The 144,179-nt window shown below is 32.6% G+C and overlaps 1 protein-coding gene across 3 annotated transcripts; it reads right to left on the bottom strand.

The window, feature by feature from the left end:
* Nucleotides 1-27,928: 27,928 nt before the first annotated feature.
* Nucleotides 27,929-105,216, bottom strand: LOC123536550 (neuropeptide S receptor-like). Of its 3 annotated transcripts, none has more exons than XM_045319827.2 (7): nt 105,123-105,216; nt 35,742-35,886; nt 35,185-35,385; nt 33,774-33,946; nt 31,580-31,724; nt 30,652-30,741; nt 27,929-29,327 (listed from the first exon to the last, which is right to left on the bottom strand). In XM_045319827.2, the coding sequence occupies exons 1-7, from the start codon at nt 105,213-105,215 to the stop codon at nt 29,095-29,097; spliced, it is 1,080 nt and encodes a 359-aa protein (XP_045175762.2). In that variant the 5' UTR covers nt 105,216; the 3' UTR covers nt 27,929-29,094. The 3 variants fall into 3 exon arrangements, with proteins under 3 accessions (XP_045175762.2, XP_045175763.2, XP_045175761.2); XM_045319828.2 differs by lacking the exon at nt 105,123-105,216 and adding an exon at nt 76,136-76,609; XM_045319826.2 differs by lacking the exon at nt 105,123-105,216 and adding an exon at nt 56,060-56,360.
* Nucleotides 105,217-144,179: the final 38,963 nt, after the last annotated feature.

Raw genomic sequence — 144,179 nt, forward strand, 5'->3', positions numbered from 1 at the left:
AAACATTCGTATTATTCCATTAAAAATATATATATATCAGAAACAGTGATTTGTCGTTAAATAAAATCATTTTTTTGGAGTTCAGATGCGAAGAAATTATATCACGAGGGCTGCTCGTAACCTGAGTGATATAATGATACGCATTTGAACAAAAACAGTGATTTTATTCTAGAGTAATTCTACGGTGCCCCTAAAGTGACATGTTACACACTTTTTTCCACTTAGGTAATGTGAGACTTTTTTATTTCGTTTAAACGAAATAGTTATATCGTTAAAACGAAATCATTTCGTTTAACGAAATCATTTCGTTAAACGAAATAACTATTTCGTTTAAACGAAATCATTTCGTTAAAACGAAATAAGTTTAAACGAAATCATTTTGTTTAAACGAAATAACTAATTCGTTTAAACGAAATTATTTCGTTTATACGAAATGTTATTTCGTTAAAACGTAATGATTTCGTTTAAACGAAATGATTTCGTTTTTACGAAATATTATTTCGTTTAAACGAATTAATTATTTCGTTAAAACGAAATGAAATGTTATTTCATTTAAACGAAATGGTTATTTCATTCAAACGAAATGATTTCGTTTAAACGAAATGATTTCGCTTAAACTTATTTCGTATAATACTTTACTTGAAGGCTCATGCATGTTTTAAATTCTACAAGTTATTTGTGATGAAGAGTCAAATCTAAATCCACGGGAAAACGAGAACTCTTGGTCCATTTCTGTGGTTGAGGATGGTATCAAATACAGTATGTCTAGGTATTCCGAATCTAAAGCAGTTCCGAATCACTTCATGTTTTTCTTCACATATTGCCAATAAAATGTAAATGTTTTGTCAGTTGAATGTGCCGAATGTAACACGAATAATACCACAAGCTTTTGAGAAGTTGCGTGTTATATTGTTCTTGCAGGGGAGATAAATGTTGTAAAATGTGATTCGGAACTACTTGACTGATTACGTTTGGGAATGACCTCATATAAAATTGAAGGCTTTCTTATTTTCAAAATAACTTTTTTGCAGATGGAAATAAACAGTCATGGCAATGTTTTGAAATGTTTATTGCGTATTTTTCATACTTCGGTATATTTTTCTTTAAAATGGCAATTATTTGCAAATTTTCGACAAAAATCAGTATGTACCCTGTGAGCAAACTAGTAATCCCAGAAATGAAATTATATCTTTTATTTTTTCACCTTGCCATATGAACACTAAACCACAAAGGACACAATTCTGTTAGACATATTGAACGTTTTCTGTTAGGTGATTCGGAACTGCTATACACACTGTACTGTAACAAAATAATTGAATTGGATAATTTCTGTAACATCTCACGGCTCCATCTGAAAGACAAATGAATTTTCTACAAAATAACACCCAAAATACTGTTTTTGAAATAGTAAATCTGTTACTGGGAATAAAACAACCCCTTAGGTCCTTGAGAATATGAGAAAACAGGATATGTTTAAATCTAATTGTAACTGCATCAACATGAATACCAACAGTAAAACTCTTTATAGACTAGCCAGTTGTCTACGTATGAAGTATTCAAACTTTCATCCATTAAACTGTTTGGGGTTCAGTTTCCGTATCAGACAATAGGAAATGTAAACATAGAACCATTTTACACCTTTAAAAATCAAGGAGTTGGCGTTAAGGCATGACTTCGGTGTAACGTACCTCTCCCGGAACCTGTATTGCTCTGAATATGAAAAATTGCGATGTGATACATTTTGAGAAAAAATAAATCTAGTTGAATTGCATGCGCTCGCGTAAACCATACTTTACTTAAAGGCTCATGAATCAAAGCATCCGGTGCTAATCAGTATTGATTGCATTAGAAAATCTCACTCTAAATATCACGTTGCGGTGCCACAGACTAGGTTTATCATTCTTGGAAAAGATGAATAGAAAAGTTATGAAACCTAATCATAAGGATCATGATGTTATTTGATATAAGTAATCGATAATATTTAAATAATATTTCTAAAATCCCGAGTATATCATTGATGGGATATATATCCAAGGATTTAATGAGGATCGAAAAGCTAAAAGTCATGCATTCGTCATTTCAATAGACATACTGGGAATTACAGGTAGGGGATACTGTCGTACTTCACTTTAGTTTTGTCTGTTTTCAATAATGTCATCACTTATGCAAAATGGTGCAAGATTTTTTACTTGATAATGTAACGGTTATAATAATTTGTCATTATTTTGTTCACACATCTGTCCATAAAACTTATTAATTCTTGGCAAAGTGTCTCTGGTTTCCGAGTGAAATTGGATCGACCTCATAATGATTTTTACGGATTTTTTACAATTTCTCTATCACCGTAAAAATTAAGTATCACCATAAATAATTTTGTGATACATAAGCTTAATACCCAGCGAAAACAAAACAATAGATATATTTCACTCGAATATCTAAACAAACATATTATGTAAATGATAGAGTATAAACCGGAGACTGTCATTAAATACATCATAGTATTGACATCAATACATTAAGTGATTATATAGTATATTAGAGTACCTCTGGAGTGCCTCTACAAAGTAAGACCATTATCATCGGCTCAAATGTTTGAAATGAAAGATTGCTATTTTTTCATGTTTATTTTGTGTGTTCCATATTTACCATATTTACATTATGTTACTTTGCCATATAAACATTATAGCCATGTCTAAGTAAAAAGGAGACAGGAAATGCCAGGCCTATTCAGTTGTTCACATTACTTAATTTCCGGCGATCAGAGGTTAGTGTCCGACTGCGAAAAGCAGAAACATGTCTAATACTTTATAAAGTAACATATTCAGCACTTTAAATGTGACACAAATAAGTATAGATTATTTTCAAAGCCATGACTACTATAAAGTAGGAAAGTATGTTTACAATGCAATGTTATGGAATAAGTCTTATTCTTACATCTTGAGATATATATGACAAAACAAGATTTGTACAAAACCTGTCCACGCAATTAGAAAGTGTATTTAATGTATTTGTTTGATGTAGGACTGAAATACGATGTGTCTGTAGAGTAGGTTCAGGCGATCCTAGTCAAACTTTTGGACAGCAGTCAGAGTAGCTTTGCTTCAAAATTGAGAGCATTCTTTTCGAATTACGCACTAACACTTGAGGAGTTTCCATTAAAGATCATCATACTCCATCCCCCACCCTCACAGATAAACTTCATGGAAACGTTTGTGATGATATAAAATTGACAGTGGACAACTTTAAATTAATAGACATTTGAAAATTAAAGTTAACATTTCTCAACATAATCTGCTAACTTAATATTCAATATATATTTTACCAGTATAGTTCTAAGATATAGATAAGTACCAATCTGTAGAAACAGACCGAACTTAACCAAATACATCACACATTTATTCAATAAAAGCTTCAGACATTAAAACATTGTCTTGGCCGAATATATGCCACTGTCACTTTGCAACCAAATTGTATTCCTCTATAAAGCAAGTCATGGAAATACTTACAAAGTATGCACTTATTCTGTGGTGGGGCTTTAAGGTTTTCTGATTAGAAATAAGCTGTACCATGAGAAAACCAACATAGTGCATTTGCGACCAGCTTGGATCCATACGAGCCTGCGCATCCGCGTAGTCTGGTCAGGATCCATACTGTTCGCTTTCAAACACTATTGCAATTAGAGAAACCGTTAGCGAACAGTATAAATCCTGACCAGACTGCGCGGATGTACAGGCTGGTCTGGATCCATGCTGTCCGCAAATGCACTTTGTTGGTTTTCTCATGCTGCGGCTCATATGTACTTGTTTATTCTGGGATAGCATTAAAGCTATTGTACATTGTTTGTAACCTATCTAACACAGGTACAAATAAAATATAGTTATGATAACAAAATATGTTATAAATAGGCGAGTACGCTAAAGAATTTTAGATTTTAAGATATTTTATTTAAATGTCCACTTTAGAATAAGAAACAAAACGATTCATAGTAATTTTTACAGTTTGCAAATTTAAGGGAATTTTAAACGTACAAAGTAATGAAGAATTTATCTCCTGCCAATATGTCGCGATTCAGAGAATGGGAAAGGTTGAATTAATATTTCTTCATTAGAAGAATAAATTTCATGCACAACCAGCAAGCTAATTTCTCTAAAGCGGAAAGTTCTTTAAAAATGAGTTATTCCCAAGCATGCAAGGTTAGAAAAAAAGTAACACAGAAAAGTGGATCAAACCCCATTTAAGAAAGAATTTTAAAAGTGAAATTGCTTTATTTTATCAATACCTTTATTTAAGTGTGGCTTTAACACAAATAATGTAGTAGCAGCAAACCTGCAATAAAGTATGTTTCGATAATTAAATGAATCCAGCAGATTATATCTTTGAAAGTATTACTTGTTTATTTAGTTTGTATTTACAAATCTTCAAATTGATAGGTACAATTTATCATGCTGCTGAACCATTCTTATTTCGGAAAGAGATGTTTTGTAGTTAAACATCCGACAGGAGATGTATAAACTTGTCTGATAAATGTTTACATTTGACGACGCGATGCCAATTCTTTTGATAGTTCATTATTTATACGGAACAGCGCTTGACTTGCCTTACAAATTACGGAATATTGTGAAATCTATTCACATAGGATCAGACAAGACAGAAACATATACTTGTGCGCCCAGCTTGATTAATAACATAGACAAGATAGGTCGCCATCAATACATTTAGATACCTATTTAGCTAAGGATTTCGGTATTTTAGTGTATTTAAAATGGTTTAGCTGCCAATGGCGAATCAACTTACTGTACAAACCAAATCTATTTGAAAAGCAGCTTCATTCAAATTATTGAACAAAAATATATTTAAAGGACCGTTTAGGCTTTTGTATAGGTAAAGTCATCTTTACGTACATTTTGTTTCGTCTGTTTCACATCAGTACTTATAACAAAATAAAAAGACTCACTTTATAAAAGACTCACTTAATTGTAACACTCGTGTAGTACATAATGCTTATGCAGCAAGCAATGTGATAAAACATCTGCCTACAAGCCATAGAATACATTTTACATTGTTTTCAAGAGAACACATTAAATTTTACGAAAGCCTGGAGATGTTTTATTACACGATATTGCTAGAATGTCGTAGTGCATTTAGAACTTGTAACAAATGTATAATATATTCACTATTGTCTTATATGTCGTTCCTGGTTGTTTATACAGTTCATTGGTTATTTAAACTACTCTTTGTTAGTCATCTGCCATAGTGACTATAGAAATGCCCTCTGTTCGTCCGTCCGTCCTTCTGTCACTATTGAAGATCAAGTAAAATTGTTTCAACACTTTTAAGTTTTATGTGCATGGATAGCATGTTCCCAATGATGAGACAATGTGTCGCGTAAAGGATCTATGCTTGTAGGTCAAGGTCACTATTGCAATTTAAGTAAAAATAGTTTTTGTTTCTTAGCACCTTAATGCCTTGTGCGTTTTTAGACTGAACATTATTGTCAACAATGAAAACTTACAAAGTGTTCCACCGGGAAGGGACTTCTGTATTGCTACCTCGCCTAAATGATTCATTTACCACTATAGCGTAAATGATTTAAATTATATAATTTCAGGAATCAAACAAATCACTCAGTTTTTAAACTAACAACCTTCAACTAAAATAAATGATAATCAGATCAAACTCCTACAGGCTGGAGATACTACACTTGACTGGTGCTTTTGTTGAAGTTCCCGTCAGACGGTCTTTGAATCAGCAACATACGAGTCATATCGCATAGATGTTCAGCCTATGTTTTCTAATTTGAAACTGCAACTCGTTATGTTTGCGCTATCTCCTGAATGCTCAGCTCCTGTATGCTATCATACATAGCATTCAACTACCTTATAATTAAAAGATCGATGCCTTGGCCATATTTCGCCAATAACATTGAACTTCGTCTGTAAGCTGGAACTCTCCTACTATCTCAGTAGATCACCAAACCATGTGTCTCTGTCTCAGCTTTCCGTTGCTCAGCTTAAATATGCTATTGTCTATAGCATTTGACTAACCCGTATAACTTTTACGCGCATGCCCTAAAGCTCGAAACCTAGTTAATATAATACTGTAGCAGCTTTACTCGTCCTGAATAATTTATCCGCCCTAACAGTGTAGCTGGAATAGCTTTCTTATCAAGCTATTGGGATAAATTATTAGTTGAAACCTCAATGTGTCTACATTAATCGCTGGATACGGAATGAATTCAGTATCATCCGTCTACCTATCTATTAACTAGCAGAAGTGCGCTGTGATTGGTGCTATATATAGAACTTGTTTCTGATTGGTCCAAATTCAAACATAGTATTTTGCAACGAGTACTTGCTTTAACAAATAGTTTATTCCCACAACATAATGTGTGATACTCAGATCCAGTTAATTATCACTGTAAATAATACAAATCAGCCATAAATGAATGTTCCAAGTCCTATTAGTTACAGTAATTCAAATATAATTATAGCAAGAATAGCAAAAATGAGTCAGTCACTATCTGTGGTTATGTGTCTCGTTTTCAATACATCAAAAATACAAATTATCCTGAAAACTTTTTTACCACAAATGTTGCTATTTGTGTTTAAATCTAATTTTACTTCATTGTTTTACCAAAATACATATACATGTACTACAAATTTTGTTCGATATATATTATATGATATATTAATTATATTTGAAGAAGTAGAAACGTACTTTATGATCATATTTGCCGATCCCCAGCAAATCTAGCATCTAATTGTCAGAGTGTTTAATTAAAATGGAAGAAGAACCCAGCCAACCCTACAGGTATCATTTCAGATTCAGATTTGTTGATATGTCCACAATGTAGATGTACGTACTCACATAGCAGACACTGTCACTCCTAGAAACACTGAATACGGTATAGCAGACGTTGATAGATTCGGATTAGAAAACGACTGCCAATAGGAGACAAAATAACTAGATAACTTCATATCTCGATGCACATGCTTGTTTTTATATTTTTATTACACAGTGTGCACAAGCGTGTGAGCAATTCCTCGTGTATGGAAATGAAACGGAACTATTTCTGTTTAATACGCCGACAACCGTGATCATGCAAATACATCCGAACAATAATGGTATCATATAATTATGATAAATATTACAACAAAATAGACACGATTGCGACTTGTTTTATATTTTAGCGCTGGAAAAACGCAAACAAAGCTTGATGTAAATGCGACAAAAACTACTTATAACAAAGAAAAATGATTAAAAATTTGCAGATGCACTTCTACATTGTAGTACAGAAGCTCCAAATAGGAATCTACTTCAAGATGAGAAAAGTGATCATCTATTGAAATACTTTTGACACGTCTAATTAGAATTTGAGCCGCGCCATGAGAAAATCAACAGAGTGCATTTGCGACCAGCATGGATCCAGACCAGCCTGGGCATCATTCTGGTCAGGATCCATGCTGTTCGCTTTCAAAGCCTAATGCGATTAGAGAAACCGTTAGCAAACAGCATGGATCCTAACCAGACTGTGCAGATGCGCAGACTGAACTGGATCCATGCTGGTCGCACATGCGCTATGTTAGTTTTCTCATGGTGCGGCTCATATCTTATTCATAATGAATATGTTGAGGAAAATTGAAAGTAAACTCGTAAACGATTTGTTTTATTTTCTGTATTTAACAGTTTTATTATTGCTTTATCTACAGGTTTAAAATGTTCGTTTTCTTCATTTCAAATGCAATTAAGATAAATGGTGATATTTCGTGATGGAAGAGAATCTGATGTAAATAAAACAAATTTTGAATTAAATTATTCATGTAAAAGATAAATATTGAATACATTGACATATTGGTAGCACGTTGTTTCATACACTGCAAGGCATACTCCCCAGTAATATCTTATATTAGTTGATGTAATTTGGAAACCGAACAGAAAGAGGAATAATTTTATTGAAATTTTCGCAAACGTTTTAGGCAGAATTCTTAACAAACGCATTCATAGTAATCCAGTAATCCGTTTGCGACATCTGATAACATTTTGTGCCCCTTAACTCTTAGCTACCACAGTTATCCGATTGTGAAATGTAATATTTCTATTTTAAGGATGTTGTCCATAATAACTTGTGTCGCTCAACACATGTATCTGTCCTAATACGTTCTTGATATCTGATATTTATAAGGAACATTCTAAGTACATTGTTATACAACCTGCAATAAGATCCTTTGGAAGCATAGACAGTAATCAAGCAATGTAATACCAGACTCCGTTTGGTTGAGTTTGTTTTTGAGAAGTAACGGAAAGTAAAGCAGAAAAAGTGAAAGCTCCACAGGTCTCTCAACACGACAAAAATGAAAATGTTGCAGGCTCGGTTTGATTTAGCCTGTTCAAGGACTGTTATGGAAATGCATGCTACCGTCCACGACCTCTAGCACCGTTTTGAGCAGAACGCAACATTTACACATGTTACAAGTATCTAAAGCACATCCACAGATGTGTTCATACGGCGGTGCACATGGAACCTTCAATAATACACAAGTGTATAATTCCATGACAAGCGGCGTATGGTCCCCAATGAAAATAATAGGTTTGCCCTAAAAATCCTGCGAAGATCTTGTATGACATTCAAATATTAACTTTCTATTCACATCCATAGTTGTTACCGACAGTTACAGGTTATAAACTTGGCAGAAAAAGTCTAAAAACTTAATTCAAATTATTTGCTATTGACTGGAGCAAACTCAGGAATTCTTTCACGCACGGTCGGGTATACTTGGATAGAACCAGCCAGATTGATGGGTCCCTGATACAACTCAGAATGATAAGGGGCAAATGATTCGAAGTCAAAGATCCTTACAACTTGGCCACGGAGGCTCCTGTTTGGAAGTGTTAATAACTTGTTTTATATCTTTAGAAAATGTACAATATGGCAAATGCCAGAATACATCTAAAAACTACTGTAGAAGTGTAAAAGTCAGTAAATCAAACACAGATACAGGCTGTTGCATGTTATGAGCAATATGTCAGTATATTGTCTAGAAATAGTTCAAATCAAATCAATCAAATTTGATGCCACTTTGCATAACAAAATGAATGAACGCAACAGTTTATCGAATATGTATTAAGATATTTTTTCTAGTTTAGGTCGTGGTTTCTATGGTAATTCACATTCATTTTTAAGATGATTATTTATTTTATACAATTTATGTTTACATTAAATAGCGCGTTTTAAATTTAATTGTTTATATTCTAGATATTTGCGAAAAGTATCGTTATAAAATCATAAAATTCACGAGGGTATAAATACTTTTAAAGAATCAATGTACGGATAAAAGTGTCTGTTACCGCGGTAGAATAGCCTTGGGTGCTGTTGTAAATCTTAATTAAGTTTATGAGAATCTTAGAAGACACTCAAAGGAATAAGTATAATGTAATATTTTATGTAGCAACACGAATATACCATTTTATGTAGTAAAACGAATATTATATATATATATATATATATATATATATATATATATATATATATATATATATATATATATATATGTAGAGGAAAACACTATTTTTAGAAAATGGTATATATATACCATTTTCTAAAAATAGTGTTTTCCTCTACATACTCTCTATAAATTGAATATTGTTATAGTTATTAGTTGTGATGGGACGTTCATTTTTGAGCTAATTGAAATTGTTAGAGGCTCGGTAGAAATGTTCAGTTGCTCGTGCTTGCATACATAAAATTCCGTATAACCTGCATGAGGAGTGACCTGCATATAGCATGACCTTGCTTGGAACGTTATATAGCGACAATTAGAACAGTCAGTAGAATGCTGAAACATTTAAAAATATTTAAAAATGACAAGTCGTTGATTTGTAAAAATCTTATGATGATGTTTAGAGACTTCTATGTCTTTAGTAAAAATATCTTCATATAACAGTCAAGCATTTCAAAGAAGGTTTTTATCCGCTGACATATGCATTGAAGATGGTTAGTCGTTAGCAAGATTTTATGATATTTTTTTCAGTTTTCATATATTCTGTAATAGGTATATGTAAGGGGAAAATGATACAGAGAGTTAGATCTCTACTACTGGAAATGTATATTTGTTACCGTATTTTCCGGACAATAGGCCGCTGCACCGTATTGGGCGCAGCCATATATTTTAACTATAATATTAGAAATAAAATTTATGGTATAGGCCACTCCGGCATATTGGCCGCGCAATTGGCCGGCAATGCGGCGATTTTGACCGTGTTATATAAAGACTAGCTGTCCTCGATAAATAGCCATTGAAGTCGGTTGTATTTACTGGTAATCACACTTGTTAATCCGTCGAATGCAGTGAACTATAAAGTCCGAACTGTAAATTATCGTTAGCTGTTTTCAAAGGCCCTCTTGGCAAAATTGTCCATCTGTACTTTTAACCTGATTCGATCGGATAAGCAAAATATGGCTACACCGACGAAAAAGAGAAAATTGTTTGGTTGCATACGCTGAAGAGAATGGAAATCAATATGTTGGTCGCTACTTTGAGGTATGTAACGGAAACACTGTTCTGTTCGGTAATCAGATTAAACATATTTGACGCAATACCGGTAATTGTCTGTTTGCGTCTATTTATCTTTTGTCTACAGAACAATAGAGATGTAAAACAACTGGGCTAATTTCACAGTGTGTATTTCGTGGAGATTTTACAAAGATGGGAATTCTTTGAATTATGAACATAAAACATATTGATTTCGTGTTAAAATCTATTTCAAATACCGAGTTGTAATATTGATATTATTCATAGGCCACATGAAAAGCCCATTTAGAAAAAATAAAATGACGTATAGGTCGTTCGACGCATAGGCCGCACCCCTAAAAATTTCACTTTTTTAAACGTATAGGCCGCGGCCTATTGTCCGGAAAATACGGTACTTTGCGTGAAGTTTTGTAATTACCCCCCCCCCCCCCCACCCCCACCCCACTTCAATATAAACACATGATAAAAGTATTTATCAATAATAGTGGACTATTTCTTAATATTTATAATTTATAATTTCATTTGCATGGATGTTTTAACTGCTTGAAACCAAAGGCAAGTTTTACAGCAGGTGTAACTTCGGAAGTTTTAAAAACTTGCACTTCTAATGAATTTTGGCAAAATATATACTTGTCAATGCAAAATTTGATAAATTTAAAACAATAATTCTTATATTCATATTACTCCTTAGGCAAAGTATGTTTAATAAATTTATACTTACGCTAAAATACAGCTGTTTTGGTTGGGCAACTAGGACAGAAAAATCAAATTTTAGAAAACTTCCAGTGAAAAGCTTACATGCATTAAGAACTCAGTGAACACAAATAAGTGTAAGTAGTTAGTTGTTAAAGTATTTAACGAATCCATTTGTTGACCAAACTCTGATAAGCCACCTTTAAAATTATCGATGATCTAAACGATGCAGTTTTCTCTTTAAACATATATTTTTCAGGCAATTAAAAGTGAAAAACAACTGTTTTATTTCAATCAGATTATTCAGCTTTCAATGTCTTATTGCGTCTTAAACTGAATACGTTTTTTCCCAATTCAGACAGCTTTACAGCTACTCGCCGCAGATATGGTGAAAATTTTCATCATGTTCATTTTCATCAAGTTTGGCATAGAATGTACATTTAACATTGAAACATGTTAAAGTGAGTGAAAATATCTGTTAAAACGCAAGACGGCTGTTGATCGCCTCCATTTATAAACGCTTTACAGCAATTGACTCCCCTTCTGAACAGTTTGTTTGGTTATTTATCACGATATCTTGCAAAACTCGTACGTCAATACGCTCGTACCGCCGGTAATTCTTCCATTATCAATAATTTTTATGGATTTTCGAGAGAAATAGTTTCTTTTGAAATGGATGAACAAATCGCGTTAAACCGCGAAGATGCTAATGTTAATGTAATGTTACGTTACCGAACAAAATATTGTTCTCTGTGTATGAAAGATATTAATGAAGATTGGAAGAGATTCATGTGAGTTAATGATTTTTGATATCTGCATACCTGTTTACTGTAAGACACTCTAATGTCGTCACTTTCCAGGTATGCAAAGAACGAGAGCAAAAGGCTGGAAATCAAGTGTTTGGACGTTTGGTAACGTGATGCATTTAGGTGACGTGGGATTTTCTCCACCATCTATCTATGCGATGAAGATGAAATTTCTTGTAGAAACCATTTGCGTTCTGGTACACCATTACTTAGATGTTATATGATGTAATTGTTAATATATCGCGTAAAATCATATATATCAAACAAAAACAAAAGTTGGCAACAACCTTTAACTAGACTTTCAAATGCAGGAATTAAAATTTATTTATTTTAGCACTTTGCCAACGGGAAAAACAACAAAACGAACAAACAAGGCCAGTATAAGGAATAAAAACTTAAATCTGGTTTCTTGTTGTAAAACCTAGACTATTCATACAGTATTGTTTCAGTTGTTAGCAGTAATATGTTTTATGGGAAACAACAACAAATCATCATCGACAATTATTTATCAGGTCTTATGTTTATTCAGTTCGGGAAAAACAAAGATCAAAGGGAAAAACAGACAATCCTTTAAATTTGTCATGCAATTCTTGCAACCACAAACTGGTTATAAACAGTGGAAAAGATACAATTATATATCAATTCTGTTTTCGTTTTAAAAATTGTAGGTGTAAATTACAATTTAGACAGTAATTATTATTTCCATATTTTATCGCACTACTTATCAGTCTGAGTTTGTTAGAAAAACATATTATCATGATTATGTTTTCAGCATAAATAATAAGTCTTTCAATTTTCAAAGTTTTTTTCTTAAATGTTTGCCCAAACTTCAAAATTCACCGATATTACACTTAGCAGTGTCATTGTTCTAATTGTTCGTTTTGGCTTTGTACATTAAGATTCAGTGTAAAAAAGAGTATATTTCCAGGTCTGCCATGCTAGTTCTTAAAATATATTTAATATGTCTGACAACAGTGAACATTTTGATATTGGGATGTATTGAAATGTGTCAGACTTGTACAGTTTTTAGTCCGGACGTCCGCCCTTGCCAACAAAAATGTCTTGTGGAACACCTTGGAGTTTTTCCACTACCATTATAATTTTAAATAATTCCACATACCCTAGAGAACATTGCTCATGTAATCGCTATTGTATAATGTTGCAAATTATTTACTTTGAATCTGTATATTCATATGAAAGGACACGAGACGTCAATAGTTTGCCATTATAGTATCATGCAAATTTCAAATTGACTGCATGGCGTCATTTCTGATACTAAAAGCAGATTAAATAGTTCATTAACAGCGACAATTCTTTCTTTTTAATTCGTGTGATAAAAACAATAAAAGTAAATGTTCATGTCATAAAAAGTAGAAAATAGAACACTGATCTACTGGCTAGCAAATGTTAAAATCCACTAGTAAATAATTTATAACAGTAGAAAGTACACGATTGCATTTAGTTATATTCAGAGGGACACAACGCTTATTTGAAATATAAAGCGTCAAAAAAGAAAAGGTTGATACAGCTACTGCTTTTTTGTTTTCTCGGGTTGAAGTGTTTAAAAACAGCTAATACATTGTACAGTCTTGATATAACTCGGACATTCTGACTGATGTTTAAACTTATTACTCAAACAAATGAAAATAACCACGTGCACCCTGTTTTCTTATCTGTTTCAGTCATACCCAGGGATCCTAATACATAGTACCAACAAATGAATACATTTCTTTATCACTTACAGATGATGTCAATACTTCTCTGTTTGATATCCCAAGTACAGTTAGTAAACCCGTAACATCTAAAAATAAAATTAACGAGCAACGTGCTCATCAAATAATTTACTTGATTGAAAGTCAGTTAAAAGTGCATATTTGTAATACTTTTGCTGAAACACTAGTGAATATTCATTGATAGACATATCACTGCTTATGTCAGATAATAATTATTTTGATCTTACATGTTGTACAACAAACATATGTTAATAAAACAAAGTTTAGCCGAGCAACGTGAAGCGCACTGGATAACGTAACACGCAAATAGTGATGTCACAAGTAAATATTGGAAACAAATTGAAAGTTACGTGAGATTTGTAGGCTTCTTTACCGCGTATTTTCTGTTTTCGTAGGTATTTATATCCTTCTGTATCATTTTTACGTATATTTTCGAAAGAATTAATGCCAGTTTTATTAGTATTTCCGATTATTAAAAATTTAAATTCATTCGCTTTTAAGTGTACGTCCGTATTGACCGTGATAATATTATGCAAAAGTGAAACTTTAAAAAATAATCCATTGACATGTTAGATTTCAATTTACTACTGGACAACATGAAATTAAAAGGTGAGACGATATAAGCTATACATGTGTTACACAGTGGTCATGAAGGTGACATCAGTTATCCGCAATAAAAGTGTTTTCGTCATAAATGTAACACTTGCTATTTTAGTTGACACTATTATCATCTCCAGTGCCTGTTTCACTTATTGGATAATAAATAGCCGGTTTTCTCCCTTTCTTATCAAGAATCTATGAAATTCGTGAACAAAAGGCTTGTTTAATAGCACTGATATTTACATCACAATATTCATTCATTGCATAGATATTGTTTTAATTCAGTAATTGAATGCTTTTTTGAACACATTGTTCCTAATTAACAAAATGTAAATATATGGGACTTTATTCAACCTGTATAGCATGTACCTTTTTTATGCCCCCGAAGGGAGGCATATTAGTTTTCAACTGTCCGTCCGTTCGTCACAACGTTAACTTTTTGCATGGAGGCAACGTTAACTTTTTGCATGAAGGCACTTTACTCGCGAACCACTGAACCCAGGACCTTCAAACTTCACATACTGATAGTACGTATTGAGTACACGACTCCTACTGACTTTGGGGTCACCAGGTCAAAGGTCAAGGTCACCAGGTCAAAGGTCAAGGCGCTGCGGGGGCATTTGTCACCATAATTGACAGCTCTTGTTCGTTATAGTATACTACTGTCAAGATGCCTGAAGTACAAATTGTATTTTCCCCACGAAACATAATCCAGCCCTCGCGTGTAAAATGGCCAACACTCCATGGAGAATTGTTGAAAGATAAATGGTATATGTCATATAATTGTGATAAATAATGGACCTAGAAGTTGATTAAAACCTCATATATCCTTTGAATTACGCAAATGTTCTCACGGAGTCCGCATCAAAGAAAATGTGATTACGTATATTATTTGATTGTACAACAACCCAAAGGAGTTTGTAAGAAAAAGTAGTCCGTAACAAAACAACTGATATCTCCAGTTTTTGTTTATGGTTGCAAACTATTGTTACCAACCTTAGCAGTAGTTATTTTTTTCGACTAAAAAAGTTTGTGAAATTTTGTGAACTACAAACTTTTTTTTATACTTTTTACCATCGTTTATTCACATAGATCGCAACTAGTAGAGTGTTACATAATAGATGGAAGGGAAGCAGTATTGACTTAATATGCTCTCGGTCGGGTCGATTATCTTTAACAGTTTGGTTACTTTTCTCCAAAATGTACTAATATATGGAATTATGGAAAGGTAAATAAATCAATGTCTTCTTACATGTAACTATAAATAGCAGATGCGAATATTTGGCTACATCTAGATCCAATTTTGTGAGTCAATTTTTTTGGAAGCATGTTTAAACGAAGCGGTGTGTTTTCAGCAGCAAAAATGAATATTGTCTTTGACCTGCTGTTTCTCCTAAAACTCATTGTATGGCAGATACTTTGATTAGCAGTGCTTTGAATATGACCTACCTATTACAGAATAAATAATCAGTACTGATACTTTTTTTATCTGATTTAATACAAATGGAATTGCTTCAAAACTCGTTCCACTGCCACATTAAATCCACAAATAATTTAGATAACGTATTATTAGATCACGGCTGGCAGGGTGTTAATTAAATTTTTAAAGGAAAATAACCTTTAAATTCACATAGATCACGGCATTGCCAAGCAGATTGTCACTTAAAAGAAAAGTCACCAAATCGTGGAATACAACTTGTCTGCACAAAAGCGTAGTTTCAAAACATAAATTTGCATCATTTTGAAACATAATGAATCTGTTGCAAACATTCCAACTCCGACATTGTTTAAACGTTTCAAAACTAATTTAATCATTTGTTTAAATCAATAAAATATTCATAACAACTTTTATCATTGAAATTAGTGTATGATTCCAAGATGAAAACTATTCATTTTTAACAAGATCTCTGTCTTGGTTTACTAAAAATGTCATTTAACTGAAGCATGTAGATATTAGATTCTTTGTCATTTATTCCTATAGAAACCATAAATGAATCTATATATAGGCGTATTATGCTTTATCAAGATATGGAATTTATTGCCCATTGATGATTGAGCTATATTTTAAGACATGTAAACTACAAACTCATGTTTTCTAGAGTAACCAGGAAGTTTCTTTCAGTCACTACTGGATGGACATACCATTAAACATGGTTTAAAACCAAGTAAAATATCCATTAAAACAGGAAAAACTGTTAATTAACCCCAATAATTCTTGCATAACTTTATTTAACAGGTTTCACAATATTAATGGGTTACATGTTAAAATACCATTAAAACAACCATTTTTGACCACGAATCATGCCGTTAAAAATTTGGTTTGGTAGCTAAAAAAGTTAATGGCTTTGAAAAAATAATGAAATTCTGTATAATTATTTTGAATTTAACAGGAAAATTCATGGTCCTTAACTTTGATTTAATGCCCATTAAGTGTTAAGGTTCTGTACGATTTCATTTAAGAGTAAAATTTATGGCCCTTAACAGCAATGTGATACCCATTAAATCCTACATTCTGTAAAATGTGATTCGTATATTTTCAGAAGCACAAAAATATTTTTTTTTGTCTTTGGCTTGCACTCGTCCCATTAAATGCTTATAATTCCAGTCCCATATTGTTCTAAATTGGACTTTAATCACAATAAATACATCAAGTAACAAGATGTTACATTAAGTAACATGTGAAGACGTTTAAGTAGTGTTCAGTAGCATGCGTAACATTTTTACTACAAATGGTCGCCTATTCTCAGACACACGAAACGTAAGTAACATCCATGTAACATCCTTGTAACATCCATGTTACATCTATCTAACACTACTAAAGACATATTTAGGCAAAATTTAAGAAATGAGGTGTAACATATGTAACATTTTGGCTACAAAAAGACGCCTCTTCTCAGACACACGTAACATAAATAACATCCATGTAACATCCTTGTTACATCTATATAACACTACTAAAGACGTATTTCAGCCAAATTTAAGAAATGAGGTGTAACATGCGTAACATTTTAACTACAAAAAGACGCCTCTTCTCAGACACACGTAACATAAATAACATCCATGTAACATCCTTGTAACATCCTTGTTACATCTATACAACACTACTAAAGACTTAAGTAGTGTTATATAGATGTAACAAGGATGTAACAAGGATGTTACATGGATGTTTCTTATGTTACGTGTGTCTGAGAAGAGGCGTCTTTTTGTAGCCAAAATGGTACACATGTTACACCCCTTTTCTTACATTTGGCCGAAAAACGTCTTTAGAAGTGTTATATAGATGTAACAAGGATGTTACAATGATGTTACATGGATGTTACGTGTGTCAGAGAAGAGACGTTTTTTTGAAGTTAAAATGTTAGGCATGTTACACCTCATATCTTAAATGTGGCCGAAATACGTCTTAAGTAATGTTATATAGATGTCACAAGGATGTTACAAGGATGTTACATGGATGTTACTTATGTTACGTGTGTCTTAGAAGAGGCGTCTTTTTATAGTTAAAATCTTAGGCATGTCACACCTTATTTCTTAAATTTGGCCGAAATACGTCTTAAGTAGTGTTATATAGATGTAACAAGGATGTTACATGGATGTTACATATGTTACGTGTGTCTTAGAAGAGGCGTCATTTTGTAGCCAGAATTTTATACATATTACACCTCATTTCTTCAATTCGGCCGAAAAACGTCTTTAGTAGTGTTATATAGATGTACCAGGGATGTTACATGGATGCTAGTTATGTTACGCGTGTCTAAGAAGAGGCGTCTTTTTATAGTTAAAATGTTACACATGCTACACCTCGTTTCTTAAATTCGCCCGAAATACGTCTTTATTAATGTTATAAGATGTAACAAGGATGTTACAAGGATGTTACATGGATGTTACTTATTTAACGTTTACTCATTAAACGTGTGTCAGAGAAGAGGCGTCTTTTTGTAGTTAAAATATTACGCATATTACATCTCATTTCATAAATTGGCCAAAACAGGCCTTTAGTAGTGTTACATAGATGTAACAAGGGTGTTACAGGAGTGTTACATGAATGTTTCTTATGTTATGTTTGTTTGAGAATAGGTGTCTTTTTGTAGTCCATTTCTTAAATCAGTCAGAAGTGGGGCAGTAAAAGATATTACATGATCTTTATTCATGTTACTTAATGTTACGTTATGTTACTTGAAGTAATGCTTGTAACAAATGCAACGTATGTCACGAAATTGCGCCAATTTTGTGCTCTAAGTGGAGATTAGCGTTATATTTAGTTGCATTAAAGTTATTTCCCCTTGATGCAGTTACGCCATTATTTTAGCTCGAGTTTTCGAAAAATAAGTAAAGCTATTGCACTAGCCCCGGTGTCGGAGTCGGCGTTGGTGTCGGCGTCGGCGTTGGTTAAAGTTTTTTATAAAGTCAAATATCTCTGTTACTATCAAAGCTATTGACTTGAAACTTGAAATACTTATTTACTATCTACACTAGGAAAAACAATACCCATCACTCTGATTTGAATTTTGACATAATTATGCCCCTTTCTAACTTGAAATATTTTGTTAAAATTTTTGATAAAGTCAAATATCTCTACTATCAAAGTCTACACCAGGAGAAACAATCCCCATTACTCTGATTTGAATTTTGACAGAGTTATATCCCTTTTTAACTTGGATTGTTTTTACTGGCAAAGCTCTTATTCAGAGTCAAGCACTGAGAAAAGTCAAGCGCGCTGTCTTACGGACAGCTCTTGTTTCAAATGTTTGCCAAATTGTGTTCCTATAAACAAAATCGGATTTATTTCAGTGAAAGTTGGATGAAAACATATTAATTTATTTGACAACATCAATCTACATTATTTTGGTAAAGGTAAATACGTATTGATGCATGCCACTTTTTCTGCTGTTTTTTTCCTGTCCAAATATCAGCATTTGTATAAGAAAGTGGGTGGGGTGAGGAATTTACATTATGAAATGTGTTCAGACCAGTTTAAATTTTCTAATTTTTCAATCCTTGAGTAGAAACTAAGGTTTATAGAGAAGTGAACAGTACACATGATTGTGAAGATTTACAGTTTGATTAAAATTCATTTGGGGCATGGGTAGATCAATGCCTTCTTCGTTTCAATGAATCAAAGAGTGTGGTACGCTTGAGTGGGGAGAGCTACTTGTGATGCAATCCCTCAAACATTTGCTCTTAGCTGTTAAAGTGCATGCACCTGAGCACAAAGTACTGAAGGAGAGCTAAATTGTGATCACCCATTGTGCGCTGACATTGTCATCAACAGTTGTTTTTTGAATACACCTGACGCCTAATGTCTGTACCAATAAAAACTTGGTCAGAATGTTTGTCAAAAATGTTGAATAGTTCAAACTACCAACATGGTCACTTGATCTATTTAACCGGTACCTGTAAACCATTCCCAGTACAACACAATACAATACAATATCCATTTATTTTCTCATTTCATATGAACATATGACAGAATGAGGATACAATATGACAATTGTTTGTACGAGGCTGTTACATGTGTTTTCATTACGAAATAATGAGAGAAAAAAGAAGAATCAAATATTCTTCCAGCATTTTACAAAAAAGTACATATGTATAAATATTATTACATGTGTAGTAATACGTAGTTTAAATCAATACGGCAAATATCAATATGAAGTTGATTCTCTTAAGATGTCTAATTCTAATGGCAAATATTCATGGCCCTTAATTTGATATACCATTAAAATATTACGAACTCATTAAAATTGAATCTGACATTTAATGAGACCATTAATCAATTTTAAATAATAAACGGCCATTAACAAAGTATTAAAAGAATTAATGGCCCCATTAGTATTTACTAATTAATGTGGAATTAAGGGGTACTTTTTAATGGCACATTAATTTCCTGCCAATAAAAATTTTTCATGGAGCTTTAAGGAGCCAATTAACTTATTTTATTGGTTTATTTTAAGCAGCTTTTCATGGCCATCAAAATCATTTTAACAAGGTATATTTTACCAGGGTTTAAATATACTTATTTCATGGCTTTTTAATACATGGCATAAAAACTATGGTCATGAAAATCTCATTGAATAAATAGTAAGAAGTAATGGGTGAATTTTAATGGTGACCTGTTAAAACTCTGTTAAAAACGTTTGAAAAAATTAAGGCCAATTTCATGACCCTTTTACTGAATGGCATGTGCATCCAGTAGTGAGTGTCTGTCCGCGATCTTGCGGTACTTAATGTTTTGTTCAGATTACTAAATGGTTTTTGCGTGACGTTTAGATCAACCCACGTATGATTCCCTCAGGCAATTTTCTTTTAGACTAGAACGAACGATTGAAGTTATTTTTTAAAATACATCACTTAACCGTTATTACATATATTCATAGAGTTACAGAGATTTTCCGTTGCCAAATATTGTGTATCTTATTTCTAGGTTTTGTGATTTACAATTAAGACGTCAAAACATCGGATTCATTATGTTTCAAAATGATGCAAATTTATTACAGAGTTTTGAAACATAGTGCTCTAGTATAGATAATGTATAACCTCTTATCTCTTTTTACCTTGTGATGTCATTCTATTGCAATAATTACAGTTGCTAGCAGGCATGTTACTAGTTATAACTTTACTAGTTATACTAAATTGTACTTGCCAGTAAAAAGCTGTAACATCAGTCTATGTTTTTACTGAACCACCCTCGTATTTTATCAGCTGCTTTCCAAAGATTGCGTATATTCTGTTTTCTATTTTTTCTTTAAAGATATCTTAAAAATTCGATTTATTTCCAAAAGTTCATAGGAAAACCTTCCAAAACTTTGAAGAAGCGTTTTGCAAATACATATATGATAACTGAAGCTGAACATCTCAGGGAGCCTATTGAAGTTTGTAGTGTTATTTTCCTCTTGATATCTAACAATTAAATTATATCTGCCTTGGAGGAAATAATGATCTTACAAGTATCACACAGAGCATGTTAAATATTCTACTGTTTGTACATCCTTTGCTAGTTGTAGGTGTCCTGTTTTACAAACAGCTACATATCAAAATGTATATCTCAGATATTGGAGCATTACAGACTCAGCTTACACTTTGTGAGCCAAACTTACTGCATAATCGGTACATTTTATGAATGTAACATGGCATATATCCCACAGAAAAAAGTGAAAACACTTAAGAAAGCCTCCCAGGGCTGAGGTACTTTGAAACTCGTCTACGGGCCTTGTTACATTAGATCCTTTAAGGGTGTCCTGTTTATTAACTTATTGTTATGATTATTTACACGAGCGTTTCTGCGCATTCTGTTACCTTTGCGTGTATTGTAGATTCAACTGGCGGGGATAACTGTTTTTATTTACACTGTTTTGTTACTTTAGAACATGATCAGAGTGAGGTAAGAATTAGGTTGATTTTCTTCTCTGTATTTAATTTCTGATAAAAAAAATCCCTGTACAAATGTTATAATTTTGCAAGCCATGAGCCATTCATGCTTGCTTCAGACTAAACCCCTTGATGGTAAAGAACGCAATACTAGCCAGATACATAATACTTTATTGACATCTCTTTAAATTTGATTGCAAAGCATAAACCACTTGTTCTGAATGACGCCTGGTGGCCATTACAATATAAAACTTCCAATAGAATTAATGTTTTAATTAAAATATGTCAGTATATTGGTTTTCTCCACTTCAAACGAGTGGAATATCATAAAAACTTATAAATGTAGCTAAATATGTATATGCCAATCAACTCTTGCACTAAATGTATAACTTTAACTTGAATGTAACTAAATAGGTGGAAGTCAAGTTTTTCCAGTTAAATAGAAGGGAAAAAGTCCTTTTAACATTTTGCGATGGTTCCAATATGCATGCGTGTTCAACAGATTTTTACATGTGAGACATAAATGTCACTTAACTTACCAAGAAGTAAAACGCGTTCTGTAATTTACATAGTAAATATAAATTATTACTAGGGATTTTTCTCACCGGGCTCCAAATATTCATCTTAATTTTACTATCAGTGTTCATATATGAATTTCAAAATTTACAGTAATCTGAAGACACATCTTTGACAAGGAACATCTATATTTATAACAATATTATTAAAGAACATCATAAAATACTTGACCTTTGCAATTTTCGGACTGGTTTTATTAACATTATTATTTATTAAAGGAGAGACCGACAATTTTGAGACGCACTGCATGTTTAATGTTTAGTTCTGCTACAAATTAGACACTACGGTTTCGACTCTCAATATAGCTGATGCTACATGTAGAAGACTCCGGGGTATGCAGTGTTTCAATTACATATAGTGAATTTTATGGGAACAGCATACTATTAGTAAGTTCAGTTTCTTTTTAATGGTCTAGTGTTTGAGTCAATGATAATAAATACGGTCTAGTTTTTGAGTCAAACTTTACTGGTTTATTAGCTTATTGTTATGATTATTTATATGAGCGTTTTTTTTTTGCGCATTCCGTTACCTTTGCGTGTGTTGCAGATTCGCCTGGCGGGGATAAATGTTTTTGTTTACACTGTTCTTCTGTTCGACTGTTCGTAAAAACGCAATCTTCTTTTTGTTATTTTCTACTTAGTCTGATCTAAACTGTATCAGAAACACAAGCTTTCTGAAAGATTGCTTTATGTCAACATGTTTTCTTAAAAATCCACCTGACAGATTAACCACCATGACAATAAATCATCTACCTACGTGAAAAATCATATCTAATTGCTTTAATATTGGCATTGGATCCAGCAGTAAAAACGATTTCAATCCCTAGAGAGTTTTTTTTTATTTTGATAAATTGCTAGATATTGTGATCCATTTGGCACCAGTAATTTTTGTTCGTGTGTAAGGTGTCACTTGCTCTATCATCGTCTTGAAATTATTATGTTAATGCTATGTTTGTTTCTTTGGAATGTAATGTATAAAGAATCTGCAAATAACAACAAACTATCCCTATATATGCATATAATGTTTATTTCATCCCTGCAGTCATCGGAGAAGCGATTTTTATCATCATTTATCTCAATCAAAGAAGATCAGTAAACATTGTATTTATTTCGTTTTCACGATTGTTCACCATTTTTGTTGCCATTCGTTTAATATATTCGTGGATAAAATGTCGCCAATTGGCAATGTGTCTAAAAGTAAGCAAAATATATATCAAAATAATATCAAGGAATCTTGGAGGAAAACTGCGAGTGAGCTACCATTGTTTAGTACAGTCAAAGCTTTCGTCTGGTAGGAACAATCGAGGGAATTATAAAATTTTAATATAATCGCGCGAACAGTACCTTTTGCGAACACGTAAACACAAGGTAATGTAAAATTGCGTTAAGACAAATATACGTTTTTAACTTTGTTTTGTTTGATTTAACGTCGTATCGACATAATTCAGGTCATATGGCGACTTTCCAGCTTTGATGTTGGAGGAAGACCTCAGGAACGTAGAACCACCAATCTTCCGTAAGCAAGCTCGGTGGCTTCTTCACATTAAGAATTCAACGCCCCGAGCAAGGCTCGACCCACATCGGTGAGGGGCAAGTGGTTTGAAGCCAGCGACCTTAATCACTCGACAAATACGCTTTTAACAATTACATAAAACGCGTTATAGTTTATCAGAGATTAAGTTAATTTAGAGCACTATGTTAATGGTCGACATATGTCCTTATTTTCATATAAAGATTCTCTCATTTTATGCTCTAAGCAAGAAATATTCTTTTTAAAAAAATCGACATTGGTGGAGATTTAATGTATTGAAAATGTTTGATTGCAGTATTGATAAAGCGCTGCTTACAAAATTAATGCATAACATCTTGACAAAATTATGACGACTTACAAAAGAGTTCGAATATTTCTGTGCATTTTAAAACTAATACTGCATTAAAAATTTTCTGAAACCTTTTCGGTAGATTTACCAAAAAGACGACATTTTGTGATTCAGTCATATCAATTACTTGCATTATTTACATGGTTTAATCAAGCGGGGAAATCAATCTGCAAGTACATTACAGAGTTACAGAGTTTAAATCGAATCTACATTTATTTAATAAAACTTGCACAAGACATAAATCATTGCAACTTGTATAGTGTAGACAGTATATTGTGTCCCCCATTAGTGTATTTTTGAGGGGCAGCTTCCAGGCAATTTTTCTGCTACAAGATCTTGTAGGTTTGAAAAATCTTCCCATTTTTCTTGCAAGGTTGTGCTGTCAAATGCGCTGAAAAAGGGTTTTGGATGAGGAGCACCTTCCCAGTATGGTATTTTGTTAACTTATTTTCATTAAATGTGTATTGAGATCTAAAACAACCACCATTTTATGATGGGCTTATTGAAAAATAAACATGGCAGTGTGGACAGCAGAAAATAGATGTTTTAATTAAATCATATGCTTAAAAGCCATCTTCATATAATACAACTTCTTGTTCTTCAATTGGATATATATATCACAATAACCACTATAACCAGAGTTTTTCTCAATTATTATTTTCACTAATGACTCATTATCTAAATGTCAACACCAACTACACTATACATAAATAGTTACACAAATGTGGAGTTCCAAGATTTATGTACTAAAAACGAACCATTATCCGGAAAAACATTTAATATTACATGTGTAAATACCTCCCCTGTCTACAGTAATCTTTTGTGCCTCTCCGATGAACGTCATTGGAGTCAGTATCTACTGTACCTATGTAATACATGTTGAAATGTAACGAAACTTTCTTTGAAACACTATACTGATTTTATCAAATTCATTTCTGTCCAGTCCCGCTGTTTTCATTGGTTACAGAAGTATAAATGGTTCTTTTAGTAGGTCAAAAGTTGGCTAGTATCGACGAAAAACGGATGGATTGGTAATGTTGTATTTTAATTTTTTGATACAAAGGGCAGTTTTCTAGCTAGGACGTTGCTTAGATTCAATCCCTTGATAGTAAAACCGTTAATTCAACAAGTGAGTACTTTAGTATATGTGATGTAATTTGTACTTAATATCTGGAACATTATAAAAAGTAAGCTCGTACGTCAATGGACTTTTCTATACGTCAGTAGGTTTGCTTAGAATTCCGCTTGTCAGATTAAGCATTATGACACTATATCAAACAACGTGAAAAATGATATCTTATAGCTCTTGAGGGGGCATTGAATCAAGCAGAAAAACGACTTAAGTCCCCGAAGAGTGTTTTATTTTGATAGATGCTAGATTTTATGATACGTTTGGCATTTACTTCTGATAAATTGTAAACTGAGCTGAGTGGTTATTGTTATGCTCATGTAAGTTAAAAATCTATAACTGTTAACCCATAATCGTCTTGAAATAATTGTTTGATAAAATGTCTGCCATTTTGTTCCTATGACAAAATAAAACAAACTGTTGCATTTAATATATTTTGAATAAAAAATTATTCATTTAATTCTGAAAAAAAAACTTAAGGGGATTCTTCCCTTATAAAAAATAAGCAATGGTATTAAATAGCAAAGACTTTAAAAAGTGATTTTACATGTATTTGAAAAGAGATCTCACATGTCTGAACCAGGTGGAAAGTATAGGGTATATCTTAAATGTCAATCAGTTTTCAATAAGAGTCAAAGTATCCATTTATTGGTGACAAATATCATTTGCAACATGAATATTACATGGTGCTATGTTAACTGCTACAGAAGCTGCACTTTCTGTGTTGGGACCTTATCATTATGATTTCTGACTACAGTACTGTGGTTCGCACACAGGGCAGGAGAAATTTATCTACAAGTTGAACTTGAAAACAAAATACCAGTAATGTCTGTTTTCATTGGATATGTGCATTTTCATAAATAAAATCCCGGTTTTGCAGGCTGCCGAATTATTTTTGTGTTTTAGTGCTGCTGGTCTTTAATGAATGCTTTATAGTTTTATTCGAAACGTCTAAGGTATCTTATTTATGTGAAAAAGAAATTGCCAGATTAGAACTATCAGCCTATGTGTTAGAGGGTTATTTTGAACAGGTAGATACAGTAACGTTATTATTTGCACTGTGACATGTAAAGAAGATACTGTAAACTTTACTTGTAATACTTGTAACGCATCAGAAACAATTGTTTTATATCTCTTATGTCTAGAAAACTTAACTGTAAAGTCGGCAAACAAGATGTTTTTTTCTGACATTTTTGAATGATTAACCATAAATTATTTTGATAGTGAACCGATATTTTGTGATATTTTCATCCGAACTGAATTTACTTCCATTCAAATAAAAACAATTTTAGTAAAGCAGACACTTCAGAATTTCACAAAATAATTAGAGAAAGGTCCATCTAACCTGGCATATACTAGACTCGATTGAATGTGTTGGATAACAATGTATGCCCGTACCAGGAAGATATATCCATACAGAAAACGCCGGCCTTGCCATTCGTTTTAAGTATTAGTACATACGTGTTCGAAAACAATACAGTTCATAACTCTATATTAAAATCAGCTATAATATTTGCTTGTTTGCGTCAAGTTGCGTCAAGACACTATACGCTTTCAACTTGTTACATAAAACGTTATATACTATATAACAGACTACGTTATTTTAGACGAGCATTTACGTTTATGGTGGTTATAAAGATTTTACGAGAGTGACAACACTATTGACAAATCAGTGTTGCTTTTAATGACTGGCGATTATGGAAATGCAGTGTGATTGATAAAAGTGATAATTTTACAAAGCAATAACATCTGGTATAAAACGTTGAAAAATAACTTTTATTGACGCTGTCCTTTGGCTTTGGAACAGCATATGGCGGAGGTAAGAGTGAGATTAGTTTTGTTTATCTACTGACCGTTCAAAGGCGGTGCCCAAATGTGCTCCCGTATTTGTTCATTTCGTCCTCGTGATAATCAGTAATTTCCGGGCGATTATGTATTCGTATTACGTTTAGGCATTCTTCGGCATTCTTCAGAGGTTCACGTGGCTCAAACGAGCACATGGCGTTCCAGTGATACCGTAGAAGGACGAAATGACATACGGAGAGAACGTAACCGAACGGAAAATCCCGATCGTCATTACTGGTCCAATAACTTAATACAATCAATTGAAATTATATAAGATAGCCACTGTAATGGTCAAAACGTTTTAAGCTTAATTATTTCACACCGATGGAAGTAGTAGGTGTAATGTGTATTTCTAATTATTTCTACGCTTAAAATGTTACAGTACAGTATTTTATTTTACTTTTATTTAACTTCTTGAGTCGATGTGCTAGTCGGTTGTAAGTTCGGTGGTATTGCATTCTTCTTAATATAAACATTGCTCACCCATAAGTTCTCTCTGGTTTCTGGCATCAAACGGATCTGTCTAGGTTTTAACGATATACGTCTGTAGTCATAATTCTTGTTCAAAAGAAAAGTGACATTACATATGAATGTAAGATTTGTCAACAATTTTGATTGTATAAAAATACTATAACACATATTTTAAAACTCATATTGTCCTGTTCGGGATTTGTTGCGAAAATCTGGCTAGAACATGCTTTTCCACTGAAAAAATGTCCAAAACTTCAACTTTACATCGGCTTTCTTACATTCAACGAGCAAACAACAAGTTCTTTGTTAATATTTTATTCAGAACAATAAAAGCATATGAACTACTACAAATGACAGTCTGCATGCTTGAATTGGACCTTGATTAGTTTTCTGATATGTATAAACCTATAATGCCGTTTTCCAGTACGGTGTTGTATATTGTGGCCGCCAAAAGACCGCTTAAGACGGATGATGTTGCAGTTAATAAAACCCATGAAAGCATAGAAGGCAACCGAGCAATCTAAAAGAAGCAATTCGCAACACCTCTCTCGCCACAAGCGTAATACTATTGTAGAATATATTCAATGAATTCCAAGATACCAAGAAACCACAAAATGTAACAAAGTTTAACCAAAAATCTAACATCGATGAAAATTAATTTCCATTCACTGGTGAACTCAATGTGGTTATTGAGTCTTCTCAATTATTTATAATTTATATAAACTGATGAAAATGCCATATATAGCTATGCCAGTGTGAAGGTAGAAGAGAGGCAAATTGTAATGAAATATTTTATTTTATGTTAATTGATGAAATAGTGTGAGTGAGATATAATCATATTACTCAATGCACATGACTCACTACGAATGGTGTATAGCTTTGTCGATCTACTTGTATATTACAAGTACGTGTGAATTTCTAACTTTTCGAAAATTGTTATGCTTTGCTCTCTATAGAAAATATTTCGATTAAAATCTTAACGAGACTTATTTCATTTTATTTGCAAATAATAAAAATGCATTGAATAAATTTGGGTCCTTATGTCATGTGTGTCTTTTTAAGTTAAAAGACGTATGAATTAAGATTCGTTTACGTGCAACTGTTTCTCGCAGTGTGATTTGTTTTTTTGTTGTTTTTTTTGTTAAATGCGTATTTCGGTTTAAATAAGCATACAATAACATTATTTATAGGTTCTGAGTGAATGGAGAATATATCATATCTCGACATAAGTCAGTCAAAACTCTGGATGAGACAATGATGTTCGATGTACATTTATGCAGAATCCACAAAAGGTAAATTAAAAATGCTCCGGCCGCTGCACTTGCGCGTTTACAGTTTTTTATCTATCACATAACACATATTTATGACATTATTGCTGTGTATATTCCTTTTTATTTCTGGAATTATTTGAATTTGTTTTGCGCATGTGCAACATTTGTGTCACTGCCAAGAGCAACGTCGCTAGTCACGTGCTCGTCACTTGTGTGCTTATACCTTCATAAGATTGCCCTGATGGTTGATCTTTTTGTCGACACGAGAAAAGCCTGAGGTTAAAAAGGATGAATATCAAAGGGTTGCAGGCACTGTTGAGGGGGTATAAGGAGCCCAGGACCACGAAATATCTCGGATCAACCGAATTTGGTTCGTAAATACTCATCAGTATGGTCACAAAATAAGGCGTCCAGGAGATAAAAAACGCTGTAAAAATAGAAAAAAAAAATATATTCAGATGTTTATATCATTGCTAACAAGTGAAATAGTCATAGTCGTAAGATTGTGATGATGAGCTTCTGTAATGATAAGCTATAAGCAGACTGTAAACTGTTCAAATTATTTCAGATGTAAAATATTTATCTAAAATGGATTCGGAAAATGATTATAGCTGAATAGCTTGCTGTTGAAAAAAATATTTCTTAGCATTCATTTTAATTGTTCTACTTGAACATTTACATTTAAATGAGATATAATTTCATCACACTACACTTTGTGTTACATACCTAGACATACAACGAAGGTCATTCTTAACAGACATTTCATTACAATACACCTGGTGAAAAAAAACGTATCTAGACATACAACCAATGCAATTTTAACTGACATAATGATTCTTTGCAAAACACCCCGTGAGAGAAGAATACGTACCTAGACACACCGCCAAGGTCGTTTTTAACTGGCGTATTTCATTGCAATACACCCCGTGAGAGAAGAATACGTACCTAGACACACCGCCAAGGTCGTTTTTAACTGGCGTATTTCATTGCAATACACCCCGTGAGAGAAGAAAATACTGTACCTAGACACACCCCAAGGTCGTTTTTTAACTGGCGTATTCATTGCAATACACCCGTGAGAGAAGAATACGTACTAGACATACAACCAAGGTCATTTTTAACTGGCGTATTCATTGCAATACACCCCGTGAGAGAAGAATACGTACCTAGACATACAACCAAGGTCATTTTTAACTGGCGTATTTCATTGCAATACATCCCGTGAGAGAAGAATACGTACCTAGACATACAACCAAGGTCATTTTTAACTGGCGTATTGCATTGCAATACACCCCGTGAGAGAAGAATACGTACCTAGACACACCACTAAGGTCATTTTTAACTGGCGTATTTCATTGCAATACACCCCGTGAGAGAATACGTACCCAGACACACAAACGAGGTTATTTTTAACTGGCGTATTTCATTGCAATACACCCCGTGAGAGAAGAATACGTACCTAGACATACAACCAAGGTTATTTTTAACTGGCGTATTTCATTGCAATACACCCCGTGAGAGAAGAATACGTACCTAGACGCACCATCAATGTCTTTTTTAACTGGCGTATTCCATTGCAATTCACCCCGTGAAAGAATACGTACCTAGAAACACCACAAAGATATTTTTAACTGGCGTATTTCATTGCAATACACCCCGTGAGAGAAGAATACGTACCTAGACACACCACAAAGATCATTTTTAACTGGCGTATTTCATTGCAATACACCCCGTGAGAGAAGAATACGTACCTAGACACACCACCAAGGTCATTTTTATGCTCTTCACCTTTGCCTTTGGGAGCAGTCCTTTATTCAATGATTTGTCTCCTTGCAGCTTATCTATGATTAAATATAAAAAGGGACACTTATTGCATGTTGCTATAATTAATATGGAAGAACCTCAATTAATTAAAGAAAATGTAAACTATTCATAAAAATTGAACTGTATGACGGTAATAAATCACCTTTTCTTTGATGATTAAAGTCATGTTTCAAATGTGAAAATAAGCGACACGAAGAATTCCTAGTTTACAAGGGAACCAAACTTCTGATCCTTTTATCGCGAAACAGAAGCGACGATAAAATTCCTAATTAATAGGGAAACCAGATTTTAATTAATGTATCGTGAAAGAAATGCCAAATCGACAAGGGAACTAGTCTTCTGATCATTGTATCGTGAAAGGGAAGCGACGCAAAAATATCTAAACTTAATCTAGATTAATCATGTTTTATTGTAATTATTACACAAGTCATATTAGTAAATGTACATTAAATCATTAATACACAGATAAACAGCGAACCAACAGTATACCACGACATATTATTAGACTACAGTACATCAATATATAAATATTTTCGGTAACTTTGCAATAGTATGATAACACAAAAGGGTTGGACCAAAAGTTTACCAGCATATGAAATCGGTCCGCCCCTTGGTGTGAAATTAATGTTATATTAGACTAAATGGCGGATCTTTGTTCGGACTGTAGAAAAAAAAAATGCAATCCAAGACAGAATTGTCAGACATAAGGTTTAAAAATTTTATAGAATGAGAGAATATATCTTAATGACCAAGGAACCAGACAAAACTTGCGATTATTATATCGTGAAACAAAAGCAACGCGAAGACTATCCTGTCCACACTTTATGCAAACAGAGTTAATATGAGAATTCTTACCACTGCTAGCGTTGGTGCTAATCTCCGACAACTTAAGTCTTGAACGCCATTTCATCCAGATGATGACACATATACCAACATAGCATACAGTTATACCAATGGTAGGTAAAATGTATACAATCATTGCTACTGTTAACCCGTACGGCTGTGAATAATCAATGTTAGAAATTTACTTATATATTCATTCGCATTAACTTTTAAAAACCTACGTCACGGAAGGAAATCAATATACTTCATAACAAGTGTAGAATTCATATACTCAGTTTAAGCTACTCGTACACGATTCAGGTAAAAATCTTAAAAGGCAAAGACAATGTTGTTCTTGTGTTAATTCTGTCTAATAGGATTTCTTAAATCTTTTAAAGAAGTGAAAGAATTTTCATAATCAGCTAAAAAGTTATGAGCATCTAAATATTGGATAAAATGGCGGTCATTTTGTTTCCATGGCAACAAAAAAAATGGCGGATCTGTTAAATTTCTAGATACATATTTGAACTGTATTTTACTTATTTCTTAAAATAATTTCCCTACGTTTTCGAGTTATAATGAAAGAAATTACCATGTTTCCATCTTACACTCAAGAAACATATACAATTAATCTATTAATAAAAGGTTATTTGCTAAATAAAGAATTCAGCAATGTGTAAACGACGTCATAAACACACTAAAATGGCCGCCTCCATGATTAGCCATTTTCTTTTTAAACTGCATATCTTTGTATATAGTTTTCCGATTTTAAAAGACTTCATGAAAGGCTTTGTGGTGATTTTCATTTAAAATTAACTTATTTTCAGGCATTCCTTGCTCTTTCAACATTTTCATATCCATGTCAAATTTTGCATAGAATTTGTAAGTGAGTGACAGGAATAGTAAGGTATTAGTAAAAAGGAAAATTAACGTTTTTCTTTATTTTTTCAAAAGAGCTACTGTAAACGGTTTACTTCTTTCGGTACAATAGTTTTGGTTATTGTTAAAGAAAATTTGTAAATATAATAAGTCTGTTTGTACGACTAATCACTTCAGTTTATACTAATTTGTGATGAAAGCTTCAAGCTTATTGGAACCACTATCTCGACTAATCACTTTCTTTCACAGTACCAATGATTTTTGAACAACAACAAAAAAAAAAGAAGATTCGAATGAAACGCTTTAAGATGTTTAGCAATTATTTTAGTACCAATTGTAAGCTCCAAAAGCACCCTTAAAATGTGTTCCAATATATTTACGGAACTAAAACTTTTTTAAATTTAGTTCTTTAGTGCAGCTCACGGCTCGTAGTGTTTAAAAGCTAAATAAATTCTGTTATATATTAACTAGTCGCTGAAATTCATATATTTTATCTGTCACATGGAATTCGTTTTTACATGCTTTCAGAGGGGAGTATTGAAATTATTAAACAGTAAACTAAACATGGTAATTGTTAAATGAAATTATCAAATATTCTAACACGACCAGCAAATAACCTACATATATATAGAGCAAAATCTATCTCGGGTTATTCTGCAATAAACCACTCGCGTGCAGTGACGTCATCCGATCCAGGTGCGTAGCACGGTCGTAAAAAGTAGTTACCGTTTTTGCTAACACTGTGGATACTAGTAGGTCATGTCAGAATCGAAATAATAAGTTCCCAAGTGTGATTTATCGTAGAATAACCAGAGTTTTCGTTCTTATGCGAAACAATATATCACTCAGGCCTACGGCCTTCGTGATATATTCTTACGCATAAGAACTCAAAACACGGGTTATTCTACGATTAACCACGTTTGGGAACTTATTATTTCTTAATTATAACACTGAAATATATTGAATGACATAAATAATAAATAATAGGAAATTCTTTTTAATATACACTGCAATAAAAAAATAGATAGATAAAGTTCTTAAAGATCCATACGCCAGTTCTTACATGTTAAAAGGTAAAATAGACTTTAAAATTCATTGAACTCAGTGATGTTATTGCGCAGGTATAACCGTTAAAATACTGAAACTAACTAATAAATATATCAGATATAAAACAAATGCATTTTCAAACATGTTAGATCAAAATATTTTTCCGTCCTAAACACAAAACTTTACATTTAACTTGTGGCTTCAATATGTAAAATCTTGCATATGGTGTCCAATAAGTGCAAATATTTCTGACGCTGAAATAAACATATATCATTTATTATATTACGTTAAACGTTATTACCTTCCACCAGTGATCTGGAAACTCGATTTTACATTCGCCAATTTGATCCATAGGGTTAGTTGCCGACGCGTTAGCATTTACCCCTTTACTGTACGGAATATAGAAACTTGCAACAACTAAACTTATAAACCAAGCTCCTAATACCATAGCCTTGTCTAGAAACCTACACATTCCTGAAAGTTCAAGAAATCAAATCTGTAACAAGAGAATTTGGAAACGCAGAACGCAACATCAGCAAAATTATAAGCTTAGCATCTTTATCTAAAAAAAAAAACTTCAATATCAAGATACACTCTACTTTCTAGATATTGATACGACTCTATTTTCAGTATGCAATAAACAAATGATAATCACTTTTAGTTTCAAGTGATCTGACATGGAAACAAGCAGTTGATATTCATTTGAGTGCTGCTCTAAGGGTTTTCCGACCAGCAATAATTCAGAATAGTAAATCCATACTGTTCGTTTATCCGCACATGCATGCTGTTCTTTTTCAATTTCAGCAGTTGTATGTGACTGATTGACAAACAATGGATGTGCAGACTGATCTGGATCCATACGCAAGCCCTTACGTTGATTTTCACAGAGGGGCGCTTCTTTCTACATATTAATAAAAGTTCTCGTTCTTAAACGTTGAAATCTCCAGCGTATTATGCATCTTAATATGAATTACCAGTCCATAGTGTGTGCTGTATGACCTGTTTATATTCAGCACGTGTTTACTTGGTTAATAAATCAAATATTTGAAAATCAGTGTCTGGGGTCATGTAATAAAACACTTACAGAATGACTTGCCAATCAATAGACAACATTGTTGACCTTTTAGATCTCGGTCAATAGTTTTAACTGTTGACAGGCAAGTCATTCAGTAAGCGTAACACTTTGCTATCCTGTTAAACCCAAACATACAAGGGATCATGTCCTGAATTTATGATAAAGACGACACTATTTATCTAGAATATTTATGAGTATTGTTGCTAATGTAATTCATACGGGCTAATGTTATCAATTAGGCTAATGTACTTCATATGGGCTTGTATTGTTTTTTAACGTTCAAGACTATACGTTGAATGCTAATGGTTGAACGAGTTACTTGTATAACACATTTTTGTTATCGTTTTTATTTTATCTTAAAACTGGCAGAGTAAAATGAGCCGCGCCATGAGAAAACCAACATAGTGGGTTTGCGACCAGCATGGATCCAGACCAACCTGCGCATCCGCGCAGTCTGGTCAGGACCCATGCTGTTCGCTAACAGTTTCTATAATTGCAATAGGCTTTGCAAGCGAACAGTATGGATTCTTACCAGACTGCGCGGATGCGCAGGCTGGTCTGGATCCATGCTGGTCGCAAACCCACTATGTTGGTTTTCTCATGGCGCGGTTCAAATAAGAAAAAAACCAACACATACCTAATCGCACGACATTTAAGGGATATTTTATTGCCAGAAATCTGTCTACACTCATACCAATGAGGATATTGTTGGAGGCGATAATGGTCATGGTTTTACTAAATCTCCACATCCTACATACAAAATCTCCTCCGTGATACTCTCCGTACATGGCACTCGTTATACCATCACCAAGCACACAAAATACACCAACGAGGAAATCTGCAGTTTCAAACAAATGAAATTACACATTATCACAGCCTTACATCGATGCACGTGTAGCTTTATTTCCGCATTTTCTTGAACAAATAATTTCGTATTATATTTATGCTTAAAAGAAGCCTTCATAAAAATATATCTTGTATCAAGTAAATAATATTTAATTTCTATGCTCAATTTTTGAGATAAATAGCAAAACATTTATTACAGAAATTATAGTTTTCTTTGGTTAGGGTAGTAGTCCCGTTATAATAATCGGCAGAAACATATTCTCCATATAACATATCGTTATCATTATAAATATATGATCGCCAGCCTCTCCGATAATAATATTTGAAAGCCATCGTTAAATTACTTACCCGCTATGGCGAGCTGGAGTACAAAGTAGAACAAACGACTTTTCTTCTGTTTCTTGAACAGCAGAACATAAATGACCAGTCCATTTAGGGAGATTATTGCTGCAAACAGGACGAATGAAACAACAGCAGCGGCTTGATCAAACGGCTGAAGTTTAAAAAAAAAAAACATGATATTTTAATTTTTATGATTCTCATGAACTCCAATATGCATCGGTTTCCCCTAATATATCAGATATTTTTTTAATGCATTGGTTATTTTTAAACTTTACGGCTTTATGGTTTGACTCTAGATTTTTTAGTGAGTCGTTATAGTTTGACTGTTAAGTGATTTGAATGCTAATTATAGTTTGACTGGTTATTATAGTTTGACTGCTGATTCTTTTCGTTTGACTACTGATTCTTTATAATTTGACTGCTGAATAGTTTGACTGCTGATTCTTTTCCTTTATTTACGTTAAAATTGACTAAATCTAAACAAAATCCACAACCTAATTAAACATGAAGCGTGGAGTGTGTTAGTGCGGTGGAAAAGTGCGAATCTGTGACGGCAAACTGCGACGCCACGATCGAACCATAGTAGCTTCGCACGTACCTCCGCTTATAGCCATTCTAGTTTCACGATCAGCTATTGTTGTTTCGAGTTTGTATAGAATGGACGGAACTCCGTATTGTTATTGGGATCATAACGTCCATTTCAGTGCTGTTGTCAGGAAGTGTACATGTAAGGAATATATCAACATGTTGTTTTGCTTTAAGGTTTCTGCTTCCATAGAGTCTATTTACAGAATTCATTTTTATTATTATTTTTATATCAGCGAACACATGTAGTTACAAAAGTTGAGAAGCTGTTACTTTTGTAATATTTTATTAAGAATGATATTTATTGCTTTCTTTATCTAAACCTGTCTGTTATTCATTATTTGAGATAAATCTGTGTCAAACCATTTTAACTAAATTGCTCTCAAGCCGAGTTCGTGTTTCGAGTGCAAGGTCTAGCTGTGTTTTATTTAGATATAAATCACAAGAAGTCAATATGTTAAATTATGTTTAAATATCACCCATGACACATTTATTGAGTTAATGTATGTGTTATCGAAGACATCTTGCCACAAAGTAAACATCTGTTTCTAGAAACAGGAATCAAAACCATAAACGCCATTACTTGTTTTATTTTGGCATATGGCTCAAGAGTCGATTAACAAAGCGTTTAGCAAGGGTTTTCTATGTCTAATGTTTATAGAGACATAGATCTGACTTGACTTATACACACACAAAGAAATTATGTTTTGGCATTTGATTTATTATATTATATAAAAGACGTTTCAGAATCAAAATGAAAAAAAAAAAAAACAAAAAAAAAAAAAAAAAAAAAAAACAGACTGGTGTCACTCTTTATTGAATATTGTGTGAAAAATTATTCACTCGATGTACAAACTGAGGTCAAATCGACCCACTACGTAAGGCGCCATACATGTGTCATGAAATTGTGCTTCCATATTTCTTGTACTTGTTTACATAATGGAGAGAATAGAATCGAAATAATACACTGCATTACTATATATCAATATAATTATGTTAATAACAATTTGTGTCGATTATACAGCTGTAAAACTCATTAGGGCTACGCCCTTGTGAAATCATTCAGCAGGCGTTTTACCTCTTCGTTTCAATTATTAAAATATGGCTCTTATAATTAAATCATATAATAAGTAACACGTTCCCCGCATCCCGCCAACCCGACTTAGTTCAAAATGATGCTTTTCTATATAACTGTATTACAAATGACTTGGAACATTATCATTTTGGCGCCTGCACTTGATCTGACTGATTTGAAGTTTTATCATCCTTAACAAATAGTAACAATTTTCAAGTAACAACTTTGAACCGAAACGTTCTTGTAGCGATAAGGACAGTTTTATAATTCTTGAAAAGTGTTACATTTGTTATCAAGATGTTTGATCTTTTGTGCATAAACATTTACACACTATTAAAGCGATATTTAGTCTAGTGTTCCAACTGATAGGTAATATATTGATAAAACGTTTCGTAGCTGAAAAGCAATGGAATTTTGTACTTCAAGTGCTGAAAATTAGACAAACATGATCCACTTGGCTGACCTACAAGTATTTACTTCTCAAGTTGTAGCGTCACAACTATTCATCTAAAAAGCTGATTTTCAATACAAATAATCATTTTTCATGTGTTTCATGTAGTTTCATGTAGCATAGAAGCCCGAACATCCTTAGATGTTAAGCGTTGTCGCTTCTTAAGCCCATTTGAATTTGTTTCCCCAATTTGGCATTAATCAGCTATTATTACTGTTATGAATAGCTTTACAGTAATTCTATTTCATTCTGTGTATTGGTATGTACATTCTGACAAGTATTTTATTTACATTTAAAAATACTGTATTTTTTAAAAAAGATTAAAAGCAGAATTCCTTAGCACAGTTTACACACTCCATAATTGTATATTTACTTTAATTTGCTAGTAGGGACCATGGCACTTTTGCTTGAGCTTTGACTGGCATGACATTTAAACATATCAAATCTATATACCGGTAATTTGTTGAATCTCTTAAGGTAATGGACCCATAACGCATATCGGCAAATTTGCGTGCGATTATATATTCTCCGTAGGTGACTACGGCATTCTACGATTGGTTGCTAATTAGTCTGGCTACCGACTAGATAATCTTTTTTTCTTTAAAAATCATTTCTCGTATATTCCGACCTTTTCTTCTTTGCTCTGATTATCTAGCGTTTTGAGAAGAAACCACAAATTTGAATGGCCTCGTGAACGAAACACAGGGTCTAAATACAGACCAGTTGCTAAATTGAGCTAAATTGAGAGCCGGGGAACGAGGAACTGTCAGACATTGTTCTGCTATCAAAGTCCTCTGTCCCGGATATTTGCCAGTAGACACACACTCACGCACGTACGCACGCACAAAACGGTATACAATGATAGAGGCTTGAGGTATTCAAATGTACGCATGAAGTTTATGAGGTCAGGTGCTTATTACGTCCGAAAATTAATATTTGTAAAAGTGATTGAAATTTCCCACTGGGATAAATGATACAGATGGGTGAGTGTTTAAGTTTATTATTTATAGAAAAGCCATGTTCATTAATCGAAAATGAGTTTGGGATGATTGTGAGCACGGGTCCTATTATAATGGTACAAATTTAAATGAAATATTAAACAGTATGCCAATTAGTGAGAACATGTGCGACGATGCGTTTTGTTACCTTTTATTTCCTGTGAAATGAATGAAACATTTAACTTGCACATCATAGTTAATTGTTGTTTGTGTTACATTTTATAGTTGCAGTGTTGGATCTAGTGTAGGTATCAAAGTACTCAACATGTAAACAAGCAGTACTTCTATAATAACGAAAGAAAGAAATTCTCAAGTGGTATTTTCATGAATTATGTAAGCCAGTTCCTGTTTTATTTAATTGTCAATCCATACTTGACTTTTCGGTATTATATTTCAAGAGGATTGTTCTATAAAAATGAAACAAAAAGCATACGGCATAATATAATATGTTCATACCCATATTTTAGCTGTCAGTCTGCTGTACAGATATCAGACAAAAAGTCTGTCTTAGAGGATATATGACCTCTATTTTTCTTCGTGCTTTCTTGTGGTTTAAAGATATTTTAAGAACTAAGGTATTATAGTAATTTATTTTTATAATGTATGTTTGTCAACTCTCAGAACATTGTTTATTTCATAAAGAATCTAGTTATAGCATTTTAAAATAGTGTGCTAGCTTTAAAAACTATTCAGAAAAGAAAAATAAACGAACGACAAATAGTGTTTATTTTCTTCAATGTATTCCCAAGTCTTAGAAGCAATAAAACTGTTTCAAATTGTGGTTATTACTGATCTTTTCCCGTGATATCTTGGAAGTATGTTGAAAAAATCGTAACTATTACCTGGCAAATGCAAAATGTCCTTATACTGTGTATTAATGTACATACACTTTCTTAGCACCGTAAACATTCTTTAATGAATCATCTTACAAAATGGCCATGATAGCTCCTCCTTTCACAAGAGGGCACAGTAAATTCATTTACAGAACGTGTTTATCCCGTCACGTCTTCTTATTACATTACGTGTTAGTAGATTTAAGTGATATACTGCTTATGTATCAATTATGTGAACATTGTCTATTTTGTCTCAACATATGAATTCTTCAAATGAATGCTGGAAGCATTGTCTCTTATGTCTCAACATTTAAATTCTTTATCTGTCACTTCCTCAAAATAACTGAGATATTTGATGCAAATCAGATTATCTTTATTAAGAACATCATCAAAATGCCATGTACACATGTTTACATTTCAGTCCTAGTTTCATATATTTCATATATTTTCCTGGTTCAGTTTCGCAGTAACTTATATTTTGAACGTTGTCATATTTCATTCAGATAAGTAAAATATATATTTAAAGTTTATTAAAAGTAGTGGATCAGTATTGACAATCGGCAATTTCAGTGCGATTAAGTATGCTTGTCTGTCGTTTCGGTGTTATTTGGCTGTACATTATTGTAGCTCTTACGAGCAATATCTTCTATAACAACTTTAGAATGCAGGAATCAGATGCGATGTAATGGAAATTAATCAGACATTACTGATAGCATTTTCAGGTCTGCTACGGTAACCTTAGGAAATTTGTCGCCGAAACGATTAAGCTTTCAGACATTTTCATACAGTTCCTGCTAACTTGCATATCCTGCAAATACATCGGGTCCTTTTCATGTAACCTGTCGGAATAAGGACACTAATGTCGCATAGCGATGAGCTATCTAAACTCATCAATTAGCAGTTGTAAGCTGTGATATTATTGATGTACAACGTATGCTCCACAAGATTTACAATGGAAACGGTTGTCTTATCAGCTTCATACTTCAAATCACAAAACAATTAGATTTATGGGAAATAACAAAATAGATCGAGAGCAAATATTTCAACTCCTAATTGACTTATAAACAAATAATGATGGTGTAAAAACGTTAAGGTTTACAATTTCTCTGAAGTATTTAATGGTTTAAGTCTTTGTCTTCGTATCACATGTCCCTGACTGCCCTTGCTTTGGATAAACAAGTAGATTTTTGTCATGTGAGGAAGTCATCCAGCTGACTTGCGGGAAGGTCAGTTACTCTACAAAGGTGTCCATCAGTAGTGCAATAGCGTCCTAAGGGTCACCTGGGGTGTTCATTCACCTTCCATAGCTGGAAATTTGCCACAAAAGCACAACAAAAAACATTTAATGGAGAAAGTGTGTGTTTTATATTTTTCTTGTTCACTGCATGATTTGGAAGGCTCTCAACTAAATTCTAGAGGTTAAGATGTTGCAGAATAAGCATTGTATTAGGCCATACGAAATTTGATCTATGTTATGCACAGATTATGCGTCTTAAACCTTTTCTTGACACAAATGAAAAGGTTTATCATTAAGACAAGCTTCTACTTTACAAAGCGACGAAAATTTATATGGTAAGTGGCTGGACTGAAAATAGTGAAAAACTACTTAATTATTGAGGCAGCTATCTTCCAATTGATACAAATTATTAAACGAATCAATAAATTCTTTCATATTTCTTATTGCCTGGTTTAATGCTTTGTTTCCCCCAGACAGTCAAACTACAGACGTAAAACATAGATCTAATTTGGATTAGCAGAATGCATTTATAGCAAACTGTATATCTTTACTTCTGGCCCTGCACAATTTTCTTTTTACTTTAATTGCGGTTATACCAAACTGAATCTCTGTTTAGTGTCCTCGGGCTGGTAGATGTCCGGCTGTTGAATCGTTAAACAAATTGTCTGTTTCACTGTTTTAATGAAACAAATATGGGTTGCAAACACAATTTTGTTATGCGTTTACTTTAAATGCTTCTTACCGTTTATATTGATTTTTTTTTATTTTGAAATCATGATATGTGAAAGTAATGATGTCTTGCCTCACATAAACAATGAAAATGAAAGCAATTTCACGGCTTGGATGGGTTTTCTGACAACATGTACACGTTGCAAACAAATTAAGTCAAGTCATGAGATGACACATTGTCTTATTGTACCAACCCGCTTAGCTCAATAGGGAGAGCGCCGATCTACGGATCGTGGGGTCGTGAGTTCGATCCTCGGGCAGGTTGTTTATTGTTATCCGTGATGATTTGATAAAAACATTGTGTCTGAAATCGTTCGTCCATGTGGAGAAGTTTGCAGGTACTTGTGCAGAACAGGTTTGTTTTGGTACAGAATCAAGGAACACTGGTTAGGTTAACTGCCCATCGTTACATAACCGAAATACTGTTGAAAAAACGGCGTTAAACCCAGCAACAAACAAACATAACACTATCTAATTTTAACTTATCAGGGTCGTTAGGTGCACGTACAATTCAGGAAAAAGCTATTACGAAAAAATGACACTGTTTACATAATCAAATTCAAAAGAACTCATTTCATAATAGAAACGAATGGTATCCGTAAACTACTCTCTTAGGCAACATAAATTGTATTGATTTTCTTTAATGAATTTTATTTTATAGGTTTCTGTATGCGAAACTTTAATTTGATTTTGACATAGATATTTATTTAAATATATCGACTTTTTGACATCACAATACTATTCTTGATATTAAACGGATCCTACATTTCATACCATTACTCTTGCCTTAATTATTGGTTGTGAACATCGGGGTCAATTTCACTTTGACTTAGACTGCAAACCACGACTCCCCGTACTTGGAATCAGTATTACTCATAAAGTTCACTCAATGTACATGTATAAACGAATTACACTAAAGCCAAGATCAAGGGGATATGAGGGTGGTGCACATTTAATAACCTCTCTTAAACAGACTCAGTTAAACAGAGTCTGCTACTATTTTGCTTGGTTGCGTTGTTTGCTTCCAAAGAATCTTTAAATAGCCTTTCAACTTTTTCTATTTTATTGAACAGGGATAAATGAGACTATGGTCAGTCTCTTCGGGATTCGAGGTTAGCGTCTTTTTCATCATTTTTTCGGTCATTCATACGACGGTGTCTACTTGTAGCAGTGAGCAAAATGCCCAACTTTATATTGCTGCCTCACTAGAATATCACGCTATTGGCACGTGACATCAAGTTACATTATGCTAACTCCCCATCAAGTTACATTATGCTAACTCTGAGCTGACAAGTGTTTCCACTTTTTATATTTTATGCTGATCACCAGGCGAGGAAGCGACCGGTTCCATTATTCATGTCATAGGCATAACCCGTCCAGGGAGTGAACCCTTGACTTGCCGCACCCGAAGTGGGCGATCTACCACTAGGCGGTCTCGGGTTTCAAATAAGCAACTTCCAGACCAGAAGTCTGACGTTATATGCCTTGAACCACTGTATCCCTCGATATCATGACATAATGTACAAGGCGTTATACTATTCAAAATAGGTACACTTACTCGAGGCATGCTGCCAATTATTTCAGAAATTTAAATTATATCACATCAAACTATTTCTATTCATCAAACCATATAGTAAACGTAACGTACATTTTGTCCGTTTTCATATCCTAATGTCAAAGCCTTCTATTATTGGTTTCTCCCTCATTTATACGAGTAGGTGTATTTTTATAATTATGTTTTCAGCTTTCATGTTTATGAATAGCACACAGCTTACTTTTATTCAGTTTTGTAGATCATCTTCTGTGATAAAGCGCTCTGGTAATGAGTTATAAAAGACGGAAACATGGAATGTCTACGAGGTTTTTCATTGCCGTTTTGAATTATGTGATTATTCCCATGACGTAAATATTTGTTCTAATTTCTGCTATAATTGCTTTTAAAATGATTAGAATTTGATAAAATTGCATATATTACAAACATATTTTAATCACTCGCAGGCGAAAGCTAACTTCTAACGGTAAAATAATCCGTGTCTGAAAACTAATTTCCTGACTTTTGTAATGCTATTAGAAGTTTATCACGCGCTTCAGTTAAGGTCAAAGCTAGGAGTTATGGCTGGTGTAGCACTTTGAATATCATTTAAAACCGTGTGTTTTATCATGGTTTCTTGCCATGCTTCTAAAACAATTTGTTATATACTTGATTGTTTGTATTTTATTTTACATTAATATAAATTTTAAAATTGACGCTCATTACACACTTGTAGACTGAAAAGCTTTGAACAAGTTAATAAGTTAACAAGTTTATATATATAGTTTTGTTTAGACGTGTTTCATACAAATAAGAGCCAGTTCTTACAATTTACATTCTATATTTTGTTTAAAGAGGTTATAGCTATTACATATCTATTTGAACAGATAGATATTACATATCTATTTGATGTTTATAATGACAGTCTGAATGCTATATTTGTCTGTGCAAGTGAACGCCAATTTAAATGTACCTACACATTTACATGAAAGTCTTTTTTTCAAATACATGCATTGTATCACTGCTTTACGAAATAATACAAGCAAGCAACGTAATGTATAAGTTTCCTTATATTTTTGTAACGACAACTTTCATATAGACATATTATATTTTGCAATATCATATACATTATATCAATATCAACGAACTAAAGTAGCATGCAGACAGAATTTCCATAGGACGTGAACACGTTTATAGCCTAATACTTGCATTTACCAAATATTTTGCATGAAAAAAGTTTATTTCTGTATATTAAACAACATTGGTGTTATTATATCAAATATACGGACAAAATGGCGTCGTTCAGAAAAATCACCAACATTTCAACAGAACATTAAGTCATAGCTAATTAGTTTTATTGACAGTTAAGACCAAAGTTTAATCAAGACATTGTATGGCTTGATGTTTCTTAATGGATTTAATATATAAAAATACACCAATTTTTATCTGAAGGCGAATTACAATTGGACGTGAGCGGTTCTTTTTGGCTGTTCTCCGTTCAGATATCGAGAGGATCCTGAATCTATACCCATGGAATACAAACTCGTCTATTTAATTTTGTGGCAACTGTAACGAAATGTAAATTTGAGGATTGGTGCGCGATTGTTATTTGCAAGAAGTCCCCGCTTAGTTTATAACCATATGAACGCATAAAGATAACATTTAATTAAAATAAAGAAGTACTACTTTTACTATTAGGGCAGATTAGGCTGAATATCATTGTGTCAGCTTCGTTCACTGCAAGTTTTCGGTTATAAACACAGGACAATCAATTGCAAAATAATTATGTTTCATTATGTTTCATTATTGTTTTTGTGTGCTTTCTTTGCCTTTAATATAAATTTATTTCAACACTCCCCAGATTAAATGAGATTTGTTTTTAATTTCTAATTCAAAATGACAATAAAACATGCATAAATACATCGAGAGTCAGGTATGTTTTTTGTTCATTCTACCAGAACCACCCACACAGATGGAAATAAAAACATGTCTCCGATGAACTATAAAAATCTATCCAATTATCGCCCTTGACCAGGTTTGCATTGTTATTTTCAATTTTATTTAAGTTTGGTCAACTTCCAAAATCTATATTTTAATTTTCATTGAATGTAAGACTTTACAATAACTAACTTGAAAAAGTATGATATGATTGATCAAATATATATAGGCAACGTTTACAAATTATTCTCAGAAAGTAACCATTTCAATATCAAAACGCAGTCTTTAAAAATTGTTCTCCAAAACCGATCGTTTCAATATGAAAAGGCAAATTTCACAAACTATTCCTAGTAAATGACCTTCGGCAAATTCTAAAAATATATTTCTTAACTGTAGTATGTTTCTTTGTAGCTCATTACTTCTAGCATTTACATTTAAAAGATGCACAATGTTTCCACTTATTTCGTAACGGTCAATGCAAATGGAAAAAATGTTTAAAGATACCGTGAATATAATACACTAATTTAAAAGATCTGTACCGTTTCGGTTATAAGACTGCTGACCCGTAACAACAATTGACATATTAATCTAAATAAATGTATAGTTTTAAAGTAAAGATACTCTAAACATACAAGTTCAAGAAAAAAGAACTTGTGAATCCGAGCAGTTCTCTAATTTTTGCCCTTGAAAGCATTATTTTCTTAAATATAGTTACAATATATTGCTGATAACAGATAGAAGTCATAAATACCGCTACAGCCAATCTGCTTAATGTGTCCGCTCAGAAATAGCAATTTAAATATAATTTCAGTTGCTGTATATTGCTGTTGATTTGGAAACACAAAGATGAGCGCTAATATCTATTCATTTGGGTTTCCTAATAAACCTTTGCGTCAAAATGACGTGAACATTCAATTTATAGATTCTGAAGTAATCTGAATACCCTGATAAAAACGTCTTTCAAATACATATGGGACTTTGATGAGACGTGAAATGTTTTTGAAAATTTCAGGCTTCAGATCTTAATATGATAGAAAAGACAGCTTTAGAGAAATTAACGATTCCGTACGGTAATGTAGTTTCCTCTTACTCTAAAATAATTAACTTAACATCTTTGTCTAGGATGATAATCTAAATAATTTACAGTGCATGCCTACTTTTCTACTTTTTGTACGTCAAAAACGGGAAAAAAATTTCCTTTTGAAACAGCTTCTGTCACATGAATACATTTCAGAAAGAAGTAGTCTCACAGATACCAGAAAATTACTTTAATGTACAATTTAGTAAATAATTAACAATATATTTTAGAACGGAGCATGGCAATTTTAGATAATTTCCTGCGTTAATGCAGTACGATATGGAATAATTTCAACTTCTCTGTTTACAGAAAAATTATAACATTTAACATTCGTTGTTTCCAGTTAAAGGCAAAGAAAATCTCCTATATAAGTGACCCCCCCTAAATACCAGACTTTTTAATCCCCAATATACAAGATCCTGTCTGGTCCAGTCTGATAAGGGTCCATAAAACCCCTGTAGACTTGACATGTAGCCTAATCATTGTCAGAGAATCATAAATTTTATTGCCTTCAGATAAATTGGTTATTTCCTGTGTTTGCATTTTATTGATTGAAATGCTGTTTTTTGGGGTTTTTTTTCAGAATGTACACACAATTATTTGAATTGATAATATATACATTTTGATTGCTCAGTCATGTTGAGTAATGCCCTGGTCGATTATATTATAACTCTTATAGCAAAGCAATTCTCACTCCTTAACAATAAAATAGTTATTTAAAACTTAATAAGAGAAATCACAAGTTTGTTTATTCAACGATTATGATTTTTTTAACCAAAAGTAACAAATAAAACCAGAAAAAAGTGATAATTGCTGGATTTTACTAGAAATTAAAGAAGCGTTCAGTTGCATTTTTAATGGATAAAAAAGGAATATGGACAGAAGGATTTTATTTATTAAAAATGCATAATTCCCCTTGTGTTGTCTAAATAACGTTTCTTTTATGTATAATAAAATCCAGCAATAAAGATATATCAATGTTCAAAATACACATAATTTATTATTTCTAAAAGCTATGTGCCTGAATGCACTTTTTTTATATTTTTGATATAACAGCAATGATGAAATGTAATTGTTAAAAAACACTTTCGTATCTTATAACTTTGTTTATTTAGCCCTAATTCAATCAAGCTTTCAAAACTCATTATAAAGGTGAGAACTGATTTGCTATAAAGGTGAGAAATATCACCTGCAATTTATTTACTGCACAGTAGCTATACAGTAGCTTATTATGATAAACAGAAGCAAGTCTATCAATTGTCCAGACTTGTGTATTGGCCCTTACCGCCAATACGCAGACCTTATCATCCCCATAGGCCACATACCAGGCATACCAGAATCAGTGTCTTTAAAAATATAGTACACAATAAAACAGCATTCAGTAACAGTCATTCGTTAAACAAATAACGTCGGCAGTGTTTTTATTGGTTACCATGGCGAGTTATCTATTTGTTAAGTGCATACTATTTTAACATAAAACACTAGCATTTTCACACACAAACATGTTTGTTTCGTGTTATATAGGTATAACGTAGTCTTTTTAGCAATATTTTTGTTTTTGCAAATAACTGATGCCCCCCTCTTTTACACGAAGTCATTAAAGTCTTATCTGTACACACAAATACTCCTTTGAAGTGTCATTAACTTATATGCTAAATGCGGATTTGTGGTGCTCTATTTCTGGCAAATATACCTTAACATTTTATTTTTTGATACCACAACTGTAAATATACAAAAAAAAAATAGCCGCACCATGAGAAAACCAACATAGTGCGTTTGCGACCATGCTGGTTATAATGGAAATCATAACATGGAATAAAATATTTTACTGTCAGTAAATAAAGTCCATCTGATTTTGTTCGATAGCATTTACGAAGATAAACAGATTAAATTTACTTAATAGAATTTGAAAAACATAAACTGTGTCCCACTCTCTCATATTCGTGAGTTAAGCAATGCAAAATGTTTGTCTGTTTAAAAGCATTTGGATTAGGATTACATACATATGTGCTATATTCTGTTACATGATCTTTCTTTTATTTACAAATTTTCCACCTTGTACCTTTTTGAACGAACTATGTTTACCTGGTAAAATAAAGTGATTTATATAACATTAATATTAAGCAATTATCGAAACCTGTATTAATAATTTAATTACGACCAATTTTTCGGCACAGTATTTCATTATTGAAAGTTAAGGTCGTTTAAAATGTCTCCAATCTGAATATTTATTCTTCTGTGCATTTAATATAGACGACATTGTGTCAAGTAAATACATGTCAGCAAATTTTTCACTTTATTCTTTTTCTTTCTACTTAGCGCCTTTATTAATAAACTTAGTTTACCTAGATTGATGAAGAGACTGGCATTACAATAATATTGTACAAATATCAAAATGCTTCCCAGATCAATTCTATCTGCGCAATATTTCATCGCTGAAAGTAGACTGTATTGATTGCAATTGCATTAAAAGTCTAAATCAAGTTTGCCATCAATATATAATACAATGCAATCATATAAAATGGCATGTGGTTGTCTGATATGGTAATTCTGCATGTTATTTGGTATTTGTTAGATTTGTGTGTAAATGAGTTATTGTTTTGCTTAAGCGACATCGCGAAAACATATTACTTTTGTATACAAAATATCATCTCAACCATCTCGCAGGAAGAGTTCTGTAAGATTTGGAATGAGAAGAATACTATATTAGCCTTCATTTATCGTCCTTACTCTTTGTTACTATAACTTTATATTTTGGATGATTTCAGTAGTGTAATAAAGACAACACTGACTGCAAACAATTGGCACAAACGGATGAAAGCATCACTGCATTATTAAGACCTCCTTTAGTAAGTTAATTATTTCGCGTAGCATTGTTAGCAAAAAAAGGCCTAGGAAAATACTGTTACATATTGAAATAAACGCTTATATATACAATTAGATGAAAAAGGAAAATATTTTCCTTTTCAGATTGAGAGTTAACATAGATAATGACTTAGATAAGCTCCTTTAAGCCACTTTGTTTATTCGTGCATTAGTCCGAACCGTCAAACCTTTATCAAAGACTTCACACATTAAATGTAATAGGTTTTAAGTATTAAATTAAGAACACATGAAACAGATGCTTCAAACATGCTTAAAGCATTTCTATTCAAATGGTTCCCATCATTTAGATCTTCAATTTGCTATCTAATTAATCACTTTCCCGCTATTTGATTATTTTTAGCTTCGTATTAATCAGGTGTCGAGCAAATCCATATTAGCAAGGGAAGCATAATGCACGCGTTATTATTATGAAAATCCCGACAGAACCTATAACTTTGATTAATTATAAGGTTCGATCAAAATGTGAGTGTAACACTGTTATTCTTTTGAAAATGAGGTTATAGTGCAGGTATGGTGAAAAAATTGTGCTATTTGTGGGGAAAGCATGAAACTTGGTAGAAAGTGAGAATAAGATGTCTAAAACTGAAAAGGTGTTAAAAAAGTCAAAATGGTCTGACTATTCAAAATGGCCGCCATTGATAGAAAATGTGAGAAAAACAAGGATCTAAGACAATCAGCAGTTATTTTTGTAACTAAATCTATGTCATTTTATCATCTTTATACATATATTGTTAAATTATACTTATTTTATAGATATAAGTATTATTTACTAAATTATTACATAACTGAGTTGCTCCCCTTTGTTGCAGTTACGCCGACATTATGATCTGATCATTTTCATTAAAGTAGGCTAAACATTTCTTACAGAATGTTTAACAAGAGGGCCATGATGGCCCTATATCGCTCACCAGAATACCACTGCTCTTAATGATTAGATCAAGTTTTGACATAGATCACATAGGCATACACATTAAATATCATCAGGATAAACATTTTCTTGTAACAGTCCCTTTTGACCTATGGGTCACATACTAGTCAGGGCCAATCTCTTTACCAAGTTTGAGGGTCCTAGGCTCAAATGCTGCATTTTTGTACAAGCATGACTATTCCATACTCTGGAAGACTTAAATAACATTCAAAACCAATCTCATTAGATGCTGCTGGAGTATATTCATTTACATACAATAAAGGGAGGTAATTTGTCATAAATTTAGTCAAAAGTTATCTACCCTGATTGTCGAGTCCATCTGATGGCATAAATGACATTTCAAATCAGTATCTTCATTGGTTACTGAAATACACCCATTTTAATTTGAAACAAAGGGAGGTAATTTGACATAAAATCAGTCCATAGTTATCTACCCTGATTGTCTACGTCCAACTTATGACAATAATGAAATTTAAAATGAGTCCTATAAATTACTTACTGAGATAAATCCATTTTCTTAAAATCAGGGGAGGTAATCATGCATTGGTATATGCATGTAGAAGATACATAATACAAGCCTTTACAACAATATATTAGAAAAGTAAGTAAAAGTAGAAATTTCTTACCATGGAAGACATAAATAACGTTTAAAACCAATCTCATTAGAAGCTGCTAGATATATTTATTTACATAAAAAATGAAGGGAGGTAATTTGTCATAAATTCAGTCAATATGTTTCTTCACTGATTGTCCAAGTCCATCTGATGGAAATTTCAGATCAGTATCTTCATTAGTTACGGAGATATACCCATTTTAATTTGAAATAAAGGGAAGTAATTTGACATAAAATCAGTCCATAGTTATCTAATGAAATTTCAAATGAGTCTTATAAGTACTTACTGATATATATCCATTTTGATTAAAATCAAGGGAGAAAATCAGATATAAAGTAACTCCAGAACCTATGATTGGATCTGACAGACTCATCATGGAATCCAAGATTTATTGTTGTTGAAAATATTTTGCAAATTTGTTTCAAATCAACCCATAAATGAAGTCTCTATAGGGCTACAAAAGCCAAAATAGCAAATTTTGGCCCTTTAAGGGGCCATAACTCTGAAAACCATGATGGGATCTGGCCAGTTTTTAATGGAACCGAGATATTATGCCAATACAAGTTGTGTGCAATTTTTGGTTAAAGTTGATTGCACAATGTGGTCTCTATCGTGTTCACAAGCAATAAATAGAAAATTTTGGCCCTTTAAGGGGCCATAACTCTGAAACTCATGATGGGATCTGGCCAGTTTCGAAAAGGACCGAGATATTATGCCAATACAAGCTGTGTGCAAGTTTGATTACAGTTGATTGCAAAATGTGGTATCTATCGTGTTCACAAGCCAAAATTAGCAAATTTTTGGCCCTTTAAGGGGTCTTAACTCTTGATCCCATGATGGGATCTGGCCAGTTTTCGAAGGGAACCAAGATATTATGCCAATACAAGTTGTGTGCAGATTTGTTTAAAGTTGATTGCAAAATGTGGTATCTATTATGTTCACAAGCCAAAAATGGTAAATTTGGGCCCTTTAAGGGGCCATAACTCTGGAACCCATGATGGGATTTGGCTAGTTTCCGAAAGATCTGAGATATTATGCCAATACAAGTTGTGTGCAAGTTTGACTGAAGTTGATTGCAAAATGTGGTCTCTATCGAGTTCACAAACCAAAAATAGCAAATTTTGGCCCTTTAAGGGACCATGACTCTGGAACTCATGATGGGATCTGGCCAGTTTTCGAAAGGATCCGAGATATTACGCCCATACAAGTTGAGTGCAAGTTTGATTAAAATCAAATACAAAATGTGCTCTCTTTCGTGTTCACAAGGAAATTGTGGACGGACGGACGACTGACGAAGGGGCGATCACAAAAGCCCACCCTGTCACTACGTGACAGGTGAGCTAAAAATATAATCAATGAAGAAAGGTAAGTCTACTTATCATGTTTTCATATTCTTATGTTTCTTATAAAAAATACGCTGATTGAATAAAAATTTTAATATTTTAAAGTTTGTTGCTCTGATACATTACAAAGATAAAGACATAGTAGTACTATAACACAGTAAAATTTCTATAGAACAAGTCATGTTTGTGTTATAGTTTGATATGCAATGTATTTACTGTATTATTTTGAAGCTGCAAGAAATTAGTGTTTGATGAATTTGATACATTATCAACCCATGTAATTCACCTTTTTGGAAACGGCCTAGCAAAATCATATTTTATATATATATATATATTTCTATATTCAGTGTTTATCCTAGTATACTACAAACCTAGACTAACACAATGCCAAAACCTGTTAAAATCATTAACATTGAACATAACAAGGGCAAAGAAGGTTCTCCAACACGTTCTAGATCACCTATTGATTGGGGAAAATGTATAAAATGTCAGCAATCAAAGGATGAACCATTACAATGTCCTACAACGCCAAGAAAAAACAAAATACATACCAGCAAAACTACAAATGTGCAGATCATTCATTAGAAGATGAAATAAAAAACTTTTAAATCAAACGATATTTCATTACCAGGTAGTTTGGTTCAGTTACTTCGAGATGGTCCTGCTGACAGAAGCATTTTGTGTTAACAATGCAAGATGGCATAAACTTTGTAGGCAGAAAATTGGGAGCTTAAACTGCAAAAGACTGAATAGCGTACAAATGGTATGGATGCATCATTGAACGTAACACCAGCAAAATTGACCTTTAAAGTACTAGAGCCGCTGCCAGACGTGAAATATAGATCTGAAATGTTTCTTCTGTTGAGATAACAATGGAAATCTTCACGAAGTACATGTATCAACATTTGAAATGGACCGAAATGTTAGGAAATACGCTCTTAAATTACAAAATACTGTTCTTTTGCAAAACTGAGTTCTGGGGACATGATATCCCAAGAAGCAGTATATCATTTAAAATGTTATAGAGACCTATTCCATTGAGCTAGAAGAGAAAATGATTTTACAACTAAAGATACTATTGACGAAAAACAAATAAATGGACGTATCGCACTGGCTGAATTAGTTAATTACAGTGAAGATGTACATTCAGATTCAGATGTTGTACCTGTTTGCAAACTCTCAGGTCTTTTGAAGCTTTATAAAGCTAGAGTTAAGCAGTTAGGGAAAACTAGCAACATAAATTCATGCCACAAAACTGAAAAAAAGAATATTGGCAAACATTTCAGAGTTACAGGCTCATAAGCAAGGTCGTGAAACATTATTAGTATACAATGAAGATATGGGTGATGCTCTTCAGCAAGCTTCTGAACATGATTTTGATAATGAAGCTATCATCCTTGCTGAAGCAGCAAATATTATACGTAAAGATATGCTGGAGCACAAGAGATATGTTTTCTATGGTTTTCTTAACCAAGGATGTCAAGAAGAGTCTATTCCTCGCTCATTACAAGCAGTAATTGCAATGATGCTGGGAGGTACAAACAATAATAGTCAGTCTGCAAATTTTGTTGAAGCACAAGCACAATTAACAATTGCACAAGTAAATTTAACTCAACAATTCGTCGTAGGAAAGGCTCCACTGGAATATACGATGCAAGGGATCGCGAATGTCCCCTGCCAATGTATGTTGGCATGCTTGTTCATGCAGAAACACGCAAACATGGTTTAGTTGATAAACTTTATAATATTGGATTATCAGTGCTGTACAGTAGAGTTCTAGAAATTTCCGGTGAACTTGGAAACAGTGTTTGTAAGATGTATGAAAGACAGAATATTGTATGTCCGTCCAATTCCATAGAATAAGAATGCACTTCAATACAGAGCCTATAGCACATGTTAATGAATAAGAATATGTTTCAGTACAGAGCTAGAACCAAATGTAAATGAATAAGTATGTACTTCAATACAGAGCTTAGAACAAACTAAATGAATAAGAATGAGCTTCAATGCAGCGTCTGTGGCCTGTAACAAACTAAAATGAACATGAAAGTGCTTAAATACAAAGCCTAGCACAAATTTAGGTGAATAAGAATGTGAAAAATATGATTTCTGTATTAATGTAGATTTTTAGTTTCCTCAAATTATACAGCACATAGATCATCTTAATTTATTTAGGAATTTCAAGTTGTAATTTAATTTGTAATTTAAAAATATAGTCAAATATGATTAGTTTGATTTGTCTCAATCGTCTATATAGTTTGATGCCAGATGTGGCCCATGCGTTTATTCAACATCACTCGTGTTTGGAAAAATGTTTTAGTGTAAAAGCTTCAACATTATTTATTATTTTGACGAAATTATTTCGTAATTTTCATTACTTTATTCACCTGACCTATGAATGCCAGGTTAATAAAACACACGCCTTAAAACTGTTATAAAATGTCATTTTCAACTTTTATTTCTTACTGTAACTCATTTCTACTACGAACATTGTCAACTTATTTTGAATTGCATGGTCGAAATATTGATGAAACAGTTTTACATACGTTTTCGCGATTTTGCATATTGTCATATACTGACTCTATCGTAGCAACAACACTTATCTTGGATCGGGGACCAGGATAGATAAATAAAATTTAAAAAAAGATACCTTTAACATCTTTCACACAAATCAATGTAAATGCTCCGTCGTTAAAGCTTTGAACAGATCCATTACTTGACCAAGTTCAAAATTCAGAATAATCACCTTAACTTTTACCCTGCTATATTACTAAAATGGACAGTTTCATCATTCAATTTGGACAGTACCACTTATTATTTGAAGGGGTGTTCACTGAAAATGTACTGGCTGAATAGCGAACAGTGCAGACCATGATCAGACTGCACGGATGTGCAGACTGATCTTGCTCTGCACTGGTCGCAAAGGCAGAATCGCTTGCCGCCAGCAGGCTAAGGTTTAAAGGGTTCATTCACACGCCGTGTCGAAGACAGATGTGTTCCACTACATCGGAATATGCATGTTAACACTTTCGTGATAGTAATTATTAAAAGTCAACAGTAAACTAAGTATTACAGGTTCAGTCTCATGTAAGAAAATATATTGTGTTGCGAGAATATTTTACTCCACACAATAACAAGCATTTAAACAGATTAAAATACAGTACTGTAAAATCATTTAATTTCGTGGGCATGAAATTCCGTGGTTTTGGTCCAAACAGCAATTTCGTGGGGATATGAATTCGCGGGTTTCAACTTTTGAACATGAAATGAATGGGACTTTTGCTTGTTCGTTGGGATTAAATTTCGAGGATTGACTCATCCATGAAATCCACAAAAATTAATCCCCCACGAATATTAATGATTTCACAGTATTTCAGTAATGCTGCACAATTCAGCGGCCAACATGTACATCACGCATACAGGCATGCATATCATATTTAGAATATTACTACGCCAAAGGCAATACTTAATAGAGGTAGAAACAACCATTTTACAAGAACACTAATTGATATTAAATGCAGAATATGTCTATAGAGATAACCTTCCATAAAATTACAGAGAAAATGTATACATACGAAAACGTTGCAAATATACAGACGTGTTACATATGGTTGAATTATTATATTCAGAAACTTATCTTTTGAAAACATTTTCTTCAATTTCTATCAATTTTGTTTAACTCCCACCAACCTTTTGAAACCAACTAGAATTAATTAAAACTAATCGGATTTACTTAAATAATTTTAAAAGGGCATTCGGTTGAAACTGCAACTGTTATATATAACTGGGATAAAGTACTGAGAAATAGAAAATAGTTTCATCATTTTAATTGCTATTTCTTGCAGAACAGTTTTCTTAACATATTATTTCACCTTAACTTTTAGCCTACTGTTGGCAAATGATTCTGCCTTTGCGATCAGTGCAGACCAAGATCAGTCACAAATCCGTTATTCAGTCAATAAATTCTCAGTGAACACCCCTTCGAACAATAAATAGTATTGCCAAAATTGAATGATAGACCAGTCCATTATAGAAATTAAGCAGGGTTATGGTTAAGCTACAGTAAAGAAACTTGTAATTCTAAAAGAAAAATCTTACCGCAAAGTCAATATATTCATACATTTCTGTTGGATACATGTATGTTACATTTTGATAAATGTCTAATGTACAATTTTCTCCATCTATATATTCCATAAAGTTCATTGTCGCTAAGGAATATAATTTAGGTGAAAGAAAATATCGAAAACTCTAAACTTTGATTTGTTTTTAGATTCTAACACGGATGTTAGCTACGCCGCTTGAATTTCTCTTTATTTTTAAAAGAAAGGATTTCAGTAAACTAACGATTAAATCCGAGTATAATCCAGCATTATAACACAAGTCTATTTCATTTTAATACTCGAACCACTAGTCAGTTGAATGACATAAACCTAGCAAGTAGAAGTTGTAAGCTAGCAGTCCGCTGGGAGTCCATCGGGTGTCGAGTTGCATGGTTACTTCCAATACTCGTCATTATGACGGTGCTGCCCACACTGGCTGTATTAAACAGTTTTATTTTTCATTTTGTCTGATGCATAGCAAAAAGTACGTTTTAAGCAACGAAATATAAGGTGGGAGGTCATTTTTTTCGTTTGTGCAAACAACTTATCCAGTTTAAGGTAGTTCTGCACGTTTGAAAAACCGGAAGTGATGGCGTAACGTTATTTATCCGGAAAAAGTAGAATAAAGCCTGGATTCGGCGTACGGAAATGAAAATCAATTTATGAATTAATTGAAACCTGTGAGTAAATTTATTACAATGGCACCGTTGCTATATTTCTAAAGTCAAAATATGATATTAAAACATACGGCACGTTAAAAAAATCAAAGTAATGTGTTAAAATTAGCGTGAGATGTCCGGTTCACTTTAATCATGGTCAAATATCTTAAAAATAAACACACGGACCTATACATTTTATTTCACCAATTTATAGCCCATATGTTTATTAACAAATGTGGGAATCTTCATCAAAATCTACATTGTAGAAAAAATTTTATTCGAGAAAATGTTATGAAAGTTATGATTTCCCAATATTGCATGGGGTCCAAATTTTTCAAATCAGTCTAGAAAAAATTCAAGCACACGACCCTATCTTTTTTTTTGCTGAATTTTCTAGGTATATTCTGAAGTTTTGAAAAATCAGAGTTTAATCAAATTCTACATTGTAGAAAAAAATTCAATCCAAACGTGCAGAACTACATTAATATAATGAAATTTAAGGTATTTATCTCCACGACTTTCATATTAAATCAAATGGCAAACACAGAAATCGTGAAAAGTGTTTGTTTTTTTCAAAACCAATACTGATTCAGACAAAAGTTAGCATTAATTTTATTTTCCTATCCTAAAATAGGTGCCTGTTGTTTTTTTTCCGAGTGTTTTAAAAAATTTATTCTGACACTGATTTGCATTTAACTAATGTTATTTTATTTTCACAATACAGTTTAACCTTTAACCCGCAGGTGGCAAGTGATTCTGCCTTTGCGACCAGGGCAGTCAAAGATCAGTCTGAAGTCTGTACATTTTCATTGAACACCCTTTCACTTAATAAATGGTATTGCCCAAATTGAATGACGAACCAGTCTATTTTAGAAATTTAGCAGGCTAAACGTTAAGACCTGATATTTGAGTTGGGTTTAGAGTCACACCTACACAAAATGATTACCTTAGGTAACATTTAGCGTTTAAATTGTTCGTAGTTTTAAGAATTGTAACAAGTGCTTTGAAGTCAACGGCCTTAACTGGTTAGCCACAGAGGCCCTCTGCTGTGTATGTTAAGCTGCCGTGTATAAACTATGCTACGAGCATTTCCTTTCTCGGCGTAGCTGAATAACATGGATTTTGACCTATATACTATAGTAAGCGGGGCACGGAACAGGTGCGCGCTGAAAAGATAAACCATTTATTCCTAAGTCTTAAATAACATTGAATATTAGAAGGCACATATTAAATAGAGGATATTTAGTCATTTTAACCCAAAACTAAAATGATTTATTCTAAACTTAAAGCCTTTAGTAATTTATCATCTCAAGAGAACTCGAAAGTACACTTCTTTCCCCGTTGCTGCCTCGCTTTCAATCTCAAATAAAGATTTTTTTCCTTTCGATTTGCAAAATTTTAAATTTTTATTGTAAATGTCTGCTCTGACCAATAAAATGGCAACAGATTAAACAACACAAACGAGAAAAATAAGGTTCACTAGAATAAAGAAGCAGGAAAAAAAAATTAAAGTGCAGATAAGAAAGCAATTTGTGTCGGACATCACTCTGAACATTCCTTTCGTTTTCAGTTTGATGAATGCGTCAGAAAGAAGGTTTCTCTTTTCGTCGGTTATCATTTTATTTTCTATTTTATTTTAAATATTGATTTATTACATTGTTGGCATTGTTTTTTTTTTGCCACATTTATTATCCATGATAGGGGGTATAGATCTTTTATTCAAACGAAATTCCGGATACTGCTTTTTAAAGTTAATTTATGCTAATTTTTAAACCTTTTTATTGTGTTACTTTTATTGGTACTGTATATAAGTAAGTGATGTACGAGTTATACTGTATATATTAATAAATATCCGTAGAGATTGTTTATCTTTTTATTATTATTATTATTATATACCACATTTATATAGCACTCTTTTCATATAAAAATACGTTCAAAAGTGCTTTACATAAAAAACATTTATATAATGTTCAATAAAAAAATGGGAATTGAACTATTATAGAAGAAATTAAAATTACATTACGGTAATAAGATACCAAGCATTTTAAATTGGAAGGTAGGCAGATCAAAACATGAAACAAAAATACAATATCATAAAACATTAACTGACCTATCAAAGACACAGGTCAGAGCAGAATAGAACAGAAGATATCTTACATTTTGAACAGACGGAATTAAACGGTATGATGTCTGCGAAATGCATCACAGCATGCAAACCGTCCCGGATGATTGGGTCAATCCCCACCCAAACGGTCCGGAGAACATCCATGATACATCCCACAGAAAAAAAAAAAAAAAAAAAAACACCGCCAACATTATTCTGTCACACTGGAGTTCTTAATTAAAGTAATTAATTGGCCGGCAAAGTACCTACATTATAAATCAGGTAATCAGTGAGATGTTAGTTGCCAAAGAATTGTATGAAATAATGCGTCTTTAGCGCTTTTTTGAAACTTTGCACGGTCTTGCACTTTCTTATGCCAGATGGGAGGGCATTCCATAACCTCGCAGCAGCTGTCTGAAAGCTCCTGTCACCAAATCGTATTGTTCGACATTTGGGCACCACTAGTTTTAATGCATTATTCTGCGATCTCAGATTTCTGGATGGTGTATATATTTCTAGCATGTTCGCTACATAAGCTGGTGATTGATCTTTGAGTGCCTTATATGTATGTGTTATAATTTTGTATTCTACCCTACATTGCACAGGAAGCCAATGGAGTTCACGCAGAACCGGCGTTATATGGTCGTATCTGGATGTTCTGGTTACGATTCTAGCTGCCGTGTTTTGGACATATTGCAGTTTGTTCATTGACCGTTTTGGAATTCCATATAGAATACATCTTTTAGTTTTATTATCACTAATTGCGACACCGTACAATTCTTAGATTACATACTTTGCAATTATTCTGACTAGCAAATACATAAGATGAGTAACGTTATATGGATTCACGGAAGTGACGTTTACGAAAAGAATACAATTGACGTACACCCGCCAAAATTGGGGTACATTCTTTCGGCTGTGACTAAATACAGAGTTGGTGCGCCCGTGATATATTACAGACTCCGGTATATACCGGATTAACTAAATTTGAACAAAAATACCTTAAATGTATATATTTTGTAACCATGGTGATTCTAACCCTAACCTTTAGTCAGTATATTATGCATATTATACACTAAATGCGTGCGGACATGCAAAAGAATGAGTATTTTTGCCATGCGTTCCATTTGATAATAATTCCGCGCAAGCGCAGAACGGCTGCACCAGCTGTGCAATGAGAAACATTCCATTCTTTCTACTTCAACCTGCGCCACATATAGAAAGTTATAGGTTTCCACAAGAAAACTCTTATTTAGAAATTGAAAAATAATAATAAAGGGAGGTAATTATTTAATGACGTATCTGAAATATTTATTTGAAAAACTTTATCTATTTAATATGTAAGTCTTAGATAATCGTTAATTTATAATCATTATAATAAGAAAATGAAAATTAACAGGAAAGAAAGATAGACAAAGGAGACTTGTGTTTTTGTATTGATAAACCGATAAACCGATATAAAACCTACTACAAGGTTTTCACTATACATAAAAGAGTTGAAATTGCGTAACATTAAAATGCATTACCTCTACGCCGTTTGTCTTTGTTAAAGACATTTCTTGTTTTGGATGTGCTTATTATGAAAAATTGCTTTAAAGTCATTTAAATTTTGTCCAACAGGTTCATTTACGTCATATCCTTGCAAAGTACGAAGTTTCAACGTAACGAATCATTCTGAAAAATCTCTGTGCTAGCATCAAATGATATTTCAATATTTAAATGTTAAAAGATTTAAACAAATTTTCATACTAAGTCCATCTCACAGGAAAGAAATCATTAAATGCGAATAAATGTGTAAAACTCGGGTTCTGATAATTTCACTTATGTTCTCATTTTATTGGAAATGTCTAATTTCTCTGATGGATTTTCACCATCGTTTCTGAATGAAATCGCTTCCGCACAATGTAAATGTACCTAGGGGTTACTAAGTGACGATGTTTCAGCAATCTCAGTTTTTTTTTTGTTAACAGCTTTTTGAAATAAACAACGTCATTAAGACTGTTTCCAAACCATTTGGGAATTAGTAGAAAAAAAAAAGTCCGAACATATATTCTTCTCTACGTTTAAACTTGTCGGAGAATAATGATATATCCTCTTACTAGACATATCAATGTATTTTGCAAAGGTAGCCAAGTTGCATAATAGAAAAACTCTATCACTCTCCCTCTCGTCAAAGTTGCAAACTATTAAACTACAACAAATTGATTTTGAGTACAAGATATATGAGCAGTAAGGGTGAAATTTCCGAACATGAACAGAGGAAATAAAAAGATAAACATTATGGTCAACTTGAATTTCAATTGTGCTATAGTATCTGTATTCGTGCCCAGAAATATGTAAATGTATGACAATGAAGAGGCAGTCATTTATTTAACAGACAAACCTTTTCCGTTGGTTTAAGTCTTGCTCTACCGTTATATGAGTATTGAAGTAACATATATGAACACTATGTCTACCACAACTTGAAGCAAACACAATTATAAATTAAAAAGCCATTTGGGCTCATTACCCTATTACCACAGAAGACTCTGCTACGTTCCATAAATATGAGCTTTGTACATAATATAATAGTTACAAGGAAGTGTGTACAAGTCGTTTACTGTTATATCATACAGTGTTCATGTCTTGAAGTAATTCAAATCTTGAAGGCGCTAAAGTATGTGTATTGCTTGACAAATACAAGCAATATACCACGTAAGATCTTTCAAAATGTAAGCACATTTTGAATTTAGTACCTTTATTAACTAACTGACTTTCCAGTAAGTACCTGAATATCCAAATTAAGTTCACATAGTACAGTCAAGTTTTTTTGGTTTGGTTAAACGTCGCCCCGACACAAGTTAGGTCATATGGCGACTTTCAAGCTTTTATGGTGAATGAAGAACTTAGGTGCCTCTCCGTGCATTATTACATCACATGCGGGCACCTGGGTATAACCACCGATTTTCACTAAACCAGCTGTATGGCTTCCTCACATGAATAATTTAACGCCCCGAGTGAGGCTCGAACCGGAACAAGTGATTCAAAATCACTCGGTTACAGAGGCCACCAGCACAGTCAAGTGAAGGATCAAGTGAACGTATTATATTAACATTATGCAAATATTGAATCGTATGCAAAACATTGCTATCTAGATCAATGATATCGGCACTGGAAGTAAATTATGTTAAATATTATGCGAATATTAAATCTTGTGCAAAACATTTTTGTATATTTGTCACACAGCAGTAAATAGTATTCCCTATATATTCTATATGAAACTAACATATTTTAAAGAGCTACCAAACATAGCTAGACCAATTTCAGAGGACAAATCCAAACCTCATTTTAAAGAGTTATGATAAAACTGATATAAAATGAAGAGAAAAGTAGGAGTCATGTGTCTTTTAAGAGAGATTTCTCTTGTCACATTTGCTTACTGTAAAATCAGATCAAAATTACACTGCTGTGACCTAGAAGTACTACTCATATTAAAATTGCGTTTCACTTCACCAAATACAACCTCCTCTCCACTTTTTTCGAACCAAAATGTCAAAATATACATCCTCAATGATATTTAAACAGAAACCAGCTTGAATTTAGACCTCTATGGCCATGCCAAGTGAAACACTAGTGTTCAAAAGCCTGTCCGCCATTACCCGACTAGACCCGGCTCCCACGCTGGTTCCTTTACTATAGTTAGGCCTATTTCATCACTGGAAGTAGACAGTACTGATTGCAATAACATGTAATCACCTTTAATCATAATTATATAATATTATTGAAGCAGGTAAATTCTAAATAGTCGCTTAGTAATAAATCTTTAAATATGGCTGCCATACTTCTTTCTTTTTGGCTGCTTTGTTCTGTTGAATGAGGATTGTCTTGCATACGTCGAACATTACTTTTGCATACGTCGGATATTACACTTGCATACGTCGGATATCACTTGCATACGTCGTATCATCCGTACAACCTTGCAACGTTTGTGGAGTTTTATAAACGTGTAAAAGGATTTAGCAGAACGGTTTGCATTTCAACATTTTTACTTTAATGTTATGTAAGAGTTTGAAGGTACTGGGCTTATTTTACTTGCTTTTAAACAAGTGACAGAAAGCATAACGTTGTTATAACGACAAAAACATCGGTTTCAAATTCATTAGGAACTATGCCTATTAATAGGTTTTTCATGAGAAAATAATGAAGCATGAAATAAATGCCTCAAATAAAAGCTTGAAACATATTAGATTTCTTTAATTGTTCACCCTGTGTACCTTCAGTTGTTTTTCAGCTTTCGATTAATCAAGAATTTCGTACTATCAAGGGAAGGATAATATCACCTGTATTTACTGTAAAACTCCCGTCAGAACCAACAACTTTGACAAAGTAATTAATTAAAATGTTCAATCAAACTGTATACATAACGCTCTTCGTAATTCTTTAAACATGTTAAAACACATCGTTTTGCTAGTAATATTGATCAGTTTGTATAATTGAAATGCTATTATAAACGTCATTCAGTAACATTGACGGTGAAACTGCAAATTAATAATATCATATAATGGTAGATTTCTTTTCAACTCTTATAAGTTCCACATGAAAGATTTAGTCTTTGCTCTGGACGGAATTATTGAACATTCAGGATTCCGCTTTTCATTGGGTGTGAACACATGTGCAAAAATCTAATACGAACGGCGGTGTTTCAAGAACGCGGCTTCACTTTAACAAAAATGGTTCATCGGTGTACGTACAAATGTATTGACGATAAACATTAAGAAAAGAATAAAACATGGAATAGTAAACAAATGCAAAACATAGATATAAACATATATATATTTCTGAAAAATCCAAGAACACCATTTCTGGATGATTTTCAAGAAGCCAAAATGCGGTTTGTACTCGTCTTAACGCACATAAAATCCAGTTGAAAAACAATGTTTTAAGGTATGCAATCTCCTAAAACAGCAATCAGTTAGCAATTTATGTGTGAATGAGTACATTATCAACAAATTCAAAATATACATAGACAATGTAAAGCGTGAGGAGCTTCCGTGACAGAGTTGTTGAATTTTATGGAGTTGCCATATTTAGTTTACTAAGACACTGCATATTTAATTTCAGATTTCGTCACAAGTTTTCAGAGAGGTACTGGGTACAAATGAAGTCATTTCGAAATTTGAGGAGGTATTGATTTGCCGATAAGGCAAATAAGACAATGTTTGTTAAGTCAGAATTTTGACTTCAGAATTCATGACCTCTTTTATGCTGATACTTCCAGCTTTATGCGTACATGTACATCATACCATATTTTTTCTCCTGTGTGACATTGTACTGTAGAAAATGTATATTGATGCCAAATGTCATAGCTTATTATACAGAGTTTCAGAGTTTTACAACACAAGATAATCATTTAAATAGCCAGTAATTGCACTGACGTCTATATAACACAAAGAGGATATACATTTTAACTGCAACCTGACAGTTATTCACAATTTATGACTGACTGTATAGACACTTATATGTGTTTTACCGTAATATATTGAATAATATTTGTTAAAACCTTGCGTTTATCCTATTGCAATCAATGTTCCGGCTTGAAAATATATTTCAGACAATAAAAGCAATGCCCTTCCAATTTGCATTGATGAATAAATCTTCAACTTTTACTCCTTGTTAAGTAGATAAGACATTTTAGTTTAGGTACAAATTGCCGAATATTATCTTTATGTAAACTTTAAACATAATAAGTATTACAACAATATTTAACTGTCGTGCTGTGGCCGTAAAAAGTCAATGATCTCATATTTTTATGGTCCTTTGGAATCATGGAGTCCATTCAATATCTATGTAACAAAATTCCTCTTAAGCCGGTGCTAGGAAGCGGGAGGCGGGGGTGGGGGCATGAAAGGTGTGGTGTTGCACTGTCTATTACCTCTCATAAATAGACTCAATTAAACTGACCCTGTTATTATTTTGCTTGGCTCCATTCTATGCTCCAAAGGATCTTATTGTAGATTTTATTTTCCTTCAAATATGATTACTTTTTTCGTCAGTCGATGGTATGAAAGTCACAGGTATATATGCCTGGCAATCTGTTCATGCAACGGCTATGCAAACAACAATTGTATAGGTCTAGGAATGCGTGCAAACACAGAAAATGAACTATTGCAGTGCAATAATGTTACGTATGGTACCATGTAACACAGGCTGAAAAATATGTGTTCACGAAGTACATTTATCACACTTGACAAATCTGAATTAGCAGAAACGTTATCTGAACGTTCATTATTCTTATCAATTGTCGGTATATGTGATTGATTTGATAATGTCTTATACCATTTATCAGCTGCGTTGGCTTTATCGTTACTCAAAAATCAAACTGCTCTGGTGGCACATGTATTTTGACAAATCCATATAAGCCAAACCATCAAGTTGCTTGTAAATGATTGACTATATAATGTCTGCCACTATTTATCAGCGCTGGCTTTACCATTACTCAACTTTTACGTTGTGGTGCAGATGTATTAGTTTTATTCGCCATCAGCATTTCAGCGTATTCCTTTGGTTAAAATTTATAGTATTTTAACAACAAAATAAAATGCAGAGACGAAGATTTTTTTTGTCTGATCGCTGAAAATCTATTTTTTTTTTAGTGACTCTCGTGTTCAATGAACCAGATCCATTTGAACTACTTTGTGTAAAGTTTATTCAAAATCCATTCAGTCGTTTTGGAAGAAAAGTCGTTTAAAGAAATCGTTGACGACGGATAAACGGACGCACGCTCGCAAGCACGCACGACAGACGACTGACAAAACGTTATGAGGCGAGTTAAAATTGTTTCATACTGCTCATTGAATCTATTTACTAAAACGAAAAAGTAAACCTTTTTATACTAATGGAAATATCTGACAAAACGTAGCTACCGAAGTTTTACTAATACGTAAAATATTGCTTTGCCTACACCGCAACCCTAAACCTTTGTACATGTAAAAGTTCTTGGCAAAATTCAGGTGTTATTGAGTGCAATAAAACTCAAACGTTCTTTTGAATAAACATCAAAATTATACACATTATGGCGTGCCTTTTAATACAACCAATGCCAACGATACACAGGTGGTATCAAGTCGTTCTAGTTTTAGATATTCACTATAAATTATTTATTAAGTTTTTGGAAATAAATTTTGTTTCATCAAGCTTTAGAGGAGTTCAGAATATTTCAAAATATCCAGTATTCTGTAAATTTGAGATAGTATTATTTTTTCGGAAAACACATTTGTTCTGGTGTCCTAAACCGATTCAAAACACTATTGTCCCACGTGTTCGTCTAAGTGCTCTCTCTCTCTCTCTCTCTCTCTCGCTGATTAATTTGCGTAATTACTTGCTATAGCTTTCATTAAACAAGACAAAATGAAATAAATAGACAAATGATAAGACGTACACTGTCATTATAATGGTACTGGTCCGGTGCTCTTCTAATACATGTTCTCCTCTTAATGTTTAGAAGCATAAATATGGAAAAAATATTTACTCAGTGTTAGCTTTCTGACTAACCTTTCAGCAGCGCTTTAAACTTTACATGGCTTGAGAAATTTTTGACTCCGGATATTACAGAAATGTTCTATTGCATCCGTCAAACTGACTTGTCATGGATAAGGTGTATGTTTGTCAAAATCCAGCACACAAAGTACTGTAACTAGTTCACTGTAACTGTGACAATTCACTGTTACCGTGTTATAGGTTTCTTTAACAATTCGCATATCTTAAAAAAAGACAAAGCATGCAAAATTTTCACGACCATCCATTTTGAAACAAGTGTATGTGACAGCTTCAATATTGTCATATCATACCCTGTTGCCATAACGTGCAATAGTGGGTAACCTTGCGAGACAACTTTCTTTCCCTGGAAGATGATTGCCGTGTGAGAATAGTGTTTTGATGCACATTTAGTCGGTTAATTTTCCAAATAAAATATATTCTGTTTCAAGAAATTTTACACAGATTACTATGCAGAAGACAAGAAAAACTTTGCATCTAATAATGCAAAGGATCAAACCCTAGGCAACTAAATTGATTTTCTTTGATGTCACGTTTTTGAATATACAGATATAATCGTTGAATTAATCTCGAAAGCGGGCTTAATTAATTCCGTTACTCCTCATTCATTTCGAACTTAATGGGCTAAAACAGTACAGTGGTACTTTACATAAACTGGGATTTGCTTAACAATTCTATTACATTTTAAAGAAATGTAAAAGATATTACTGTTTACATTTAAATCGCAAGTGTAAATTTGTAATGCACATTCCTTTTTCCTATAACTTTCAGAATGTAAGTCATGTTAACAACGTCATTGCGTGATAACTTGAACTCTTCACATAAATTTGTTAAGAAACAAATCAAGACTAAGTTATGAATGATTTTAATTAAATAACTTAATGACAATGCCTTGTAGAATTGTAATTCTTTTAAATTAATTCTAGCAACACAATTTTATGTGTGGCGTCACTGTAATTCATTAAACTGATGCCAGATAGCACCTGATGTTTGTTATGATATGACAGTTTAATCAAAACATGTCAACATACAAATTGTTTGCTACAACATCGTATTGTGGGGCACCTAACTAAGTGATACAGTGAGGATTATCTGTTAACAATCACCGATGTTTTGACGCAATGTTTAAACTTCGTTTTAGTGTTTAAGATAATGTCTTGATAGGTTCTGTATATATTTAAGGTATGTACCAAATCCTTGGTAATACAAACGATACATACTAAAGCTTTACGGAATATTGCAAAAAACAACTGTTTGAATGTTTTGCCTTATACAATGATGAAATATCGTCAAAATATTTTTCCTCTCATGAGTGTTTCAATTGTTTTTAATTTTGAACTACAGATTTTGATTTAAACCTTACTTGATAGTATGTAACATTACATTTATCGCGGTTTTAATAGGTGAACTATGAACATGTTTGAACGTTCAACTTAAATATATTTAAATTATTAGTTGTATTGAAAGGAAGGATCTTTTGAAACAAGATTTCTGGATTGTATCAGAAAGTTACCATGATCAGGGTTTGTACATAAATAATTGATATCATTTCAAAGCGTTATCTCTACACTGTCAGGTAATTGGGTTGTTCCAATGTAGAACTTTACTTTACAATAACATTTCCTAGAAATAATCGTGTGGTATATACTTTTATTAAAAGAATAATTAAAACAAATCCAAGATTTGTTAAATATAGTCACAGGACTTGGTTTAAGTCAATTAAATTTTGTCAAGCATTACAACTTTGTAAAATATAGTCACAGATTTAGTTAATTAAATTATGTTAAGCGTTATAGATTTGTTAAATATAGTCAAAGTTTAAGTCAATGAAATTCTGTCAAGCATTACACATGTATCAGTTATAGTCACAGTTTAAGTCAATTGACTTCTGTCAAGCGTTAAAGACTTAAATGTAGTCATAGTTTAAGTCAATTAAATTCTGTCAAGCGTTACAGATTTGTTAAATACAGTCACAGTTTAAGTCAATTAAATTCTGTTAAGCGTTACAGCTTTGTTAAATATAGTCACAGTTTAAGTCAATTAAATTCTGTCAAGCGTTACAGCTTTGTTAAATATAGTCACAGTTTAAGTTAATTAAATTCTGCCAAGCGTTACAGTTTGTTAAATACGGTCACAGTTTAAGTCAATTAAATTCTGTCAATCGTTACACATTTATCAATTATAGTCATAGTTTATTTCAAATGACTTCTTTCAAGCGTTAAAGACTTAAACCGTACGAAATGTAACCACTCTGTCTGAAGATATTTGCGTTAGTATCAGCTCTTTTGTAAATTCACAGAAATTTGCTAATATCTCTAAGTTACATCAAAAGGTTATCTTAAATTTAGTCAGTATACTGATAATGGAACTAAACATATACACAATCTTTCAACGTGTAAGCAAGTTTTTCTGTTATCAACTATATTTACAAATCAAATTTACCTAATATCATTAAGTGCATGACAAAGAACAATATTATGCAAATATGAAATACATTTCTATGCAGATCAATTCTACCGGCGAAATATTTGAGCCGCGCCATGAGAAAAACAACATAGTGGCTTTGCGACCAGCATGGATCCAGACCAGCCTGCGCACCCGCGCAGTCTGCTCAGGATCCATGCTGTTCGCCTTAAAACCCTATTGCAATTACAGAAACCGTTAGCGAACAGCATGGATCCTGACCAGACTCCGCGGATGCGCAGGCTGGTCTGGATCCATGCTGGTCGCAAAGGCACTATGTTGGTTTTCTCATGGCGCGGCTCATTTCATCATTTAAAGTGAATGCTATTGATTGTAATTACGACTAAGAGAGTGATGAACTGTATATCATTCAATTCTCACCACAGTATGTAATGTAATGCAAGCAGTTCAAATAGTAAACGGTTGTCTAGTTTAGCAAATTTGCGAGTCGTTTTGTACTTAATTTCATATTCATATCAAATTGAAGTATTTTAGCGGTGTTGCAATAACATAAAACAAAAAAAATATTTGATACATCGTATCTTGTAATATAAGCGAACAATATTGAAATGGGAGTAGCATAATAGATATTTATTAGAGTCATGCTTAACATGCATTGCATATTCATCAGTTATAATGACTAATCAATAAGTTGATTATTTCTCTTAAAAAGAAAAGCACAAAATGGTTGAAAAGTTTAAAAAGAAATTGTTGCTCATAAAAGAAGATACATTTTGTACTAATATTTAGATATATAATGAAAATAAAGCATTTTTTATGAAATACCGAGTTTACCTTAGCTAGATTAACTCCTTGGAACCATATAAAAAGTTATTTTTAAATACATTTGTCTATTTGAATTATTACACATTTTACTTGTTTCACCTCAGTGTTGTTATATTTTCTGGTCCTTCGGGATCATTGATTTCAACTCATTTAGATTTGAAGATTGAATACTGCTTAAGCCGGTGCTAGAGGGCGTGGGCAGTGTTGCATTTATCATTACTGCTCATGACAGACTCAATCAATCCGAGCCTGCAACTTTCACTGAAAAAGTCTGGCTTACTTTGCAGATTGTACGATATCTTTCCGGGTCATATTATTCTTCGTGATGTAATGCAGTAGATAAGACCTCTAAAAATATTGATAAAGTGCCAGATTTTCCGTTCTATTAAAAACTTTCATAATAATTTGCACATTTTGGGTAACGTAATAACGATGCACTTAATTAGATAATTGAAAACATATTGCTGATGCTTGCATATCTAAAGTGTAAGTGAATTTCCTTTCATACGTCGGGATTACTTCATGATTGCATTGCAAGCTGAATACAGACATTATGGAAAAGCTTTTTTCCATGGGTATCAAAGCACAGTACTGATATAAATCATATACTGTTATTTAAAACACAGAACACTTTGGTAACACATATTGCTTTTCTATTTCACAATGCTTATTATGCAATCATTTGAACACCATGAATGTACACGATAAAGCGTGTGTATATAAGGACGCTAGTTTAGAGGTTCTACTTAAAACTCTTTCTTCGTAAACGTCAATATGCTGTCAAAGTAGTACTTGATTGTATATCAGCGTATCGTTAACAAGAGGAAAGACAGAGTGTTTTTTATATTTATTTAGCTGACTTTCGGTAAACTATGATATTATGTGATTCAATTAATATGTTCTAATAAAATATTTTTAAAAGCACAACCGACAGGCTACATTGCTCATTTTTTCTGCACGTGTAGTCTTTCCTTTTTGTATTTTTAGTGGGTCATATTAAATCCACCGAATGCTTCTGTCTCAAAATGTTTGTTGCTGGCATATCAGACTTATATGTGGTTTTAGTTTCAATGAAAATATAAGAATATCTGCCTAATCTTCCAAATGTTACTTTAAGCAGACTAATTTATTTATTTCCCTATCTTACAAAAATATCCTTCAACCTCATTTTCATAGTTAACTAGTAAAACTGTTTCTTATAATTGCCTCGTTAAAATCTCGTTTATTTTTGTAATTACCAATTGATTTTCTGAAACGTTTTACAGATTCACTTCCACATGGTTCCAGTAAAAAAAAAAGAGCCGGAATTAGCATTCTTACTAATCTTGGTTGTTGAAATATGTTACAAAGATATTTGTTTTTCAAATGTCCCTAGCTTTCAAATGTAGTCGTTGTGTCTTAAAGAAATGGATCCGTAATAGCACTCGGCAATTACTGTGTGATTACGTTCTCTCGTAAGGCAATTTAGCATTCTTCTGATACAAATGTAGCTCCTCGCTAACATGACTTTTCACAAAGAAAACACGAAACAAACAAAAAACAGAGAATGCCGAAGTCGCACACGTGGAACACTGGAACATGTATCTTGACGACTGCATTAAGGCTTTTAAGATAGGACAAATATTATTTTTTAACTGGTTGGAACAAATTATTCATTATCACTCATGTTATTATACCGTTACTAAATACCGGAATGTAAAACCTTCAACCTATGAGAAGTACATTTCAACAGTATTTTCCACCTAATTAGACACTGACACGGAATTGAAAAGTGTGCAATTGCAATTTCCTGCGCACATGCTTTTTGGACGGATTGTCGAAGCCAGTGGAACCACAATACTACATTATACGAATTTCGGCTTAATCGATCTTTTGATAACCACCATATATTTCACACTCCGCCGAAAGAAAATAGTTCCCAAATGGCAACACATTGAACAACCGAAATTACCACGCTTCACTGCGTGCTTTAATTGAATGCAGACGATTAGTGTAGTATAAACGCAAGCAGACGATGTGCCCGCTGACCAATAAACTAAGAACGCTTTATATACGAGACAGTGTTCTTATCGTTGGATGACGGATTTTTCTTACAACTTACAAAACTTAACTAAAAATTGCTAAGTCGAAAAAGGGGCATACTTTTGTAAAAAGAAAGCTGAATAGAGTAATGAACCTGTGCAGTGTAAGTCACTTTATCACAGTGAATAAGTATGTGAAGTTTCAATCCAATCCCATGACTGGTTACTGAGATACCAGTTTACATACAATAGCTTAACCGCAGACATCGACGCACGATCGTGTCAAATAGTTGTACCTATTCTTCGAATAGACGAGCTAAAGAATCTGCAAATGAAAATATTAATAAATATCAATAACAGCACTGCAGACAATCTGACTTTTTTCTTGTTTACTCTGCCCGATTATATTACGATGAGGTAAATCTCAGAAATTAAACATATTTTCTCATATTATTCAATGCCACACGGCATCAAGAAGTTACGTCACGAAGTTAATTCAGTTATAAATGTTAGATTACGAACTTGATGAACTAACTGATACTCCACCTTGTTTACCCAGCCAAAACAAATTAGACGCGTATTTAATGAACTTCCACCCATAAAATCTGAAGTTCTTTTCCGCAGTGCGAAGAAGGCAGACGGGTTCCAATTATAATACAAGTTAGTTTACTCAGTTAACACAAAACTGTCAGTCATAATATTGTTCCAACATACGATTTGTTAAACAAAGTTGAAAGGATTCATCTGGTAAAAACTTTATGTTACTTCTGGCAATAATATTACATCAACACACATTCAAACGAAAGAAGTTCAGTAATGTACAGTGCACAAAAATACAAGACAAAATAGCACTGATATAAAAATAGTAAAATATGCCAAAATGTGTAAAACGTATTTAAGATATTTTAAATGGTAATGATGATTTTCGGTCTTTTTCAGAATAAAAGAATGAGAATACAGCGAAAGGTAAACGTGTGGTGTTGAACCGTTCAGTTTTCGAAATGTTCCTACCCCTTTCACTGAACAATATTAAAACAGATTCTGAAACTGAAGCATACGATATCGAACTAATCTGAGAATATTTCAAAACTCAATGAAACTTTTATATATATATTTGAAATTGTATTCATCGTGGGCAAAATATACACTTCTTCTTTAAAGAATTAAAATGGTTGTCCGCTTCGCTCACATTGGTGCAAATGTTTTCATAATTAACCAGTACACTGTTTCTTATAATAGCAACGTTGCAATTTCGTTTATTTTTGTCATTGTCAAATGATTTTCTGAAATGATGTACAAATAAAAGGTATAAGATGCATTTCCAGATGATTAGAGGTGGCATTCTCACTAATCTTAGTTGATGAAATAGTTTAAAAAACATATGTTTTTCAAATGTCTCAAGTTTTCAAATGTAGACGCACACAAATTGAACCGTAATGACACTTTGCAGTTTCCTAATGACTACGTACTTTGATTTGGCATTTCGTCAGTCTTTGGACATAAATACAGCACAACGCGCACATGACTTTACAAAGAAATATAGAGAATGCCGAAATCACAGAAGGAGAGTATGTAATCTGTTGATTGTCTTACAGAAATAAAGACATTAATATTAAAATACTAGAGCAAAGATGCAGTTGAAACTGGTTGCAGTAAGTTGACCAAACTATTTGTAAAGGAAAATAATACATTCACTATTCATATTACCATTCCGTTATACTATACTTGAATGAAACACATTTGACTTATTATACTTTGCAAATTATTAGACGAGTGTATAATACTGAAATTGGTTTAAGTGCACAAATTTTATTTTTGCGGTATATTATTGATGGAACGAAACCATGCAGTTACAGCATGAAAAAGCATTTCATAAATTCTTATACGTCAATTAAATTGGTTTATAGTACAAAACAACATCCTTGTAGATTTACTTAATCAATCTAAACGATAAACAGCATCCGGATAATAAAACTAACTATTACAATGTAATTGAAGGGGGATACTTATCTAATTCACCAACAAAAAGGATTACAGTATCTTCGAGTAAGACAGTCTGACTATTTACTTCTTTCCTTTGGTTTTTCCAGTATTTTTAGAGTTAAACTACGATGAGGTAAACTCTCAGAAATAAAAAAAAAACATTAATCTTTTATCATTCAGTACCACACGATATTAAGAAGTCAAATCAGTTATAAATTTCAGATTATGATCTTGATATTGAGCGAACAGATACTCCACCTTGTTTGACGCGTATTTAATGAACTTCTGTCCATAAAATCAGATGGTCATTTCCGCAGTGCAAAGAAGCCCGACGGGTTCTCATTATATTACAAATTAGTTTCATCAGTGAATACAAAACTGTCAGTCGTGATATTGTTCGACGTAAGATTTGTAAAAAAGAAAAAAAAGGGTCATGATGTAAGTATATAGATTGTAGCTGAAGAATTCAAATGGTAAGAACTTCATATTACTTAAGGTAACTAAATAAAAACATAACCCATTCAGAATTTCGGTAATTCTGTACAGTAATAGCGCAGACTGATATTACATGTATTTCTATTAAATGAAACATATGTCTAAAGTTGTACAAAGTATTAAGATATTTTAAAAGTTGATGACGTTGAGAATACAATTAGAAAACTGCAAACGATAAACACACGGTGTAGAACCGTGCAATCTTTGAAATGTTCCTTTCCCTTTTGCTCTGAACAACACTAAAACTAGATTCTTAAAATGAAGTATGCAGTATCGAAATAATTCGAGCATATTTCAAAACTCATTGAAGCGTCCTATATATTCAAAATCGTATTCATCGTTTGCAAAATATACATTTCTTCTTTAACCTTTACCCTGCTAAATTTCTAGAATGGACTGGCCCATCATTCAATTTCGGCAGTATCACTTAAGGTGGTTTCATTAAAATTTACTGACTGAATTTCGAACGGTGCAGGCCATGATCAGCCTGGCACGGATGTGTAGGCTGATCTTGGTCTGCACTGATTGCAAAGGCAACATCTCTTGCCATCAGCAGGCTAAGGTTTAAGAAACAAAATCAGTTGTCATCTGCGCTCACATTGGTACATTGCACTAACTTTTGGTTTGCGTTGCTGACATTGCAATGAATGCTTCGGACAATGTCAATTTCAACACCAGTGATACAAATATCGTTGTTAGTGAAGTGAAATACAGAGACCTACAAAATAAACCAGACCAGAATCTCTCAGTAGGACATATCGCGAAATCTCGTTTAAACACGTCAATGCGATCTCGTTTTATCTTATAACTCTGTTTTGCTTTTTACTTAAGTTAATTAACTAAATAATGATGCCACTGAAAATACAAAATATACAGAGTACGTATGATTTCTTTGGTGAATATTTTATTGCCGGAAAAACTTACCGTTTAAAGCTCAGATCAATTACTAGGCATTAAAGCCTTTCTCAAAGAAATAAATAGTATCGTATTGCTGTAGAAAAAGAAGTTAAAAAAGAAAAAAAAACAAATATAATGCATGTTTTTCTGTTGAAAAATAATGTATATTCTGCACCAAATGATGTTTTTCACCATAGAAATGATATTAATCTTTTTATGGTAATGTATATCTGATAAATGATTTACAACGTATCTTACACATTGATAAGAAAATGTTACATCTTAATCAATCAAAGACACCGACAATGTTTAATGACCAGTGCATCATGAAGGACTCGTTAAATATAAAACTTTATAATTAAGGCAGCTAACCTCCTTACCTCCGCTATCCCCTCACAAATGCATTTCAAATTTAAATGGCAGCATTACTAAAAACTACTACTAAAAACTACTGATTTTTATGTATTTCTATAACTTGTAATCTGTCAGTAACGAAGATTCAAGGACTTCTTAAATATAAAGCAATACTTGTCTAATATTGAATAAACTATTTTTTGATGTCGTAGGCACTTGAGATCAGTGCCTTTGCTATCATTTTTATTGTAAAAAGCATAATTTGGTGCAGAATGTTTATATTATTTTTGAACAAAAAACAGATGTTCATAAAATGAATCAGTTGAGAATATCTTTGATTCATTTCATAAATAAACATCAGGTGAAGTGTTTCCTTTAAAAACATCATTTTAAATATTGGTGTAACGTTTTAAAGTTTATGAATGCTTGAGTAATAGATTATGAACATTTAGTGAGATGTGCATGCATTCGATTTAGTCCTTTCAGGTAAAATAGCACATATTTCCTTTAACTAAAAGCACTTGCATTACGTCATTACGACCATCCGTTTTGTATGTGAAATCTAGGCTAGTAAAAATAATATTTGCTCCATTTGAATTCTATAAGGACTTTTGGAAATAAGACTATTATGACATTCGTTAATGTAATAGCATCATTTACGTCTAATGAATGACTGAAACATTTATTTCATAATCTTCGTGCACAAGAAATTAAATATTAACATAAATATCTTAAAACTACAGTAAAGTAGCAGAAAAATGGCATACAAAATGTCTTACCGCAAAGTCGATAGATTGACCCATTCCAGTCTGATCTGTTGCATTTTTACTCAAGTCTACTGAAACATTTTCTCCGTCTTTATATTCCATTTTTAAGATGTTTCTTTTCTTTAAGTAAGACAAAAAGTAACAAAATAAAATGGAAAGAAACCACTAGAGCTTTAATTTATTTATCGTTTCTATCAAAGTATGCCTCCTTTTTATTTTTAAAACAATACACGCAAAAGGCTTTCAGTACAATTATGAAAAATCCAAAATACAACACAGCATTAAAGCACCAATCTATTCCATTTAAATACCGCAACAAGTAGTCAGTTAAATGGCATAAACCCAACAAGTAGTAGTAGTTGTAAGCTATAATATGATCAGCAACAGTCTGCTGAGAGTTCTTCAGGTGTTTCGTTACGTGGTTTCCAATACTCATCATGACGGTGCTGCCCACACTTGCTGTATTTAACAGTTGTTTATGATATTTTTGAATTCAGTTTAAATACGATTTATTTAATTTAACGTTCAAAACGCGTATAAATTACAAACCCATTTGCGTTGAAAGCTTTAAGATTTAATTTTTTACCGTTTAACGTAAGTACTCAAACCACATCCTGTTCTAAATGAGCTCAGATCTTAATTACTCGCTCTGTTCTATTCTTCAATTAACTGAACTGCAATTTCACTCGTCAATGACAAATTAATTTTTTATCAACCTACACGCAAATTCCGTATTAACATGGAAGAATAAGACCCTACGTCATTATTGCAAACCGGTTACTTTGTTAAAGATATTACTTTAAATGCATCTTTATCAAATGGTTTTGGTACATGTATTTCAAATACTGTAAACTTTTTTTGTATATCACCGTGCTAGGTCTTTTTCAATAAACTGCTTATTAACTGAAAGAAATTACCATGTTTTCTTGTGAACTATTCATAGTTAGATTTCGAATAAATGTATAATTTTGAATAATGTTCACACCCTGTTACACCTTCAATTACAGTATCGATATCTCTGTGGTTCTGTTTGCGGAACAGAAAAGAACAGTTCTGTTTGCGACGTGTTACTCTGGTTCATGTGCTAAATACTTGGAGATAGTCTTCTTTTATCTTACTTTTTACATATAACTCATGATGCCGTCTACAGCTAACAACTTCACATTAAAGACACAATATGTTGACTTTTGATTTAGATCTATAAATAGAATAAAGTATTGTTTAGTCACATCGACACAGTTTGTGCCGTGCCATATGGTCATTTTTAGTATTGAAGGCGGAAGAAGACCATTTATGCTTCTGCCAGCATTACACGTTGGTGGCCACATTGTTTAATACTTGAACGCGGAGATTAAAACCAAATTTAAATCTCATCGTTTTAGAACAACAAATATTATATTAATTGTGCTGTACCTGTGTTTGTAGCATTTATTCTAAAGAAACTGAGATGTCATGCATATCCATGCGCAGTATCAGCATATCATCTACATCTATAACAATTAGAGAGAAACCAAGGAAGCTCTAATATTTTAATTTCTAAGTATAAATTTTAGACTTAAAACGCTTTTTTGTAGATACGAGCATTGGTATCATATTTGTTTGATTGTCTAATAACTAACCAAACGATTTACTTTGAAGACCTTGAACTAAACATGTAAATATAATATTGTTACAAATAAATGGGTGAAAACAAGGATAAAAAACTATAAGAAGCCACGACCTTGCCCAATTATACAGATAGGAACAAGCCAATGATAATGAATCATTTGTAACGAGTTTTATCATTGATTTTACTTTCATATTTAAAGTTGCAGCATTTTAAGAAGGTCTCAGAACCCTGAAATTATTGTATGTCTTCTTATTTACGCAGAACACACCTGGTACGCAAAATGACTTTATTCTTATATACTTTCATGTTGTAAACGTTTACAGTTTTAGACACAATAAATAGTTCATACTTACCCTTACGGTGCACTTTTTATTCAAATGAGAAAACACCATTATTAGTAGACAGCTGTTACGTATTATTTCAGCTTATAGAGAGAGGGCCTTACGCTGAACACTTTAAACTATTTAAACCATGTGATATGTTTAGCATGGAATACTTTAACATGTAAATTTACTCTAGCTAATCTTGTCTTCTTTTTATATTAATCTTGTCTATGTTTTATCTAGGTATGTTCCAAATGCTATAAAATAGCAAGGTAGCAACTATAAATCTTACACAAACAAAATAGTTCACCTTGTTTTCACGACCGAATTAAAACAGACGTTACTGTAAACTGATGATTTTATAAAAAGGGATTTGACAAAAAAATCCCTGTTTGGGGGTAGTATACGCCGTTTAGAGTGTCTTTATTTTGACCAAATATCGGAGGACTATTTTGGAAATTGTCAACTTTGCAAAAAATCGCGGAATTTGTGACATGGATTAATCCATGCATTGGCAAAACCCCGAATAAAAGAAGCTATAATTTCCATTTTATCATGGTTTATTTCATCTGCGAATTCAGAAATCATTACTGATATGAATGGATTAATCCATTATTCAGTCCAAATGAATTCCATACTTTGAAGAATTTTTTTCACTTTATGTTCTTTTATAAAACATATTGTAGAGTCAAAGCATGGATTAATCCATCCTTTCTTCCTTGATAAAGATAAATTATTTCTTCAAGTAGTGTGAAAAAACCTGTTACACTTTTCTAAAACTTCTACATACGATGCAGATATTGATGAAAAAGATGGATTAATCCATCCTATCATATGCATGAGAAAACATGTAAGACGTCTAAATTATAATCAAAGACATGGATTAATCCATGCATTCTTAGTGCATGTTTTCAAAACTGATAAATTATTTTTTCTTTCATGTAATGAAAACCTGTTCTTCGGCATGGATTAATCCATCTTTTCTTCATGCACTTTTCCAAAACTTCTACACGCGATGCAAGTATTGATAAAAAGATGGATTAATCCATCCCTATTATATATAATAAAAACAAATTGTAAGACGTCTAAAATATATATGCAAAACATGGATTAATCATGTATTTTGGTGTGCAAGTTTACAAAACTTGATAAAAGATAAGTAATCCGTAACAATTTCATGTAGTGAAAACCAGTTCGCGGACATGGATTAATCCATCATTTCTTCTTGCACATTTCACAAACTTCTACATGCGATGCACATATTGATAAAAAGATGAATTAATCCACCCCTATTATATATAATGAAAACAAATTGTAAGACCGTCTAAAATATTTATGCAAAACATGGATTAATCCATGTATTTTGGTGTGCAAGTTTACAAAACTTGATAAAGATAAAGTAATCCGTAACAATTTCATGTAGTGAAAACAGTTCGCGGACATGGATTAATCCTCATTTCTTCTTGCACATTTCACAAACTTCTACATGCGATGCACATATTGATAAAAAGATGAATTAATCCACCCTATTATATATAATGAAAACAAAATGTAAGACCATCTAAAATATATATGCAAAACATGGATTAATCCACGTATTTTGGTGTGCAAGTTTACAAAATTGATAAAAGATAAAATAATCCGTAACAATTTCATGTAGTGAAAACCAGTTCGCGGACATGGATAATCCATCATTTCTTCTTGCACATTTCACAAACTTCTACATGCGATGCACATATTGATAAAAAGATGAATTAATCCACCCCTATTATGTATAATGAAACAAATTGTAAGACCGTCTTAAATATATATGCAAAACATGGATTAATCCATGTATTTTGGTGTGCAAGTTTACAAAACTTGATAAAAGATAAAATATCCGTAACAATTTCATGTAGTGAAAACCAGTTCGCGGACATGGATTAATCACATATTTCTTCTTGCACATTTCACAAACTTCTACATGCGATGCACATATTGATAAAAAGATGGATTAATCCACCCCTATTATACATAATGAAAACAAATTGTAAGGCATCTAAAATATATATGCAAAACATGGATTAATCTATGCATTTTGGTGTGCAAGTTACAAAACTTGATAAAAGATAAAGTAATCCGTAACTATTTCATGTAGTGAAAACCAGTTCGCGGACATGGATTAATCCATCGTTTCTTCTTGCACATTTCAAAACTTCTACGTGCGATGCACCTATTGATAAAAGATGGATTAATCTACCCTATTGTGATTATATAATAAAACAAAGTGTAAGACCGTCTAAAATATTATGCAAAACATGGATTAGTCCATGCGTTTTTGGTGTTCAAGTTTCAAAACTTGATAAAAGATAAAGTAATTCGAATATTTCATGTAGTGAAAACCAGTTCTTGGTACATGGATTAATCCACCATTTCTTCTTGTACATTCAAAAACTTCTACATGCGATGCACATATTGTATAAAAGGTGGCTTCATTTTACATTTAGTGAAGCAATTCTAAAACAGTCTCGGTCGTAAAATCAAAGACACGGATTAATCCATTTTTATTCCAACACGTTTTCCAAATTTTCTGCATACAATGGTAATATTGGTTATTCATCCATATTTCATGTAGTTAGAGAAAAACAAAAAACAACATTTGCTGACAATCTCAAATGTTAATATCAAACCCCCTTTCTAACGTTGCGCGTACCTTACATTTTTCTATGCTACAGCAGAGATTAATCCATCCCTCTATAAAAAAATTTGAAAAACGTAAAATAGGTTTTCAAGAAAAAGGATAGATTATTCTATCAACTCATACATGTTTGGTTGGTTTAATGGAAAATAATCATAATAGTCCAAAATATGTTCTCATTTTTTCCCAGTTAGAACGAAGGAAATTCGCATTCTTTGTGTCATAAACTCAATGGGCTTTAGAAATTAATCTAGGTTAAAGGTGGTAATAAATATATTTCATCAGTGACTGAGGTTATACACCCTTTTAATTGCTGCCACGTGGCTGGCTATTTTGGTTTTAGATTTTACACTGCCGTGTGACCAATATCCTATCGTCCGATTTTCAAAATTCTTTTAAGCGTTAAAGTTGTTTGACGATGGCTCTCATACATAAAGCATTCCTTCCTGTTTGATATAATATCAAACTGTAAAACTTTCTGCATTGTTTCAGCTCGGATTGTTCAGTTTATACAGCTTTTCATACGATAATATATTATTTTCATTTTTAGCCTAAATGAAATCAGCGAAAATTGATCAGTAATATACTACGTCATGCATTTCTTGATGTTTGTTTCTAATTAATAGTAATACACAACATTTCACACATTAAATCCTGCGCCGTTCACGCATCAAATTAATTTAGAATCACTTCTTTCAGATTTTCGATATTCACAGACATGCAAAAATGTCTTTATAGATCTATAGACTTCTCTATTTGCCGTCTGCTATGAAGAGTAGAGTTATGAACGATAAAACCCATGGAATATTCGTTTCATGATCTCCATAAGTGTAATTTAATCTGTTGAGATACGAATATCAGTCTGCCATTCTCGCATACCATGGTTCCCGGTAGTTCATCTCTGACTTTTGTACGAAACTTCTGATGATAAAAAGGCTGTCTGTCAGTATCTGCTGAATACCCCATAAGCATATTTCCATCGTGTGTCAACCTGAAATAATGTACACGCATTAAAATCTATAATAACAGACGCCGTGATCTTACAGTTCACAGATACCGAGATTGACAAAGGCTATAAAATGATCCGGTGTGAAAATTATAATTTATTATGAATAAATCTGGTATGGGGAGGGATGACATAGTTTTAGTATCATACGCACCATACCCATTCCATCGCGAAAAAGAAAATAGATATTAAAATTTTCCTACTGTAGTTTGATACAAATTATCTAAAATGTTTCTATCTAGATAGTGTTAGTAAAGTCATTGCGTTTATGGTTATAATTCATAATACTGTAATAACATTCCATATTAAATGCAATGTGTTATACTCCTGTCACACATAGCCGGGCCAGTCCTTCCCTCAATTAAGAGCTGTCTTCAAACTGAGACAAAAGGTAGAGATTTTTCAAGAAAGATTTTACCATCATAATTGTTTACTTTAAAGTACATAAAAAATGCAGTGATGTGGTCTGCTGTTACTACTGCTGCTAAAATGTAGTTTTACTTCACCAAAATAACTAAACAAACAAATAAATTAATTAATTACACTTCTCATTCTGCTTCTATCAAAATGTCACAATACATCACAATGTAATCTTGACCAAACTAGCCCAGCTCCGTAGCGATACCTTGTCAAAATTAGTGTCCCATAACCTGTCTGCCGTTATTGCCCTTAATTAGTGTTCCATAACCTGTCTGCAATGTTAGGACTTATTTAAGGGTATAAAATAGTAAAAAAGTTGTATCTTCTATATAAAATTAGCAATCTTCTGCGAGCTGTTAAAATATACCCAGACCCATTTTAGAAAAGGATCACTAGCCTTATGTTCCTAAATGACCTATAAACCACAAAAGAACACCAAGAAAAGTAGATATTGTGTATCTTTTAATGTCAGAGATTTAATGTCTGACATGTCTACACTATGGAATATCTTCCAAACAGACAAAGTTCTAATTGTGGGTAAGAATACATGTGTAAATATGTTTATTTACATTTCTTTAAAAGCTAAAAGCAAAAAAAACCTCCTTGAAATGCTACCAAAATGTCAGGGTATAGGTCAATAATGAAATAAAAAAAAGACCTGTCTTATATAAACATGAAAATGCCACTTTTACTGGAAAAATGGAGGATTATTTCTTTCCGCCATTATCTGGCTGCTTGATCACCTATATTTAGGACTACTGTACTTTAAAATGCAAAAAAAAATCTCTCATGTACATTTTGATGAAATATGTGACAGTGACATGACAGGTTTATTTTTTACTTCAAAAAATTATTTTATACTTTCCTTATTCTTTGTGACTGTACAAGTTCCGATCGATATTTTTCTAACTTAATGTTTTAATTTTGTCCAAATGTGTGAAAATGATGTGTTTGCTAAAATAAAGATTTTGATTTTCAGTCTCGCGGTCAGTATAATATTTTTGCAAGGACTTTTTTTTTTAATCTAAAACGATTTTTATTTGATGTTTCTTTCTTCGTGTTTTATAGACAAGTAAAATAATCGTCATAACCGTCTAATCTGTTTGCGTTAAATTATTTTACAGGCATCCAGTATTCAAGTCCGTTAACTTTTCGCATCAATTAAAAAGCTTACTTATTTTTTTAAGAAACTTCTTGTGAAAATTTAACTGTAGCTGCTAACATTTCATAGCTAAAAACTTAAGCTATAGCAATGCTTTTATGACATGATCAAGTGTATTATTAGTCTCCCTGGATTTACAACCCGAGAGCACGAGCACGGAGGTAGTATCTCCACCTCCTTGCCTGGAGGTATACGTTCACTGTGGCAACACTTATGATATTGTTTGATAACGAGCAAAATGTACATACAAACAAACTTTCTATTATTTCGATTTTTTAAACATTTTTAAAATGATTCGCAATGAACGACATGTCCTGTGGTCTTCTGGCCTTCGCTAAAACGACAATCTTTGGATCTATTACATGGTACTATGAAAAACATGTTCATTTCAGGCCATTGTGAAAACATATTTATGTTTGATTTATTTCAGATCATTATGAAAACACGTATTTATTTTTTTATGTTTTTAAAAACATGTTAAAGTATAGATTATCAGCGAGTACGATATCTTTCTGCATGTGACACCATGAGCGCGGAGCTCCTGAGGTGTTTAATGAAGCTTGTCGGCAGGTCTTTCTTACACTTAAGGCGTCGATGTCCGGTTAACTCTGCGCCCTCGTGAAATTATTACTTTTTGTTAGTTTTGGGTTTAACGTCATTTTCAACAGTATTTCGTTATGTAACGGAGGGCAGTTAGCCTTATCAGTGTACCAGTAAAAACCTGTTCTCAGCATTAACTGTCAACTTCACAGATTAATCTGAGCGGGGAGTAACGAATGATTTCAGACAACAATGTATTCTATCGAATCGTCACGGAGAACATACGCACCGTCCAGGGATCCAACTCACGACCATGATCCGTAGATCTGAGCTCCCCTACTGAGCTAAGCGGTCGGACTGTGAAACTGTTACGCCAGACGTACAACGTCTATCTTGTATAATAACGTTTAAAACGGTTTTGCTATAAGCTATTCCTTAATAAAATTTCTTTCGTCCGTATTGAAAATTATTACCATGTGCATGTTTGTGTTTGTGTTTGTATGTGTGTGTTGGGAGGGGGCGGGGCGGCAAGCATACATTTCATGTCCTAAAATTGATATATCTGGTTTGCTTCGCTCGCAAATTTATAATCGCTGAAATGTAGGGACCGGACGACAGTCTCAACTTCATCTTATGAGCCGCAACATGAGAAAACCAACATGGTGGCTTTGCGACAGTATGGATCCAGACCAGCTTGCGCATCCACGCATTCTGGTCAGGATCCACTTTGTTCGCTTTCAAAGCATATTGCAATTAGAGAAACGTTAGCGAACAGCATGGATCCTGACCAGACTGCGAGGATGCACAGACTGGTCTGGATCTATGCTGGTCGCAAAGTAAAAATATTGGTTTTCTCATGGCGCAGCTCATATTGCTTTTATGCCTCAAATAGTCACGCCCAGATTAAAATGAGATTGCACTATTTCAATTACACATCAAAAACAATTGTCCGAGGGAGCATATTCATGGATCACGGGTCCCCTAGAAAATCCGCCCTAATCTTGGATTCGTCCCTGTATTAATGCACGTTTTACTGTGTATCACAAGTGCGCTCTTTTGGAATTATGTAATTTTGAAAGAAAAATACACTGCAGTAACAGCCAACTGATGAATAAATGTTGTAAAGAAGATAAAGCTGCAAATTGGAAGGCGCACTAGTACTTAATAAAATCTAAAAGTATCCAAATCTCATAGATTATCCTAAATGAAATTTAAGATATGATGCAGTGTAACATTCAGCTTCAGTATTTCATCCTGGAACCAATTTAATATACATTATTCTGTACTGGAGTTGCCAATCATTCGAAATAACTATGTAATATTGTATACATGCCTAATCAGTGGTAGTTAAAATGAAAGGAATGATACTAGTTTGAGTTTTTTGTTGTTGTTGTTCTTTACAAGATCTGAATTACAGACCTACTCGAATAATTTACTAACAGATGACCACTGTTTTCAGAATAATTTGTGATGCACGTGCGCATGTCTCTAAGTGCACGTGAACAGGTCTGGCTAGTGTAATAGAATAGCGGTTTACGTGCACATACAGGCCTTCCCGCGAGATATATATTGTTCATGCAGGTCTTTCCGAAATATATAGACCCTAGGTAAACAAAGGAGTGGGTGTGTTAATTTATTTCGTAGTGACAGATATAATTTTTGATATAATACTTCGAAACAATATTACGTATACATCAAAACTGCTTACACTTAAGTCTTGAAATAGCGTAATTTTGACAGTATAATATGACGCTTAGATTACCAATTTCTTAAGATGAAATATCATAAATATTAAACTCATTATTGCATTTTTTGAGATTGCATGTTTTGAACGAATGAATTAATTATGTCTGTGTCGCCCAATTCATTCGTAAAGAATTTGCTTATACGAAATGAAATTTTTTATCGGTACTGTAGTTGCTTTTTTCTTCCTTGCAACTTTTTTTCTCGTTTAATTCCAATGGCATTCATGAAACATTTTTACATGATAAATTTTTTTCTTCGACTTTATTTCAATCCCTTGTAACATCAATGTTTGATATCAATCCTTGTAACATCAATGTTTTGATGTCGATTACTAATGAAATGATATTTAAATGAATTTTGATTGATTGAATGAATGAATGAATGAATGAATGATGAATTGTTTCGGCTATATTCTGAATTTTTCATATCGATATTTCAAAATTTAGTCAGTTGAAATGTTCTTCATTCACTTTTATTTCGTTATACAGCAATTCGTAAGATCTACATTTTCATTGAAATACGAAGAAACTCGTGTTTCGGATGCACAAAAATATGTTTAATGATGTGTTCTTAAAAAAAGAATTAAACGCACTATTCATATTTTTTCTAATTCAGTTAATTAAAATTAAAAGATAATTATAAATCAAATATGTACTTACCCTATTGTCCAAGTCTTCCACTGAAGAATTAATGACAGAGTATATTCTCGAGTGCGGTCACTTCAACAGGATGTTATCGCCGCGGGCTAGATAAACACACAATGCGTGTTCCCGCTGATTGGACGATTCAATTAGCGGCGCAGGGTACTTTGCCTTTTATAATTAATGTGTATGATTTTAATGTAAATTAATGTTGAAACTGTTGAGACGGATTAATCAGTTTAATGCCTATGTAACATTTGATTAAAAGTATGTTAACATGTTAATGATCATGAACAATATCAGTACCACGGAAACAAAATAATCTTGGAACAACATAAAACATCTGCGGAATTACTTGGAAACGAAAAACATCAAAGGATATGAACACAAATTTCACTTTATGATTTTATAAGTAAATGCTGAATGACTGCTGTTACCTAATAATCAAAATACTATATCATCAAGATGGTAGCAGACGATATTTTATCAACTGAATGAAGGACAACGTGTTTGTTCGAATCTTTGGATGTTGACATATTATCATAATTATTTTGCATTGTATGCAAGAGTGTTGTAAAAGTGCAGACAACAGAATGGATTAATACATGCATTTGATTTTAACAATAGGGATGGATTAAATCGGATATTAACATTAAGTGGCAAAAAAGTTCGGACACGCGCAAGAAGAAATGATGGATTTATTCATGTCTTTGAAATATTTGTATTATACATCTATTTCCGTCAATATCAGCGTTCATTTAACTTCTACAAGTTTGAAAGAATGTAAAACGTTTGGCCTTTGAAATGACCGAAGGATATATTTTTACAACATGTCTGCGATTGGGATTGATTAAAAATTATTTTCCATCTGTATAGCGCTCTCTCGTATGTAAGGATCTGTGAATGTAAAGAAAATGATAAATTATAAATCCTTCTTAATTGCTTGTAATGAAAAATCTATCAATGAATATCAAAATTGAATGCAGAATTTTTTGAAAAGTGCAAGAAAGGATGGGTGACACGAAATCATTGATTTTGAATTTGTGATGGTCCGTGAATGTGGTTTTTTTTATTTTAATTTTGGAAATGTGCGCAAAAAGAAAGACTGAATTATTCCATGTCTTTAGCTTCCATTTGAAATAGTCCACGAATGTGTTTTACTATAGCAAATCCATCTTTTTCTATCAATATTTGAGGGTCTGGGCTCCAGATTTTGGCTAAAATGATTGGGTATTTTTTTTTTCTTTTAAATGAAACCTGGCCATTTAATCAACATTAGAATATGCAGTTTTAGCCGGGAGTCGAATCCGGATTGCCTCGGCAAAAAAAAAAAAAAAAAAAAAAAAAAATCTACCATCTTGACCAATACAGCATGGGGGAATTTGTAGAGGAACAGAACAGAACAGAACAGAACATATAATTTATTTCAACTTGTACATACGTACATCGTTGTAACGTATACATAGTATACCACATATAACATTTTAATAGTCACGTAAATACTTATTGGTACTACTTCTAGTTGATAAATAAACCAATATCAATCAAAGTTACCACCATTACATAAATAGTCAGAAAAAAATCCAGTCTAACTGAAACAGTAGTCGTTTAATCAGCGATTTATGAGGATGAACTTTTATAACCGTGCGGGTACTTATTTTATCCATTACATTTATATACATGTACAAAATTCATAAAAGTGGTATTATGCGCATGTTTAAGCATTAATCCAGCTACTGCATTGTAGAGGCCTAGATCCACTACTATATATGTGTCCCCCCAATCTAATTAACAACTCCCATCTTATCTGTTGCTTATCAGCGATTATGTAACAGTAGTTGATTAAAGGGCAATTAGCACGGAAGGGGTCCCAGCTAGACCGTGAAGACGTGTGTAGTAGAGTTGAAAGAAATTGATTTTCCTTCGATCAATGTTGATTCAATACAAAATAATACCGTTTTTAGAACTATATGGCACGATGTAAAATGATTTCTCTTATGAAAGTTACCTTGACATACTACCAAAAAATTTAAGAAGTTTTGTATCACGAATTAGACTGTCTGCCCATTCTCTTAAAATACATACAGGTAGATATGGTAGAAACAGAACACCAAGAACTGTGACTGTTGTAATTTACGTGATATCGAGGACGAATACCATTTCATATTGATTTGCCCTTGTTACTCACAAATAAGAAAACAATATATCAAAAAGTACTTCTTCAACCGGCCGTCAATGTTTAAATTTATAGAATTGCTTAAATTAGCAAATAAGACCATTCTTACCAGATATATTAAGGAAGCATTAACAATAAGAAAAGAAAAATTGTATAATAGTTCATCCTCATAATAGTCGGATATGAAATTAGGCAGGTTTGAGCTTTTGTGATAAGTTATCCCTGAATTAGCTGTTACCATATTTATCTAAAATGATTTATCTAGAACGATACCTATGTCAAAAATTTCGTCGTTGTTTATTAGAAATTCGTGACTATATATGTGTATTATATTTTCTTTATCTAATGACAATGTATGTACATACAAGTCATAAATAAAATATATGTTCTGTTCTGTTCTGTTCTGTTCTGTTGATTTTTATTATTATTATTATTGTTGTTGTTGTTGTTGTTGTTGTTTTTGTTGAAAATCTACGGTTTTCAATCTGAGACAAATGTAACTCACAATATTCTGCAAGCATTAAAACAAAATTTTTAGATGAGTAAATGTTACATTTTTTATAAGATTTTGAATTAGTGCACATCTCCAAACAGAACTCGAAAAAATAAAAACTTGATTTTTCCGTAAAAACCATTAATGAAATTTGTAACGTATTCCTAAATAGGTTTCTTATTATTTTATTATGATGTTTAATCAACAAATATTTTTCTTTTCACAAAAAAATGCACAAATATGTATTACGTGTTTTTAAAACAAAATTCAGTTTCCCCTTCTTACTAATTGATACAATACATTTGTAAGGTAGACTGACTTGACCCTAGTTTATTAGAACAGTCATCAGCCCCCAACTGTACCAATGAAGACAGAAATCACTTGGCCCACTAGGTCTTTAACGCCGGACCGTTGAAATAAATATTTATACACACGTAATTAAGGCAAATTTTGAAATGCATGCTTAAGATTCTTTTGGTTTTAATATTTGTTGAAATTATTTGGAAATCATTTGAACTGAATGTACAATGAAGAAAGTTTGGAGATTACTTACCAGACGGGGAATTTCGGTATTCTTTACCGCTGCTGGAAAAATCCATCTTACACCCTGGGTGACTCTCGTGCTGTAAATGACGTTCTACGAACTATATATATATATCGGTTTACCGTGGCCCAGTGGTTAAGGCGTCCGCATCGGGATAGGGAGGCCTAAGGTTCGAGCCCCATGGGGAGCGTTCGTCGGTAGAATGTTTGTAATGGGACTCGTTCCGAAAAGGCCGTTTCGTGAGCCGCAAGCTAGTTAAATGGTTACCGACTTTTTTCTGCCTGGCGCCTGGCATAGTAGTAGGATTTTGGAGGCAATTGGTACGCACAATATAGGTGTCCCATAAGCCAAATTGGCTGGCCCTTTTAATAAACAAGAACTTTACCATTACCTTTTTATATGTAGAAGATCTATGTAGTAATTTATATTATATTTATGGACGTTGGTTTCCCGTATTTTATTTAAATACGCTGCTATAAGAAATAGTTCTAAAAAGAAAGCCGTTCGATAGCTTTTATTATTATTCTTATTATTTCTAAATATGATATCTGCAAGAAAGAGATTATATCACTGGTTTTAGGTGCAGATATCCGGCCCTCGAGTATATATTTACGCGGTAACTCGGCAGAGCCTCGGCCGGAAATTCCATCTGCACCAACAACCAGTGAAAGAATCGCATTAAATCCATGTCTTTTTTATTTTTGTTTGGTAAGATCAGCAAATGTTGTTGTTTTGTTTTTTTTTTTGCACTAAAAGAACTGCAGATAGATTAATCCATCTTTGATTAATCAATGTCTTTGATTTTTTTCTTTTTTATTTTGATATGGTAAGCCAATGTTTTTATACTATAAGTAAATCATAAATGCAGACTGATAAATCTTTTTTCTTTGTTTTTCAATTAATATCAACATTGAGTGTAAAAACTTGGGAAAACATGGATTAATCCGTGTCTTTGATTTTATATAGTTAATGTGATCCGCGAATGTGCCTTTATTTAAGAAATAACTTGTAGCAAAATAGTGTTTAACACTATTCATGCAGGATGGGCGTTTATACGTCAGGCGTAATGATTTTTTTCACGACGTATTATCGCCCGAATGTATAAAAAGTGTTAAAACTAGGTTTTGTTATAAATTATTTTGATTCTAATATGCCCTTAATCTAAAACAGTAGATACAATATAGTAGCGCTTTTTCTTGGTCGCAACCTAAACATCGAAGTTACCGCACGTTAACATGACGTCATTGTAGCGTAAGAGTGTTTCAACAAGAAAAGTACATTAGAATTCAATATAAAAATAAGAGATGGATTAATTCATAATTTCTATATTAATACACTGAATTTAAAAAAAGGTTTGGTAACTTGGAAGTAGAAAAGATGGATTAATCCAGGTCTTTTATGATTTTACATAAATTCGAAACGTTTCATACGGTTTGCTTATGTGTTTTTCAATACATGCAACTGGGATGGATTAATCCATCTTTTCTATCGATTTCAACAATGTGTGTAGCAATTATGGAGACATGATAGAAAAAAGATGAATTAATCTTTGTGTTTGATTTTACTTGTGAGACGTTCACAAACATAAAATTGGATGGATTAATCCATCTTTTTCTGACAATATTAGCATTTGTTTTTACAAGTGAAATAGACAGATTGATATATCCTTTGTTTTAACATTTTAGACGGTCTTACAATATCTTTCCACTACACAAAATAGAGATGGATTAATCCACTTTTCTATAATCAATGTTAGCACTGCTTAGTAGAAGTATTGATTTTACATAATAAAATGAACGCATGGATTAATCCATGTTTTTGGTTTAACATTTTAGATAAACCGACATTACGTATTTCACAGTCAGTAAACAGTCCAAATGAAAGGATGGATTAATCCATGTATTATATTAAACATGAAGTGGACTGATAATATATTTGTTCAAACTAAAATGAGATAGAGTCGGAACAATATTTTTTTCACCAAATAAAATGGGGATGGATTAATCCATCTTTTTTACAATTAATGTTAGCCCTGTTAAGTAGAAATATTGGTTTCCTTAAAGACTGAATGCATGGATTAATCCATGTTATTATTTTACATTTTAGATTAACCGACAGTGTGTATTTCACAATGACATTGTAATAACAGTCCAAGATGAAAGGATGGATTAATCCATGTTTTTATTTACACATGAAGTGGATTGATCATGTATTTGTTCAAACTAAATGAGATAGAGTTGGAACAATATTTTTCCACAAAAATAAATATGGATGGTTTAATCCATCTTTTCTATAATTAATGCTGGCACTGTTCGGTAGAAGTATTGATTTTCTATAAAGTCAATGCATGGATTAATCCATGTTTTTGGTTTTACATTTTAGATAGACCTACATTGTGCATTTCACAGTCAGTAATGGCATTGTAATAACAATCAAGATGAAAGGATAGATTAATCCATCTTTTATATTACACTTGAAGTGGACTGATCATGATTTGAACAAACTAAATGAGATAAAGTTGGAACAATTCTGATTTCAGTCGATTGCGTTGCTTATTAGAGTTTTGCTGATTGTATGATGGATTAATTCCATGTTTAAGATTGTATTGGTTTCTATATTTGTAGAAATTATTTGGAAAATGACTGGGACTGAATGATGGATTAATCCATGCACTGTTACCTGAAGATCTACGATAAATATTGGAGTTTTATTGTAAAGGCATTATCAGCAATGGATGTTATATTTGCAGATGGATTAATCCATTGTTTATTAATGCACATGGAATAAAATTGAAATAATAGCTTACGTATTTTATTCGTTTGTTTGTCAATGCATGGATTAATCCATGTCATAACCTTAGCACTTATTTACAAATTCGACCATTTCCTAAATAGTCCTCCGTTATTTAGTCAAAATAAGGACACCCAAAATGGCGTATACTACCCCCAAACAGGGATTATTTTGTCAAATCCCTTTTTATAAAATCATCAGTTTGTAATGATATTTATCGCCCTGTGTGTAAATCCATGTTCACCTCGTGCCTAGCTTTTATGAGCAAACATAATCTTGTAACACAACACCTAACATCTGATAAATAGTTTAAGACCTAAGTAGAGTTCTTTTAGCAGCATTTGAAAAGTAAGATATAAGAAAATTCAACAAAAGGTGTTGTCGCGATATCACTTTATCTGCTGTATGACGTCAGTTTATCTGTAATATGACGTCATGCTAAACGATGCTAAAATGTATTTCAAATACATATGCTATTGTTACGGTTGGGGTATTATCTGAAAAGAAAAAGATAAACATTCTACATGTACTTGTTAATGTGGTAGCTTTTGCTGTTAACCTGTTACAACATACGGGTGCTGCCCTTTTACTTTTTTAATCAGGAAAAAATATGATTACAACATGAAGACACTGTAAGATATTCTATCTCACTCTTTGTCTGATTTTTTTAACTGCGTTATTCTTATGATTTTATTCAGCTGTGTCATTCCGTCTTTAAAAGTACGGTTTACTTGCTTTGGTACTGTTTTGATAAAAAAAAAAAGTCCGACAGGAGAACGCAGCCGCCCATACACAACCCCATAATGAAATATGGGTATGTATAAATGTATAGACTTTTCTCTATTTTATTATCACAGCAGCGTTGTTTGTGCCGTAAAAAGTCTCCCCGTACATTCAATCAGGGCTGTTATATTTCGATCTTCTCATATCGTTCAGCACGACTTTTATGTCGTGTTATTGGTACTGTTTAGTTTCTCAACATGACCATTTCGGCCTGGGTGGTTTCAATACTCCCGCTTTCATAGCCTTGGGTATTGTATAATCACCGCCTGCTTTTTAATTTTGTCTTTTGACAGTTCCTGTGATACGCAGGTTCCATAACCTCAGATCCCCTTCCAAAATTCCAGTTTGTTTAGTTCTGCCCATTGTTTTCTCTTTTGGGACAAACCCATTTTTTTATCTGGGGACCAAACGCCGCTCTTCATGGAATTACACGCCTCAACACGTGTATCATTGAAGGTTCCATGTTCACCGCCGTTTAGATACATCTGAGGATGTCTCTAAATTGCTTTTTGTACTTTTAGCATGTGTAAATGTTGAGTTCTGCTCAACCCGGGGCTAGAGGGCATGGGCGGTAGTATGCATTTCCACTACTGTCCATGAACAGGCTCAATCAAACCGAGCCTGCAACATTTTCGTTTTTTGCCGTGTTGAGCGGCCTGTGAAGTTTCTACTTTTCTCTATTTTATACAGCATAATCACCCAGCGTTCATTTTCTGTCATGTAGAGTAAAACGAGAAGTCAATGTAATATCCATAAAAAGAAGACAAAATATTACATTTTATATATCCAACAGGTTTCTAGAACACAATGTTTTCTAACAATAATCCTGCAGTATACAAATGTATCTTCAGACGTGTACAGGATTATGTAGTAAAATATATGGTCAACAAGAACAAATTAAACACATAGTCAGCCAGTGGCAGAAAGACCAGCGGGATGTTTCAATCGGTTTATTCAGTACAAAAAAAAAATCATTTTATTATCCTATCATATTACCAATTACGTTTTGACTGCAAACTCAATAACTGAAACCATATTTCAAATGTTTGATTACTGATCATTATTCGCACTATCAACAACTGTCTCACACACAGCGGAATATCAAGACAATTATTGACTGAACAGGCAAAATGGCCAGTAGACAAATCCAAATTCGTTTAGTTGAAGTGAGGCTTGGAATTGCTCATTATTTACTCTGTCCCGTCAGTCTCAGCCAAAGAAATTCCTACCGTCCAACTTTAACAGGGCAGAAAAGATACACATGTGTTTAAAAATAGCTACATCATTACCTCTTTTGTTTAAGAAATAATATATCTCATTCAGTGATTTGTCGCTGAATAAAATCATTGTTTGAAGTTCAGATGCGAAGAATTGTGTCACGAGGGCCCTCGTGATATATTAATACGCATCTGAACGACAAACAATGATTTTATTCAAGAGCAAATCACTAAATGAGATATATTATTCCGATTCTAACACGTTACCAAGGTTTTTAATAGTACATCCTTGACGACATCTATTAAATATTTGCCTGTTTTCTGTTGGTTTCTTTTCCAGCGCTCCTCTATGCCGTTTGGCGCTATGACGTAATAATTGTGATGTCAGAAAAGTGAATTGTTGTAAAACAACTCACAGTGTTCAACCTTCTTCGTTTAGTAGGAAAATGGAGCGGGTCGTGTTAGAATTATCAGTATATTGCTTAACTGAATATAACTCTAAGTTCACTGTTAAATAGGTTAAATCCTCCTGTCACAAGTCGTCGCTAATTTTATCCTGTTAGACATATATCATATTGAATTTTCTGTAGATACAGATCCCGAAAAAAACTGTTCACACTCTAAACTGCATGTTGCTCGTTTTCCATATCATTACAAAATTGACATTTCTTTTCACTTATACCTTCGAAGAGACCAGTTTCAATGTGTAAAGTGGCAATGTTGTAGATGCAACATTATCAAAATCACAAAACTCTTGATATATTTCGACAGTTTGACTTTAAATAATCCAGAGGGACAAGCAACAACTAATGATATCAGGTCCATGGCTTACCAAATCGTCAGATAAAAGTACATTTACAACCTGTTTCATGAAAGGCATATGGATTGTAATAGTATAGGTAGGTATGGCACATTTTACATAATAGCTATGAATTCTGTGAAGGTAAGGATTCTATTTGTCTTTTTGCTTCTATAAAAATGATACATAGTAAACTAAAGAAACACAAGGTTATTGTATTGTAACGGCACGTTAAATATGTAAATGTTGGACATAAATGAAGATCTGTGAAGTGCACATACTGTTATACTATCGATCAGTTATGAAAACATTTTTAAGAAAGTCTTTTTGGGTTTATACTTGCAATAGCTGGTTCTCAGCTTGTCAATGGATTCTCAGTTGCTCGTACAGAAAGCGGGGTAAAAAACCGTGGGATTCGAAAGTCTCGGTTTTTATTGTTGTTTGAAACAAGATTATCATAGTAATACAGACTATCGACTATATCAGCGGGGATCAGAATAGAACGTTTCATAGAGCAATTCCGAACCAGCTACCAAATAATTATTTGATTGCCTCACTACCCATGTTTGGATGCAATGTTACCCTCTTTTCCCTATCGCATTGTAAACAAATGTAATATTCTTAAATTGCTTAAGTTCTAATTACAGTTTGTGTTGTAATTAGACTTTATGTATATTTTCAAAGGACTTTGAAAGGACTCAAAGGCTCCAAGACGTATTGGCAAGTAGAACCAATGCAAAACGCAAAATAATAAAAAAAAAATCCCAGGCCGGTAGAACATTTTTCTGAGGGTAACTGCATTACATGTCATAAAACAATGTATAGTTTATTTCAGATCATTTCGATATTTTACCGATAGTCGATGATATAATAATTATTTTTCTAAATTGAAGTTTTAATTTTTTTTCACCATGTAACGTAAAATGTTTAAGCACTTGATGATCTTATCTTATTCTTTCCTTAATCAACTGCGAAACGTTATTCAAAAACATTTAATCGTAATCTAATATCAGCATTAAATCAAGTTATTGCATATTTCTGTTCTTTAGTAATATTCTTATTCACCTTACCATTAAATACATCAGTACTGTTAGCAAACAATCCTATTTAAGCAGCTTGTTTTGAATGTGTAAGAAGAGAAATTAAATATGCCATCTAAAATATACTGCTCTGCAACAGACTTTGAAGAAACCAGGCGTCTGGAAATTTTTATTTAATCAAATTAGTTGAACTAAATTAACACACCACTTCAAACGAGCGGTAAACATTGAAGTCAGCAAAACAGAGATGGTTTACCCGAAAGCTATTTTGTATTGGTGTTGTTTGAGTAATAAAGTATTTTCAAATGTTACAGCAAAATAACATGATGTTTTAATACTTTCACAGGATTTACTTTCCTAACATTTAGGTAGACTTAGTCTAGAAAATAAACATTATATAAAACATTTTGCACACATCTTATCGCATATGTATTGTTTTCAATAGCCACTTAAGGTATTGGGTATGATTTCTAAAGCTGTTAACATTAAAAATGGCTTTATTGTGACTGGACCTATAACAAAGCTTCAATGTTCATTCGAATACTTAATGAATACTAAAGAATAAAATATGTACAAGAGGGGAATGGCATTTTATTAGATATCTCTCCTTCCAAAATGAATTCTACAATTGCGTTTTTGAGACATGAACTTTTGACACCTGTAGCTGTGGACTTAAAGCTGTACTTTTTAAACAAAGTCATGTTAATATGCTGAATTCAACTTGCCATGTTTCAATTAAAACTTTTTTATAAAACTAACTTTAAAACATGGAAAAGAGTCATTGTTTTCAGAACAGAACATAGTCGAGGTTCCGTTCCGTTTTGCTAGGCTGCAAGGCATAATTGTGTCAGTTTAGACATGCTTTAGTCTGACTGAATTTCAATGACGTGAATACTACATCGAAGCAATTATTAAAAAGAAAATCAACTTATGTGTACAGAGTATTATGCAAGTTAGTTGCAATGGCATCCTGTTACAAGGTTTACAGTTAATTTGAATCCCACAAGCACTTAACTAGTAAACCAACTAATTTTAGCCAAGGCGAAAGTTCATGATTTATATTTTACTGAAATCTGAAGTGGAGTCGTCAACTGTCTGTAGGTGTGAGTTAATTTGACTTAAAACCTTATGACTGCTGCTGTATATGAATTTGGTAGGGAGCTCGAGGTAAATAATCCAGTGTTAGAGAAACATCAAAGACACACACCAACAAATACTGAGTCCTGAGAAAAGAAAAATAACTATACACATCTATTACAGGTTTCGGTTGAAACAGACCTTTATGTACAAATGATGTAAGGAATTAAAATTCATCCAATTACTTAATTAAATAAGAAAGATGAAATGTAAAAGTTGGTTTTGGCATATGACAAAAAATCTTGCACTGATATAATATAGTTAATGAACTTGAACCATTAAACCTGTATCTGCAACGAGAAGCTTGTGCTAGTTGAAAAATAAGATTGTTTTAGCACAACTAGTCAAATGTCTCGCCCTATGTTTAGGAAACATTGTTCGGTCTCAGCTGAGTTTAAGATCGAATTTGTAACAGCAAACTTTCCTGGAACTTCAAAATTAATTTCTTTTGAGACAGACAATACTGAAAAGCCACTTGAAAATTGTCATTAAATGAACAATTAATTTTAAGCATGCAATTAAAATATGAATGACAAATAATGTTTCATTATCTAACTCATCTGACACTGAAATTTTTTTGTTAATATGGGGCCATGTTGTCCGTTTAACTGGTACATTCTTTAAGTATAATCTGGCAAAGATACTATGTAAAAGACAGTCTGGCAACATCTTATTTATCTCAATTAATACTGACAGTAACTATTTCATGAAGATTACAATTTCATTCGAATAGTGGCCTTTGATAAAAGTAGTGTTAATTGAAGTGTATTAGCCTCTAAGTTGTCAATCATGCAATGTGTCCTTTAGTCAGAGAAACACATGTATCCGTTAGGAAGCAGTCTAGCAGAGAAAAAAACATGTGAGAAACTGGATTCAGTGTTGATCTTTTTTCTGGACCTTTAGGATAATGAAAAACATTCAACGTTCTTTGACAATAGTGTTCTGCTTCAGCTTTGGTACGTATCGAGCGTGACACTTTTCATTATATGTAGCAAACAGACTCAAACAAACCAAGCTTGTTATTAAATTGCTTGTTTATGTATCAAAAGGATTTATTTCTATATTTATTTCTGTACAAATACGACCGCTCTGTGAAAAGAATGATGCAACTGGTTGATTATATAACTGCTTAGACTTTTAAACCAATATTTTTGGTTTACTATAGGAAAATCTGACACATCTGAACAGTTGAAACTTGGTATCTCAAATATCAAGGGATCAAACGATTTACTGTCAGATGACCGAAATTCTACTTAAAATGAGCCTCACCTTGAAAAAAACCAACATAGTGCATTTGCGACCAGCATGGATCCAGACCAGCCTGCGCATCTGCGAACACTGCAGGATCCATGCTGTTCAAAACCTATTGCATTTAGAGAAAACGTTAGCGAACAGCATGGATCCTGACCAGACTGCGCCAGTCGCAAATGCACTATATTGGTTTTCTTATGGTGCGGCTCAAATGATATCCTATGTACATGTTTTCGGGACGTCTTAGAGCCGAACTTTTGAGATAAGCGAGTCTAAGATATGTAATTTCACTTGTACTTACATATAGTTATAGTCAACATAATTTTTCTTACATATATTAACGTTTATTCTATACTAAGTATATCTTTTACAAATATGTTGCAATTTCCAGACCAGACATTTCTGTTCAATGTTTAAATACAAAATTTAAAGAATATCTCTGTAAAATATTGGTTGCATAATTGATTCATTCAACGTCTACTTAAAATTTAATACATTAAGAATCTATGCATCGACTGCGCGTAATCAACCGAGGTGCCCTTCCATGTCTGAAATAATGCTATTGAGGACACATTGGCTCGTCTTCCACCATGAAAAGCTGGAAAGTCCCCGTATGAACTTTACTTGTGTCAGTGTGACGTTAACCAGAAAGACATCTGATAGTTAGTATTTTATTTTTTCCAGAGATTTTACAAAAATTAATTAGGACGGGATTATACGTACATGGACACCAGAAATGTAACTAATTCAAGCAAATCTATATAGAACTCTATATTTCAGTTAATTTTGCCTCGTAGTCGTGATCATTGAATAGGAAATGATGATCTAATTAACACAAGCCCGCCCGCTTAGCTCAGTAGGGAGAGCGTTGGTCTACGGATCGCGAGGTCGCGAGTTCGATCCCCGGGCGGAGCGTATGTTCTCCGTGACGATATGATAAAAGACATTGTGTCAGAAATCATGCGTCCTCCACCTCTGATAATTCATGGAGGGAAGTTTGTAGTTACTTGCGGAGAACAGATTTGTACTGGTACAGAATCCAGGAACACTGGTTAGGTTAACTGCCCGCCATTACATGACTGAAATACTGTTGAAAAACGGCGTTAAACCCAAAACAAACAAATCTAATTAACACGATAAATACTTCGCATCATATGTTTCGTAAGAAGTAAAAAATATCACATTTGAAATTGTTAAGACTGTCTGACTCGGCTTAAATTTAAAGATCATTTCTCCATCAAAATTAAAACAAAAACCATAAGACAACCAACATTCCTATAAAAAGGTAGCTAGAAAGAAAAAAATCGCTCCCGCTTCAATATGGCATTCTCTGGAACGTAATGTTATTCCAAATTAGGTATATTATTCAATGTGTAGGTTATAATATATAGCCTGGCAATTTTATCAGGTATCGGAAAAACCTACTGATAGCTCAATAAATTCTTCCAAGTTCCTTCGAAATGTATAATCAGCTAACCAAATCCAATGTAACATTGACATGAAACATTAAAGTCATACGTAGGTACTAAAAGCTTCAAATGCAATTACAAATAAATGAGATATAATGAACATTTTGTGTGTCAAAGTTGATTTCCAGTGTTAAGAGAGCTGTAAATCACCAGATGTAGTTCCATATTAGCCAAGGGAACAGTCATGTTGCTATTATCGTGCAATTAAAGGTGTGCTTAACACCAACACAACATTATATTACGTCAATTTGCGAGTACAATGTAGCTATTATTAATGCTACAAATAAGTTCCAAACAACATATAGGTAGGCTTTAATTTCTTTACCTTTTTGATTACAAGATAATGCAGTTTTACACATAGAGGAAGGCGATAAATGCCCTTTAAATGAAACATGTCCATCGCCGAACCAGTATCTCTCTTTAATACATGTAAACCAGTCAGTAGTCTGTCAGTCACCTTGGTTAAACTGCTATTCATTTTTAACCTTATGTTTCTTAGGTCATACTATAACATTGTTAAATTAATTAGTACAAATACGTATTGCGAATTGAAAAGATTCCTACAAGACATGACTGTAAGTCACATAACGAACTACCTGACTAATCATGATTCCTACATAATCTGACTGTAAATCGCTCTCGTTGTATTTAAATATAGTAATGTAACGAAACCATGATTTCTACTAGGCTTGAATGTAAATCACATTACGAACTGTATGACAAAATCATGATTTCTATAAGACATGACTAAAAGTCCCATCATAATTGAATAAGATGAAAAAGCTACTTTCATTTAGACATTGTTCATAAAGGACCTTCAATTGATAGATAACATATACTAAACTGTGCAAAACACGCTTTTTAACAAACTTCTTTCTTTGCAGAGATAAAAGTTAAAATCAATCATGATCTAGTACAATGATAGCTTTGATTTGTGAAGTACACTATTGATATACCATCGACTAGTTACGCATTTAGAAAGCGTGTCTTTGAGTTTTCATAATGCAATATCTGGTTTTTTTGCTTGCCAATGCATTTGCAGTCGTTCGCACAGAAAGCAAGGTAAAAAAAGCTTGCGTTGGATTCTAAAGTTTTTGTCTTTTTCTTTGTATTTAAGCAAATATCCTTACGTAATTTTGTTCCATCTAGATCGGTCGTAATAAAACCTGTCTGAAATTACTTGAATGTTGTAAGGGCAATTTGATCGACGACTACCAATATAAATCTGTATTTGATTAACAAAGCTGTTGATTGCAGAGAAATCCGGGAGAGAGAATGAGATAGAAGGATGTACCATTATTATCGATGCAATAAATCCATGAGAGGAAATGCCATAAATCTAGCTCGAAATTGCTCTTTCACACTAAAGGAATAATCTAATTGTCAGTAATAACCATGATGACACTATTACATCAAATATATAAAGAATAACGGTACTTCTAATACAACTGTTTTTATGTCTAACTGTAATATGTATGGGGTCCCCGTTGCCGAGTGGCTAAGATCAATTGCTTTAATCGCTGTGGGTTCGAAACCTCCCTTAGGGTGTAGAATTCTTTCATGCGAAGAAGCCATCCAGCTGGCATACGGAAAGTCGGTGGTCCTTCTGCACAAAAAGACACCTGGGGTTTTCTTTCACCATTAAAAGCTGGAAAGCTTCCATATGGCCTTTGTGTTGACAGACGTTAGACCAAACAAAAACAAAACAAAGCTGTATGATGCCATACAGAGATGATTGTGAATCCACTTCCTGTCATCGTATGGTTGACAATGCCAGACTAAGTAAACTTCAGTTTAACCTTAGGTCTAGGGGTACAGAAGAATCAGACAATTTCCCGAGGGCGTTTCTTCATCTTTTCAAAATATTGCTCTGTTCATATCCATCTGTAGTTTTTATTGTGCATGCTTTTTTCAATGCCTGGAGGTATGCATGGTCTGCTTATATTTAATCCTGTAAGCTTTTAATGTTTATTTGACAAAGATCATCGTTTTCAGTTCATATAGTGCAACAATTTTTTCTCAAAGAAAACAAATTCGGTACAAAAAATTTTTTCCAATTGTTAAATTTACCTAATTTAAGTCATCCACACTACGATTTGTTTTCCATCTTTAATAATTTTTGTTCTTCATTTCATTCTCTTGTCAGATGAAACCATTTTCACATGCGTTCAAAAAGAACATGCAGATTGTTTTCAGGTAAAGTAAATTGCGTCATGATAAATTAGTTTGATTTATAAATGTCATTAATTTGAATTACAGCGAGTGAAAGCAAACTGAAAGAATAAATATTTTCTGGCGATGTTTATCAATAAAGCTACATGGTTTAAAATCCGTTCATGCGTTTAAAAATACAAATTGATTTCCTGTTTCCTTTCCTTATCTCAAAATATCTCAAAATATTTGTAAACTTGACATTTAATTATTCTTTTGTAATGTTAAAAGTGTTCTAATAACATTTAATTGTTTCACTGTTGAGAAAATGTATTAGACAATTTTCGGATATATAAAGTGAAAGGGTAATTTTTACAACAACACTAGCTAGTCGTCGGTACACTCATCCAACGCAAAGTAAGCACAAACTAGGTGATACTGGAGAAGTCACCCACAAGGTGGCGTTGTGTAAGAGAGACGTTATATCGTAATTATTTTAATACATATGACCTCGTCACCAATATACATTATTACAACACATAGAAATTAGCGCGGTTAGGAGGTATTGGATTAGGGTAAGATTGGGGAAACTTGGGGATGTCAGTTTACAAACAACAGATAAAATTTTACAGAAAGTATAGGGACGGCTTGTAACTAAAACCAGAAGAGAACTGTGTATTCCGTTGCTTCTAAAATATCGTTTAACAAGTTGTCTAGTTGTTTTATAGTTTGAATAAAGAAAAAAAACACCTATATGGTATAATGAACATTTAAATATTTAAAACAACATGTTATCTGCATGTTAACCTCATAAAATTGTTCATGTTAGAATTTGCAAAGTGCAAAAGTATATTAGGTCAAATAAGCACAAACATTTTTCTGCAAAGTTTTATCTCTAATATCTCTAAAGATATTTTGTTTAAAGTACAGGTTTCATCACTTGATATAAAACCGGGTTGCGGTTAAGAAAATGTGGCGGTAATTCACATTTATCTTAAATTTACGATGAATGCATTCCCACTTTTTATCTTTATCATACCAATTTGTATTTAAATGAAAATCAAAGTGGCTGAAATACTAAAAGAAAATTTCATGTCTTTCAAAGCATATAATTTCGTAGAGCCAGAATATTTATCACTAACGTCAAATGATTTTACGAATGTACATTTTTGCAGATTTTAACAAAGGATTATTTTCCCGAGGTTAAATGATTACGCAACAATTAGACAATAGTAAACTAATATAGAGATTATAGTAAATAAATTTGAGCAATAACCTCATCAGCCTGATTCGTTTAAATTTTCATTGCTTTACGTCATACTTAGTCCGGTTTGTTATGAACTGACCGTATGTCGTTACCTACAACCTTTGAATGAAAACCAGCAGAGAAGAAAAATGTTTTGTTTTCGTCATGTTTGAATAGGAATAACATATTCAAAACAGAAAACTTGACGTTTGAAAAAGCATATGATCATGTGAACACTTTGTTTTGAATTAGGTTTCCGTCATCAATAGTTATTAAAATGGATTCTTTTCTCTATTATATGAAATGCTGCATACTATGGATACATTTTTTCTCATATGAGTCATTTCACGCTGTTTTCTTGATAAACTATTTTAATTTCAAATTGTCATACTACTTTCAAATGTTCTCGGAGTCAAGTGTAAATGTTAAAACAAATAAATGAGTATTAAAATTAATATTTGTTTGTGTTTTAAGGATTGTAAATGTGGAGACAGGATAAAGCTATATAGAAAAGTTCTGTAACATACGACGCACAGATCATATTCTCTGTATAATGTAAAGATCGTTTACACCGTCTGTCGCTATTTCTAGCTAAAAATATCAACTTGTCCCAATGGTTCTTTCCCAATGGTTAAGAACTATTAATTCAAAAGGCTTTAATAATTACGTATAACATTTTCCCCGTTTTGGTAGTTGCCGTTAGGGTTGGGAGGTACTCGCCGCTACACCGGTTTTAAGGTAGTTCTCCACGTTCTTATCGAATTTTTTCTTCAATGTAGAGTTCGATGAAACCCTGATTTTTCAGAACTTCAAAATATACTTAGAAAATTCAGCAAATAAAAAGATAGAATCGTGTGCTTGATGTTTTGCTAGACTGATTTGAACCTCACGCAATATTTCCTAATGAAAGTCTATAGGAAAATCACAACTTTCATGACGTTTTCACGAACCGAAATTTATCTACAATGTAGGTTTGAATGGTACTTCTTACATTTGTAAATAAACATACTGAAATAAAATGTATAGGATCGTGTGAATATTTTTGAGACATTTGACCATGAGTTAAGTGAACTGCACATTTCGTGTTGATTTTAAGACATAATTTTGAATGATTTAACATGTCAGATGTTTTTATATCATACACGTATGTTAACTTAAGAAAGATAGTAACAGTGTCATTGTAATAATTACCTTACGGGTTGCCTTAACTGATTATCATTTCCGTACGCCGAATCCAGGCTTTATTGTACGTTTTCCGGAAAAATAACGTTACGACATCACATCCGTTTATCAAACGTGCAGAAGTACCTTAACGGTGTATGTTTATTGCGTATTGCAATGCTTATAAATATGGCAAACTTTGGAAACTGCAATTCGATGTAAAATAATTTTCGTTTATGTTTGAAAAGTTTTACAGCGTTTCTGTGAACTTGCAGATAAAGGCATATTTCTGTTAGATGAAAGATATATTGGTTCGAACTAAAATACTATGATATACCGCGTTACAAAAGTAAATCGAAATACCTAAACTTAATGTGGCTCAATAGTACAATTTTATATGAAACAGTAGATTCCCTAGAAAACTTTGTTTAAATCTGACACACAACTATTCGTTTTGAACATCTAGGAATAGCTGTTTATTGAGGTAAAAATGCTGGTATTCCGAAATTAACCCAAATCAGTAAATACTTTAAAATAAGTTTCATAAAAAGGATCGTTCAACATATTCATATTTCTAAAGTAAATAAAATATATGGAAGAAGAAGATAAATCTATAACCTTAAAGTTCATCCATGGATACGTTTCAGTCATATTTGTGTTGTTACCACTGTCTGTATAATATGCTATGTTGTCTACATCTTCGTATTCCATGTCTGTACTCTGAACGAATATCCTTTAGTGAATACAAAATAAAGAACTTAGCCCGCAATGTAAATCCGTAACTTCCGCGAGATAACGTAATTGCGCGGAAATTGCCGAATATCATTACAATTCCGCTATTTTAATAAGGAAATATGTTAGGTTCCAGTTAGCTTATCTGACGGATACAAATTTCTGCTTTCAAGTATTACTTGTTTTGTGGCTTTGAATAATTTCTTTATTAATCCTTATGGGTATCGAAGATAAACAAAACAAGGAAACGTGTTATGTATTTTAAATATTTATACTTAGTCACGGAAATGTCGTAAGCTCAAAGCCGCCACTGAAAACTAATCAGCAATGGTTATTAGGCAAAGCACGGTATGGTTTCAATATCTTGCCTTTATGATTTTCACAATCGTTTTTAGGTCTCAAGGAGATGGTGCAAATTATGCTTTTATTTATTGAAATAATTTTACATTTGCACAGTAATAACCAATACGTTCTGAAGACAATTTGAGCCGCAACATGATAAAACCAACATAGTGCATTTGCGACCTGCATGGATCCAGACAAGCCTGCGCATTCGCGTAGTCTGATCGGGATCGTTCGCTTTGAAATCCTATTTCACTTTGAGAAACCATTAGCGCTGGTCGCAAATGCACTATGTTGGTTTTCTCATAGTGCGGCTTATTTCTCAATTTGTCATTTGACCAAAAAGAGGTCACACACAGTATGCTATTGACTTGAAATACCAAACACAATTCTTTTTCTTCTTTGAATGAAGGAATGAAGCATGAAGGAAAAACCAACGTTTAGAATTTAAGATAATAAACGTCTTAATTTGTCATTTTGACATGAATACCGCCTATAAAAGATTGTTTCGTTGTAAAAGTATATATTTTGTGCGCCGAACATTGGTATTGTTACAGAAAAGTTACTTGCAAAAAGTAAAGTAGCCTTTGATTTACAAAATATTTAATAAATAATTCTTAACAAAAAATACTCTCTGAAATTTTCGGCAGGCATGCTACCTAACCTTTAGCCTGATGATGACAAGTGATTCTGCCTTTGCGACCAGTGCAGACCAATATCGGCCTGCACATCATGGTCTGCACTATTGTCAAATTTGAATGATAGACCAGTCCATTTAAGAAATTTACCAGGCTGAAGGTTAAACGGATTTCTCTTTTATATTCATCATCAAACAGCCCTGTCTATCCTTATCCTCTTGTTTTATACCTAATAGGTTTTTCATTTCGCCCTGTTACCATACATTTAACATGTCGGCGCTCAAATGTTCTCATCCGCTGTCACGCAAACTTCATATTTCCGAGGGATAGATGATACTTATTTTCATTACAGTGAAAGATTACTCAAACAGTAAAAACACATGCTTCCGTATCATTTGTTTATCACCATAGTCAACAGTCAAAGATGAGATGAAAGAGCAGTATCCTCCAAGGCATTTTAATTAATAGACTAAAATGAATAATTTAAGATTAACTGGCTAGAAATTCGATATACTAACTGACTGCTCAATGAGTCGTGTTCCTGCCAAAATTATTCAAACATTAGACTTCATTGTTAATAGCTGAATCGGGTTCGTATTTCTATTCCATGAAGATCAAACTGTCACAATATGATTTTTGCGCAGTAAATAAACTTTCTACAAAACGTTGCAGTTTATTTTGCAACATATATGAGTCGCGCCATGAGAAAACCAACATAGTGGGTTTGCGACCAGCATGGATCCAGGCAAGCCTGCGTATCCGCGCAGTCTGGATCCATGCTGTACGCTAATGGTTTCTCTAATTGCTATAGGCTATGAAAGCGAACAGCATGGACCCTGACCAGACTGCGCGGCAAAGCCACTATGTTGGTTTTCCCATGGCACGGCTCATATATTGCTTGGATCCTCATCACAATAAAAATTTCTGAATCACGTTTTAACATATTACTGGCAAATGAACCTGGAAATGTTTTTACTGTAAAGCGTAATTATGCAATTCGGTTGTTTCCACAGGAACTGATCAGTCAAACAGGATTAACACATATTAGTTTATATATACATAATTCATTTTAGGTCGATTGTGAAGGAAGTTCTACAACTTATATTAATGACTCCCGACACCTCATTCCTGTTGAAATCCATCGCCACGAGTGTATGAGAGAAGAGGCCAGTTTCCCTTTTCATGCTGAGCGCCAAGCAAGGGAGCTACTGCTATCACTTTTCACGCCTTTGGTATGATGCGGCCAAGGATCGAACCCACGACCTCCCGCATCCGAAGCGGACGCTCTACCACTAGGCTATCGCGGCGGTATAAACACATGTTAACTTGTGAAACCTTAATTGATACCGGTCAGTGCCAAATATAAACTGCACTTTATGTTCAACCTGATATAATTGAGTATTTCGGCTGTACCGTTGTAATGGAATAAGAAATCTTAACCTTATATTACATAAATATTATATTATATAAATATGAACAAGACGTGCATAGTGTTTGATTTCTACCACCTCGTGTGTTTCAAGATCATACATTCATATTAAAAAGGCATTTTATCATATTTCGTGTCCGCTTTAAATCTCATAAATCCCAGAAAATCGCATGTACGTCAATCAAACATAGTGGTTAGGGCGCCAACCTGGTTAAGTGTTATCATGAAAAAAGAATCACTACAGTTAGTTCGTTAGTGCCTAGTAATGTCTAGTCAATGAATGTTGGAAGCACTTACAAAGTGGTAATGAGGTAGAGAAAATTTCATTCTGCAATGAAATACTAATATTTTAATTAGCAAGAATTATTAGTCCGTTTAATATTCATTATATAATCTTTTAATTACATGTTTTTCATTGAATAATCGAAAGATTAGAATGAAATATATCTGGATATTTTCTAAGAGAAAGATATCAAACTTATTTTTCATTGGTAAGAGACTATGAAATAGGAAAATTCAGTCAAAAGATGAAATAAAAAGAAAATTCGTTTATCTTACATGTAAGATCAAAATATCTTTTACTCGAGAACACCATGTGTTACGTTTTCACTCGTGGCTATTTCACTCATGAAAGATATTTCAATCTTACACTGAAAGAAGCAAATCTCTTTTTAGAAAGAAACATTTACTAAATGAAAGTTGTTCGAGTTCGTGGGTAAATCATTTCATAATAAACACATGCGGACAATTTATACCCATCAACTATCTTAAAGTAGCCGTAAAATTTGTTTTAATTTAAACATGTTATAATGAAATCTGTAATATCCTCATTTTAATAAACTTTCTTTCAGACAGTGAATGAGGTTTAGAAATAGGAAACATATGGTGGTATCATTTATTACCGGTCAGCTAATGTAGAAAGTTGCAATTTCTACTGGTCCAGGTGTTTTCCTAAATGCATTCCTTACACATTTTGTCTATTTAGTGAAAATGTTAAAAGCCTGCGGTTTTCTGCGTTAAGTCTTAACGGGAAATAAATGCAAAGGGTAAATTAATCTTCCCGTTGACTTTCAAAATCAGGATCGCAGCGGTATACACCATTCATAAAAAAATAAATGAAATTATGAGCTACCCATAACGAGGAGAGCCGAAGTTATCTTCCAGTTCCTCTGGATAGTTTGTTATTTTCTTTTATTACCATCGTTATTTCTTGATTTGTATCTGAGCTGTGCATGACGTTTTCTCAAGTCTGCCAATTGTTCACCTCTCTGGTAAAAATGTGCACTTTTCCTATGGCAAGAGTAATTGTTATCTCTGTGTTTGTTAATGCTAGTAGGATTCACTTGTATGCCTCTTTTTTAATTTTTTTTGGCTGCATTTATCAAACCGTACTCCTTACAGTAAAGACACTGTGTTTAGATTTAGTACTTCACAAGTCTCGTTCATCTAACATACCGTTGCCCAAACATTTCTTTTTATCATATAATTGCAGTACACGGAGACTACATCAGAACAAAGATGTGTTGTTAATAAGATTTCAATTTTTACCAAAATCAAACCATGTCATCGTATACATTTATAGGTTTTACGTATGAACCTATTTAAGTTCCAAAATACAATAGAATTTCTAAACTTTACAAATAAGCAATAAAAACAACAGAAATACTACTATTAACTTTAATAGAAAGAAAAAAAAGGGAGGGAAATGATAAGGAGCAATATATTGAGAAAAAAAAATTAAATTGTCAACTATTCTCTTGTATACGAAATCCTAAAAAAATAATTGCACAAAATGATATACAGTCTCAGTCATTATACGAGTGCATTATGTATTATTGCAGATTTGTACCATTTCTATCAATCAGGCTGAAACAACCCGTTTCAGTATATAGGGTATCTGATACAAGCATATGAAATGTGACGGTCAATATATTTCTCAGTCACATTTATGACTTAAAAATCAACTGTGTTCCCGAAATATGCATTCAATTTTAGTTTGTGGCCTCGTCGATTGATTAAGATTGCTGACTTCAAATTACTGCTCTTCTTCTTGCTTGAGAAACATTCATTTGAGGATTCTCCGAAGCTATCTAGCTGGCTTATAATCATATCTTAATTAACAGTTTAGGTGTCGACTATATTTTCTTTTGTAAATTCGCTCAGACACATTATATAATCTGATTGTCAGTTATTGTTCAAACATCTGTATTGCATAAAATGGTGCGTTGCACGGTGTTAAATATTTTATAATGACTGACTCTAAGATATGGATATAATTGATTTAATGTCTTAGTGTTATATTCTGTCAGAGATACGACAAACACAATTGCATTTTGAAAACAGTACTTCAAAACAAATATCACTTCTATGTGTCTAGACTTTGCCAGATATAATTTATTTAAATGAAAAATCTATTGATTTAAACAACCAGGCACGTACGTAATCTAACATTCAAGAATATATATATCTAATCGGTTATTATCAGTTTCCCTTTGATGACAAACGGCACGCAGGTTAAGCTTGTATGACAGTATGTCAATTATCGGAACTAGTGATTGCTACCAAAAATCTGACTTTATAAATTTTGCAATTTCAACAGATGTGTCTGACTGATAGTCTGATCACGTGACATGAAATATGTAGATGGTAGTAAGGTTTTGTGTTTGATAAGACAGAAAGTTGATTAACTTATGGATTATGATTTGCTGGCAAATTTATCAATACCCTTGTTGAAACCACTCTGAGTATTGACAGACGGAAGTGTTCAATCTTCATCACAATGTTTTATAAAACGATGTTTTATGTTTCTCAATCAACTTGCTTTATGTTACTGGTCATATTGGTGTCTAAAGTGTGTTAAACAAATTCCATAAAGCAAATATTGTAGCGATAGTTCGTTATGTAACAGTGTCAATTCTATTGAATGTTGATTCACTACAATATTTGGAGTATTACAAGTAAATGAAGCAGTATCAATTGATATTTTCAAAGAATTGTCCATACATAATTAAAAAGTGGTTGCATTCAGTGTATGTTTTAAATTTGTATTGATAAGATACACAATACTTTATACTAACATGATCAGCAAAATACCATTCATATTTTCTACAGTGCTTGAGCTGAAGAAAGTAATTTTGAATATACAACTTCAGAGGAAATGTTAAATCTTGCAAAGGAAATGTTAAATCTTGCAAAGCAATCTAATTACCATTCTATTAGAAATGTCTGTCACGTGTATTCATGTGAATACTGAACTGCTTTCATGGGACCGATATATATTATCAAACATTACGCTAATTACAAAACCGTTGTTAAAAGAAGATATTATTGCGCTTTAATTGCGTTTTTCAGACAGTATCCTATGATGCATGATTTTAATATCAGGTCTTTACAAAAAAAAGAGTTTAAGGCAATTGCTTACCACTCCAATACCTCGTAGTTAATTTAGTTAAACCTACTTAGAGTAACATATTACCATTCACATATTTTCCAAATATTCTATTCACCGACAGGCACTTAATTAAGACTTGTTTACAGCTATGTAAAATAATGCTTGTATCTGCAAATACATATGAGTTACTGTTGTTACTAGTGTATTAAAGTTCTATTTAATCAAACCATTCATACAGAAAAATTATGACATGTTTATTTTTTTGTTTTGTTTTTGTAATTTTTTTGAAAATTGAAGATTAAAGGCATATATTTATAAGCTAGTTGATGATGTGCTAAGCTATATCTGAGCTAAAATGCTAATGCTGTAATCGTTCCACCTACTAATGACTATATAATTAGAACTTTAGAATCATAAATATATTCAGCTTAACGAACCATTAATTTCCACTTTACTTCTGCCTTGACTTGAGTTTTAAATGGTTAAAAACACTTCAAACATCAGGCTGCATGTGATATGAAACGCATGCATGGTACACATTAATTGCTGCAGCTGCACATTGGATGGTTCTAATTAGCTATAGGTAGAATTTATATATTACTGGACAATTCCTTTAATAAAAACAGCGATATCTTAATAATAATAAGAAGAAGATTGTTTAAAACTTTTACAACAATTTCACAAATATAGGATTTGTTTTCTAGTGTGATGACCTTTTTTGTTACAACTAGACTCTTACCTTATACCAAATTCTATTGACCATGTATAACGTAAGCAAACTAGGCATAAAAGCGAGAAAGCATGTACAGAAATATTATAGTGTGCATTGACGTTACAAAGACGTTAAAATCGCAGAGTAATCAAAGAGTGGTGATAAGAACTTTTGTAGGGGGTATTTTCTTCGATAAATGTCTGCAATACAGTTTAGGACGCTTAAAACATTTAAATTGTTAATTTTAGATTGATGTGTAAAGTTAACAAATGGAGTTTTAAAATGATTCCTTAGATAGCAACAATTTTGTAAAACTTCGAAACAAACACAAGTTACCGTAACGGTACATGTTTTGGCATCAAACCAAAAACTTCAAAAATATTACAAAAATTCAAAAGGATCCTATCACAACCTCTCCATGTCTTTCAGATATTAAATTTCGTATATTAACATAATCATGCATATTAAAGCGTCAATATATAGAACATATTCTTTTAATTTAATAAAAGAAGTAAGCCCGCTTGCTTACGGAAGGTTGATGGTTCTCGGATCAGTACACTACATTGATTAGTTTCTTTTTCACAGACTGAAGTAATATTACTGACCTTAATCGGGTAAATAAAATATTTACAAAAGAGTAGTTAAACTTATCAGTTGTATACATTACCGACGCACTGTCATTGAACAACAAAATCAAAAGCTGTGGATCTGCGGTAAGGGATTGTTTTTTGTTTATTTCATAGCGGCAAGTGATTCTGCTTTTGCGACCAGTGCAGACCAAGATCAGCTTGCACATCCGTGTAGTCTGATCATGGTCTGCACTGTTCACTATTCAGTCAGTAAATTTTCAGTGAGCACCCCTTCAAATAATAAATGATATTGCCCTAATTGAATGATGGACTAGTCCATTTTACAAATTTAGCGCAGTTTTGTTCAGTGTATTCTAAAACAGTTATTACCTATATTAAAGTAGTGGGCTCCTAATGACAAGTGGCAATTTCCGCACTATGTTGTATTCTTGTGTGAATATCCCTTAGTATGATTTAATCATATACAAATAGCAGAGAGTTTTCACACCACAGACGAAATATTGCACATCATTAATTGTAAATCAAGTCTGACAACTCTAGGCAGTAAAACTCCAACCTTGTTAAGTGTTATCATGAAAAACAAATCAATTAGTTCGTTAGTGCATAGTAATGTCTGGTCTGGTCAATGAATGTTCAAAGTAGTTGAAGAACTTACAAAGTGGTAATGAGGTTATAAGGACATTTCATTCTGCAATGAAATACTAACGCCTGGTTCATATTCATTAGATGCACATGTAGGGAATGTTTTATTACATATTTTTCAGTGAATTATCGAAATATATCTAATATTTTCTCAGAGAAAGATATCAAATATTGTTCATTGGTAAGAAACTATGAAATAGGAAAATTTAGTCAAAACATGAAATAAAAAGAAAATTCGTTTATCTTACATGTAAGATCAAAATATCTTTCACTTGTGAAACACCATATTTTACATTTTCACTCGTGGCTATTTCACTCATGAAAAATATTTCAGTCTTACACTAACACAAAAAACACCCAAAAAAAACCCCAACAAATATCATAATATAATCTCTTTGTAGGGAGAAACGTTTACTTTAATGAATACTGTTAAAGCCGGTGGGTAAATCATTTTACTACCTTTGAGTTATATCATTATAAACACATGCGTAATTCTATACTCATAAATAATCTTAAAATAGCAGTAACATTTGTTTAAACTTAAACATATTATAATGAAATCTGTAATATCCTCATTTTAATAAACTTTATTTCAGATTTTTTAATTAACTAGTGAATAAGGTTTAAAAATAGGAAACATGGTCGTCATTTGTTACCAGAAAGTTACGATTTCTACTGGTCCGGGTTTTTTTCCTTATTACTATAATTATGAGAAATATAAAGAACGTAATGTTCTCCTTACACATTTCGTTTATGCAGTGAAAAATTAAAAGTCCTGCAGTTTTCTGTGTTCAGTCTTAACGGAAAATAAATGCATCGGGTGATTGTAAATCTGTTTTCCCGGATCAAGCTGATGTTTGACTTTCAAAATCCGGATCGGGAGTATACATTATTCGTCAATTGTCTCAAAACTGACAATTGTTTACCTCAGTCTCTATAAAAAGTGCGAAATTTTCATTTGGCAAGAGTAATATAATTGTCTTGTATGTTTGTTAATGATATTATACTTTACTTGTATGCCTACTTTTGAATTTTCTGATATATCTATGGAAGCGCACTCCTTTCTGTTAGGAAACTATGCTTAGATTTAGTAAATCACATGTCTTTTTTTAACGCACATACTTTTGCTCAGATATTTCTTTTTATCATGACTTTGCACTACAAGGACACTGAATTAGAATCTAGCAACAGTATATAATTAAATTGTCAAATGTCCTCTGGTATACGAAATCCTAAAAATAATTACACAAAATGATATACAGTCCTAACAATTATACGAGACTCGTACATTATGTATTCTTGCAGACTTGTAACATTTTCATCAATACAGTTTCAACAACCCGTTTCAATATCTAGGGTTGATATATGAAATATAACGGTTAATATATTTCTCACATTTATGACTTAAAAAATCAGATGTGTTCCTGAAATATGCATACAGTTTGTAGTCTCGTCGATTGGTTAAGTTTGCTTATTTCAAATCACTGCTCTTCTTCTTGCTTGAGGCGTGGAAAACATTCATTTGAGGAAGCTATCCAGCTGGCTTACGGAAGGCCGTTGGTTCTACTAATTAAGGTGCTCGTATGTTTCTGAAAAAACCTGCATAGGCACATGGGATCATCCTCCACCATTAAGATGATGGAAAGTCGCCATACTGTGTCCATGTGACGTTAAACCAAAGTAAAGCAAACAACACAAAAGAACGAAAGTTTAGATATACTGTGTTTATATATTTGTCATCCATATTGATCGTTTGTGCGTTTTATTAAACACTTAACCTAACGTTTATTCTTGATACAGCTTACCAATAGACGCCAACACTTTGAAATTTCAAGATGTCTCAACCAGACATTTTAAGCCTAAATCATTTGAAGCACTTCAGTCTCTGATCAAAACTTCCTGTTACGGAAAGCACTGAATATTTGTACGTAGAACAACCCATTAATTTCATGATCGTCCCAAAACATAACAGTTCTCGAAAATTATACACTGACAAATAGTCTTCTTTTTTAGTTTCTCACGGAAGAAAGTAATTTGTAAGATATCTGATATGAATAAACTGTCCAAATGAAACATTTGTTAAACTATTTTCATTTAATTAACAGGACAAATGTATCAAGTGTATAATATCTTTCATTTAATATGTACACATATACCCGTTTTAATGTCATGGAAGTAAATGAGGTTATAGTAAAAAAGATGTCATTATAATCATATCGTAATTAACAATTTAGGTGTTGACTATATCTTTTTTTTTGTAAATTCGCTCATAAACATTATATAATCTGATTGTCAGTTATTGTTCAAACATCTGTATTGCATAAAATGATGCGTTGCATGGTGTTAAGATATTTTATAATGACTGACTCTCAGATACGGATATAACTGATTTAATGTCTTATTGTTATATTGTATATTATATTGGGGAGGGCCGTCATCTGATGTTGTAAGAACTTGTGGCCTATTTGTTTGTGTTTGTAAAAAAATATTATATATGTTTGTAAATAATGAATGAGCAATAAAATATGTTTAAACTAATGTTATATTCTGTCAGAGATACGACAAACACAGCTGCGTCTTGAAAACAGTACTTCGAAACAAATATCACTTCTATGTGTCTAGACTTTGCCAGATACAATTTATTTAAATGAAAAATCTCTTGATTTAAACAAACCAGACACGCACGTAATCTAACATTCAAGAATATATATCTAATCGGTTATTATCAGTTTCCATTTGATGACAAACGGCACGCAGGTTAAGCTTGTATGACAGTATGTCAATTATCGGAACCAGTGATTGCTGCCAAAAATCTGACTTTAGAAATTTTGAATTTTCTTCTCATTACATGAACAAATGTGTCTGGCTGATAGTCTGATCATGTGACAGGAAATATATAGTTGATGGTAAGGGTCTGTGTTTGATAAGACAGAAATTTGATTAACTTATTGATTATGATTTTCTGGCAAAACTTTATCAATACCCTTGCTGAAACAACGCAAATTACTGACAGACAGAAATGTTTAATCTTCATCACAATGTTTTACAAAACGATGGTGTATGTTTCTCAATCAACTTGCTTGATGTTTATGGTCATATTGGTGTCTAAAGTGTGTTAAACAAATTCCATAAAGCCAGTTTAGTAGCATGATTCGTTATGTAACTGTACCAATTTCATTAAATGTTAATTCACTATGACATTAGTAGTATTACAATTAACTTCAGCAGCATATTGATATCTTCGCAGATTTGTTCATAAAAAGTGGCTGCATTCAGTTGATAAGACACACGAAAATTGTAAGTTTTATACAAACATTATCAGCAACAGTATTACAGTGTTTTACAGTATATGAGCTGAAGAAAGTAATTTTGAAATATACACCAACTTTAGAGAGAAAACGTTAAATGTTGGAAAGCATTCTATTAGAAATGTCTGTCAAGTGTATTCAAGTGAATACTAAACAGCTTGCATGGGACTAATATATATTACTAAACATTACGCTGATTACAAAACCGTTGTTAAGTGTAGATATTATTGCGCTTTAATTGTGGTTTTGAGACAGTATACTATGATGCATGATTTTATTATCAGGTAAACGTGTAGTTATCATGAAAATAAAAATGGCAGTTTTTTAATGTATGTCTATAAAAAGAGCTTAAAGCAATTTCTTACAACTTCAATACCTTGTAGTCATACTCGTTTTAAACATTCACTTAATTCTGCTTAGAGTAACATATTACCATTCACATAATTACCAAATATTCTATTCACTGACAGGCTCTTAATTAACATTTGTTAACAGCTATGTAAAACAATGCTTTTATCTGCAAAATACATAAAAGTAACTGCTATTAATAACGTATTAAAGTTCTGTTTAATTTAATCATTCTTAAAGAAAAATTATGACATGTTTTTTTTTTTAAATTGAAGATTAACGGCATAAGCTATAAGTTAGTTGATGACGTCCTAAGCTAAACTGAAGCTAAAATGCTAATGCTATAATAGTTCCAGCTACTAATGAATATATAATTAGAACTATATTCAGTTTAATGAAACATTAATTGCAACTTTATTTCTGCTACGGCTTTTAAAACACTTCAAACAGATCAGGCTGTATGTGATGTGTAACGTCACATGCATGCAGTTGAACACATTAATTGCTACAGCTGCACATGGAATGGGTCTAATTAGTTATAAGTAAAATTTATATATTGCTAGACCATTCATTTTATATAAACAGCGATATCTTTATAATAATAAGAAGAAGATTGTTTAAAACTTTTACAATTATTTTACAAATTTAGGATTTGTCTTCTAGTGCTGTGACGTTTTTGTTACAGCTAGCTCTTCCCTTATACCAAATTTTAATGACCATATATAACGTAAGCAAACTAGACATAAAAGCGAGAAAGCTTGTACAGTAAAATATATAGTATACAAAAACGTTACAAAGATGTTAAAAATCGCAGGGTAATCCAAGAGTGGATATTTTCTTCGATAAATTTCTGCAGTTAAGGACGCTTAAAAGATTTAAAATGTTAATTTTGGATTTATGTGTAAAGTTAATAAATAGAGTTTTAAAATGGTATCTTAGTTAGCAACAGTTTTGTAAATTTTCAAAAAAAGCAAGAACAACAAAAAACAAAAAACAACACACAAATATATTTTTGGGCATCAAATCAAAATCTTCAAAAATATCTCAAAAAAAAATTCAAAAGGATTCTATTACAACCTCTCCATGTCTTTCAGATATCAAGTAACGTATAACATAATCGTGAACATGTAGAATTATTTCTTATAAGGAAGTAAACCAGCTTGCTTTACGGAAGGTTGATGATTCTCGGAACAGTACACTGCATTATTTAGTTTCTTTTTCACAAATTGAAGTGAAATTAATGACTTTTTTCGGGTAAATAAGATATTTACAAAAAAAAAAAAACAAAAAACACTAGTTAAACTAATCATTTGTATACATTACCGACGCACTGTCATTGAGCATTTGTTGACACAAAACTTGTACGAGGGCTGTTCAAAAGCAATGTAGACTTTCGCCTGGTGTATATAGTGAAATGTGAAGTATATGACTGTAATTCGTAATCTTTGTGTTATTTTGTCATATATTTGTTGCAACATTTTTTGCTCACAGGCGAATTGCGTAGAACGTTGAAATTACCATAGCTACGCTTATCCGGCGCAGCCGCTTTTTCATCTATTGTTCGCACTGATAGACAACTTGATTACATGAAAATACACAAAAGTGCAGCGACACGTAAAGGCGGCATGTACTGAAAATATGATGCTATTCGGACCTAGGAACGCTTGAACTAAGTGAGTATTGTTGTTTACAATGCATGTAATGTCGTCATCGGCTTGAACAGCTAATCAGACAATTGTTATGTGGAGATGTTTTCAAACACCAACTGATATTTATAAACTAATGAATCAGATGTCACAGCAATGTTCGGTCATTTGTGTCGTGATCTTCAAGTGGTACAATCGATTCAGAAATGACCCAGAATGGCTAAAAGACTGCAAAGATCTAGTGAGGAAACAAGGACCAACTGCTCACGGTGTGCATCCTGTCTGGGATGCTTGGCAAAAGTGTTCATATTGTTTTCTGTATTCTAATCTAACAACTTATTATGACTAAGGTTTGATAAACTAAATTTACAAGTACAAATTAATGCAAACTTAATGCAAGCATGACGTCGAAAACGTCGTTGAAGTAGGATTATCGTGCGCCGGGTTCTTGTAGGTGACTTTTTTCGAGGAGGCGTAACTCTGACTGTATGGTCATAATCACGTAAAAGTTTGCAGCTAATTTAGCAGAAAGATTGCGAATCATGATTGTGTATTTCTTGTTTTGCTTCTTTAAAGCATATAAATGTTAAAAAAAAATGTCTACGTTATTTTTGAACAGCTCTCGTGTTTCCCAATGTTGACATTTCCACTGAAATGGTTATCTCTTTCTCAAAAGAAAAATAAATCAGGAGTATCACGAGAATCATATCTTAATTAAACTCATCAGATGTTGTCAGAATTATCTTGACTCCTTTATTAAATTAAATGCTGCATTTTATGATGTTAATAAAGTTATTCTGTTGTAGCTGACTTTCAAAAACGAATTCAATTCTTTTTTTATGTCTTGATGATATATATTTAGCAGAGATAGACAAACACTATAATTATTGAGTTTGTAAGTGACCCTCTATGGAAATATATGGGCTTAGTAAAATGACGAGGCGTTAGCCAATTCTTCATATTTATCTTACTGACTCCACATATATTTGTATAGGGTTACCAAATAACCCTATAATTGATTTTTATTTACTTATTTATAACTTAGATTGACATAAACATTTACTGAACATTCATAGATATATTTAAGGGGTCAACATGTGACCATCTTTTAACCGATGAAAATGCAAACATCTTTGAAGCGGTGAAACAAAAATAGATGAATAGAAAGCGTTTTCTTTTTCCAAAGATAAGATTGATCCTGAGTGTCTAGAATCACCTAAACACCATTCGATTCAGTGTAATATCAAGTGAAATACACAAACCAGACACGTACGTAACCAATCATTTATTAATATATATCTAATTAATATCTACTATCGCCAAATATCACGCACATTAAGCTTTGCTGGACAACATGTCAATTATCGAAAACAATGATTGCTGCCAATAAACTGACACTTTAAAAAATTGCTATTACTCCTCATTCCGTGAACAGATGTATCTTACTGATAGCCTAATTGACACGAAATATGTAAGTCATGTTTATAAGACAGAAGATTTTTATAACGTTAGAAAGGTGTTACTGTATTATATGTATACACTGTTTCATTATACGTAAATGATTTGCATTTTCACTGTCAAAAGACGTAATATGTGAGGTCGTAATGGTTCATTATACTTTTTTGCAATAAATCTGATGTCTTAAATCTTAATCAAGGTGATAACCTGAAACAAACGTAATTGATGGACAACAAATTAGTTTTATTTTACGCCATTTTGAATAGAAACCAAATATACTAATATTATTGTTATTATTTATATCATATATATAATTTATTTATTTATTGGTTTATTTATTTTACAGTATGATATTAGCATTATCATTTTTATCATTTCTATTGTTATTATTATAATTATTATTTTATTATTCTCATTATTACAAGTTATTATTGTTATTGCAATAGATACTAGTATAACGAAATACACTCAAGACATGTTAATATCAGATGGCTTATCAGCCCAATGTCCAAAGTAAAGGTTACAACCTTCTTTTATTGCCTAGAGGTATGTGATAAGGGAGACTGTAACCTACTTGTTACAAAATAACTTTAAGTAATAGCCAATCCCAAATTTATGTCTTTATTATCCTTATAATCTCCTGCTTGTATTCACTTGAAGTTGTCATGTTTGATGTTTAAATTGTGCATACACTCTGTGTCTAAATCTAAACGTGATGCTGAAAAAAAAAAACGAAAGAAAAGAGATAATAAAAAGAACAAATATCCCACTTTTATAAGACTTAAACTAACTATTTGCATAAAGATTTGGATTACAAAAGGCATTTACGATGTTAAAACATCAAATTGAACCTAGCAATTATTCATTTGAATGCAAACAAATTATTAAACCAACTCGAAAAAGCATTGATAAACGACTTTTTCTCAGACATGTTCTTATTTACAGCACTTTTAGCAATAACAACTTTTAATCTGCCTTCATGTCACACTAAATTCTTTCGTTTCATTTGGAAAAATACCGGTAAGTGACATATTGCTTTTTACTTTTAAGATAATCCTTAACATTTGCCTGGAATTTGTTCAATTTGCTCACTAAAATGAAACATGTTTTCATTGTTTCCATTGATATGCAAGTTCGCAATGTGCACAGCCTTGTCAGATTGTAACTGAAGCACACCTTTTTCGATGAATGGCTTAACAGGTAAAAGCCTTAAGGTGACAGGGAAGCGTGGTTTTCGTAACTTTAAAGCACGTCTCGGATTCTCAAAGATTTTCATTTGTATTTAAAAGTGAAATAGTAACAGCATTTCAGCTTCTTTGTGTAACACGGCAATAATATTTGCTTCAAACTGACAATATTAACTTAAACCTATGTGTTCACCTCTATAATAATAAGGCACATAAAAACAAACAAACAAAACAAACAACAGAAAAAGAGGTATTTAAACCTTACCCACCCCCTTTTCAAAACAAATAAATTTCGACATGTTCTCCTATTTTCGAAACATGTTATGCACAAATTTTTATGTAAGTCAGTCTTAAAGGCGAAGAAATTTGTTTAAAGAGGAAAAGCGGCCCAAAGATTTGTTGCAGTGTAAATACGATCAGTTCGTTCACATCTGCCTCCAGAATGTATATAATGACTTCTAAAATGTATTGTGCTATGCAGCCAAATATTTGCAAGTTTCCATTGATGCAATATCAGTTGGAATAGCTTTTCAAATGTGTTCAATGTAGTGGAGGAACCACATCCCATGGCGAATACAATAATAATCCCAAAGCTCAGATCTAATTTCAGATGCATTTTAGATTAACGTGAATGTAACTCGAAATATTATATGACGATATTGTTGTATATATTATTTACGCATTCATCTTGTTTATGTGAGCTTGAAGGTGTGCTGCATTTGTAATAGGTTTTCACTTAGAAAAACCGATTGCATGTCATTGTTGTTTATGAAATATATGATAGATGGTGTTCATATATTGAAAGCTTTTTCACCCACACATTTCCGTTAAGCATTGTTGAAAGTTTTTAATGAACAATATTTGAATAAAGATGAAGTTTATTAATTAATATTGATAGTAAATGCATTAAACATCAAGTTGTATTTGTTATGATGAAAAATTATTTCAAAACAATTTGAAGTGGGTCTTCGCGTTTGATTAACCGGAAGCGACAGCGTAACGTTATTTATCCGGAAAGCCAAGAATAATGCCTGTTAGTCGTTATACGGTATCGTAAATGTTGCCGGCAATCTATTACATCTCACGTAATAAGTATTAATCATTTAGTAGTACTGTCTTTATTAAAGTTAGTTTTAACAATAAATATAATTTGATGTAAAATTATTCAAAATAATAAACAGCAGTGAAAGGTCCCTTACCGATATTTTATGAGTTTTGAAAAATTAAACACACGGACCTAAACATTTTATTTGGGCATGTGATTGAAAATAGGTAAATTTACAACTATTAAATGTTTCATTAAAACCTACATTGTACAACTTTAACTTCTGCCAGAAAGTGTTATCAAAATGCAAAATTCCTACTGAAGCCCATTGCCAAAATTTAAGATTATTTCCAATAGAAGATACTCCATATCTATTTACCTCAGCATATTTGCTATTTGGGAGCTTATGGAAACTTTGTCCACTTAATCAAACTACACTAAACTATGTAAAAAGATAAGTGCTATTTTGTTTTCAACATTGAGGTGGGGGTGTATTTAACGAGATCGTCATAAAGTCATGACAGTATGGCCACACTGATAATGTTCAAGAAGGAAGTTATTTAAACGAAAAAATCTCCTCAGGTGATTGTCATTCATATTTAGAGGTTTTAGAAACATCATAGTATTACTAAATACTTAATAGTAGTGCATTATTTAGATATTTAGATATGACCACCACTACAATATTCTGAAACGATTAAATCAATTTGCCGTAAATCCAGATCTATATAACTATTAATTTCCATTAAATAACCTCGTGTATAACGTTGATCTTTATGATCTGAAATTTATGGAATGACCGCACAAATCTATGAACTGCTCATGTGATTATTATAGCCGTTTATGCGAAATAAAGTTGAATATTTCACAAGATACCCTTTTGACCTGTTGACGATTTGCTCTACGGCCTCTCAAGGGCAATTTGTCTACTTTTTGTGTGGGACATCGGGGGTTCAATCCATTGCCGCTTCATAGCAAAAACGTGAAAATAGTGCTGTTAAGTAAATGTTACTGTCAGTGAATACATTGATAATTACTCAAGAGATTTATAGCTAAATTTTTTTGTTAAACACATGTTTGTGACGTTAAATATATTCGTTTATATTCTATAGCAGGTTGGGTATGCGAGACTTCATTATTTCTCTCACCGTATCAAACGTATTTTTAAAGTTTTACATTTTGCAGTTCTGTTTAACACAATCAGAAACAAGTAATATATTTCTGTGCTTTCTTAATCCCCGATGTAACATTTATGGATCACCCACATTTTCTGCTGGGAACCTTTTTGAATGAATTTGTTTATTCTATATTAGGAAAGATCGATGTACAGATATAAACGGCAGAATAATAAATATGTTACATAGTTGTTATGAAAGAAACGCCGACGCTAAATTGATTACAACTTTAATTGTATCAAGGAACGCACAAATTGCCACGTAGCACCATATGACAAAAATATTATCAGACAAAAATGGAACGTTTGGGCCTTGCCGGGCTCCTCCGTGGCCGAGTGGTTAAGGTCGCTGATTTCAAATCACTTGGCCCCTCATCGATATGAGTTCGAGCCTCACTCGGGGAGTTTAATTTTTCATGTGTGGAAGCCATCCAGTTAGCTTACGGAAGGTCGTTGGCTCTACCCAGGTGCCCGCTCGTGGTGAAATAATGCACGGAGGGGCACATGGGGTCTTTCTCTAGTCGCCATATGACCTATAATTGTGTCGACGTTAAACCCAACAAAATAGATAAATGTATTGGCCTTGCCAACGACACACATCACAATTTAAGAAATGGTAAACACTCATTTCTCTAGACTGTATTCTCATTACCAGATTGTTATAATTATATGCCTTTACATGTTACTATTACTTTTATATGATTTGTGGCATCGCACTCTTACCAATAATCATATTTTAATTACATCAGTCCCTTACATGATTAATGGTATCGTACTTTTACCTGTAACTGTATTTTAATGCTGCTCTTATCTGTAAATATATGTGACATCCTTCGCGCACCAGTTTAGAATCAAGGCGTCACCGGCGAGGCGCATAACACCGAGAGGGGGCAGACACTTGAGGGTGCCCTCCGGTCGTGTTAGAGGAGTCAGGGTCTCCTACTGGATATACAGCTATAAAATGGTGGCATCTGGTGCATTTTTGGTCTAAAATTTGAAGGTAACTTATGTTAGCGTGGTCAGTGTGCTCTACCTGTAGAAGATTTTGAAATATATGTATGAAATGGTGACCTCTGGTGCATTTTTGGGTCTGAATGTTTAGAAAGAAACTCATTTGCCAAAATAGTTGGATGCAACTTTGATGAGTATAGTTCACTATTCAGTCAACTAGGGGAGGGGTGGAGGAGGTGGGGGTCAGAAAAAGCGTGTGGGCAGGTGCCCCTGGGTACAGCCTTGGAACCGGGCCCGCATACCTAAAACGACATGTATATGTTGAATAGCATTTTTTCCTACACGTACCTGTAACTACATGTATATGCTGAATGGCATTTGTTCCTACACGTATCTGTAACAGTATGCTTAATGACATTTTTCCTACTCTTACGTGTAACTCTATACCTAGTGGCATTTTTCCTACTCTTATATGTAACTCTATACCTAGTGGCATTTTTCCTACTCTTATATGTAACTCTATACCTAGTGGCATTTTTCCTACTCTTATATGTAACTCTACACCTAGTGGCATTTTGCCTTCTCTTATATGTAACTCTACACCTAGTGGCATTTTTCCTACCTTTATATGTAACTCTACACCTAGTGGCATTTTTCCTACTCTTATATGTAACTCTATACCTAGTGGCATTTTTCCTACTCTTATATGTAACTCTAACCTAGTGGCATTTTGCCTACTCTTATATGTAACTCTACACTAGTGGCATTTTTCCTACTTTAAATGTAACTTACACTATGCATTTTTCCTACTCTTATATGTAACTCTATACCTAGTGGCATTTTTCCTACTCTTATATGTAACTCTATACCTAGTGGCATTTTTCCTACTCTTATATGTAACTCTATACCTAGTGGCATTTTTCCTACTCTTACCTTAACCACATGCTCAATGGCATTATTTCCTACTCTTACAAGTTACTGTATGCTCAATGGCAGTTTTCATACTTTTACATTTACTATAAGTCTCATGGCATTTTTGTTATTTTGACCCGTAACTGTATGCTTTATGGCGTTTTCATACTCTTACTTGTAACTATATGCCTAATGGCATTTTTTCCCAAATCGTACCTGTTACTATTCGCTGAATTGTATTTTTTTCTACTCTTAACTGTAGCTGTAGTTACTCAATTCGTAACAATACATTTGCTGAATTTATTTATTATTTTGAACAAGTCAACGAAGTCCTTCTTTTTAAAACATTTACAAAGGTACACAAAACAAGTCTACTTATAAATTCTTATAGAATATCGGACACGCAGTCTGATGTTTTGCCTTATCAGATATCAAGGTTTTATAAAATGCTAACACATATATCAGTTTTGCTAGCCATAATCACCAGCCATTAAAGGCAGCATTGATCTGTGCTTTGAGACTAATACTACTTTAAAACGACCATTAACGTAATACTCATCTTATATAACCTACTGTCTGATCAACCTTTTACCATAACAACATTTTTTATAGAAAACACTACTATTGATATTTTACATTCAGTTAATCTAAAAGAACTAAAATGATGGTAATAGGAACTTTTTACGTTGACAAAATATTTTCATTTTTGATGGAGTATTTTTCGTTGTAAATTTCAGCATATTTTTTATATATATTGAAAACTGAACAATTTGACTTTAATTGTGAAATGATTATTACATTTTATTTGAAATGTTATTTTTCAGATATTTAAAATTGTTAAAAATACATTTTCGGCCTAGCCGTAAAATTGATATTATATAAGATATTTAAAGAATTCACTTATCTCACAGAAGTTTGGTACGTTGTATTGTTATTATCTGTATCTTGCATGATAAAACAGTAGTCTGTTATAAAGTGTTTATGTTGTCGCTAAAAACGTTTAGATATCAAAGCAACCATTCAAATTAAGATCTATAAATTGTTATAAATAGTTTGCAAGCGTTTTGGTCAATCAAATCATAAGGTAAGTTCTCGTCTCGTACCAGTGTTTAACAGTCCCTCTATACTATTCACTTGATTGTACCAAGTAAAGTAGACTGACATCACTCGTTTGAGTCCTCTCAGTCCTCTCAAATAGTCTACAAGTAAAGTTTTCATATTGAAATAAGAAATAATGGCAGCTCACTGCAAGTCGTCCTCCGAGATTTCTCGAATGCATTTCGCTTAATACGATGTAAGTGTTTCCATTAAAGTATCACTGAATAAGATACTTTACGTAAAGTTAGTGTATTCATTAAACATAAATTGAGTGATTGATCCGATTTATACATGTAGAACTTATGTGAATTCATTAAGTGTCTATTATAGTAAAATTTGTGTTGTGTTTCTCCGAGTTCAGTCGAGAGAAAATATAACTTAATACAGGCTATAGGGCACCAATTACCACCCACTCCTACCAAATAGGAATTTACCACATAAATATTTTCTAAAATGAAACTCTCTGTAGAGAATATTCCTGTTTTCTATCATTTGAGAACCGAGGATTTTGTCCACCTCTTCTTCAAAGAAAGGTTGTTGTCATCAATCTGTTTTTACAAACCGTTGACATTTCAAGTCGTGTAATTAACCTTTAAATGTTTCGAAACATTTAGAGACGTAGAAAATGATACTAAATATCATTTGAAATATTGCGCAACATACAGTAACTGACGACATTCTCTTAAATACGCATGTAATAAAATATTCCTAGATATACTGAAACATTCTCATACTCACTGAGATATTATTTCTTTACGTTTCTGAATGTATCCTCATATAATTATATTCTTAATTATACGAAATTTTTCTAAAATAATTCGAACAGTGATGAAATATTTTGGAAAAGAAATAGATTGTATTCATGAAATTATTGACAGTATATTCAAAACTATAATGAAAATTACTTAAAACAATTTGAAATAGAACATAAACTCACAATATATTACATTCATGCAATTTATTTTAACATAAAAGTTCATAAACTGATAAGCAGCAACTCTTGCATTATATTAACCTAGTCGTTAGTAAAAAGTACAATATAATTGATAAAAGAGGTACACACATTGTATCATATTTTACCGAAATAGCAAGATCGTTCATTGTCACAATATCACAAATTACTAAGCGACTTAAATCATTTTCCAAAAGAAAAAATAATAAATAATATACATTAATACAAAAGTCTTCACTATCAAGATGGACTAAAATGAATTTCGTGTAATTTACTGCTTTAAGGTTTAGAGAGGACAAATGTACACGACTGATTTGCTATGTAATCCAGCAATGTAATGATGAACTCTAAATCCTGTTCACGAGAGGATTTATTTAAGATCTGATTAGTGTGACATAGATGCATTATATGGCAATATTTCTCAAATAAATGAAGAGCGAAATAACAAAAAAAGATTACCATACACAAACACATTTTAGTGGCATGGCTAGCTATACTAAAGTACCTACTCCAACACCATTGACCCTTGGTGTGCTATGAAAAGAACATTGCAAAATACATTCAACATATGCATAAAGACAGTAATAACTATGGATTCTTATGCTAAATACATATTCCAAATGAATTGAATTATTCAAAGAGGTAATTAAAATACTGCATGTCATAGAGACGTGCTTTTTATACCAGTCAAACATAATGAAAGTGGAAAGCGTAGCGTAAAATGACATGCGATATGTTTGAAAAATGTGAGGTCTTAACTCTTCTAGCAAAACATTTTATGATGTTTTCAAAAACTATTTGAAAATTTCCTCGGATGTTTATAGATAGCAACCTCATAAATACTTTGCCACAGGTGTGCTTTCAGATTATTTGATAGTTTTCAAACATAATCTAAATGTTTCCAGCGGAATTTGTGATAGTGATAGCCCGGTTAAAGGATTTTCAGGAACTGTATTTATTATGCACAAAACACTTTCAATATCTTAATTAATTTTAGCGTTATTTGTGTCTAATATCTAAAAGTTTACTGACAATACATGCAAACTGGACTGATCACTAGACATATGCTGCATCTTATTCTTCAATTTGTACATAAATGACTGAACACATAATAGGAATGCATGATCGTCCTCCGCTGGTTTATAAATTTCAAAAAACAATCGTGATTGTACATAGAAGAAAGATAATTATAAACTTTCCAATTAATGGATGACAAATACTAAAATAATATTTTCTTGTCATAGTTGTTATACATATTTAATAAATATGTAGAAAATTCCATTTTAGTACCACTATAATTTTACAAATAGTGCAACTGTTTAAAGTGCAAAACATCTATATACGGATACCTTATAATTGATTTTTCATTGACATCCGGTGTTATTCGGCGCAAATTTAATGCTTTTATATTTGCAATAAAATATAGTGGAAAGTGATACCAATAAAATTATATGACTTTGTGGCATTTATTTGTTAAAACAACGAAACGACAAAGCCGTATTTCCTGCCACGGGATTTTGCCGGAGGAATAACATTAACTTGCTATATTAAAAAGCTAAGAGAGCGATATTGAAAAAATGAGCTTTTCCAAATTTCTGTAAAAAGATGTCAAAGCCTTTAAATTAGATTTGAATATTTTTCAAAGTACGGAATAAAGCGTAATAGAGCATCAAATTATAATTCAAATTATTAATCATAGATGAAAACTTGTGTGTTCCGACAATGAAGAACGTACATTAATTATTACACTTCGTACAGTACTTTGTACACTATCTTATAAAGAAAACATCAAACATTTGACAAATTCAATTTACCAAACTATATATTATTAGCCGTCATTAAAATAAATCACCATAGCTTCCTTTTCCAAAACATTTAAAGCAAAAACTAACATAAAAAAACACAAGAACAGGATAAATTTACAGCAGGAAAAATACAACAGAATGAAGCCCCAAGTTACCGCAGCCCATACCAGTGTTTGCATGTTTGGATATGTACATGAATAACATAAGGTAAACAAAATATGAACAAAGTAAAACACACGGAAAACAAAGACATAACTTTGAAAAAAGGAATACACATTACATGTAATTAGTCTTTACAATCTTATATTAGTTGGTTATTTACCTCAAAGTGAATGTACATTCTAAACTGTGGTCTTCGTTACAATTTATAAGAGCTTTGCAAATCAAAACTTGTACGATTTATGTAAATTTAACTTATTCATCCTGCATGCATAGTTAAAGTTAACGGTAAATTAGAGAAAGCTTTAGTTATCTTTAGCATTTTTGAGCATTGAAAGTATTGTTAAAGCTTTTGTTTTAAGTATATATACTGTGTTGAGCCCGTTCATCTAAAAATTATCTGAAGTAAAATCGTTAGAAGATTTCATAAAAAATAATTAGGAAAGCAAATCCGTTTCTGGTTTTAACTACAATACATGTTTGTCTTCGTTTGAGCTTTTTCTTCAAGAAGAGAGAGCATCGGGATTCCTTTACTTCTAAAATGTAGTCACGGGTAATTAATGTTCACGCCCTTTTCCTTTCTTTTCCTTGTACTGTTAACAGTATGTTATCTGGGTCTATTTTCCAACATACACGACATGTATAACTCCTCTGAAAATATAGCAGTTTGATCATGAAAACACATGCTTCTATAATTCCTGCACACCAACAACAGAATGTATGATAACAAATAGTGCATCCTGGTAATGAAATTAATTAGAATATTTCTCAATAAAAGGAAAATGCCAACGCCTACGTTTTAGTATACAATATAGGTTAAGCTGTCATGGGACTATATTTCCTGACTAGTAATATTTTTAATCTGAATGAATCTGCAATACTTTTCTTCAATTCTATTTAAAAAAAAAATTCCTAAAATGGTTTTGGAAGACACTTGAAATATCCTTGGGAAAATGCAAGTTTAAATAATTTTAAAGAAAAGTTTTCAAAAGCATAAGGATAATATACGCGAGTAACAAAAATATATTTTTATCCTACGTTAAAGGATATATGGCAAAAGTTTGTATTGTCACTAAGAGAAAAACAGACAAATATCTACATTGCTAGAATGAAATCGTTAGTTTTATTTTTTTAATTAGTAAACATCACTCACGTGACATTAATTTTTGCTTGTTTATCATAGACACTCAAGAGGATTTGTACTCACTTTCTAAGTTCTTTTCTGAGTTTTTCGTACAACGTCGCCATTTCTTTTAAGCTATTGAACAATGATAGAATCCTAATATAGTTTAGCTCAAAGTAATTTTAAATATATTTAGACATTAAATACTACGGTACTCGATTATCATATCTCTTTTAATTGAGTTTCAAATATCCTTGATCATGTGATTATTCATAAAATTTATTTCTAAGAACACTTCATAACAGTTTTAAGACTAATTTTTAGGTGTCACTGTAAATGTAGTCAAAGGAAATTACAGCAAACAATGTTGGTCAATGGCTTACTAACATTAGAGTAAAACTTGATATGCTTGTCAGTTTGCGGCCTACATTTCTTTATGAACTCCTTTAGTTATTTTTGTATTATCAAATGACACTGCTAAACATTCTGACACCAGTAGAACATTTGTGCGATTTTTGGTACGTGTAGACTAAGCTTGATTTATTTCTGTTTTTATTAATGCGCGTCTAACACCATAATTATATTCCTTTCCATTCTGAAATGGGGCGTTGGCAGGTTTTATAGATGCATGCAAGGGTTAACAATAGCTATGTTTTGTAATAGTTATAGTATGTGTGAGAGAGTGTTACCAGGATATATCAGAGCTAGGGGTACGTCAAGGGTATTTTTCTCTGCACATATCGTCGAGGCCGGTAGGCCGAGACAGATATGTGAAGAGAAAAATACCGAGATGTACCCCTAGCTCTGATATATCCTCGTAGCACACGAGCATTACATATTATAACTGTTTTATCGCATAGTTTTATCATTAAAATTTATATATTATTTTCATTTAAATTTGTTTATTATTATTTTTACACTTTTGATTCCCTTTCTGCGCCTCGCTGACTGAAACACGAAAACTTCTGTTCCCCAGATAAAAGTATCCAACAGATGTCTGCACTGGTTTTAAATTTTTGCATTTCATTGGCCAAACATATTGTAAAACTTGTTGTTTATGTCACAGGACGCGAAAAAACGCGTTTTATTTCTTTTGGCTTTGTAATTGTTGTCACATTGTATTTGAATCTATTGAATAAAATATGAAATCTAAATATCAAATGTACTACCTGTTATTCATTCTTGATCTTGACCAAAAGTCCCGTTATTGCCCTATTTACTCACTTCTACCTGTACTAACAGTTACTAACCTGTCACCCGTAACTAAATCTCCGATGTTCGGGTATGTTGTGTGATGCTCTATTGCACTGGATATCTAGACATTGATGTATTTAGTTACGTTTGTATATCATAATATATATGATAATAAATATCTAGGATATTTACTTATTTGCAGTTATCTATACGGCCAGACGGCATCATAAACCCAAACAAATAATTGCCGACTGAGCTACGTCGACAATAGATTTTATTCAATAGATTCAAATACAATGTGACAACAATTACAAGGCCAAAAGAAATAAAATAGTGCTCTATTGCACTTGATATCTTGACACTGATGTACTTAGTTACATTTGTATATCATAATATATGATAATAAATATCTAGGATATTTACGTATTTGCAAAAAAAATATAAAAAAAAAGCAAAGAAAACGAAACATTTGGGAAAACTCAGAATTTCATATATTTCATGTATTTCTGAATTTGGCAATAACTATCGAGTCTTTGAAACAGTCTAGTTTATCTATTCTTTTACTTTATAAATGTAGGTGTTTGAGATAATTCTTTCTCTGTGAACTGTAAATTGGAGCTCAAATCATCTTTTCTTTGAAAGGAAAAAATATACTCCCTCGATAGGACCTGGCCACGGTAAGAGAAAACGTGTTGCGATATATATCGGAACAGTTTTACTGTGCTGATATATATATCACAACAGTTTCTTTCTAATGAAACTCCATAGAGATCTCCGTGTTGATATATATCGTAACAGTTTTGTAAAATATCAACACAGATTTTGTAGTAATAATGTGTGTTACCATGTTTAATATACTGTAAAGATCAAAAGGAAAATTGCCACACTATGCGATAAAATAAATTTATCTTTTTGACATTTGATATTTAATTTGTAAAATTTTTCTTTTGATATTTATAGTCATGTCGTATTCTTGGCTTATTTTGTGAATAGACTGGAACACGTACCTGTCAGTGGATGAAAAGGACTAGAAATATGCTAGTATTTGTATAATACCTAAGGATACCGCATAAGAGATGGTAATAGTCGTGGTGCCAAGGCACATCACAAGTGATGAAACCTGGTGTGACATTTATAACTACGAAGTACAGTTGGAACTTGGTATTTTGAACTCGCTTATCTCAAAATTCAGACTACGTGTACGTGCTGAATCATAGGGGCTGGTAAAATACACCAAGCGGTGTCTCCAATTTTCAAAGATTAGACTAATCAAACAAAAACTACACGATAAATTAAGTTGACTTTCATATGACTGTATTTTACCGCTAAATTAAAACTTTGGGTTTCTATTTTAAATTGTGTGTCCTTCCGAGTGTATACTAAATGCAGCATTATACTTCTTTCAAAAGCATTTATTAATTTGCTAGCAATTCAGATTGTCATTTTTGAGATACCAATCATATAATATGAAATGTAAACAGAAAGATATTATATATTAAGCAATGTCCCTTAGGTAAGATTCTCAACTAAGTAGATTTTATGAGGTTAATGAATGAATACGTGTAACACTACTGCATGCACATGCCATTAAAAGGGTCATGAAATTGGCCTTAATTTTTTCAAACGTTTTTAACAGCGTTTTAACAGGTCACCATTAAAATTCACCCATTACTTCTTACTATTTAATGGGATTTTCATGACCATAGTTTTAATGACATACATTAAAAAGCCATGAAATAAGTATATTAAAACCCTGGTAAAATATACCTTGTTAAAATGACTTTGATGGCCATGAAAAGCTGCTTAAAATAAACCATTAAAATAAGTTAACAGGCTCCTTAAAACTCTGTGAATTGGCATGAAATTAATGTGCCATTAAAAAAATACCCCTTAATTCCACATTAATTAGTAAGAACTAATGGGGCCATTAATTTTTTTATACTCTGTTAATGGCTGTTAATTATTAAATTGATTAATGGTCTCATTAAATATGCCAGATTCAATTTTAATGGGTTCGTAATATTTTAATGGTATATCAAATTAAGGGCCATGAAAATTTGCCATCAGAATTAGACATCTTAAGATAACCAACTTCATATTTATATTTGCCGTATTGATTTAAACTTCGTATTACTACACGTGTAATAGTATCTATACATATGTACTGTTTTGTAAAATGCTAGAAGAGTATTTGTTTCTTCTTTTTTCTCTCATTATTTTGTAATGTAAATACGTGTAACAGCCTCGTACATATTGTCATATTGTATCCTTATTCTGTCATATGTTCATATGAAATGAGAAAATAAATGGATATTGTATTGTATTGTGTTGTACTGAGAAGGGTTTACAGGCACTGGTTTAATAGATCAAGTGACCATGTGGGTAGTTTTAACTATTCAACATTATAATATTGACAAACATTCTGACCAAGTTTTTATTGGTACAGACATTAGGCATCAGGTGTATTCAAAAAGCAACTGTTGAGGACAATGTCAGCGCACAATGGGCAATCACAACTTAGCTCTACTTCAGTACTTTGTGCTCAGGTGCATGCACTTAAACAGCTAAGAGCAAATGTTTGAGGGATTGCATCACAAGTAGCTTTCCCCCCTCCCCAATCAAGCGTACCACACTCTTTGATTCATTGGAACGAAGAAGCGATTGATCTGTCCATGCCCCAAATGAATTTAAACCAGACTGTAAACCTTCACAGTCATGTGTACTGTTCACTTCTCTATAAACCTTAGTTTCTACTCAAGGATTGGAAAATTAATTTGAAAATTTAAACTGGTCTGAACACATTTTATAATGTAGATTCCTTACCCCACCCATTTTCTCATACAAATGCTGATTATTTGGACAGGAAAACCATAAAACAGAAAAAGTGACATCAATACATATTTACCCTTACCAAAATAATGTAGATTGATTTTATCAAATAAATTAATATGTTTTCATCCGACTTTTATTGAAATAAATCCGATGTTTTGTAGGAACACAATTTGGCAAACATTTGAAAAAAATGGCGTAACTGCATCAAGGGGAAATAACTTTAATGCAACTAAATATAACATCATGATATATTATACATGATGTGTGCGTAGTATGTATTTATTGTGATTAAAGTCCATTTTAGAACAATATGGGACTGGAATTAAAAGCGTTCAATGAAAGTGCAAGCCAAAAACCAAAAAAATGAAAATATAAGAATCACATTTTACAGAACGAAGGATTTAATGGGCAGGCATCACATTGGCGTTAAGGGCCATTTAGTTTACTCTTAAATGAAATCGTACAGAACCTGAACATTTAATGGGCATTAAATCAAATTTCAGGGCCATGAATAATCCTGTTAAATTCAAAATATACAGAATTTCACTATTTTTTCAAAGCCATTAACATTTTTAGCTACCAAACTAAATTTTTAATGGCATGATTCATGGTCAAAAATGGGTGTTTTAATGGTATTTTAACATGTAACCCATTAATATTGTGAAACCTGTTAAATAAAGTGATGCAAGAATTAATGGGGTTAATTAACGGTTTTTCCTATTTTAATGGATATTTTACAGGGTTTTAAACCATGGGTATGTGCATCCAGTAGTGTAACACACTAAATACTACTGTAACAGTTTTTGCTACTGTGCATGACAACCTGGAACAAGATAACTCGTGATTACAACGAAGTTCCGTCATATTGTCGACTTTGATACTTCGACAACACGATGCTATTGTACAATATTATTGCTTTACTGTCGGCAGTGACACCACGACAACTGGATGCAATAGCACAAAAATACGATACTGTAGCACGGTAAAACGGCGTAATAAAGCGGTACCATTAATGTCGTGAACTCCGCCGATGCCGGTCCCAAGCCCGGATGTGAAAGGAGGATGGTTGTGCACAGGGCCAGCACCCCTGCCACTTAAAAACAAACCCCGCTACAGAAACCAGAACAACAGCAATTTTACAACAGGAATTACGGTATCGACCCAGGGGAGAAGCCCGGGCCATGGACCGAACTAGATGGAGAGCTGTGGTGAAGGCCCTATGCTCCGACTGGAGTGAAGAGAATTAAGTAAGTAAGTATTAATGTCGTGATGTCGCATCGTGTTGTCATGTTATGGTATAGTGTTATGGCGTGTTGCAGCATTGGGTTGATGTTTCTTATGGTATTGTCGTACTGTCGCATCGTGTTATCGAAATATCGTCTCAGGGAACATCTTCATCAAGGGTAGGGAAATTGACATCAAATTGTCACATACTTTCATAGGTGAATTACCATTATAAAAAGAGACGTAAAGTTTAGAAGGAATCAATATCACGGTAAAGTTATAGGAAATCTGGTCTGGGTAGCTTAAAAGTTATTGGTCACATTTTGTATAAATCATGGATATTGGATAAAAACTAAGAATATACAGGAAATATTTTCACCGGAGACATTTGTTGCAATATCCATCTTATAATGGACGACAGACATCATTATATGGCACCTTGTATATTTCAATCAAGCATCATCAATTTATGCGAAAATAACTTTCAGCGTTCAAACTGACACGTGATCTTGCCACACTATATAACGGTTTGTCATTTCTACGGTTAATGTATCTATGATCTAGTACTTAGAACACGTTTTGACATTACACGTGCTTTCAAAATGCTTGTTTTGAAGTCGTTTAATGATTCAGTTGAAAGTCGCATTAACAGAAGAAGAAAAACATTTTCTTAAGGAAAGCTTGCACGTTCTTATTTCCTATACAACTTGAAACAAGCTTAGGGCAAATTTTCCCGTTCAGTTAAGATGATAATGACATTGTATTCTGCTTTTAAGTTTTTATGTTTCAAATCACCTTATACGCTATTAAAATATGTGTAGCAATATTCTATTGTACACATGTATGATGCAAATTAATATTAATAATAAAATATAACTGATACCTTTCTTTAGCGCACAACACGTAAAGAGATAGTGGAGCAACAGATGGCGTTACAAATTTAAGTTAGTCTTTCTCGATTTCTTTATGATATAGTGTAGATATGCAAATCAACTATAATTATGAATAAGACAATCAGAAAACTGATTCATTAATTGACGTTCTTTTTTCTTCAAGTTGACAGAGTAGGTACACATATTTTTGAAATATATAGAGCAGCAATTTTCCAGTTAATTAATGCTTTACAACTAGATGGTTATTTTTAATTAAAACATTTAATGCCATAATGGACACCAGACGTCATTCTGTGCAAGTATATATATATATATTTTGTATTCTAATCAGCTTGTTTCTGTTAAAAGCTCGCTTACGCTAAAATGACGTCACGTTAACGTGCGAGGACGTCAGTGTTCCATAGCAACCAAGAAAGAGCGCTACTATAATTTTTCTACTGTTTTAGATTAAGGGAATATGCGAATCGAAATAATGTAAATCATGTTTTACCTATTTTAATACACTCAAATCGGTCATACGTCGCCAGAATAATTCACTCGGGCTACGCACTCTTGGAATTATTCCGCGGACGTTTAACCTCTTTCCGTGTATTAATAACGTTAAACACGGGTTTTCTACACATTATTTCTTAAATCAAATATTATTTAACGAGACACCAATAAAACTAAATATCTAGCTAGTATTATTTGAAGAAGTAACTAAACGACTAAGTGTCATTTTCCATCAATGGATTCTATCTGAAACAACCGCGACTACATGATTTCATTGAGCTTTTAACAGGTACTCGTGGTACTGAAAATTAATTGCAGAGATATAATATATCTTTTAATAAATATTAAATACATAATGATAGAAATCTATTGATAATATGCCGAAAAGAGCTCCTTAGAAACATCGTAAGTATGCACCTACAGGTATTTTTATTTCAAAATATAAGAGAAATAAATGAAATACATAAATGTATAAGGATATACCAAATCCCGGCTAAAATTTGGCTAAAACTTATCGATATCATGAAACAGAGGGTTTATTATCTTTCGCTTTGTGAACAACGCATCCCCAGAAAGAAAATGTAAAGTTTGGTAAATTAAATCAGGGGTGAAAAAAAATTAAATATGACGTAATGTCAAGTGCATCATCGTTACGAAACAATATGATATGGTAAAAAAGAACTAGGACTGATTCTGTGCTTTAATAAGAAATTGTGAATATCTACAAGTTTCAACTGAAGTTTAATTGTGACCATGGACTGAAGATGTCAAACATAATTCTGTTGATTTTCTTTTGCATTATCGGGATATATTCTTATATTTATTATATCCCATGCTACACAGTAATACAGATATTTATTTTTGTTATATTATTTTTTCTTTCCAATGGACAAACTTCTAGTCCTGATCTACGCTGGACTTTTCCAACAAGACCCTTTACAGTTTGATGAGTTTAACAAAGCATATTGCTCGCAGATTATTAAAGATTTAGTGGAGATCTGTTACATTATGGACTCATGTAAAAATGATTTTCTCATTTTCACCAGTCTATTAATTGTAAAATTAACTGTCCGTAACAAGACCCTGGTCCTGCACGATTCTGAGTTAGAAGTCTTTGTAGGACTTAGAATCACTACGACATAATTTGCTGGTGAAGCAAATCGTCTTATCAAACATCTGACTGTCCGACTTTAATTATCTTACCTTGTCCACGGTAAAAAATGAGTCGAAAAGAATGATAAAATGTAACATTTTATAGCACTTTCCAGGTGTTAGTGGCATACTTGGGTAAGGTAAATTAAACCTGCTCAACCACATCGTCTTAATAAGAAAAACTATCTATTCTAACTAAACATGTCGGTAAAATACTAGAAATGTAGTTGCTACAGTTATTAAAGGGTTTTACTTTTCTAAAGCATCAGTTTACGAAAACCCCTGCTTATTTGATCCTGCTGTTGATCAAACAGCAAGTAGAGCGATAGAATATTATACTCACTTCTAGCTAACCTCGTCTCGCTGAATGCAAACAGTCGGGAAATTTCGCTGAGGACAAAGAAACGATGTAAATGCAGGCTATGTGTTGATCATAATAGAAGATGTATCAGGAACTATACTGAGTGTTGAGTTTTGCTTCATTGTTCCTCTTTGATCTCTGTTTTTTTTTTCTGCATTGAATACACATGAACCCTGAGGAAGTAAGTGTCGATAATGACAAAAACAGTTTCTTTTATTGTTTCACTCCGAACGTATAATTGCAAACAAGTATATCTAGTTTCGAAGTGTATAATGCTGAATGTACATTACAGGCTCATACCGTACACTGTTTTTCCAATATGTCCGCTTTTTTAGTTTTAGATGTTGTTTGATCAGGCCTATATTTTTACTATATGTTCTTTATAGACACTGGACACTATTGCAATTTTGCATGCATTCCAAACCACCTAAAATACCTACACTCAACAGCACTATTCAAGAGAAAAAATTCCAGCCACAATAAACATGAGTCTGAACGGCTCTTTTTTTCCACCAGTTAGAACCAAATCACATGCGTATGAAGAATACTGTCTACATGTATATATATTATAAACGTGAAAGGTCAGTAACATAATAAAACTGTTTTATAGAAAACAAATCTATGTTTAATTGGTGTAAGTGGTATGTTTTGTTAAATGAATACAACTTATATCATTTTTTGTTCATATGGTACATGAATTCCAATGACGTCACAATTAATAGCCATTGTTGATGTCATCTCGCTGATTTACGGATTTTAAAATTGTCCTACAAAGTTCGTTTGTTTTGGGGGATAACAATAAAACCAATAACATTTTAGTTGAAATTTTAACACGTTTGATCAATTTGGCGCGAAGGAAACACTGTAGAGTATTTTCCTCTCACTAATTTTGCAATAAGTCTTGCTCTTAAAAAGTTAATTGCGTCTGCAACTTAATGATATCAATGTGATAGTTCTAATGTATATTTAATATGGAAACATCTGCACATAATAACAATTTGATGAACGTGTAGTAGAAAATAAGACGAGAACTGTGTAGTGAGTTTAAGATTGCCTTCGAGACAGAAACTAAATTAAATTATTTCACAAAAGAGGAAAATATCAAAGCTATACGGTTTTAACCAAATTAGAATCTAAAAGAGCTGCCTCGGGTATTCAAAATATATCTGGTATGATGCCTAACAACAATTTGAAATGTATTTGCAATAAATGTATTAATATTTTGGACCACTTGCATACACATAAACACATGGTTTTGGACGACACATCCCTACAAATAATATTATGTTTGACACATGATACGTTCATTTTTAACAGACTGTTATACATGAATATACACTAGGAGGATATTTGTTTCTTTCGGTGCTATATCAAAACACATTTCACCGAGTGAAAATCACATGCAATATTTTCATGTTTGGTGCATTTACGAATGAAAAAAGTAAATTAGGGTGTCCACAAGTAAAACATAATTCAATTTTTAATGCGAAACAAACACAATTTCCTTTAATTTAATTATTTAAATGGGTAAGTTCCATTATATTAGTTTAACCACTGATACGTCAACTGTATTGCATCTTGACGTCACAGTGTCGTGACGTTATGATACCTTTGTCGGAAATTTGTCGAGTAATTCTATGAAGTTTCATGGTTAATTTTGCATTTTATTACGTTGGTGCTTATATATGAATTATATTCTGTCACATTCAAAAGTAGTCCAGGGGAAAATGCAAAAGTAGTGAAAATATTAGGTTTATTTTATGATATTCCGTTGTTTCACTGAAAAGCATAAAATAAATTGTATCATAGCTCGGTGTTTTTTCTTAACAAATTTGGTGCAGGTAATTCGTATACTCTGAGTACAGGGTGCGGTAACTAAAAGTGTGCAGGTATTTAATACCCGCACGCTAGTTACCGCACTGTTGGTAAGAAAAGTATGCCAGCGTGTCTGGAACAGTAGACAGCGAAGTGTATTTATTGATTTTCTGCTCCTCTAGCATTGGTTTATTTTACCTGGGCTTTACACATTTGTAAAGCAAGGATTTTAAGTACTCACTGAACTGCTGTATATGGCAATCTGGAACGCCTACAACTACCATATATGGATGGCTATGATACAAAACAGAAAGAACATTAAAACTCTCGGGTAAACGATTTATACTCGGGGGCTACGCCCCCTCGTACAAATCGTTTACCCTCGAGTTTCAATGCTCTTTCTATTACGTAGAGTATACCAATCACAACAAAAACATGGATACAGTAAGAGTAGTCACGTTTCAAAAACTCAGTCTCACCGATACAACATAAACATATCCCAAAATAAATCCAATGAAGAACAGACATCATTATGTTAAATTATAATGCGTTGTCTAAGTTTTAAGGACTTCCCGAAGTTTAATTCCGATCACAAAATTCTGACCTTATTTTGCTAATATTGCAAATATGTCACAAAATACTGAAATTCGTTAGCATTTTTAGGATATTTATTGTGTTAATCTGCAAAACTGAATTTGCATTTGCATTGTTAGGATATATTTTATGTTACACTTTAGTAACAGTTACTGCAAAAACGCATGAAACTGTTCTTGATGTTTCATGCAGTGCAGTTTCAAAAAAAGAAAAAAAAACGAATTTTTAACTAAGCTAATAAAAATATCAGAAATTGTTAAAAAGATCTTCGTAAAGTTAGCTGAAAATAACTTGTTTCTAGACATTTTGCTGATAGGTGGTAAAGAGTGTTCTTTTTGATTTGCCGTCTTACATTTTTTATCAAAATAAAAAGTTATTTTTCTACTTTTGCTTAATGCCCCTGTTATTGACTGTCTCCATTTGATGAAAAGAATCAAAAATTAACAAGAAAGCAAAACCTTTATTTTTCTACAAAATTACTTACGTAATAATGTGTTGTGTCTAACAGTAAATTTTCACAAAGGCCATATAAGTTATTATCGCCAATGTTAGTCTTCGGCAACCTTTGGCAGAAAAACTTTGTGTACTTCTAGGGGCTATTTTTATGGACTACTGTCTCTTACGTGCTCCTTTGAGATTTTAGTGCAATCTAATGATACTTACCCGCAGATTCTTAGAAGCGAACACTATGAGAACACTTGTGCGATTTACAGTTTATATGAGTTGTTTAATCAAATCAACAGACGATGATTTATCATACTTATCTTACACCATACATCATTCAGATATTCTCAAGGGAGTGTTGGCTAGTTCCATACACAAAGACAGGGAAAGTATGGACTTTACTAAAGAGAGATGACATTTTACCTATAATAGCTTGATATCAGTAAAAAGACATGATATTTAAATCAAAAGGCACATAGTTGAAAAAAATATCTTGAAATTTGCATTTTGAATTGTTGAGTTTGATGTTTTAAATGCAATATATTTAGTTGTTAACTTTCCTTGCTGGCTTTAAGCGATAGGTATTTTAGTGAAATGTACCTGCAACTTTACAGGTCTATTAAATATAGTGATGTGATTCACCAGTGATATCTATGATTTCAATCAAGATATCAATAAGAAAGGCTTGAAATATGAGACAACAACTGAAGATGAAAATAAATAATGATATCAAGTCAAATCGCAAACATTATTTGTATGACTAAATGTTTTACTTTAAGAGCTAATATCTGATGTTACCTTTATGACTACGAAGTGTTACTTTTATAACATGGCGATATCACCTTTATGCCAAGTGTAACCTTTGTTATACACGTTAATAGCGAAACAGATTTCTACAAATCTATACTGAAATCTCTAGTTAAACTCGTTCTTGATTCTTTTTTGTAGTGCTAATCCGTAGACTCTTTAAAATATAAGCAAATGTTCTAGTGTCATAGATAAGTTCTTTTCGTATTTGATAACCAACAACAAACGATTTTGTTTGCTTGTTTTTCAATGTTCTGCTCTGGATTAATTAATAGTAATTCGATATCAAACAGACGGGTCTAGACTACGGCAAGCGGTGATAAAACGCATTTTTCAGTTGTTTGTTCTGTATTTTGATGCCAGGGTACAAAATAAAACGGATAAGAACAAGGTGTGTTCGTGCTTTTTCTTTCGTTAGATTAATAATTAAAACATCATTCCGAATGTCATGATGACATTATCATATACCTGCTGTTTTCAAATACTAGAACCAGACAAATCAAAAACAAAATGTAACTTATGTTGATGTCCTGTTTTATTGCAAAAATAAAAAAAATCTAGTTATGTTTTTTCACCGAATTAAAAAAGTTTATCTTGTGCATCCCACTAATCTGATACTGTTGCTATTTGCTTATCGATTTTAAGTTTTTGTTTGTAGATAACATATAGGAAAACTGGACCTGTTTTGCAGCAGTAGAACGTCTGTAAAATGCCTTTATTTTAAAATCACAGCTGAGCAAAAAGACCAGAAATACAACTTCACTTTATTGGTGTAAAAATGTTCACGACTCCAAAATACAGCTGTAAAAAATGCTGTTGAAAATTACTGCTGTAAATAAATAAATTATATCTGGAGGTAAACATGAGTATTGTCGGCCACCTATAATATAGTTTTGCGGGATATAACTAAAATTCAAAAAGACACCACGTCTGAAACATTTTGATTGCTATGGAGTGAATGAAATTGTTTAAACATCTAATATAGTTGTATATGGACATGCAAAATTACATACATTCATTATATATATAATATATATATATTATATATCAATATATCAAATATATTATATTTGAAACTGATTTCTTTAGAACAAATGATTATAACATTGTAATATGTTTTCATGACGGATATTTTTTATAAATAAGTTCTAATACATAGTTTCTGCTTTGTTGCTCTTGAAATTTGCAATTTCAATACAGTAACTGTAAACATATTCCATATTGTTTTTTACTTACTAAGTCATTTACTTTGCCTTTTGTAGCAATTTCAGAAATGATGCCTCTTTTTCAGCACCTGTAGTATTTCTACAGCTGTATGTTTTTGTTTTACAACTAAATTTTGTTTTACAGCTGTATCTAATTTGCATGATTTGAACTGTTTTATAGTCGTCATACAGCTTTAAAATGAAATCTACAGCTGTAACTCCAATGCCATAATACAGAATCTACAGCTGTAACTTCAATGCCATAATACAGAATCTAGTAGTGTAAATTCGAAACAATCACGACTGTGATTTGGACGGGTGTAAAATGTCGTACAAGAAGAGTTTATATTTCTGATAGTATCATTTGCAAAATGTACAATAAACAGTATCTGTTGTATAAGTGTTATATAAAGGATATTTTCTTTAACCATTTTGTAGTAATGTTTGTGAAAAGGTATATATTTATGTAGTACTATATACAAAAAAACAATAAAAACAAGTGATTTGTTGATATTTCCGTATAAATTATTATCTGTAGGCGCAAAACCAATCAATTTTTCAAAATATGTTTACATAATGCAACGAATATTACAGTTTGTAAAGAATATCGCTTATTTAAATGGATTTTAATCTGCACAAAGTACAACTGTCAAGACCACAATAGTAATAATGATATACATGGATTTGCTCTTGCGTATAACGTTATAAACAAATTAACCGCCTTTCTTGTTGATATTCAATGGACATGAAACTTACATTTGAAAAACTTCTGTCATCAGAAAATAATGTAATTTCAGGAAACTGTTAGAGATACCCATACTTTTGAACTTCCTTTAGTTTAACAGTTAAATTCTGTTACAAAAAACAAAAACTGTTCTGCATTTACGTGGTCAAATAATTTTGTTTTCAATATTGAGGAAATGAAATTTGTTAAAATTATTGGCGTACCTTTACATATTTAAATGGGGGAAAGCACGAAACCACTAACTGTCGTCCATGACACCTAGAAGTTATGAAAAT

This window comes from Mercenaria mercenaria, chromosome 17 (assembly GCF_021730395.1).
Source record: "Mercenaria mercenaria strain notata chromosome 17, MADL_Memer_1, whole genome shotgun sequence".
Lineage (NCBI taxonomy): Eukaryota > Metazoa > Mollusca > Bivalvia > Venerida > Veneridae > Mercenaria > Mercenaria mercenaria.

Excerpts from the sequence above, each read along its gene's own strand:
- LOC123536550 (XM_045319826.2), bottom strand. The coding sequence starts at position 56,164 with ATGAACTTTATGGAATATATAGATGGAGAAAATTGTACATTAGACATT. Across the intron at positions 31,725-33,773 it reads TTCCAGATCACTGGTGGAAG|CCGTACGGGTTAACAGTAGC; the intron begins GTAATAACGTTT and ends GATTATTCACAG. Across the intron at positions 30,742-31,579 it reads TAGCACCAACGCTAGCAGTG|ATAAGCTGCAAGGAGACAAA; the intron begins GTAAGAATTCTC and ends ATTTAATCATAG.